Source organism: Bidens hawaiensis, unplaced genomic scaffold (genome assembly GCF_021521415.1).
Source record: "Bidens hawaiensis isolate Kalapana, Puna unplaced genomic scaffold, B.hawaiensis_p1.1 tig00024657_1, whole genome shotgun sequence".
In the NCBI taxonomy this organism is placed as follows: Eukaryota; Viridiplantae; Streptophyta; class Magnoliopsida; order Asterales; family Asteraceae; genus Bidens; species Bidens hawaiensis.
The window spans coordinates 4,659-148,837 of record NW_027493904.1 but is presented as its reverse complement, the minus strand read 5'-3'; the positions used below and the strand labels follow the sequence as shown (position 1 = coordinate 148,837).

Below are 144,179 nucleotides of genomic sequence, written 5' to 3'. Positions count from 1 at the left end.
TAGTGATGATTGTCTCCTTATATGGATATTAAATGATAGCTTATATATAGAGTTCCCTCTACAAATAATATATAGAGTGTTCCTTAAATGGAAAGCATAGTGTTCCTTTAATGGTAAGCTCAGTGTTCCTTTGATGGAAAGCATAGTGTTCCTTTAATGGAAAGCCCAATGTTCCTTTGATGGAAAGTCTAGTGTTCCTTTAATGGAAAGCCCAGTGTTCCTTTGATAGAAAGCCTAGTGTTCCTTTAATGGAAAGCACAGTGTTCCTTCTATGGAAGTATATAGGGTGCTCCTTCTATGGAGAATATATATATATATATATATATATATATAGAGTGTCCTTCTATGGAGAATATAAATAGTAGGGGTAATAGTAATAGTTCTCTTAATGTATATTATGTGACGTTCCTCTTATGGATATTTATACAAGGTTAAGATATGTATGTATGTAAGATATGTGTATGTACTGTATGTCGTCTGATTAACTAGAACTCACTCAGCGTAGCTGACTTTTAGTATGCACGCAGGTGAATATGATTAAAGAGCTAGTATGAGGTTGGCATATGGCATGGATCGAACGGCTGACATTTGAAGATGGAAGAAATAATGTTTTAATATTGATGATTTAGGTTATGGTTTTAAAGAAAAGATTAAATATTTTGTAATAAATGGTTAAAGTTTTATATTCCGCGAAAGTTTTAATAAACTCTTATTTGTAGAACTGTGTTTATGAGTAAATCCGACGTTAAAGTGAGGCACCGGGAACGGGGCCTTACAAGTGTCAAGGATAACAATAAACCTAATGAGGATTTCTTGATTGAAATGGTATTTATGGATGAATCGGTAATCTTTAGTTTTACCATTTATGTTTATGATTTTTTGTCCCTTTTGTTATGGTTCATAATTTGTTGTTTATTTTTTTTAAAATCCAGGGTAACCGAATGCAGTCTACAGTTTTTAAACAAGATATATTCCGTTTCAAATGTTATCTAAACGAGAATGCTACATTAACTATTGTCAACCCTAGCCTTGGATCTAATGCGTCTAATTACAACGTTATCGACTGCCCTAATAAGTTAGTTTTAAACTCCAGTACCCATGTTAATCCTTGTAGCCAGTTTGATGGTCCTACGTTCGGTTTTAAGTTTTACTCATTCAAGTCAGTTATTGATAAAAAGATCCCGTTGAAAGCTACTGTAGGTATTATTTAAATAGTTTACTCTTTTTATTATTTATCAACATTTTTTGTATTTCTAATTCTTTAATCCGATGTCTTCTAGATATAATTGGACATGTTGTTCATGTTTTTAAAGATAACAATTCTAATTTGAGAGATGTAAAAAGAAGTGCAAGATTAACTATGGAGGTTTCTGATATCAGGTACATGTTTTTCATTAATTTAAATGTCAGATTGTATTAATATTTCTTAATATTTGAACACTATAAAATTTTAGTTCTAATATAAGTTTGTTTATAGCGGTGACAGTGTTTACGTTACTCTTTGGGGGGATTACGTATCACAGTTCTCTAAGTATGTTGTTGAAAATTTTGATGAATCACATATGATTATTCTCATGCAATTTGGTAGAGTTAAATACCATAAAGGTTTGTTTTTTTATTTTTAATATGTAATTTCTTTTTTCTAAGACCTTCTTATTTTAATATTATGACTGTCTTGTGTTTAAATTTTTAGAGAAACCATGTGTGTCTAATTCCTATGGTTCTGATGTTACTCATGTGTTCATCAATGATAGTATTTCTGAGATTGAAGATTATAAGACACGGTAATATTATTAATATATCTCATGATTTGATTATTCAATAATTATTTTCTTTGCATTTCTAACTCCTTATAAATTTGTTTTGCAGTTTGTTTGAATTTTTGGACTTCAATGTTGATGGTGCTATTCGTAGGCCGATTCCTGTAAAATTGATGTCTACTCTTGATGAAGAGTTTATGATAGCTACATCATTTTTCAACATTTGTGAAATTTGCACTATATTGCAGGTACTTTTTAATAATAACATCTAATTATAATTTATAACATTTACCAGAAGTTTATGTTATCTTTTTTAATTGATTTATTTCAGCCAAAGAGTATTATAGTACTCGGGACCATAAAGGCGGTTTGTCCAGATTCAGAATGGTACTATGTCGTTTGCAATAGTTGTAGTCGTAAGGTGAGCGTGACTGTGGTGGAAGGCGAAGATGTTTATGAATGCAAGAATCAAATATGTAACACTTTGGGTGTTACACCTACTCCTAGGTATATTGTATATTGTATAAGTAAATATGTTTTAATAATAAATGTTGCTATGTTGTTGATTAAAAAAATTATTTCAGGTTTAAGATTAAGCTAAGAGTTCAAGATGGCATTGGTGTTGTTTCATTGACACTTTTTGATTGGGATATCAAACTTATCATCAACAAAACAACATCTGAATTGCTTGCTAATAAAGATGAGGTTATGTTATTATGTATTCATATTTTACTGCTTATTTTTTTATTTATATAAAACACTGTTTATGTAACACATGTTTTTATTATAAATTTTTAGGATGATGTTGGGCATAGTGAATTTCCTATTGAGTTGAACTGTTTGTTGGAAAAGAAGTTTGCTTTTAAAGTTGAGATTGTCGATTTCAATTTTAGGAATAATGTTGAGGTATACGGTATATCAAAGCTAACAGATGATCAACAAATAATTTATGCTATTGAGAAAAGACTAATGTCTGAGTTTATAGTGGTAAATTCATCTGCCTTTAACTTGTATCAACTACATTATTGCCTTATACTTTAATTTTTTTTATTATATTTGTAGCCTTCTGATTCTGGATCATTTGGAAATTCTTAAACTGATCTTCAATCTACAAGCTCTACTTCTTTAAAGGTTTTTTCCATTTCTATATACTTTACATTATTTTGTTTTTTTGGTTTGTTTTTATATTGTTTACGCCTTTTTTTGACAAATTTCTGAGAATGGGATAACAAAACTCCAGTTTCTTATCATTTGGTTGATGAAGAAGTGAATGAGATCAAGTTGTCAAGTAGTGATTCAGATGACAAACTGAAGCGTAAGCTTGTGGATGTTTTTTAGGGTGATCAACCATCGGGATTTTCTTCTACTAAGTCGAAGACGAGCGATGTTCAAGATGATTCTGACTTGGTTAGCGTTGTTGGATCAAGCAAGGATGGTGTTAAATTTCTTACTCCGAAGGTAGAGAAGTGACTTGAAGACTTGATTGTTGGTTTTTTATTTTATTTACATTTTAATAATTAATAATAAATACACATGAGTGTGTTCGGTGTTATTATATTTTAAGACTTCATTTTGGTGGTGTTTTTAAGACTTTATTGTTGGGTTTTTATTTTATTTACATACATTTCTTATTTATGATGGTGGTTTTTAATTTCTTTATATTATCGTTAACCTTATTTTGGTTCTTTTGTTTATTGCAACTCGTAAATTTTAGTTTAATTGTTTTATGTTATGTTTTTTAAAATTTAATTCTTTAAATTTGGGATACATAATTCAATATTGACTATAAAAAATGTATTCAATATTGACTATAAAAAATGTAATTACCTTCTACGAATATTAAAGTTTAAGATGAATATAAATATCATAGATATGCTATCTAGGTTATAATATTATACTCCAATAATAAAATGTGATGTTTATATTTTCAAGAAACCCGTTTACCAATTGATGACCTGGGTCAAACCGACTTTTGGTATCATTTATAACCAATTTTAAATTCTTTTACTCTATTTCAACAATCCGATCAATATCAACATCAATATTTGTTTCTTCTTCCGTGTTTTGAAGGTAAGTTGGTTACTTCAACCCTAATTAGTGTTTGATTTTGTTCCCAAACAATCTATATTATTAGATTTTTCTTCATTAGTACACATATTGTTCATCATTTACTTTAATTTCATATATTTGTTTTTCTTACTGTAAAGCTAATTACCAATAATATTTCCTAATCAGATGAATTATCCTGCATTAGCCATGTTTAATCAACCATTCGTTGAACATATGGTCAGTATCTACCAGTTTAAAGTTGTCGTTATTATCATGTACTTCAAATTTTTAGGTTAATGTATGCTAATAGATTTTCTGTTGTATTTTATAGAAAATTCCCAAAGATTATTTTAAGCTTCTTTTTTCACATGAGTATGTCCATGAGACCGTTAGCATTACACATCTAAATCAAGAGTGGAGTGTCGATATTGATCTAAGCTTTGATAAGTATGAATTTCGCAATGGATGGTTCCCATTTGTAAATGACAACAGTTTCGGATTTGGTGATGTTTTTGTTTTCTTTTCCACTCAGCCACACGAGTGGAGATTGTTATATGTTCCAGAACATCCGGATTGGGAGCATAAGGTTTCTGATGCCTATGTCTCTTATCCAACAATGAATAAGTTGGTATGTTAAAGCGTATTATTATTCTTACATATATATCAATTTTAAATTTTTTTATATTTATTTGTTTATTTCTTAAAATTTGTCTTTTACAGTATTTTTAACAAGGTTTTATAAATTTGTATGTCAGCAATTAAGAGACCATCAGCTTGTACGTTATCTTCCATATCTGAATCGTGGAAGGTCATCTGCCAACTGGGATGTTTCTACAGCTGATGGAAGTAGATGGACTCTTGTGTTTAAAACTTTCAAAAGCAGTATTCCTGGATACGCATTTGTTGGTGAATGGCCCAGTTTAGCAAGGCATGTTAACTTACAAGTTAATGATTATCTTGTGTTTTTACCGGTTGATTGCAATACAATAAGGTTATATGTCTTTGATAGTCGTGGTGTTGAACGGACACAGTTTGTTCAACAAAATAATATTGTTGGTGGGTCGGACAATGTTAATATAGTTACTGTTTCAGGTTAATTTCCCAATATTCACATAATTTATGTATCAAAATATAATTATTTGTTAACTTTTGTTCTATGTTTTTATAATTAGATGATGATAGTGTAACATCTCGTTTCTGATTCCGGGTAATAAATGAAAGTATGAGTTATTATGAGTCCGGCTAGTGTTGGGTTAAATGGAATGGGGTTATGGACATGGGTTATGAAGGAAAGAGGAAAAGACCATGGGCTTAAGCCCATGATCCATAATTATATAAACTATTAATCACCCATTTAATTCATTTCACATACATTCCATACACCTCCCAAAACACACACTTAGCTCTCTCTCTCTCTCTCAGCCGAAATCACCAAGGAAACCGATCCCGATCCAAGATAATGATAGTATGATATTGTATGATGTTAAACCCGTTAGATCTAGTTGCGAAACGACGAGCCGACACCATTAAACCGCTTAAGTCACGAGATCCGGGTGCAATCGGGTATAAACCGAACCTATGATGAGCTTAGGGGTCACCCTAGCTCAGATCTGGATCGAACGGGACGAAAAACGGTGAAAACGAGCTAAAACTCGTTTTTCCGGCAAATCCGCGGTTTTCCGGCGGCTTTCCGGCGGCGGCGCCGGAAAAGTTAATATGAGGTAAGAATGTCAGGGAATGTTCTGACATTCCCTGACCTAACCCTAGTTCGCTAAGGGGTAAGTAACGAATTAGAAGTAATTCGCTAGTTGATTCGTCTAAGAGAAAATAACGAACTAGCTTCAGTTCGTTAAGGGAAAAGATAACGAATTACCCTTGATTCGTTATAGTTAAAAGATAACGAATTGGAAGGTTCAATTCGTTACATAGACTGGTTCGCTATGGACTGATTCGTTAAGGGTCCAGTTCGTTAGAGGGTTCAATTCGTTACAAGAACCAGTTCGTCATGACAAGTCAATTCGTTAAGGATAAGTAACGAATTAGAAGTTTAACAGAATGACAGAATGGTCTCTGGACTTAGAAAAAGAATGATTTAATTACAAAGAAGCCCTTAAACTTTTAAGTAGCAAATTAATTAATGATTCAAAATTCTAATGGAAAATGTGATAAGACAGTTAATGGAAATAAAATTTTTCCAAGCTGACCTGGCAGCTCGACCCCAGCCAGGGGCTCTGCCACTTGGACCCTGCTAGGGGCTACCACCCCTAGACCCCGCTACCAGGGGCGCTGCCCCCGGACCCCCGTTCGTTGAGGGTTATAATTGGAATAGAAATACGATATGGATAGTGATAGTAATTAATATACGTGATTGTTATACAGTTAGTCATGCCCAGCTCAGGAAGGGATTAAATATAAACGGTGAACGTAATCGCGTTGAGGTGAGTTTCTAACCCCATTTCCTTGTTATGTTTTCGGGGCTGTGTGCATACTCGATGCGATAGTTAATACACCTACCTTAAGTGGTAAGTGTATGCCTTGTATGACTTATGTATGATGATTGCTTGACGGTGCGTGAACGATCTTCGGATATTGCATGTACCGTCAGGTGTTTGTAAAGATATTATTGATATGTATGATGTAGGATATGTTGTATGTATGAATATATACGAGGTATGCATAATGTATGTATGATATGTTGATGGTGCATGAACGCTCTTCGGAGATTGCACGTATTGTCAAGGAAAGTATGTAAGAACAGGTATGGTGCAGTTGCATGAAACAAAGGGACCAGACTCTAATAATATCTGTGATGGTAGGGACCATACCCTAATAATATCTGTGATGTCGGGGACCAGACCCTTTCTAATATCTGGGATGTTAGGAACCAGACCCTTATAATATCTGTGAGGTTATAGGGTGGAAGGCTCTTTAAATAGGATGGATAGTTATATATGAAGAGTAAGTATGATTAATGCACACCCCTTCGGGCACGTGTGCAAGTATGAGAACAGATTGTATGTTGTATGATTAACTAGAACTCACTCAGCGTAGCTGACTTTTAGTATGCACGCAGGTGAGTAGATTGAGGCAGCTTGCATAAGAGGAAGCACATGGTATGAACTTGAAGAAGCTGGCATCTCAAGAAATGTTATGTTATTTAAAAAAATGTTTTATGTTTAGATAATTTGAATGCCTGTTAAGACAAGAAAGGATGGTTATGTAACGTAATGATTTGAATGTTTGATATTCCGCGAATGTTTTATTAACTCTGATATTATGAACTGTGTTTATGAGTAAATCCAACGTCAAAAGTGAGGCACTGGTAACGGGGCCTTACAGATAGCTTTGGTGTTGTTGATATAGAAGGTGAGCATGTTTGGATTCAAGATGAGCATGTCAGTGACAATTTTCTTGAAGTTGTTATTAGGGATCGTTTGGTAAGTTCTTTTCCCATGTCATAAATTGGTTATGGTATACATACGTTTTTTGTATTCAAGTATGTATTATTATAAACACTAAATACTTTTGTTTATATATTTTACAGTGTTTACCTGTTCAATTTGCACGTGATAATGGATTAGATAAAGAGACTAGGTTGGTGTTAATAAACCCAAATGGTGAAGATGTGATGACTAGAATCCACATTGAATACAATCATGGTAATTACAAGTTTAGAGTTCATGACTGGCCAGAATTTGTTCATCGTAATTCACTCAATTTGGGGAAGAAATGTCTACTCGAGTACAACCGTCCCACTCATTCTCTAATCCTGTCACAAGTATTTGAATAGGTTTTAAACAAGCTTTTGTGGTATCCATGTTTGGGTTCAAGAATATTATGTTTTGGTTGTTTAAGTTCTGCTACAATTGACACTTTAAGTTTTTTCAGTTTAAGATCTTTTGTTAATTATTATGTTTTGGTATAAACTTAACAGATTTTATAAAATCTATGTTTATCATATGTTTAGATTCGTCATACATGTTGATGTGGTTGAATACGTATCATAAATGTTATAGTATCTTATGTTTAGTAGTATATGTATTAATTTTATATTAAATTAACTTATTTACCAGATGTTTTACATATTAATAGTTTATGTTTAAATGTTTTATTATAACTAACAAATAAATGTGTTTTATTTGTTAATTTGTTTTGATTCTTCTAGAATGTAGTTTTAATTTTCAATAACCAACCCTCTTATATTCATTTTATGTTAATTTGCATTCTAACAAAAATGCCGCCTATTACCTAAGTTAGAATATTATTTTAAAAAAGTGCTATAAATCCCTAATCATCTTTTAGGTTTAACATATTCTTTATCATTCTCCCTGCCGTCATTCATGTATGTATCCATCCCTTAATTTCTAATTTACTACTTATTATGTATAATTTACTTTTAACTATTTTTATAGAAGTTTTATTTCTTAGATTAATCCGTTAATAACTACTATTTTAAATTTATATTATTTTTTTTTCATGTAGAAAGATTATTTTTGTAATGACAACTTCTTTTGTTATGCTTATCGAAGATCCAAAATTTCCTATTCAGGTATTCTTAAAATTCTATGATAATATTTATGTCTAAACGTTCAATATCTAATTGTTGTAAATATTAATTTTGTTATTAGGAAATTCCAAAAGAATTTATCTTGCAAAATTCTTTGATGTTTAACCCGTTGCCTAAAACAGTTGAAATTGAACATTACAAAGGATCATCGATAGTGGAGTTAAAAAAGCATGAAAACACAGTTTGTTTGGGTGATGGAGTTACTGATCTAATGTGTTCTTTGAAGATTCGTCCTTATCAGAGGATTATTTTTATTTTATTTGAAGATGAAAGTAAGTGGTTAGTTAGAACTCCTTCCAAGAAGGCAACTTCTACTGGGCATCGACAGGCATTTGTTTTATACGATCATAATAGAATGAATGATAAATTGGTAGAATTCACTTTCTTTGTTTTTAATTAATAGTCAGTGTTAGAAACATGTATATTAAAATGGTTTTAACATATATTATGCTTTCCTATTTTCCTAAAAGGTTGTTTCAAAGAAGAACATTGAATCCCAGTTTCAAGACGCGCTTCAAATCGGAGTAATTAAGTTCATTTTTTATCAAAACCATTCATGAGAGGTAAATTTTAAATTTTATAAAAAACACTATTTATTTGGTGACGGTTGGAAACAGTTGGTTCAAGATTTGGCTTTCAGAGATGGTGACGTTCTTTGGTTAAAGTATGTCAACACGTCTACTGTTGATTTAAGAGTGTATGACAAGAACGGTATTCCTTTATTGTTTCCACATTTACCACCAATTATTTTTCATCAATTATCAAATTTCAATACACATGGTGAACATACCGTGGAGTCTCCATATTGTGAATCAGTAGTTGGTTATTCTCAAAATCCCGTTATAGATCATGGTGATAATAATAAGGCTGAAAACTCTAATTGTTATTTAGAGTTCCATAAGAAGATTGAATATCGTATGGTAATAAATTTTATATGTTTGTAAACTTTTTTGTTATATGTTTGTTACTTCAAAATTTAAATTAACCATATTAAGTTTCTAATTTATTTTGTTCTTAATATGTAAGCGACTACCTGCTGAAGTTGGTATAGTGGCGAATCTGAAAAGAAGGCGCTTAATTAAGTTCAGGAGTTTGGCAGGCAATGAAACAATCTTTAAAGTTAAAAACGGAGGAGAAAACGAGAAGGGTCGCTTTACGTTAATTGGATGGAAGGATTACGTAATCAACAATCGATTATGTTTTGGCAAGAGTTTAGTTATTCGTTATTATAAGAATGATGTTTCTTTGGTTGTTCTTAAAGTTATTTAGTTCTGATGTTTTGTTTTCGTTTTTATTTTTATTAATTTCGACTTTATTAAAACTTTAATGTAAGAACCATTATCTTTATTTATTTTGTTTGCTTTAGAAATAATATGTTTATGTATTGTTATTTTTTTCATTCATTCATGTTTATAGCAGATATTTGTCAACATAATCATAATCATGATAACCAAAATCTTTGTATAACCATAACCTATGTAAATGTAAAATTTATGTTATTCATACTTTTTTTAAACCTGGTCAAAATAGATTAATATTAAACTATTGACTTACAATAAACTTAATTACGATTTCCTAAATATATTCATAATTGAAATTTATATCATATTCCCTAATTTAAGATTCTTTCCATTTTGTTACATTAATGACATTTTAATTTAGTTTTAATATTATAAATTCCTTAAATACTGATACATAATTTTTTCCTCTATTAACCATTTTCTCTGATTTGTCAACATATCTTCCACCATTTGTTTCCATTATTCGTATAATCATGTATTCATCTTCTAAGAAACGTAAAACTGTTCTCTCCACTTCAAAGAGCAAGAACTACGATCCAACTGGTATTTCAGTCTTTGTTCATATTTGTATCAACTCAGTCGATTGTTTTTTCATTTAAACGCAATTCTTTATGTTTTATGTAGGTAATCTTCCAAGAGACCCATTGTCTGATGTTTCCAACACAACCCAGTCAAATAATGTTCAAAATGTTCATTCGAATCCACCTACCACATGTTTTTTTAACGGATACTCATATCCAGTATATCATTCCAATCAATACGGTAAAATCTCGAGGCGTCAACATTTTAATATTAATTTTAACAATGTTTAATTTGGTTGTTTTGTAATATTAATGTTTTCATTTACTTTGAATTAATCTATTTCCGTATCCTATGTTTGTTGAAATAAAGGTCAACCTCAAATCGGCCAGTTAGGTAACGTTTTAAGCAATACACCAGTTATTATATCTCAAAATTACACATCAAATAACTATTCTTCAAAAAACGGTTCAAGTAAGTTTTATATATATTATATTTATAACATATTTGTAAATTTATTTATAATACTTTATTGGACTTATTTTAAAATTATAAACGCAGATTCTAAGATTAGAACCCGTACTCCCTATGAAGTTCCAAGGAGTTGTGTTACTACAATTCACAAAGGGAAGGAAAACTTATCTCCGTCAACACTACCAAGCGTAAACAATAATTCCCTATATAACCAACGTTCGTTTCTGTTTTTGTCATTCATAAGTATTCTAATTCTCTAGCTACTGTTATTTCATTATATTTATATTATAAATATATTTTCAGATGATACTTCTACGCAACTTGGTAGTTTTTATTCTTCAAATCGAAAACAAAGAAAGCAAATTGTAGATGGTAAACGTGATAAATTAAAACACTCCTTAAATGAAGCTTCTCAAACAATGTCGTCTTCTTCAAGTAAAACCTTTTTCCTTTTAGTAATACATTTGTAATATTTAGTCTATTTGTTTTTTTATTAGTTATAAAATATTGTTTTGAACAGGTTGTGTTATTTACTCTAACATCATCCCTAATCCAACATCAAATTTTAGCATTTCTGTTTCTAACTACATAAATTCTGGAAGTACATCATCAAAAAGGCGTGTTGGAAGACCAAGGAAAACAACCAATACTACTCCTATACCTATGCAGCAGTTAAACGATTTTGAGTTTGTTGTTGATGTTTTTAAAGGCATATCAACAGGTTATTAGTTAATACATTATATAATTTTACATTAAATATTATAAATCTTGGTCATAAACTTATATGTCTCATTTATTGTATAGATTACCTTGATCATGGTGATCAAAGTTTCAAATGTGAGTCTTGCAACGCGTGCTTGTGGGAACTTGAATCTAGGAGAGGAAAAAAAAGTGCCGACGCAACGTTCTCTTTATGTTGTCGCAATGGAAATGTTAAACTTCATGATTTAAAGCAACCTCATGAAACTTATGTAAAGTTATTTCGTGGCGAAGATCCTATAAGCAAGTATTTTTTGAAAAATATTAGACGATTCAATTCTATGTTCTCCTTTACATCAATAGGTGGAAAAATTGACAATTCCATTAATAGAGGAAACGCTCCTTACACGTTTAGACTTGGCGGAGAAAACTACCATTCTATAGGAAGTCTTCTTCCATTAGATGGTAACAAACCTCAGTTTGCTCAACTATACATTTATGATACGGAGAACGAAATATCAAACCGACAACGAGTTTTTGGGTAAGGCTTACTTTTAAACGTTATATGTTTTTCATTTTTGAAACAATTACTGTTTTATCATATATTTCCTTTATATTAATGTTAAAGTTTATTTGTTTGTCTTACATTGAATCATCTTCAGTTGCCGACAATTACGAAAATTATATTATTAATTATCTCAAGGAAATGTTAGACTCACAAAATCCATTGGTTCAGGCATATCGTATGGTACGTGATACTTTTAAAGAAAATCCTCAGATTGATTTTAAGCTCCGCATTGTTGGAACAAGGAAATACGATGCTAGGACTTATAACTTACCAACGGCCTCTGAGGTTGCCACTCTTATTGTTGGAGATATTGGTGATGCAATGGAGAAGAGAGATATAATAGTTAACTCCAGATCTGGTGGTCTTCGACGAATTAGTGAACTTCATCATTCTTATACTCCTCTACAATTTCCTTTGCTTTTTCCTTTTGGTGAGGATGGTTATAAGGTAGACATTCCTCATAGGAATGTCGATCCTTCATCTACGGTTGCCCGTAAGAAGTGCACGATGCGAGAGTTCTTCGCATATAGGTTACAATATAGGCCGAACCAATTCTCACTACCCTTAAATGGAAGAAGGTTTTTTCAGCAGCTTTTGGTTGACAAATATACCATGGTTGAGAGTCAAATGTTGCATTTTATACGTGGAAAATGGAGTGAACTTAGGTCTGACACCTACGAAAGCCTTCGAAACCTTAAAACGGCAGGAACTTCAGATGTTTCAACATCTGGGCAGCGTGTAATTCTTCCGTCATCTTTTACTGGTGGAAGTAGATATATGATGCAAAATTACTTGGATGCTATGTGTCTTTGTAGATGGTACGGTTATCCAGATTTTTTCTTAATTATTACGTGCAATCCCGGTTGGCCAGAAGTCAAACGTTTTTTAAAGGATACCAATTTAAATTCTGAAGACAGGCCAGATATACTATGTCGGATTTTTAAAATGAAGCTTGATTCAATGATTAAGTTGTTGAAGGATAAGGCTTTGTTTGGAAAAATTAAAGCAGGTTCGGTTCCCTATTTAATATTTTTTTTTCATATTTTGTTTACTGTTTGTTAAAGATATTTATTTAATTTAAATTTTGCTAATTTATTTGTTTGATTCCAAATGCAGCCGTTTACACAATTGAGTTTCAGAAACGTGGACTGCCTCATGCCCATATTTGCCTATTCATTGCTCCAGAGAATAAAATTCACAATCCATCACACATAGATAATTTTATTTCAAGTGAAATTCCTGACAAGGTCATTGAACCAGACCTATACTAGCTTGTGTCAGATCATATGCTTCATGGTCCTTATGGTGAGGCTAATCCGAGTTGTAGCTGCATGATTGATAGAGAATGTTCTAAGAATTTCCCAAAACGATTTCAAAGTGAGACAAGTATAGATTCCAAAGGTTTTCCGATTTATAAAAGAAGAGACAATGGACGTTACGTCGTTAAGAAATGTATAAATCTAGATAATAGAAGTGTTGTGCCTTACAACAAAATTCTGTTATGAAAGTATCAAGCCCATATAAATGTCGAGTGGTGCAATCAAGAAGGATCAATCAAGTATTTGTTTAAATATATAAATAAGGGTCCAGATCGAGCTACAATTTCCCTTGTCCAAAATAACACCGCCGACAATGAAGAGCCTCAACTAGATGAGATTAAAGCTTTTTACGATTGTAGATATCTTTCTGCATGTGAGGCTGCTTGGAGAATATTTGCTTTTGATGTTCATTACAGGGTCCCGACTGTTACGAGACTTCCTTTTCATTTACCTGGTCAACAACAAGTAATTTATGGCCCTAAGGAAGATATTGAAGATGTTCTTACAAAGACTTCCAATTCAGTTTCAATGTTTACTGGTTGGATGGAAGCAAATAGAAACTACGAGCATGCAAGGAAGCTATCATATGCTGAGTTTCCAACACAGTTTGTATGGAAAAAACATCACCACCAAAATGGGTAGAAAGGCAAAGTGGATTTGCTATTGGTAGAATTCATGTTGTTCCCACATCATTTGATGAGGCCTACTACTTAAGAATACTTTTAAACAAGGTTAAAGGACCGAAATGTTTTGAAGATATTCGAACAGTAGATGGTTTTGTTTGTGATTCTTTTAGAGATGCATGTTATAGAAGAGGGCTTTTAGACAATGATAAGGAGTACATAGAAGCAATTGAGGAAGCAAGCCATACCGCAAATGGATATTATCTAAGAAATTTGTTTGCAACAATGCTTATAACATCCTCCTTATCAAGACCTGATTACGTTTGGGATAATACATGGCATTTCTTAGTCGACGGGATTCTTTATCATCAACAAAAGAAACACAAGAATCCAGGTTTTGTTATATGTGTGAACTTGTCTTTTTGTAGTTTAGTTTAAAGTAGATTTATTATTTTTTTTTCAGGTTTGTCTCTTAGTGACGAGCAACTGAAGAACTTGCCATTACTTTAGATTGAAGAGTTCTTGGTATCAAACAATTGTCCGTTATTTTGGACAACGAGAGTTAGATCCAGATGTGACAAGCTACCAAAAGAAAAGGGACCAAAAATGAAAAATGGTATCCAGGGACCCATCGCGATACGCGATGAGTCCAAGAACAAGGCCATCGCGTATCGCGATTGTCCGTTATGACTTAGGGACACGTGTCATATCCGGGTGACACGTGGCAGACGTGGCAGGCCATGTGGCAACACGTGGCAGATGTGTCAGGCCACGTGGCGACACGTGGCGTGAATTTTAAAAGGGGGTGTCGTGATACGCAACGTAGTTAAAGAAGAGCCCATCGTTTATCGCGATGGGACCCAATTTCAAGTATAAAAGGAGGGGTCACAGCCATTTCTCCCCACACCTCCCACACACTCTCTCAAGAATATTTTCTCTCTCTACCTAGTTTTGCGTGCCACCGACCCGACAAACATCACCTCGTAATTCGTGCCAATACCCAACGTTTTCTCGAAATACGTGCCGGAAAATCACGACGCCGGCGCACATTGTCTGCGTGCCAAGCTCCGAAGTTCTGACAGGTTAAGTCTCTATACGCGGTATAGAGTAGAAGTGTTGCTCGTTAAGTTTTAAATATCTAAATAACTGTGCGAGTTAGGGGTTCTGTCTAAGTTATTATTATTATAAATGGCTTAGACCATAGTCGTGGGTATAGCCCGAACCTTGATTACAATAAAACATAAAATAACTTTTCTTAAACAAAGGTTATAGTTAAAAGGTTGTTTCTTATTGATTAAGAAACGTAAGCATGTACATACAAAATAGTATTTCCTTATGACTAAGAAATATAATATTATACAAAAGATTATAGTTAAGTAATTAATGTTTCTTCTTGAAGAAGAAACTCAGTATAGATGTTTCTTCCTGAAGAAGAAACGAACATATAAAAAGGGACTAAAGGTCCAAATGTTTTATATAAACAAATGATTTTATCAAGGTTAAAGCTACACAAAACAAACTAAAGGTCTAAATCTAGATCATTGATCTAGTTATTTATACAAAAGGTTATTCTCGTACTATAGGTCCGAGGTAACAAAACAAGAAGCAGAAAATCAGAAAACAGGAATCAGTATCAGAAACTGATTATAAACAGAAAAGGTGAATACGCCCTTAACTTTACAAACTCTTTTAGAGTCAGAATGTTTGCATAGGATTTACGAATCCTTAAAACCTTGTGTTACAATAATAAGAAGTGGACACTCTGATTAAGAGTATACATGTATCTGGATCCATTCATACATGGTGACTCGGAGTTCCCCGAGGCCATGCATATCATTAACATGCCTCTGAAAGTCTACAGGACTGTTCAGAGAAATGATAGTGTATATAATTAATTGTACATGTACTTAGGGTAATTTGATCCCAATTTAGTTGGATGCCTAATTAGTAGTCACAAATGTATTATTGTTGGTTTCACAAAGGTATTGAAAAGATTTTTACAAAGAGTCAGCGTCATTCACCAGCTGTGTGCTGACGTATTTTCCAACCCATTTTACAGGAAAACAAGAAAGGTTAGAACATACAAGCAAGACTATATAGAAGATTGAAGAATTAGTCATTAGATGTTATCTGATGGCTCAGATATTTTATATTAAAATATTATAAAGAATTATGTTTTCTAAAGAAAAGTATTTGAATTATCAAACGAGTATCTAAACCTGAGTTTTCAATATAATAATATTTTATTCAAGACTTCCGTTGAAAAGAATATATTTCTCAAATATGATTTATAAACACCAAACGGGTATTTTAACCCGACATTTTATAAGTGAATATATTATATTAAAAGACTTCCGCTAAAACAAACCCGCAACTCTGATTTATTTTCAAAACAGATACCAACTATTGGTCACATGCCTAGGCCATAAGTCGGGTGTGACATAAAATTACCCGAACATAGAAACAGGTTGGGTAACAGTTAGAAAAATATTGAACGAAAAAATCGAATAGTTACAGCCACACTCAAATTTCGGTTCAAAACGGGTAAATTTACACTACGCATACAAAATTTCGAGCAAAAAATGATCAATTTACACTATCGCGTAAAAAAAATCGGGGGGAGGGGCACCCCCGCCCCTAAGTAGGCTCCATCCCTGTTTGTAATTCATTTAATACAAAAAAAGTTTTTTATGTCTTTTGAATACCAACATGTATTAATTAAATGTGACAAAATGGTCTAATACAGAGGGTAAAAAATAAGATTAATTTCATATATACTCTTACAAACATACAAAGATCATATATACCCATGCAAAATTTAAAATATCATATATACCCTTACAAATTAACTAAAACATCATAAATGCTCTTATAAACACAATTAAAGTATCATATGTACCCATATTAATTAACTAGTTTTTATCCCCCGTATTACGGGGGTTGTTTTATATTGTTTGTTCTAATATTTATTTATTTTTTAATTTATATTTTTTATTGTATGAAAGTTAATAATATACTTATTGTTTGATAATAAATTGTTTCACAAATAAATGAGATGTTACAACCCGGTTTAAAAGCTATATGGTTTTGATGAGACCTAAAACCCGTTTATTTTTTTTTACTATGAAATTGGTTTTTTAATTATAAATAATATTTATGAAGTTAATAATATACTTATGGTTTGATGAGACCCGAGACCCGTTTATTTTTTTACTATCAAATTGATTTTTTAATTTAAATAATATATATCTTTTTTAAAATAAATAAGATAATATTTTTTATTATATCCTATTTTATAGGATTTTTACATAAATAATTTGGTAAGAATAATTTTTAATTTAATGAGATGTTATAACCCGTTTAAGAAATAGACCATTCTACCACTTTCTATTACATAATGTGTTTATACCCTATGTTATTATTTTAATTTTAATTGACGTTTCTCACCTTTAACGACAACCAAATAATCTCTCGTCACTTCTTCAAACTGCAAACCATTCAAAGATTTATCGAATCGAATGGTCTACACTGTAAAACATTTTATCGCGATATTTTTAGTTTTGGATGGATATATATATGATATTTTCAATATTTGTAGTGCTTTCATCAATAACATTCTATTGCTTATAATATAATTGTCTAAAGAGTAGGTGTATGATATGCTTAAGGTTATTGTTAATGTTTACACTAGCTATTTAAAAACTATTAGGTTTTGGTTGCATATAATTTAGTCATTTAGTGTTACACTAGCTATTAAGAAACTATTAGGTTTTGGTTGCATATAGTTTAGTCATTTAGTGCTTGCTGGAGTTCCACATCTGTGTGGTGACTTTTTTTTATTGATTATTACATGTATTTTTAAAGTTTAGACCTAGAATTTGGTTCTTGTTATATCTGTCAAGGATTTAAGTTGTGACATACTCTTCACGTGAGCTTATTTTGGAATTTTGTATAGTTTTACTATCCTATTAATCATTGACATGTTTTTGCGGCTTTGCCACACGTGAAAAGCAAGAATTGACCCCATCATACGTGTGATTTCATCAATTGTCAATATATGACTTGTCTTTTGTTACTTAGATTTACACCGAGCCTTGGGTACTGGTGCTTATTTCATAATGATATAGCAAAACAACGATGCTAACAGTAGGATCCAGAAGTGTTATTATGATGTTTCTGTTGTGGGCTTTAATCGTTATTCAAATGATATTAATGTTGATTATTTACCTTATTGGTGATTTGCTGAAGTGTTTATTTACAGTATTCTTAAATGCAAAGATTATATATAACTTTGTTTCTTTACAGCATAACTACCATTGTATTTCTTTGTTTCTTTTATGTTGAATCTTCTGTAAAGGTTATTTAAAAGGCCGTGCATACACTTGTTCGGTTTTTAGAATGTTGTGACTGTAGTAAAGTACCTGTGTCTTTCATCCTTTTGCCTCTAGCTTCTTTGTTTTTGCACTTGATAATGACAATGCAAGCTAACTTGGCTACTTAGCATAGCTATTTGTATAAAACTTAATTATACAGCATTATTTCACTTAGTTTGCATTATGAAATGATCCAATACTGGATTTGTATTTTCCGCAGTTGATATCATATCAGCAATTGAGTTCGATAAAAGTGGTGATCATCTTGCTACTGGTGATCGTGGGGGCAGGGTAGTATTATTTGAGAGGTCTGATAAAAAGGAGGTTGGTTATGCCAGAAATTGTTTTTACCTCTATATTGTTGAGATACTTTTTTGTGTGGTCTGCTCATTTATTATGAGTAAATTACATGAATGTATCCAGTGGTATGCTCATATTTTGGAATTATTCCTAATTTTTGAGAATTATGGATTTGGTCTCATCATTTTGCAACTTTGTAGTGCATTTAGTCCCTAACACTAACCGAGTCAAAATGGTTGTTAAACTGATGTGAAATGACCTTTTATATCAGTTTAACTGCATTGTTACAATTTAAAAGGATTCACATCAGTTTAACTACTAATTTTAACGTCAGTTAGTGTTAGGGACCTAATGCATTACAATTTTGCTAAAGGTTGTAACAAATTAATAATATCTCATAAGCTAGGACCAAATCCAAAATAGGGAACATGCGTGTTATTTAGTCCTTTTTGTGTTGTTTTATAATTTCTTAAGTCTATCTTGCTACTCACAAGTTCCAATCATTGGTTGTAGCTTGGTGGAAATAGAAGGGATTTAGAGAAGACTGATTATTCAAATAGTAGGCATCCAGAATTTCGCTACAAAACTGAGTTTCAGAGCCATGAACCTGAGGTTTTTACATTTAATTTTGTATTTTTACCTTTTATTAGTTTTAGATTTTCTTCTCAATTAGGCTTTACTATCCCCTATGGTTCTATTTTTTCATTTTCATTTTTTTCTTTTAGTTTGATTATTTAAAGAGTTTAGAGATCGAGGAGAAAATCAACAAAATCAGATGGTGCCAAACAGCCAATGGTGCCCTCTTTCTTCTGTCTACTAATGATAAAACCATTAAATACTGGAAGGTAGCACTATAACTTATATATTACTTGCAATTTTTTTGGTAGTAGCTCATATGTATTTACTCTTTAACTTGTAAAGTGACCCATAAATTTTTCCCAAAACATTAATATGTCATAGTAATTTTGATTGATAACTCATTAGCATATTGGTGAGGCTATGTTTAAGGGTGGTATTTGGTAATTAAAGTACAATAACCACCTTATGATTTATTGTTTTTATTAATGATTTAGCATGAAAAGGATGACTTGCAAAAACCTTTTTTTTATACTTGTCTTCACAGTTGTATTTGGAATCACTTAATTTTAACAATGTCCATTCATCTAGAAGTTTATGAATACAGATGGTAAAATTTGATCTTGAGTAAAGGACAAATTTGTGGCTTAAATGTGTTTTTTTTTACTTACACAGGTTCAAGAGAAGAAGATTAAGAAAATTGCTGACGTAAGCATGGAGCCTTCTAAACCGGCTGGAAATGGCAATGTTGCTAGTTCCAGTCTTACTTCCATCCCTAAACCACATCTCGCAAATGGCGGTTACACTGACAAATCTTACAGGAGGCATTCCGTCACTTCGATTACCTGTGGTAGTTGTAGCTTATCCTGTGTATTTGATTTTATTATCGCATAGATAGTTGTAAACTGGTCTATATAGGCTGTCTCATCTTTAATAGCATCTCGAATATTAGCACTAAATATTTACGCCAAAGTAATGTAGAAGAGTAAACTTTTTTTAGGAGTATGCTTACACAAGTTTTCTTGGCAATGTGTACACTAAACCTTTTTAACATTCGAGAGGTCTTTGGTACATTTACACTGTTTTTGTGTACAAGTGTACAGTTAGTGTTAACATAGGAGATGCTCTATCAATAGTTTCAATGGGTTGAGCTAAAAGATTTAACTAAAAAATAAATGGGTCAAACGGGTTGAAAGTCATCCGAATAGTATTTAAATGCATGCAACTTTCTAAATCTATTTATTAAAAAAGTTTTTATCAGTATTGTAAGTTTGTAACAATATAATTAGTAATACTAATCATGTTTTAACACATTAGCAACCACTAAGAACAAAATGTGTTTTTGGGTTCACAACCTGTTTTGACTCGTACCTATAAATTACGTGTTTAATTGTGGAGGTCATTGTTCAAGATATATCTTGTATTAGAACCTGTATGTGAACTACTTTACAGGCCACCCAATGCTGCAATATTGTAAAATGGCAAAAACATTTAGGATATTGCAAAATGGCAAAAATATTTAGGCTTTTCTTTTGAATTGTTGCTTATCGATAGCTGAACACTATGGTATTATTGTTTATTCAAGTATTTTAGGGCATTTTTGTTATTAGGCATGTTTTCGGCCATATTTTGGTACAAAAGATACTTATTACATACTTGGGTGGTCTATAAAATAGGTTATGCTCATAGGAACAGAAAGTGTTTTTTGAAGAGTTGACCCATTTTGGCCAAATAACCTGACTAACTCATTTTGCTGCTTGTACTGTCTAGTCTCATTCATGGTACTTTAAACATGAGGATAGTTAACAATCTTCACGTTTAGGTCATGATCCATTTTGACCAATTCTAAAATGTATTATTCAATTATGGATTTTTCTTGCTAAAAGAATTTAGAGCGTTTGCTTTCGCCTTAGAATGACATAATTATTGTTTTTAGTGACCTTACAAATTGATTCTTATACGAGAATATGCATGTGCATATAAACACCACTTATATAATAATTTTCTCCAGAATTTTTACAGATGACATTGTTATTTCTCCATTATATCAATCTTTCTTAATTTTTAACACCCAAAAGTTAAAAATTGTAGGTAACTAGCAACGAAACCAGCCTTGTTGCAAGATGTAGAAGAGTATATGCTCATGCACATGACTATCATATCAATTCCATATCGAATAACAGGTTTGGGTCTTCATTCTTCAGTTTTGGAAGTTTTTTATCAGTCATTATGGCTTTAATAAATATGTTTACTATCCTATGCTTGACCCTTGAGTATCACAAACCTAGAACAATGATAATCTGCTGTCTTAGTATGCAAATAATGAGTTTTTGTAGTTGATCTGATAAAATGGTCAAGAAACACTAGTTCCCCCCCCCACCCCACCACCACCACCACCACCTGAATGTTTATGGTTCTGCCGATTGTGTGATTGGATGTGTGTTTTAAAAGTGATCATGTGATATTCACTAACCAGAGTTTAATAATTTTGAACTATTGATACTTTTATTTGACATTGAGATAATCATATTTGTTGCTATCAAACTGATTATTTAACCTTCTATATACTCAGAATCAGAATATAATTTTCATAACACTTAGACTGTCAAGTTTGGTAGCTCAAGAAATTATTAGATAAAATGGTCATAAAGGATATATTTGTTGAAAAAAAAGCAACATTTGGTTAAATAAGGGTTAAAAAGTCTATCAAGTTAGGTTTCAAAGTATACGTCATTTTGTTTAAACTCATAGATAATCAGTTTCATCGTAGCTAACCAGACAATTAAGAAACAGGATGTGTTATTCAAACACTTAAAAAGAACTTGCGAATCTGATAGAGCATGAAATTAAGTGGATGAAATGATCATAAAGGACAACTTTGTGAAAAAGGAATCCTTTGACATAATGAAATATTTTTCAATTTGGGCTTCAAAATGTAGTTAATTTTAATTGAGATTTAGAAAATCAGTTTTCTTGCAGCTGTTATGAAACTGATTGTTTTGCCCGAAATGTTCAAACAATCAGAAGCAGCATATTTTTGTTCAAACACTTAAAAAGAAACTAATTATTGCAATAATGAAAATAATAATATTTCAGTCATACAGATGCAATGATAAAGCAGTTATTCATTTTGACAGTTATCTTTTGCATGGATTTGATTCCTTGACCATCTACTGACCCCCCCCCCCCCCCCCCCTTTGCTCTTCGGATAAACCTTTGGAATTTGGAAATTAGCAACCAAAGTTTCAACATTGTGGATGTCAAGCCTGCAAACATGGAAGACCTAACTGGTAGAGTATTTTTTATAATTGTCAGATTTACAATTATATAGAGTAGATAACCCTTATCTTCAACTTGATGTTATTTTATTTTCTTAAAGCTAAATTTGTAACTCGTGAACACATTCATAAAGTTAAATAATAATCAAAGGGACAATGTATTTGGAGGCCACCCTTGTATAGTTGTATTCAACCTTTTCAATTAACACTACCAATATATAAAAACTATTTATAGGCCACGGCCCACAATATATACACAGAGTTGGTTGGCTGGCCTGGGTTGTTGCCTTATTTCACAAGATCTTAGCAAGCCTTGACTTTGACTATCTTTGTCATACACTAGCATATAGTAGTTCAAAAGGATCTATTCGCCTTATTGACTTGCGTCAGTCTGCCTTGTGTGATAAGCATTCTAAATTGTAAGTGTTATTTTATTTTATTCTTTCTGCTTTTATTTGTAAGGGTATGCAGTGGAGTATTTTTAATAATTGTCAAAACAATATTAGGTTTGATGAACAGGAAGCACCTGGTTCAAGATCATTCTTCACTGAGATAATAGCCTCTATTTCAGATATAAAGTTTGGGAAAGATGGAAGATATTTACTAAGTCGTGATTATATGACCCTTAAGGTTTGTTACGCTTTCTTCCTCTGATATGTAATATAATTTGTAGATGATTTTTAAATTATGAAAGTCTTTCAAGAACTCAAGATCTATGCTTGCTTTGCATCCGATTCTGTAATTTGATAAGGGAAGTGATTTGTACACACTCACACAAAAAAAACAATTGTAGTCTTGCAATTTTAGCCTTGCATCTAAGTCACTTACTTTAGTCTTTTCTTATGATGTAAGGGTAAAATTGTCAATAAACATTACCTTGTGTACAGGTTGTCCCTGTTTAGGCTTCTGTTAGCAACAGCTTGTTGCATATGTTTGGGTCAAGTTTCAGGGCATCTATAATGCCTCTTTGCTGCATAATATCTGGTAATGAAGACTGTGTGAACGCCATAAAGAGGATACGTAATTAGCACCATTTTAAAGGTGAAACTTATGTGGCATTATATGGTGAGGTTGCTCTAATAGTTGTGAGATGTGTCGGGCATGTTGGGTAAAGGATCAAAATGGATTTGGGTTGTAACGTGTCATTTTAGTCTGGGTCAAAACATGACGGGCTCTGGGTGTCTATTTTTTCACTCAGTCCATCTCAAAATTGCAGTCCAAATTTTTATTTTATTGGTCCCAAAATGCTGTGCTTTTATTAAATGGATGGTTATAATCTACTAACTTTCTTATTTTGCCCATAATTACACCTATTCTTCAACTTTGCAAGCTTTTCAAGTCAATTAATATCTTAAATGCATTAAAAGGTAAAATTAACATTTAGTTAACTAAAATCTGCATTACTTATACGTGTCATAAGTTGTGTTTTTTTTTTGTGTTTGTGGATAATATCTGTGACAAAGGATTTATTTTTAGAAATGGGCACGCGCCTAAACTTTTTCCCAAAGGGGATATTTTCTTGAAGTGTTTTCACGATAGGGGTTTCCGCCCGCGTCACAGGCGGACTGGGCGGTATCTTCACCTCAAACTTTGTGTCCCACACTCCCACATATATGAAATATCTGTCCTTTGTAGGGGCGATTTCTAGTAAAGCTTTTGATTTGGACTATATGTTGGTTAGCAAGGCGTGGTTATGTTAAGAATGGTTTATATATTAAAAAGAATAGCATTAAGGGCTGAGCACTGTTGTCTGGAAAGATGTGCAAGTTTTAAAAGTCTCTCACTAGATAGAAGCCTAGACACTTGAATAAAGGTATTACCGTATTATGACAAATGAGAGATTACATATTCAATGCGTTTATTTCACTTTTATAATTAATCAATGAAATATTATCTTAAAGGCTTATTATAAAATTAGTATATGTACATATGTTATTTTATAATAAGATTTTTCAATTTAACATTTCACTGATTATTCAAAGAGTGAATAAAAAGTAGTTTTTTAATCTCTCAATTGTTATGTCTTAATAGTTATATTTAAGTGCCCTAGGTTTCTATCTAGTGGTAGACATAAAAAAGCTTGCACATCTTGCCAGACAGCATCGCTTCACCCTAACTGCTGTTTTGTTATAAGAAGGCTTTTTAATAGAAAAACCAATCTTAACATAACCAGACCTGCTAACCAGCACATAGTGATGTTAATCAACGACACAAAATTAATGTGGTTCGGTCTAACTGACCTACATTTAAGAGTGGCAACCAGGCATTCTTTATTTTAGTGAATAATAATTATTATATAGACACTAGTCTAGGGTTTTAACATGTTTAAGAAATAAACAGACTGAACTGGGCTTAGGGCGGTTGCCCCTCACCCACACACCTTTTTCTTTCTCGCAGTCTACGAGCCCATCAAGGTCTAAATCACAAGTTTTATCATATGTTGCCCCTGCCAAGGGCGGGTTCTCGAAAAAGGACACAGATTTTCAGGACACAAAGTTTGAGGTGAGATACCGCCCCTACCAAAGGCGGTAACCCCTATGCATTATTGTGGTAACAACAATGTTGTTACTACTATTCTAAAATTTGTCGATTTAGGAGGTTGTATGCCTCAAAAATAAACATTGGGAGACCTTCAACCCGATTTCGTATTAGCTGCTTTTTTTTTATCAGCCCATTTGAGATAAACCACAACCAATCAACCTGTATGTTAATTGAATAGGTTCTAGTCATGATAGTTCATCATGTACACTATGTCATTCTAAATTGTCTCAAAGCTGGTTTGATTTGTTTCGTTTGATCACTTTGTTATTTTATCCCTGTCCTTTTCAATTCACACATTCTAATATAAAACATTTAGAAGTGGGGTTCCATTCAAATAACATGGTAGAGATGTTCTTGTTTGGTAGTTATCTGTAATTAGTTTTTGTTTATTTATGGATAAACATTGATCTTTACCGGTATTTGTTAATATGTGTTGTCATATAGATAAGTATTAGATTTGGAATTTGGATTTTTTTAATACGGTAGGATTGTAGGTAATCAGCTACTATGGCTAGTAGTTTATAATATTTGATTATTTAGTTAGGGTTGATTGATATGCCATTGGGTGAGATGGGTGTCTCTTGAAAACAGTCTGAAGCTTATTGTTTTTTTAATATTTTTAGTATAAGATTATTTCATTCGCCGTAAAAAAATGGTTATTTCATTCATTTATGGCTATATGTAAGTTGGGCCTGTATATGATGACCGTGTGAGCAATTTGCAGCATACGAATGATGCAAGCTGAATGGAGAAAACAACTAATTAGTGATCACTTAATAATTTTGTTTTTGCTGAATCCAATAACTAAATCATAAATTATCAAGTATGATATTGTTTTCTTAAAAAGCCCATTATTGCTCATTCTTTGCAAATCCAACTTTCTTAGTACGAGTAACGGGTTTTGTTGGAATGGGTTAGCACGAGTCGGAAAGGGCTGGTCGAGTTGACTTGCAATGACACTTTTGCCCATTTTTAAAATAAATATAAATGATTATATGTTCAAGTAATATTATACATTCATATCTGTAGTCCGAATCCTTTGAATAAAATGAATCTAGGAGGTAGTATGCACTAAAAGAACAAATTGTGGACAGATGTCAATCTGTTTAACCTTTTTGATCCATCTAATTTGTTTCTTAACGTTTTTATTTGACCCATCTGAGATAAAAATTAACTCAATTCAACCCATTTGTTAGTAAATGGGTCTCAGTTAATTTTATTAAAATACTTACCCTTGTTTGAGTATTTGCTATTTACTGAAACCCTAATCACATTGTGCAGTTATGGGACATCAACATGGACTCTGGTCCAGTCTCGACATTTCAGGTCCATGAATATTTAAGGCCCAAGGTATACTACCTTTTGTAATTTCTTTACAAACAAATTTTCCGCTGATTTTTGTTTAGCTTGAGATTGCTGATAATGGTACAATTGATTATTTCCAGCTGTGTGATTTATATGAAAATGATTGTATTTTTGACAAATTTGAGTGCTGTCTGAGTGGTGATGGTCAACGTGTTGCAACTGGTTCTTACAGGTAAAATTACTCTGTTCTATCAAATTACAAACCAATTGGCCAACTCTCATGAAATTTAAGGCTCTTTTGCTGACTTGGCTTTGACCAATTACTTGTGATTAATTTGTTTGACCTAAATCTAATGACACATCAAAAGTTACTTCAGTTTTTTAGGTACATTTAATCTTATTATCGTTAGTATCATCACTAATATTATTATGGTTATTACTATTATCGTCATTTTGGTTGTGCCACAAAAGTCTTTCAAATCTAATTTTGGAATAATTAAGTCCACGAAGCTGTTTAATTTACTAAAGTAGGTTGAGGGACCATATTTTGCAAAATGAAGAAGTATGCCGATTTCTTATGGTATTATAGCTAGTATTAATGCTGTTATAACTAAAAAAGAGGTGTTTATGAGTTTTTTTTTCTTTTTATTAATGATACTAATGCTTTTGTCTTTCTGCCTACTTGTTAAATCAATATGATTTCAGCAACTTATTCCGCGTGTTAGGATGCCATCCGGACAGTACTGAAGCAACTACCCTAGAAGCTAGCAAGAACCCAATGAGGTATTTCAATAATACATTAGGGAAAACTGGAAAAACGGGTAAAATGGTTTGGATATGGACCTCTCTTAAATCATACTTGATTTAAAAAAAAAAAACATTATAATTGTCAAATATCCAAAAAGAAAACATGCAGTTTTAAACTTATTATTATTTCTTATCTGTAATGCTGAACTTTTCTGAAAGAATTGGAAGAAAATGCAAAACAAAGAGTTTGAACAGGTGGACCATAAAATGTTGACTGTTTTCGAGAGGGCGGTATTTTTTATGGAAACTGAAAAATGCATAAGCATATTTATATGTGATTATGTTTTAAATCAAATTTGACATGATTTTTCTACAGCATGATATATTCTAAAATTCTCAAGAATCATGAATTTCAAAACATCAAATAATTTTGTTTGGAATCTTCACGTGTTCTTATAATTTTGTGCTGATCATCTTGAAACAATTAAAAGACATGTGAAACATTTTTTTTTTTTTATAATTCAACAACACTTTTAAGAATCTGTAAATACAACTTTATTTTTCTAAAACCAAAATCAATTACAGTATATTATTGGTTACAAAATTCGATCTATGCTTAGAAGTAATGAATGTGTTTGCTTTGATTTTAAATAACATGTGTTACATATAACCATTTTAAACATCTTGTAGGAGGCAAGTGCAGACACCCTCAAGACCTTCCAGATCTCTAAGCAGCATAACCCGTGCAGTTAGACGAGGTTAGTCGTCCTTTTCCCTTTAACCTTTTACAATCCCAAAATCCTTGCAACATTATTATAATCACAAACGTTAGGTTTGATCATTAAATACATGCCTAAAATATGAGTTCTATTATTTTAGTGTTTATTGATTTCTGTGGAGGTGTCAAATTTTGACCCGTTTATTTATGAATGATTTTATTCAGGTTTTGTTCTAATATCAAACTAGTCAAAATTTTTCAAAAAAGAAAAAAAAAACTTTAGCTAAATGCTATTTAGATTATTATCATAATAGTAAAAAGTTAACACACAAATTATTTATAGAAAGATTTGTTTACATGTTATGTTATATTATATTATATTCATTTCGTTGACTATTATATATAAGTAACCTTCTAAGCAGGTAAAACGATGACATAGCACTAGGTATTTTTGAAGGTTACTTTCATACATAGTTAAAAAAAGATGAAATAAGTTTACATACAATAGTGGGAAAACATTTGATAATCATTGTAAAATCATGTTCGTTCTCATAGTTAACATATTTAATAATAATCATAAGCTAAACAAAAAATGTTTTGTGGGTCGACTATTACCGTATATATCGACCCACGCTAAAATGACCCAATTCAACCCAAACATCGATTGTAAAATTATGTTTTCATTTTATGTACAGGTGGAGATGTTGATGCCAATGGGAATTCATTTGATTTCACAACAAAGCTACTCCATCTTGCATGGCATCCTACCGAAAACTCGATTGCTTGTGCTGCTGCAAACAGCTTGTACATGTATTATGCATGAAAAGTTCAAACTTAACAAATTTTTGGATGCCAAAATCCCATTCGTTTTTATATTTTACCCTTCAATCAGCCTTCACTCAAAAAATATCAAAAAAATCAAAGTAGAACAACCTTTTTTTCTTTCTTTTTTGTTTTTTTAAATCAATTTTCCGATCCACCTTCGGTTTGTGATTTTGACCGTTGAAGTACTTTTTGTATCTCATTTGATTTGATGTTGGTTAATTAGGTCTAGTTTGTAGTTGTGAAGAGCTCTGTTACTAAGTTTTAGCTGGGATCTTGAATTTTGATGCCCAATTCATAACCAGTTAACTTGGTTGAATTGTTGTGTTTTTGATCCAAATTATATTTGTTCACATTATTAGCTACTGTGAATGGGGTATAACATGTCAAGCACTGCACTTTATTTGGCATTCAACTCATGGTTATGTAATTTTCATTATTTGTTTAGGGTCTTGTGATTTTTTTTGTTAGAACCATGTTTCTTCAACATAAAAATAATTTAATTTGAAAAGGTACTTGTCTGTATGCAGTTTATTGTTTTGAGATATCTAGCCTTTCTTTTTTCAGGTATTAAACCTTTCTTTATACATAGGTAGGGTTGAGTAGGATTCGTGTTGGACAAGAGTAATCTAGATGCTCGACCCTGGAGCAGATCAATTAAGTATATTCGGTTCAGTCTTGGTTTTAGGAGTGAATTACTGAATTTGGGTTTTGTTAGGTTCGGGTAAAATATGAAAACCCTTTTGGGGTTTTGTGATAGGTTATTTGGTGTACTCAGAATGACGTGGTTTTCTCGGGCAAAGATGGAAGAAAATAACTCATTTATGATTCTATCCATAGCTATTCGTTTTCAAGGTCAAAAATAGAGATAGAGTAGATGGACCGAGTGGATTAAAAATTCTCTTCTTGTCATGTAATTGTTCGTTTTTCATCTTTAGCTTTTGCTATTTCGTTACGTCAAAAAGCCGTTAAAAAAACTATATGGGATAGTTTGACATGTCATGTTATTTTGGTTGCTTATGTAATGAGTCATGTGAGATTATACGTGGTACTACTAGCGATGCATATGCTTGCTGCTTTCGGGTTTACTCTTATGTGAAACGGTATCCGCAGTCTATCAATAGCTCTGCTATGACTTATGACTGTGATCTTGTTGGATACGTCTTTTCTTTAATAAAGTGGTAACGTTCTTAAATTCAATATATTTAAAAATAAAGTTCTAGTAGTGTTACGTACATTTATATTACATACTTGATGTTGATGCACGAAATTTTTAATTAGAAACCCAAAAAGAGACTTAATATTTTGAGAGTCAAGTTATTCAACAAAAGATGTAAGATATGAGAAATGTGAGAAATACTTTCAGCCCTAAAATCAGATCTTAAACAAAATCAATTAAAAAGGGTGGTCGCAATATAGTAATATTGGGACGCAATCAAGAGCAAAGATTAACCTTCAAAAACAACAAACCGTCTTCTTCTCATTTGAGGTACACCAAAGAGAGAAACACAATCCCTCTTCTAATTTTCTTCTTCGTCATTCAAAATCAAAACTCCATCAATGAATCATTAGCGTTCTTCCCATTCAAACGAATCAGTGGCGTCAAAAGAAGCTCCATAGTCATCGGAGACAACTCTTCGGATTTCGGAGATTGATGAACAAACTATTAAAACTCAAAAGAAGAAGGAAACATGCATAAAAAATTATGAAAAAGTGAAAAGCAACTTCAAAATATGGTATATTTTAGAGAAGAGATAATTCCTAAAATAGTCCAAAATACGAGAGAGAAGACCAAATTAGTCAAAAAGTGATTTTAATTACCAAACTAGTCCAACCAAACTAATCGGGAACGTGAGATTGGGAATCGTGACGTGAGATTTGTTAACCACTCACAGTGTGACACGTGTAAAGGTACGTGAAATCTACTCCCAAATCTGTCTACGCCGATAGTTTTCTCATAAATTCATCTCCTCCGACGCATTTTAGGTGAATTTCTGCTTTTTTTGCCTAAAAAGAAGAGTTGTCAGAAAAGATGGATTTTGTTACAAGTTATTTAAATTCGATGGTTTTTAGATAAAAGTTATCTTTTTTTGCATAAAAAGAATGTTTATAAAACTTTTTTGAAAATCATATCCACCACCTACCACCACCATTCACCACCCACCACCCACCGCCATCATCCACCACCCACCGCCATCATCAACCACCACCACCCACCGTCATCATCCACCACCACCACCCACCGCCCACTGCCATTATCAACACCACCACACACCGCTATCATCAACCACCACTACCCACCGCCATCATCCACCACCACCACCCACCACCCACCACCCACCGCCATCATCAACCACCACCACACACCGCCATCATCAACCACCACTACCCACCGCCATCATCCACCACCACCACCACCCACCACATTCTTAACGCTTGCCATATTTTTAGAACTTTTATAAAAGTCATCTAAGGAGATTAAATTCGTTGAGAAATTATTGTTCTTTTTTTTAACTTTTTTGAAAATCGTCTAACAAGACTAAATTCATTGGAAAAGTATCGTTTTTTTTTTGCAACATTTTTGAAATTTCTCGTAGGAGACGAAATTCACCTGAAATGCGTCGGAGGAATTTTGACCAGAAAACTATCGGCCCGCAGACAGATTTGGGAGTAACTTTCACGTACCTTTACACGTGTCACACTGTGAGTGGTTAACAAATCTCACGTCACGATTCCCAATCTCACGTTCCCGATTAGTTTGGTTGGACTAGTTTGGTAATTAAAATCACTTTTTAACTAATTTGGTCTTCTCTCTTATTTTAGGAATTATCCCTTTAGAAAATGTAGGTTTTGAAATTACATGATTTTTTGATTAGCAAAAAAGACATTAGTTTGGTCTATAAATAAGAAGATAGCACTATTGTGTATTTTACATATTGTGTTATACGATAAAGATAACACAAAAGAGGTTAACAATATAGTGTGCATGTTTAGGATTGCTTCTTAAAAATGATTTTTGCTTTTTAGAGAGGCAAAATGTCCATAATGCCCCTCCAAAAGCATTTTTGGTGTTTTTGGAAAGACATTTTGGACACTTTGTCTCTCCAAAAAGCAAAAAGCATTTTTAAGAAGCAATCCTAAACACACCCTGTGTATTTACTAATGAATGTAAATGACATGACAATACAATATGTTATAAGCTACTATAATTACATTCACCAATGACGCATTCACTGTTAACCGGATTATTAGCCTACTAAAGGATATGATATGATGTTGTTTACTTTAGGGCCATTAGGATTTCGATTTGTCCGTTGTAACCTCATGATAGTTTTGTATGAATTTGAGGTTTCTATCTTGCATTATCTTTGGCATAAATGTGTTTATTTTCTTTACTTTTGTCAACTGTTTATTTTATTTTTTTTTTTCACAAAGCAGTTATGATGTGTTTCCATGTTATATCATTCTTTTATAGCTTCTATTTGTAGTGCATAATTTTATTAATTTTTTTAGCGGTAGTGCATAATTTTATAGAATGTAGTTGGTGGTTGGCTGTGAACGTTTGATTATTAAAGAGGGAATAACGTGTACCTTTCATTTGAGCTTCCTTGCTTGAAATTGGAACACATGTCCACTATTACATCTCAACCGGTATAATCAATAAATCAAAACACCCCAATAGTTTAAATTATTTTACACACACATTTTAAAATATTCGTACAGAAATAAATGGTTAAACCAGTCAACTCGTGAACTCATAGGTGACACGCATATGACCTGTTTAGCTGCAGTTGTTTGCAAGCCTGAACCAAAACTGTTTACACTATACTCAAACTTGTAATTTTAATGGTAATTTTGTGTCGCATTAGACATTGACACTCGGAAAGAGGGGGGGGGGGTGTTAAGGTTACACGTTTTTTATGTACTACCATATATTGTTATGGGTTTATTCATTACTCATCTTCTGCAACTCCGTGTAGGGATGAGCTCGGTACCGTACCTATACCGAAAATCACAAACTCTTGATACCGGTACAGAAATATTCGGTTCGATGCCGGGATGGTACCTGTTTGAAGGTAAAAATTCAGGAAATACCGGTACCGGTATTATATGTAAAAATTCGGGAAATACCAGTATCGTACTATACCGGTACCGATCCCTGATGCTAGACTGTCGCTATCTAGTCAAAAAAATTTAAATCAAGTTCTTAATCACCTAAGCAAGCTAGGGTAAGTAGGGTGTCGAACACAAGGAGTATGCGATCAATGTAATCGTGCAACTAATTTCTAATATTATGAAGTAATGAATTGGTAGTGTTGATCACACAAGCAAATAAGAGTGAGTTTTAATACTAATTAAACAATGTCACAAATTCAAAGGGGTTCAAGAATGCACACAAACAGTAATCTCATGCAACCTAACATATTAACTATCACTGATTAATACAGACTGACTAACGAGCTAAACCTTACTACCTTAGGCACCAACAATCGCTAACACACGGCACTGGTTATCAAACAATCCCTTCTAGTGTGACTCAACTAAGGGAAATTGCATGCTTCATTGAATTCAATTAGTCAAAACAGTTCTATGAGCAATTATTATAGCAACCGACAAACTAATCGTTCTGATCAACGTAAACCTAAACCGATTGAATGCACAACAATACTAAACATCAATACTCATAGATTAATCAAATGATAATTACAAAGTATTTGTTCTTTAATACATGAGAAAACTGAAAATGATACAAACTCTACATCCCGGGTATGACTCGAAGGGTTTAGCCAAGCATCGACATCATGGAATCTTCAATTATGATTATATGGAACATGGATATGATATCGGTAGGATTCGGAGTGATCGAATCGCCCTCTTGTAGCTCTGGAAACTGCCTGATATCAGTTATTGAATGATAAGGTCGACAAAAGATGTAAAACATAAAACCCTAACTTTCCCGTCTTCGTCACCCATCGCGATACGCGATGGGGACTTCTGTGGTCCATCGCGTATCGCGATGGACCATGGTTAACATATATTATTTAATCCCATCGCGATACGCGATAGGTCTTCAGGCCTGCCCATCGCGTATCGCGATGGTCCTTCATCATCAGCAATAAATTAATATTTTCTTCTTTTCGCGTGTTGGACGTTCCAGATCTTGATTTCGTGCCTCAACAGGTCCAAATTAACTTCTATAACGTCTATGACCTGAAATACAATAAACGCGTATGAAGTATCGAAGTTACCACAATAAACAGTTAAAACTAATAAATAAACAAACTTAATTTTATACAAATTAACCAACCATCACATCCTCACACTTATCTTTTGCTTGCCCTCAAGCAAACTCTAAAGTAAACATTAACCTCCATCATAGGTGTGTGAATTATCGCCATTAAGACTAGTAAGGTTTAAGGTCATACCCAGTTTCCCAGACTGACACTTTCTAGATTGACATCCCACAAATAAGGTTAAATGATACTATAAAAACAATAGAGCTGCCCCAACGAGTGTACTTTGTTTCCAGTTAAGGCATACATGTTCATACCTCTCACACTATCAACACTTTTCTCGGTTTAATATCTGGACTATCAAAAGATGAGCCAGTATATGTCTCTTCCCTCAAATACCAAATATGAGTCACAACTAAATAAGCTTGCAGGCCAGTCTTATCTCCACCCATTACCCTCTGGTTGCATAAAGACTCTGACTAAGGTTTTGCTGATGCTTAGGTTTGGGTGCGGATTAGGCATATTTAGTGACTAAGGTGGATGAAACCCAGTTTAACAGATACATACACAAGTAATCAAAAACAAACAAACTGCTAATTACAAAGTGAATATAAATAGATTTCTTTTTGGCTTTTTGATGGATTTTCATTTTTTTAACATCAATATTGATAACAATACACTGAAACAAATATATACAACTCTGACATACACATATTTACAACTCTTTGACTATATGCAACTCGTTAACGAACTGGATTTCATCACATAGGGTTAAAGTAAAATAAAGGCCAAGGCTGAAATGGTGTGTAATGTTCGGTTTAGTAAATGAAGAGGAATAAGGCCCAAACGAGATCCTAGGGGGATAATGTTGGGCAAGTAATTTTATTTAGTGGGGGAAAATGTATGTACGAGTTTTCTGAAGTCCTAATCTCCATACAGGTGGTGGTATTAAGATCTCGTTAAGCTATTAAGATCTCGTTAAGCATATGAGAAGCAAGTTCTAATTCTGTAAAATATACTGGTTTCGCTCAATAAATGATAAGACATGTTTTATATTTATATATAATATGTGTATTAAGTATAGGGGGATATCTTACAATATGTATGGAATTATGGGCTACCGATATGAAACATGTATACTCGTCCCCTTGACTCGTTATCCCCGCCTAAATGACCCCATTTTCAACTTTTCTTTTTTGAAAACATTTGTGAGTAAAACTATCGAGAAGCTGAAAAACCAACCATGACCAGAAACCGATAACCTGGCATTAATGAAAATAATTAACAGTTAATAACTTTGGTTCCCGAACACTCTTCGAGGTACTATCGGGCTAAAATTTTCAAATTTCCCCCATCCACACACTTGAGGTTTACATTGTCCTCAATGTTAACATAATTAAACAATTAATGAACATTTGAGGGACGTGGTTAAAATTGACAGTTTAACAATTTAAAAATTCGAGGCTCTAATGTGATGGTTATGCTAGCAATTATACAATTAAACTTTTTAACACTCAAAATTATAATAACAAAATAGATTATGAATCTGAAATCACCTGATATGAATGACAATTCAATGCAAAAATGCGGCTCATAAACTCTTGTAAGCATTCGTCTCATCCAACTACCAACCGAATCTGCAAAATCTCGAGATGTGTAGAAGCAAGCTTCTCACAAGTGTAAGACATAGGTCTTTTTAGAGTTATGTAAAAATGATTATTCTATTAATTTTATCAAAACAATTACCGAGCCAAATTAATTAATTTCATAATAAATTTTGTTAAACCAATTAAAAATGTTAAAAGACCTAACTCACTTTCGGAATCACGATTGCATTTAGCGTATGCAACAAGCCCTTTAAACCCCCCCCCCCCCCCGGTAGCCCGGGTAGATGAGTGAGGTCTTGTGAGGGTTTATAGTGAACTACACCCACACAGTTCCAAATACAAGACAATATACAATAAATCAAATACAACAGACATCAAAGGAAAGATATATATACAAATTACCCATTCGGTTACCCATACATTTTTTCCCAATATAATATTAAAATATACAGAGCATGATAATCAAAACAAAATAAAGGGGAAATAAAACCAAAAATGTAACCGGTAGTTTACTGAGATCCACTAATTGTCCATCTGAGCATCGCCACCAACATCGGGCTGTTCCACATGCTCTGCAGGCTCTACAAGTGTAGGAGGAAGTGGTACATGCAAATGAGTAAATAATTACCTGAAATAATCATCATGACTAGCCAGATGGCCCATTCTCCTCCTGCATTGCCAGCTGCTGCTGATATATCATCTCCAATGTGACTGCATGATGCGGCTACGGTGGCGGCTGGCGGAGTGGATACTGATGTTGTGGCCGCATCATACGCGGGATCAAAATACCGAACCTGAGCACCATATGATGCGTGTGTCATCCGTCTCCAAAAATCTCCTCACGCTCAATGTTCAGAGTAATCAGCAACTTCGGACCATCATAATGTATCTCTCCCGGAGGTGGCCTTTGGGCTGCTCTATGAAGCGATGTGGCTCAGGATCTCCTTGAGGAGCAGCAACGGGGCCACGGCGGCCTCGACCTCTTGTGGCCAGGGGCACCCGATGATCCTGGAATCTCAGACATATCTGTAAAATTCAAACATTCAATTTAGATATGTCAACAATAAACCGTGGTGACGATCGTATGCATTCCGGTTGCGATCGTCCCACATTATAAAATAATATTAAAATAATGCTAAAATAATAAAATAAAAATAAATAAAGACGAAAAATTCAGGGACACCTTGTACAATATTTATAAAACCAGGTCGCCACACCCGAATGGAGATTAAGTACGGGTGGTCAATCAATAATCGTTTCAATCTCAAACTAAAAACGCATCCCCACGACTCAATTAACTAAATCAACAATGGACTCGATATATACAAACAATTGATTGAATGTCTCGAACTACGTGCAAACAAACAACTCCAATGTCGGCAAAACAAATAATTAGGTGACGTGTGGGGTTAGTAATATAACCTATTAAGAAAATAGTATTGTATAAAGTTCAAAATATCGTTTAATTTTGAAACGTCACTATCGTTAAAAAAATAATAAAATAATGATTTTTAAAAATTTGAACATAAATGACGACCGTCGTTTGAGTCATGCAAAAACCTAATTAAACTATATAGATAGAGTAAGTAAGGTATCGTATCCACCAGGAGTATGTGGTCAATGTAATCGTGTAAACAATTTCTATGATTATGAAGTATAATTGGTAGTGCTAATCACACAAGCAATGACTTGAATTTAGAGTTAAATAAGCAAACGAGTAAACAAGTTTCAATCAATTGACAAAGCAAATCACATCCGGGAATTCAAGTAAGCAACCTATAGTAATCTCATGCAACCTTACAGATTAATTATTACTTGTTAACTACAGACTGATCAATCAGACAAAACCTTAGACATCAATAATCGCTTTACACACGACACTGGTTATCAAACGGTCTTTGCCAGTGTGACTCAGTTAAGGGCAATTATATGTTTTATCGTATTCAATCTAATCAAACAATCATATGATCATTATCTAGCAACCGGTAACAAATCGTTCAGACCAACGTAAACCTAAACCAACTGAACACACAGAAATACTAAACATCAATAATCATATATCAACCATAAACAATTATACATAGTGTTCTTAATCACATGAGAAAAACTGTAAAAGTTACAAACTATACATCCCGGGTGAGATTCTAGGAGATTAGCTGAGCATCGTCATCGATATATCTTCAATTATGATGAGGAAGGCTATTAGGATTGATCAAGAGATGATTGGTAGCCATGGAATTCACCCAAAATCGCCTAATAGCTGCTGAAAGTCGTCAATATTGATTAGGGTTCGTCAAATAGAAGATATAGGTCAAAACCTGTTTTTCCCGTTTTTTATGTGCATAGCGATACCCGATGGCCATATGACCATCTAATCGCATACCGGGACCCAATAAAACCTCATTTTCAGATTCCTCTCGTCGAGAAACCCAAAGTTCATATATTATGGCTCCCGTAACTCATTTTCTAGCTCAGGATATGCTCATTTTACTTCAAGGTCGCATTTTGTCAACCCTTCTTGTTTAGGTTTAGCATCAGCTTATGATTTCTCATCCATACTCTTCACGAATCCTTGTAACACTTCCCAAGACATCAAATCATGCTTCGGTCTTCCCGAGATATCATTCCATGCTCGTACAAGTCTCCAATTTAGCATCTTTAATGATCATTGACTTGAAATACAAAAGCACGTATGAAGTACCAAAGTTCTAACAATATATTCAATAAAACTACATAATTAATACACTAATATATATACAAAATACCCGACCATCACATCCCCACACTTATCTTTTGCTTGCCCTCAAGCAAACTCTAAAGCAAACATTAACCTCCATCATATATATGTAAATTATCACCATTAATACTAGTAAGGTTTAAGGTCATACCCAGTTTCCCAGACTGACACTTTCTAGATTGACATCCCACAATTAAGGTTAAGTGCTATAATTAAAACAATAGAGCTGCCCAGACAAGTGTACTTTGTTTCCGGTTAAGGTACACATGCCCATACCCCTCATAATATAATAACTCTCCTATCGGTTTAATATCCGGACTAGCAAAAGATGTGCTAGTATCACTATGCTCTTAGTATCACTCATAAACAAGTATCCATCCATAAAACTGCTTTGACACAAATTCAAATCAAGAGGACTTAAAAAGGGTTGTAACGGGGCTAGATGTAAGGGTATGGAAGGGAAATTTTTAAGTAGCTCAAACGATCCGACCCGGATTGTTACAAAACATCTAAATAAACAAAACTAACATGCAAACTGATTTCATCTTTTTTTTTACATAGACGAACTACTACTTGCGTAACTGAATATAAACAGATATTTTTTTGGCTTTTTTTAAGCATAATAAACGTGATGCTTAATACTGGCACAAATACAAATACAGAAAAAAAAACAAATACAAATACAAAGAAACCTATTAAGCCGGATCATCTCATAACACAAATGAAAAATAGGTCCAAGAAATGTTTTTTAAGGGAACCAACCCCCCGCCCCTCTTATTACCCTCGCTCATATGTATAATGTATGAGGCCCAACCCCCCAGTACCCACACTCTCGCTCATCCAGACGAGGCTTAACCTAATTGCCTCTATCACTTTTGCATTTTGCCAACTACGATCCCGTAACCCATGAACATCGATGAAAGCACTTAAATGACACGTGTGTACTATATATCATATGTGTATTATATATATGTGGTCAACTCACACACGTACGGGAAGAATAAGGTTGCCGATATAAACATGTGTACCTATCCCCATGACTCGTTATCCCCGCCTAAACGACCCCATTTTCAACTTCTCGTTATGAAAACATTTGTGAGTAAGACCATCGAGAAGCTGAAAAACCAACCATGACCAGAAACCTATAACTTGGCATTAATGGAAATAATTAACAGTTAACAACTTTGGTTTCTGAACACTCTTCGAGGTACTATCGGGTTTAAATTTTCAAATTTTCCCCATCCCCACACTCGAGGTTTACATTGTCCTCAATGTTAAAATAGTTAAACAATTAATGAACATTTGAGGGACGGGGTTGAAATTGACTTTTTGACTGTTAAGCAAGTTTAAAATTCGTGGCTCAAATGTGACGGTTCTACTAGCAACTATACAATTACACTTTTAACATTTAAATTAAGAAAACAAAATAAATTATGAAACTGAAATCACCTGATATCAACAAGACTGTAAGAGGACCAGTCGGCTCGCGAACTTTCATAAACACTCGTATACCCTTGTCTTGACCAAGTACAAACTGACAATCGAACCTGCAAAATCTCGAGACGTGTAGAAGCAAGCTTCTCACAAGTGTAAGACCTAGGCCTTTTAAGAGTTATAAAAAAATGATTTTTTGTTGATTTTATTAAAATAATTACCGAGCCAAATTAAGTCGTTTCATAATAAATTTTGCTAAGCAAGTTAAAACGTTAAAAGACCTAACTCACTTTCGTAGGAATCACGATTGCATTTAGCATATGTAACAAGCCCTGTAAACCGCCCGGTAGCCCGGGAGGACGAGTGGGGTCTCGTGAGGGTTTATAGGGAACTACACCCACAAAGTTTGGTTACAACATAATATACACGTACCTGGATAAACCACAACAAGAACATGAAAGCACTCTGGATAGCTTAACTGAAACTTCATTTTCTGAAAAAAGAAACTTACCGAACGTATCAAAATCCCAGCTTTTCCCATGCAGTATCCCCACACTTAGCTTTTGTTATGATGGTACGCTTAAAATACAATTAGTAATATAAAAACTGAAATTAAATGCACACTAAAAATATACAAAATGTACAAATACCACCATTTGAAAATTTTATGACATTCAAGGTGGGCGTCTGGCCTGCTCCCGTGCAGCCTTCTCGTTATAAGCACGCTCCTCAAGAGATTCCTCCCAACCTTTTGGCACGCCATGATCCTGCCATTTTTCATTTACTTCTGGCGATTTCTTTACCTCTTTCTTTTTCGTCTTCTTTCCCTTTTCTTGTAGTTGCTTCCTCACCATCCCTAACTCCATGCAACATCTCATTCCATCCTTTCACCTTCATGCTACTCCTTAGCTCATTCCTGTCAGTCACAAAACATTTCTTTTTTGTGTGATCTTTTCTCAAGGATTCACACTTGTCAACAACATGGTTAGTAGCATTTTCAAACAATGGTAACCGTTTATCACGATCTCCACACTTAATTTCCAATATCCCCTTAGCACAATCAATTACCGCATGTGCTGTGGCAAGGAATGGCCTACCCAATATAACTTGTGGTTGTGTATTATGCACACGTTTAGCACAGTCAAGTACAAGAAAGTCAACTGGGTAGAAAAATTCCTCCACCTGAACCATTACATTAGTCACCATGTGATATACATCTATTTATACATCTTGAATCCCGTGTAAAGTTGTGTTTTTTAATATATTGAGTTTGTTTTAGTTCGTGTTTTGGTTTATCTTTTATTAATTTTGGTTTTGAGTCAAGTATTTCATATATTTACATGTTTTATATCGTTTGGTGTCTTGAATGTTAAGCTTTAATTCTTTCTATCTTTTCATGCGAAGTTTGAGTTCGTTTTGTTCGTTAATGACTACATGATTATTCCACTTAGCGTTTCGATTTGTTTTCATGTAGATGGTGGTTTGAAAGTCAAGGGAAAGATGATCTAGAAGGTTCTTAATGTTACTTTATGTTCAAGAAAGAGATCTAAGATGATTTAATAACAAATAACAAGCAAAAATTCGTAGGCTACTTATATGGGCGCCGCGCCACGCTAAGGGAAAAGGCAATATGCCTTCACGGGGCGCCTAGGCCTTCTGGTAAGCAAAAAAAAGCAAGTCGCGCCGCGCTAAGGGAAAAGGCAATATGCCTTCGCGCGGCGCCTAGGCCTACTGGTCTGCGTGTTTTTGCAAGCCCAAGCCCGGTATTCGCTTATATAAACATCATTATGTCCCTAGCCGAAGACACAATTATTCCAGCCGATTTTGGAGAGGTTAGAACCAAGTTGAAGGTGTTTTTGGAGCTAGGAATCAAGGGAGATCATCGAGCTTTCATGCGGGTGTTCAAGGATCGATTAAGAAGGGTGGTGCTTTTCGTTCTTTTTCATCATCTTTGTTCACTATCTATCATGATTCTCTTTTGTTTTAGTTATTTGTTTTTTATTAAGATTATGCTAGGCTAGACTTCATGTCTACCTAGGTTTGATGAACATGTTTTGACTTGATTCTTGCTTTGGACTAATGTTTTGATTATGGTTTCGTTATTTTAATAGTAAAATACTTGATTTTGCTTTCATGATGCATATGAATGTTTATTACCTTGATTGATTGTTAAGTATAGCTTCACATAGATCTTATATCTCTTGATTGTGTTCTTTAGATTTAGGGTTTATGTTTAATCATTACTTGGTGTTTTGATTATTGTGATTGAATAGGCCCATTAGATCATAGAAGCTAGTCAATAGTTGGTTAGGGTTTTGAATGTTCTGCTAAATTCCAATAGCTGTGAGGTGAGGAATTGTTCATGTGTCTTGGTCAATTGCATGTTAGGATAGTAGTGACAATATTCTTGCTTATTGTGTTGATCCATGTTCATGATGTCATGTTAGCTTATCAAGTTATCTAGGGTTTAGTGTTTCGTAAGATTGCTTGCTTTAGATACTATTAATTAACTCTAATTGATGACTTTGCGGAAATCAATAATACTGATTGCTTAATAATCTAATAATTGTTCTTTGGGATTTCGTTTGATTCAGTCAAGGGTCCTTAGGGTATTGTTAGATGAATATGTTTAGAAATCAGTTTCCATAATCATGTTATTTGTCCATTGCTTGATGATTGTTGATGCATGAGATTCTTACCTAGGTAGATTCCTTCTCTGATTGGTTTCGATCTTGTGTTTTATTGCTTATTTCTAGTTTACTCGTTTATTTAATTTCTTAGTTTAATATAAGTTTAAAAACCCCCTTAAAACATTAATAATAAATAGTCGTGTCGTAAGTCGAGTCTAATTAGCTAATTAACGTAATTTATAGAGTCCTGTGGGTTCGATATTCCGGACTTACTTCGCTTTAGTACAATTGACCGGTTCACTTGCCGGTGCTTTGTGTAGTTGAGTCTTAAGTCTAGTTTTTATTACTTGTTTAGTTTAGTTAATATTTAATTGACTGTTTCCACCACATCAAGTTTTTGGCGCCGTTGCCGGGGACTCTTGGAAATTGCGTTATTTAGTTTTAATTGGACTTATTTTATATATACGTGCTATTTGTTTTATTTCCTTTTGAGTCGTAGGTGTCTAATTGTCCGTGTCTTTTGCTTGTTTAGATTCTTGTAATTATTTGTGAAATTTGTAATGGACCTCACATTACCATTAAATGTCCATATTATAGTAACCTTAATTGTGATACGTGTGGTGATCCTCATTTACACTATGATTGTCCATACAAGGGTTCTCGCTTTATTTGTTATAGATGCGCTGGTTGTCATATGACTCGTGCATGTCCATATAATCGTACAACCCTTGTGTGCAGCAACAGTCTTATCTTTCACAGGGGTCATCATCATATTATATTGAACCAGATCAGGGATATCAATACAAACATGGGTAAGATTATGGTCAACATTCCGAGAGCAACCCCAACAGGGGTGACGAGGCGTATTTGAATAAGATCGAGGAGTTGTTGGCCCGACCATTGGAGAAAGATGCCCAATACCAACAAACATTAGCTAAACATGATGCTATACTAAGAAATCAAATATCTGTTTTTGCAGGTCTCCAAGATGCAGTTAAAGAACTCTCTAGAAAACTGACAAAGGTGGAAGAAGAGTCAAAGCAGAAACCCCAATGCATGTACGAGTCAGATAGCGAATTTATTCGAGAAACCGAAAAGGAGAGTGTGCGGCTGGAGGAGCAGCCAACACCTGGTTATAAGTATGATGCGGAAGGCAACTATTTGGGATACATGAATCAGTTGGGCGAGTTGTTCTCGACGTTTCCAGAATAAGGGAAAGAGCCAATCATGGAATATGTAGATGAAGAAGAGGAGATCATCCTGGATACGGAGACACGAGTGGTTGATGAAGTCCCACCTTAGGTTTCACAAGTATGTGTTACTAATTTTACTGAGTTTTGTAGTGACTCCGATGATGATTGTGACGAGGAGGAGTGGGCTGCATATCTAAGATCAATTATGGTGAAACCTGTGTTTGAGGAAGAGATAGAATTGGGAAAGTCACTCGAGCTAATGTTTGATGCTGAGGATATGGTTAAGGTGGATAATGAGCTTAACGAGGAAGATGAATTTTTGAATCCGGAGTTGGATGGAATGCAGGATTATGATGGGGGGAGACACATTAGACGTTAATGAGGATGTTGCGTTTCTCGAGGCCCTACTTGTAGAGGACAGTGTAGATGAGGATGTGGTGTTAGAGGAATAACACTATTGCCGACCCGTGGACTGTGTTTTGAATGCTTATCAGGAATTAAAACCATGGGAGAAGGTCGAGGATGATAGGTTACCTGAAAACCGAAGTTGTGTTTACTTTAGAAGATGGTCTACGGGAATGAAAAAGCCTTTGCATGTCAAACACGACCGGTCTTCTCGATACTTACAACGCATTCGGCTCTTGCCAGGTAAGTTTAAATATAGGTGGTCTGACCCGTTACTGATTTTTAATTCTAAGTTAATATTTTGCGGTTCCATCATTGATATATTACTGTTTGATAAATTCCGGGTGGAACTAAACGGGTTAGATAGGGTCTAGATTAAGGAGAAACCTCCTGATTAAGTTCAAGTGTGGGGAGGCTTCACAGAATTTGTATAATTTATCGAGTCACTAATGTAGTCTTTTGTAGTTCTTCTTTGTTTTGGTGTTTTTGAGTTTTGCTAAATTTGAAGAAAGACTGTATGAGCTAGAGAGGCGATCCTCAAGGAAAAATTTATTGAAAAAGACAAGTGTGGGGATGGAGCAGCCGAGCCGTATACTTTTTATTTATTTATTTGCTGCTGATTATTCATGTTTTATATATTTGTCGGTTGAGTGAAATACTTTAATTGCTTAATATCTATCGTTATGATAAGATACATTTTTAGACATGTTTGTTTTGTTTTGCCGCTTACGTTCGTGAGAGAAGGAGTAACCAATTGCTGAGCACGTTCGTAGTTGGAGGGCCTTCATGGAAGAAGACTCTAGCATCATGTTCCATTCACATATTACCAGCTAAGTCTTTTCCATTATCTAGCTTGTTAACTTTTTATTTTGTTTTTATAATTTTAGAGTCTTAGTTTTTGTAGTCCGCTTTTATTTTATTTTTGTTTTAAGTCGTCCTTATCCTTGCATTGAGGACATGCAAAATTTAAGTGTGGGGATAGGATATTTGAGTCATAGTTTAAATCGAGTTTACATTTAAAAAGGAAAAAAAAAGAAAAAAAATTAAAAAATTTTAAAAAATTGAAAAAATGCTTTAAAAATGTCCCCTGAATCTAGTTTTTTGCGTTAAAGTGGGAGATTATGATATTTATCGGAAATTGGTTTTTCAAACTACTAATAATATGAGATAAATAAAAGAAAACGCACTTAACTTGGGATGTGTCGGTAGGCTCAGCCTTGAAAATGAAAGGGCAAATTTGATAAAATGGTTAAAACGGAAATCTTTTGTGGGTAAAGCGTTTTGTCCGTGGAAGATAAGTAATGAAAGGTCGGGCCATAATCAAGCCTCAATTATTGGTATGAAAAAATGGAAATATTATGAGTTTTAAAATCTGAATACGTTATCATATGATGCTTGGGTAGGTTTAACGTTAGAGGATGCCGTGTAGCTTGTGATATAAACTTAAAACTGCTAGTTTAGTGTTTTACACCTCAATGGCGTATGGTTTTATAACCATAAATCTTGTATTGATGGGATGCTTCGGGTCCGGAGACCATGGGTCTGTATGTAATCTATTCATCTGGGTATTCACAATTCCTAAGTGGGGTTGTGGATATTTAAAATTAAGCCAAAAAGAGCAAACCCTTATAAGTCTATAAACATGACCACAAGAGTACAAAAGTACAAATTCACTACAGACTTGATCATCCACACTGTTAGCCATGTAGGGTCCCCTTGCTCGCGTCTCATTACCATTAAGAAACTGACCACAAGGGACACGCTACATGTAAGCCCTACAGATGAAATTTTGCATGCTCACCTATGGTGATGGGTTCAGGGTGTTGCTTGATAACGGGGGTATGTCATGCCCCGGGGAAGTGTATGAGTTTGGTCCGCCAACACCAAGGTGGTGTTTACCCTTTCTAATGGGCCAATTCATACTGATCATATAAACTACCGGGCATGATACTCACACATGCTCCAAGATCTAGAAGTGCCCGATCAGTTTTAAATTTCCCAATTTGAATTGATTTACTTGAGGTGGTATTATTCTCCACCTTCTCATCTCTCATGTTGGTCAATTTACCATTTAAACATTTTTCACATGTGCAATTTTCACAAAAAGACATTTCATATGTTTTTGGTTCTGATTCATTTTGGAAAATTGATTCATTTTGACCGACACAATCACTCTCACCACTAACATCTTCCACCACCCCCTCAACAAACTGGTGGTGAATCAACTTCAACAATAGAAATTTCAAAATAAGGTAAAAGACTTACAGCGTTGATGTGCACATTGTTTCCCTTCTTGGAGCTTGAGCAGTAATGGTTCGGGTTGACTGTAGTATCGCTCGGGAGTTGACCTGCGCTCTTTTGCAACTTTGCCATATCTGCTGCGAGCTGACCAATCTGCTTTGACATTGCCTCTGCTGACTTATCATGTAACTCAAACTGTTTCTTCGTTTCAGCCTTATGATCTACCATAATCTTCATCAATGCATCCAACTTTGAGTGCACAGACTCATCTGCATTTCCCGAGGACCCCCTTTGCTAGTCCTGATTACCCGATGAATTTCCAGCCCGGTTAACATCTCTGTTATACCCCCGATTCTGATCATACGAACCTTACTGTTGCTGATAACCGACCTGGCAGTAATTACCCTGCGACCTATTCTGGCTCGATCCCTGAAAGTTCGGGTTCAACTGTGTAGACGCGTTCCCGTAACGAAATTTCGGGTGATTCCTCAAGCCCGGGTGATAGGTGTTTGAATTTAACCCTTGGCCCTTGGACTCCCCGTAAGCATAATTAACTTCCTCGGGTTCATCCTCCTCGTCATCATAAAACTCGGGGAAATTTTCTGCCTTACGCCCGAGCTTACCACACTCTTCACAAACCGGGAATTTCACTCCAACCTTACCGACTTCTTTCTTCTTACCCTTTCTATACCCAGCCATCTCACGTTCTAACTCAGCAATTCTTTCAGACTCACTCGTGACTGACTTTACTGACCTTGAAGAAGTACCATGTCTTCGTCTCTCATCTGTTGCTTCTGCCTTTGAATCTTCACACATAAATTCCAAGAAATCCCAATCATCCTCTTCCGGTTGATTCAGAAGTTGACCGTTACACGAGGCCTTCAAATGCTTTCGGTCCTCGAATGTTAAACCATCAACAAAACACCTTACCAGTTCCCACAGTTCAATCTGGTGGTGTGGGCATTTTCTAATAATATCCTTATACCTGGTAAAATCTTCATGGAATAATTCGCCCAATAACTGTGAAAAATTGCGAGTTTCCATGCGGGCCTCGCTCGTCTTCGACTGCGAATAATACTCGTTCAGAAACACTTGTTGCATCTTGGCCCAATTTCTGATAATGTTCGTCGGTAGCGAGTTAAAACATAGTTTTGCTTTGTCTTTTAATGAAAACTGGAATAACCGCAACCGAACCTCGTCTTGATCAAATGTACAATCACCAATAGACCCGCAAATAGCCGAAAAATCGGTCAAGTGTGAATACGGGTCCTCCGAAGCCATCCCGTGAAAATGTGGAACAATGTTAATGTAAGATGGCCGGAACTTAAAAGTTTGCTGTCCCGGCACTCGTTCCTGTGGGATTAACGGGGATGCTCCATCTGAGATAGCCGGCCTGAACCGACTGTCAACACCCTGAACCGGGGCCACAAAATTCCTTCTTAGCCCCCCGGGGTTCACCAAACCGCCCTGGTTAACCTGAATACGGCGAACTCTTTCGGGCCTTTCCACCCGATTCACTCTGTTTTGACCCAAACCATTTATGTTAATTTCTTCAGTCTGTCTTCGATTCACTAGCTCTTCCACCTCTTCATCCCAATTCTGATTTCCCTCATTTTCCATCTCAAAACCCTCATTCTCGGGCTCAACTTCCCGGTTCCTTCTAACCCACCGGTTAACCTCATCCTCAACTTCCAAACCCTTATTCACCTCATTTTCTTCCCCCTCTTCTTCATCTTCTGTCGAAATGCTCGGAACAACATCATCAAGGTTAATCGGAATGCGGTTAGGGGTATTATGTGGGGCTGACGGTTCAGCCTGGTCAAGGTTTTGGTCTTGGTTTCGGTTTCGTTTTTGGTTTCGTTTTGGGTTTTAGAAGCACGAGCTGAGTTATTATGGTTGTTTTGGTTATTGAAGTCTGGTGGTGGAGGTATGTTGTCTGGGTGAAACGCGTTGTTTTGTGGGAGTGGGTTTTGGTTCTGGTTCTGGTGTTGGTTTTGGTTATGGTCTTGATCTGCCATTTCTGAATTTCTGTTATGGGCTCGGTTCTGCCAAGCTAGTCTCTAAATCTCGGGCTCGAAAATTAACGGTGACTGTCTGCCCGAGTGACGGGTGTGCATAAACCTATTATCTGCACAAATAACACACCCCGCGTAAAATAGAAAAATAAAATTTAAACTAAAAACAGAAAACAAAAGTTGAGACTAAAATTAAAATTAAAACTAAACACAAAAATCAAATAACACGAAAAACACAAAGCGCACTAACTCCCCGGCAATGGCGCCATTTTGATGACCGTCATTTGAGTCATGCAAAAACCTAATTAAACTATATAGATAGAGTAATTATGGTATCGTATCCACCAGGAGTATGTGTTCAATGTAATCACGTAAACAATTTCTAAGATTATGAAGTATAATTGGTAGTGCTGATCACACAAGCAATGATTTGAATTTAGAGTTAAACAAGCAACTGAGTAAACAAGTTTCAATCAATTAACAAAGCAAATCACACCCGAGAATTCAAGTAAGCAACCTATAGTAATCTCATGCAACCTAACAGAATAATTATTACTGGTTAACTACAGACTGATCAATCAGACAAAACCTTAGACATCAATAATCTCTTTACACACGGCACTGGTTATCAAACGGTCATTGCCAGTGTGACTCAGTTAAGGGCAATTATATGTTTTATCGTATTCAATCTAATCAAACAATCATATGATCAATTATCTAGCAACCGGTAACAAATCGTTCAGACCAACGTAAACCTAAACTGACTGAACACACAAAAATACTAAACATCAATAATCATATATCAACCATAAAAAATTATACATAGTGTAACAACTCAAGTTTTCGAGCCTAATTTTTTTTAACAAAACCTAAGGTCACCATCACAAGAATTCTAGGTCCCAGTTAGCTTAGGACAATTCATTAGGATGCCCGATACAACACCGTCTTGAGCCGACCATACTATGAACACTATGGCCAGATTATTTTTATATACTAGTTGGGCTCCACCCAATATAAATCCAAATAGTTATTGTTTAACTTAACGAGCCCACATTTTAGTCGGTAAATAAGCTACAATATCAAGTATCAATATATATTATTATACGTACACACACATATATATATATATATAACATTATAATTTATTATCATGTATACGTATTAATTAAGATTAAATATAATTACCAAATGAAAACTAATAAAAAGATAAGTAACGATTCATATTCAAATCCAAATTCTACATTTCAAGAACCTTAGACCACATTCTCTTTATATTATTATCCTATTTTATTCATTTTATATATTCAATAATATCTACTCAATATCTTGGAGAATCCTACTAAATCTCTTTATTTCCTGGAAAGTCTTAGTATATCACGTAACCCCTCTCTTACCCTCTCATCATCGATCATCTCTTCCCCAATCTACACTCAGATGACATCTACATAAATGAATATGCTTGCTGCTACAATATCTCCTAAATATTTAGCAAAAGTCAATTACTTGTAAATCCTAATAAAATCCCTGCAACAAATCTAAATACAATCCTTTCAAATTATATGCATATCTTCTCAAAGTCAAACCCTACTTCCCTAGATCTTGATTTGGTTGCAAGCAGCGATCTTTACTTCTCCAATCACCATTTATAAAAAGACTTTGCATCTTTATGAAATCTACTATAAGAATCATGCAAGTAACCTCCTGGTCTTTCATCCCTCTCAAAACCCTCCTGATTTCTCTCTTGTTCCAGCCATTGAAACCCCCAAAGCTACCCCCAGAAGCCTTTTAATCAGTCCAAAGAAGAACCACAATAAGATCATCCTCTACGTTTTAGCAACTAAGAATGGTAATTATTTGTGTGAACTCATCCCTGTTAAGCCTGATTTCAATTGTCAAAGCTTTAGTCACACTAAATCAGCCTGAATCCATCCCAGGAACCTCCTGACCATTCTTTTTGGTTGCTGGGATCGAACCCAAAAAGGGTACCTTAAGCCATCTTTGATAGGTTATCCTTTTAAAATTGAAACCTACATTAGTTATTCAGGGTTCCAATAATTCCTAACCTGTTTCACAGAAGGTTGTAGTACCTGTTTGCTCCTACTATCGGCTTGCAGCAGCCCTAAACAGACCCATCAAAACTGTTCCATCATCACACGGTACCGGTAACGCAAAACCTTATTCACGTTTACAAGTTTCATGCTTTTCGTTTGACATGAGTTTTAACTATTTCCTACTTGTTATTCCGGCAAGAACTTGTATTTTATGAGGTTCTGTATCCAGCCCCAAGAATCCATGCAATAACTCCTAACCTGATTTCCATCAAGGTATAAGTGTTATCAAGTTCATAGTTTTCCTATTACATGTCCTTATATTTTACAATTTTCTATTCTATGCTCCCTAATCCATCATAATAATGTTTCTCACAGAAACTTTTGACTTTGTTGAAGCTTTTTATCATCAATATAGTGTAGCTCTAGAAATAGGTTTCAACATCTAACTTGTTCTTACGGTTACTCGTCATCTATTCATGATTTTTTTCACACAATATAGGCACGCACGATATCACACACGTAGAATACTTCAAAAGGGAATACTTTCTGAACATAGAGCATTTACAACCTGTGCATAAAAGTATATATGACAGAACATATAAGTATATATGACTGAAACATATATAAACAACGTTAAAACCGTAAAACCGTCACTACGCACGTAAATAAAGCAATAAATGTAAAACTATACAATTTTTACAAAAAATACCAAAACTAAACTGTTACATTAAACTTAAAAATATTTTTTGGGTTTTAACAAAAAGAACTACCTCAAATCCGACTTACGAATCAACCACACGATAGAAACCGATAAGATACGTTAAAACTCGTAACAATAGGAAACATTAATAACTTTAGACCTGAGTTTTCCTAAGCTTATATCTACTATAAATATAAATAAAAATGTGTTCATAATTCATTCAAGTATTTGTATAATAGTTATATTACCGATTAATATAACCGTACGAATACCGAATACAATAAACTAGTAAAAATAGTTAAGGCCAAACCTAAAAGTTTAAAGATACTAAAGATTGTATCACTAAAAGTTATAAATCTTATATAAAAGAAATTTAGGGGGAGGTTTAGATAAATATTTCCTAACTAATGCCCCCCAAAACCGCATAATTGATAACTTAAGGTTAAAAGACGTTTCTAGCACTTTTTACACAAACATGGTAGTTCAAGTAAATTACGCTTAAAAGTAATATGTAATGTTTTCCAAAGTTTAAAAGGATAAACTATATCTGAATTGCATAATTACGCTTTAACCCGATATCTTCCTAAACCGACAACTAGAAACGTATAATTCTGAACAACGTATTTTCTATAAAAATACTTAAACCCAAAATATGTATTCCTACTTTTTATAACCTGAGATAATTTAAAAATTAGAATTACTAATTATGTTGATACCAAAAGCTATACACTAAGGGACTACTTTTACCAATATCTTAAAGACTGATGTGTGTATAATGATGCTCTTTCTAAATGACCCACAACTAAGCTTTAAAATTATTAAACGAAAATCCTATTGAAACCACACAAAACCGGCAAGTGTACCGATCACTAATAGTATAACACTCAGGAAGTCCGAGTGTCGAACACAAGGACACGAGAAAACGTACTTAATACTTAACCCTAAATAAGACTCACCTAAGAATAATATATTTTTAGATTGATTTTTATATTATTAACTACTTAACCTAACTTAATTTAATTAACTTAAAAGACTTAATTTAAGAAGACTAAATGAAACTGTGAAAATACGATTTATCAATGGGAAAAACATCTACCTAGGTAAGAATCCTATTGAAGGTATAATAAGGGAATGGATTGTAGAATCTCACGACACCGGTTCCTAAGGATGACACAACTAAGGTTCACTCAGGAAGCTAGATTACCTCTCGGTCTCACTAACAAACTCTAACCTACACTTAGTTGATTTTAAGAACAAACCGGGTGACGAATTGTTAACGTGCTCTAATGCCGACTCTCCTCTCGGTCTCACCGACACACTACCCTAATGGAGACGAATACTATGCAACCAAGGATAGAGGAACAATTTATTTCAACTTAAACTAGGTCAACTAATCGCTCACAAACCCAAACCCGACAAGAACCGAAACCGCTCTCGCGCGATCCTAATCCTAACAAGTAAAAGCTATGAGACGAACCTACTTCCTATCACCTCTCGGTCTCTAAGAAGGTGTCTAACCGTTGATTATATTCAATTAGTATACTCACTTAAACCCTACGGTTGTACTTCCTGCAAACAAACCCTAAACACTAAGTAAAGAGTCCTAACAAGTAAACATCAATCAAAACTCATTCAATTAATCAAAGCAAGAGGTATATGAGTGTAATTAACAAATTCACAGCCACTAAACACAACATAATTCAATGTAAAAACAAACTTTACATTAACAATTCAAGCCGTGATCATCAACAATCCAAACTACTTAATAAAACCTAACAATAATCATCTAACCTAGGTAGAACTAACTACTTTAGCCTAACATTGATTTTGGACAGCAGCATATAGTTAAAATAAACATCATAAACATCAACATAAACATAAGTAAACTCATTCAATGATCAAGAACAATCAAGAACAAGTCAATCTCTAAGTTACTTGTAAAACAATCTAAATAAAAAATCAAACTTAACAAGTTAGGGTTCTTGAACATAAGACAAAGTTTATGGATGATTACTTATGATATATGGTTGAGTTTATGCGTGAAAAATACCCCGAGCTGCTGTCCCGAATCACCTTTGGCTTTCTTCTTCTTTCCTTGGTTTCAAAAGAACTCACAAAAAATTGTTTTCTCTTCTCCTTTGCTGCCCAAAAATCCCGATCGGAAATTGTGTATGCCAAGTTTGTTGATGTAGCTTTATATTAATATTTTTTGTTGTTGTTTCCTTGGAGAACTTGTGAAAACCAATCTCAGCCACACAAACTTCAAAACTAATTATACGTCCACAAAACCAAAACTCAACAAAACTATTTTCTTTTTTTTTCGATCGGAAATTTTTAGTGCTTAGGGTTTTTGTTATTTTTTTTAATTAATATAGTAAGCAAGAAAGGCTTCTAATTTGTGGGCTTGGGTCGGGCCTTGACTTATAGATTTAAAACTTGACCAAATAAGCCCCTAAAGTCTTCAAATTTCACTCTTTTTTCCACAAAATCTCATAACTTACAAGTAAACATTCATCTTTGTAAAATTAAGCATAAACAAGCCATAAAACTTAATAATTAAACTAATAAAGTACTTAAATCATGATAAAACTATATGGAAAGTAAGTGTGTTTTCCAACACATTAAAGACATGTATATACTCTAGGTAATAACTTAACTAGAAACCATAATCACATAGCCACTTAGTATAGATAACTATAGCCTACGAACACGTTGGTAAAACCTACCATTGACCATTATTTGACCAAACTTAACAATCGATACTAAGACGTAAAGTATTATTATTATTATTATTAATATTATTATGATCTTCGTTAACTAATATATGTGAACTATACAGTTAATTATATATCCATAGTCTCTTAAGAGAAAACTCAAACGTTTCTAATTAAGGAAACTTTGTTCCTACACATATTACTCAACGGAACCATAATCCACAATAACCTAAATAAAAACATAACCTTAACTTACTTAGGTCACGAGCGCGTATGATATGGCACATATTACTTTTAGTGACAATTTATATTGATTTAGGAATACCTATCATTTGGAGTTTTATCAACATAGTATACAAGTTTTCCTTAATACATTTTCTCTCCACGCATACCTCAAGGTGAGTTCATGCACTACCCTTTTTCTTAAATTTTTTGGTGGATACATGCTTTTATATGTTTTTAAACTTATTGGTGTATTATTAACCAAGACCGATTTAGCTGCCTTAAACAATCCACGACTTTGTAGCACAATCATTAACTCCGAAAGGAGCCAAGAGATATACAGGTAGTACTATCTGGGAAACCCCCGCACACAGTGGGCCTATATCATGGGACGACCACCCGCTGAATGATAAAATGATATCTTGTGACATATATCCGTGCCATTTGTAACTTATGTTGGGCAGACATAAGTGTAATTTGACCCATAACTATAAGGGGTATGGGTAAGGGGTATTTATTTTAGATGTTCACGGGTCATGGACACAGGTTTGATTGTGAACTTGCTTAATGTGCGCCATATTATTTAGAACATTTTTATTTAAATGTTTTCATAACTTAAACTCATGAACTCACCAACTTTTTAGTTGACCCAATTATTTTAAGCATGTGTTCGGGTACTTTTATTCAGATATGGAGATTTAGAGTTTTAGACAAGAGTTCGCTTGGAGATAGAAGATCCTTTTAGAAGACTTATGTCGAACCATAGAGCTTAACCTGAAGAAGTCGTACATTTTTCACCTAATTAGATGGTAGTTGAATTTCTAGCTTTGTGGTTGTATTAGACATTTGATTGTATCTTTAACCTGTCTTAATATAAATTAGTTACCCTATTTCCGTTGTGTTTTTGTTGGTATTCAGTCGTCACGTCCAGCCCCCTAGTCGGGGTGTGACACATAGTGTTCTTAATCACATGAGAAAAACTGTAAAAGTTACAAACTATACATTCCGGGTGAGATTCTAGGAGATTAGCCGAGCATCGTCATCGATAGATATTCAATTATTATGAGGAAGGCCATTAGGATTGATCAAGAGATGATTGGTAGCCCTGGAATTCACCCAAAATTGCCTAATAGCTGCTGGAAGTCGTCAATATTGATTAGGGTTCGTCAAATAGAAGATATAGGTCAAAACCTGAGTTTTCTCGTTTTTTATGTGCATAGCGATACGAGATGGCCATATGACCATCTCATCGCGTATCACGACCTAAGAAAACCTCATTTTCAGATTCCTCTCGTCGAGAAACCCAAAATTCATATATTATGGCTCTCGTAACTCATTTTCTAGCTTAGGATATGCTCGTTTTACTTCAAGGTCGCATTTTGTCAACCCATCTTGTTCAGGTTTAGCATCGGCTTATGATTTCTCATCCATACTCTTCACGAATCCTTGTAACACTTCCCAAGACATCAAATCATGCTTCGGTCTTCCCGAGATATCATTCCATGCTCGTACAAGTCTCCAATTTAGCATCTTTAATGATCAATGACCTGAAATACAAAAGCACGTATGAAGTACCAAAGTTCTAACAATATATTCAATAAAACTACATAATTAATACACTAATATATATACAAAATACCCGACCATCAATAAACCCGCCTCTTCACCCCTATGTTTCACATAACCGACAATCAAGTTTAACGAACATTAATAACCAAACCACCAAACTAACCAGACAACCATAAAAATTTTGAATATCCTAAACTTTAATCAAAACCTTACAAACTAACCCACTCCTAACTAAAAACAGCCAAATCTAATTCATACAAACCTACACCTGAGCTCCACACGATAACTAATAAAATAATACAATAATCTTAAAACATACCGTAGTGTCGGAATGAGAAGTGAGCAACTAATCAACACCAAACGAGTTGTAATATTAAACGAGCTGTAACAGTGGTACGACGGTGGTAGGCGGTGGCTGGGGATGGACTGTGGTGGTGATTGGGATAGCGGCGTCGTGATGAATGACGGTGGTGTGATGGTGGTGTGGTGATGGATGGCAGATGATGTGATGGTGGTGTGGTGGACGGCGGTGATAATGTGTGGTGGCGGTGGTGACTGTAATGGTTGTTAATGGCGCTGGTGAAGGTGGTGGTGACTGGTGATGGTAATGAACGGCGGTGGATGTGTGGTGGTGCTGAAGAAGATGTAGAAGGTGGTGGTTGTAATAGTGTGGTGGTGGCCGGCGGTGATGTATGGTGTGGTGATGGATTATGGTGATGATATAATGAGGACAAAGAAGAAAAAGAACAGTCAATTTATTATATTTTTTTCGGATTATCCATGGCCAATCGCGATACGTGATGGGTTAAAACCACACGGGTCGCGTATCGCAACCCAAATCAATTCAATTAGGGCTATGAACCCATCGCGATATGCGATGGGTATGGAAGGACGTTACCGCGTATCACGATGGCGTCATAACGTCAGGGATGTCAAACTCTATCGCAGTACGCGATGGAGCCATGGAAAATGTCATCGTGTATCACGATGGGACTTTTCCACAGAAAGTTTCGTTCAAAATTGGGTCCGGACATTTTCCGACCCGACCACTCTTCAGCATCCCGACATCAACCTTAACACGTTTCCGAAATGAAAACATACTTTACGTACCTGGAAAGACCTGTACTTGACCAAACTCTTACCGAAGTTCATGAAATTGCAAGTCCACCAACAATCTTCCCCACACTTGATGTTTGTTGCACACAACTCAAGACAACAATCAATACATGACTCAACAAAATGAAAACAAACTGGACAGACACTTACAAACCTCGGGTTGCCTCCCGTAAGCGCTGAATTTCATGTCTACAGCTCGACAGTGCCTTGAACATTCAATTGCCTTCATAAACCGGTGAGGTAACAATAAAACTCACTGATTCCTTGTCCATGTTATGAATGTCCTTCATTTCCATATATGGCTTCAATCCATAGCCATTCACCACTCTTCTCAAATGGTCATCAAATCTTCAATCTCAAATTGACCATGATTTCCAACTCCAACTACCAAGTACGGGCCCGTCCATTTACTTTTCAACTTAATCGGGAAGAGCTTCATTCTTGTATTGTATAACCAAAATTTTTGTCCAACTTCAATGTTCTTCAACCGAATATTAGTATCGTGGACCTTCTTCATCTTTGACTTGTAACCGGATGCACAATCATACGCTTCGTCCCTTAACTCTTCAATTTCACACAAAGCCAACTTCCTTGCCTTACCTGCATCATCATAGTTCATATTAACATGTTTAGTAGCCCAATATGATCTTTGTGCAATCTCTACCGGTAAATGACAATCCTTTCCATACACAAGTCTATAATGAGTGGTTCCAATCGGCATTTTGTAAGGGGTTCGGTAGGCCCATAGAGCATCGGTCAACTTGGTTGACCAATCCTTGCGGAGTTGCGGTCCGTCCGAACTGTCGTTTGTAAAATCTGTTTAATTTGTCGATTAGACACCTCAACTTGTCTACTCGTTTGTGGATGGTAAGGTGTGGCAATTCTATGATCAACACCGTATCGTTTAAGCAAGTTTCCAAACTTAGTTTTTGAAATGAGATCCCCTATTACTTATGATGGTTCGGGGGACTCCAAATATTGAAAATATATTACTTTGCACAAAATTGCAAAATACCATGTGATCATTTGTTCTAGTGCTTATCGCCTCAACCCATTTAGACACATAGTCGACGACCACTAGGATGTATAAATTACCGTGTGAATTCGGGAATAGGCCCATGAAATCGATCCCCCAAACATCAAAAATATCAACTACTAGGATTGGGTTCAAGGGAATCTCATCCCTCTTAGAATGCTCCCGAGTTGTTGACACTTTAAACAGTGTGTCGCGAACTCGTGAGCATCCTTAAACAATGATGGCCAAAAGAAGCCACTCGTAAGGTTTTTTCTAGTTGTTTTCTGGTCACTAAGGTGACCCCCACACGCGGACGAATGTGCGTGTTCCAACACTGATCTGACATCCTCCTCGGGTATGCGTCGTCTTATCATCTGATCTGCACCAATCTTGAACAAGTTCGGGTCATCCCAAATGTACTGTTTAGCCTGTGACATTAAATGCTTATTCTTTCTCCTTGGCCAATTGTAACACCCCGGCTAAAGCGGAATACGCCCAAGTTTGACGTACAGATTTCCCAAAACAAATGTGACACTATTAAGTGACAATATTATCATTAATTAATTTAAACATCAAGTACACAAGTTTGTAAAGAGAAATACAAGGGAAAATATAAGAACAATTAACAACTTGTCCATTTATTAATATAACCTAAGTTATAGTGTCTTCTCCGTTTCTTCGTCTAATAATTGTACCTGTAACATATATATATATATTAAAGTCAACTAAATGAATAGTTGGTGAGTTCACAAAAGTTTTGATATACGTACATAAAAATCATACAATTCCATGAACAAGTGTAAATGAGCAAGTAATGTCATTTCCAACTGGGATTGTGCACCAGCGTACTCAGATAAGCGCAAGTAAGATCCTTTCCAGTTGGGATTGTGCACCAACGTACTCGGATAATGAAGCCCTTTTCCACTCATAACAACAAATGTATTGAGCGCAAAGGGGGGCGTATGATCATACTATATTGAAGTAATCCATGTGCAAATAATTTGAGCAAGTAACAAGTAAACACACAAGTCCATGTAACGAATTGTAGTTTGTAAATAATAAATAAAAGAAATTAAATTGTTGATAGGATATATATGCTACCCCCAAAATAGTTAAAAAGGGTAAAAAGGGGGTGTGAGAAACTCACCTTTGAGATTGGATGACAACTTAGAAAATAAACGGAAAGCGCGTTTATATGAAACCGAAGGATCGAATCTCGCGAGCTAAAATAATAAACACGATAATTACTAACTAAATAATGGAATTAACATGTCGGTCTTAAAGTTCATGTATTATTATTTATATATATAGTTATATACTTTTACACCTTTTAACGTATAATAATGTTTAAGGTTAACGGATTTAACGATTTGCTATTATAATATTATTTATAAGTTTACAATTAAATTGTATATAATGTTCACGGGGTTTTAGCGTTACAAGTATAACTTAGTATAACATTTGATGGTTTAGTTTCTATAAAGTTATAACGATTTTATATTATTTATATACATATTTATATATATATATATATATTACGAGTTTTAATAAAGGGTTCGGGTTTGTAAAAGTTGTATTTTTGGATAAAATGATTAAAAACAATCTAAACAATTGTTATTTTAAAATTGATTTTATTTATTTATAAATCTATACTTGTTTTATTAAAACTATTTAACCAATTTGTAGCAAAATATAAACTGGATCTGCAGTGACCCGGGTTCAAACTCGGGTCTTCATGACCACAGTGAACATACACAACCACTGGACCAAATCAGTTTCTTGTTAAAAACAATGAACATACACAACCACTGGACCAAATCAGTTTCTTGTTAAAAGATGGAAATTATTATTTAAAAACATATTCTCTTGTTCATCTTCTTCCTTACAAAACCCTAGATTTCAATTATCAAATAATGTTCTATGTTTGCTGATTTAGAGTTAGGGGTTTTATTTGTCGGGTTAAAACGAATCAAAACCATGTAAAAAATACTTCGGATGGCGCGGGAAAGACGACGAACGGAGCTTTGGCCGGAATTGGATATGGGTAAACGAATTAAAGGTTATAAACAATTTGTTTGTAGGTTATTATGTTCGAAAAAGGTTTAGGAGATGATTATCGTCCTATTTATAGTGCCAATTGGATTAGTTCGTGTTTAATTCGATTATTGCGATTTAATAATAATTCCGACGGTGAGTGATAATTAGAGTTAATTTGGTTCGTGAATGACGAAATAAATTAGATAATAATGTTTAGGAGGTGTGGAGACGTCGTTTGGTTGGATTAACGGATCGATCGGAGCTTGAAAAGTTGTAATTATGTGTTGCCGGCGCCGGAATCCGGCGGCCGGGCCTTGATCGGAAAACCGAACGGGAAGAAGGGGGAAAGGGGACGGGAGGCTGCTGCTCTTTATTATTAGTATTATTATATTTAAATATAAAATTTACATATTCAGCCCCTGTACTTTCATTTTATATTTAAATTGAATTTAAAGTATGTTTACAATTTGAACCTTGTACTTTTCAATGCTATATATACTTAATAAAAGTTATATACTTTGGTTTATTTTCATATTATACTCGTATAGTTCGGGACTCGTTTAAGTATGCATCTTTGAACTGGGAATTTCATTAATGAATTGCACGAAATAGAACATGAGTTAATAATGACAATAAAATGTCATAACTATTATTAAATTATCGAATGATATTTACGAATACATTGAAACGACGAAACGGGTCGATTTAACGAATTCAATATAAAAATACATAAATGAATTTAAAATATATATAAATTTAATTAGAACAAAACCGAAAATTTAAAATGGGCCGGGTTTTCAGGTTTGAAAGTAACGAATGTTACACCAATGCTCCGGTATATCACCATAAACATTAAAATTAACAATATGAGAAAACCAGGGATTTTGTGAGTCTGCCAAAATGTGCTCATCCGGGAAGGACTCGTAATGGGCCTGTCCTTGTCTCCATCTTCCACCATAATTCGGGACAAGTGATCTGCAACAACATTCTCACTTCATTTCTTGTCCCAAATCTCTAGATCAAATTCATGCGGTAGCAAAACCCATTTTATGAGCCTCGGTTTTGCATCCTTTTTATCCATAAGGTACCTGACAGAAGAGTGGTCAGATTAAATAATTACTTTACTACTACTACTACTACTACTGCTACTACTGCTGTTGCTGCTACTACTGCTACTGCTACTGCTACTGCTGCTGCTACTACTGCTACTACTACTACTGCTGCTGCTGCTGCTACTGCTACTACTACTACAACTACGACTACGACTACCACCACCTACTACTACGACTACAACGACTACTACGACTACGACAGCGACGACCACCACCACCACTACTAAATCCTTCTCGGTTGTTGTGTAATTCAATTGAGCATCCGATATAGTTTTACTTGTATAGTATATGGCAACGGGTTTCTTATCAACCCGTTGACCCAAAACAACCCCGATCGCATAATCACTTGCATCACACCTTATTTCAAAAGGTAAATTCCAATCGGGTGATTGCAAGATCGGGGCTTCAACCAGTTTCAATTTCAAAATGTCAAAGGCTTTAGCACATTCATTATTAAAGTCAAACAGGGCATCCTTTAATAGTAAATTACATAATGGTTTAGTGATATCACTAAAACCTTTAATAAATCGTCTATAAAACCCGGCATGCCTAAAAAATGATCTAATATCCTTGACAATCGTGGGATGAGGTAGAGTGGAAATAACTTGAACCTTAGCTCGGTCCACCTCAATCCACGACTCGACACAACATGGCCTAAAACAATCCCCTCTTGGACCATAAAATGGCCCTTCTCGCAACTAAGAACCAAGTTCGTTTCAACACATCTTTTCAATACTCTTTCGAGTTGATTTAAACATGCCTCGAAAGATGTGCCAAAAATCGAAATGGCATCCATGAAAATTTCTATATACTCCCCCACCATATCGAAAAAATACTTCTCATGCACCTTTGAAGGGTGGTGGGGGCATTACATAGCCCGAATGGCATTCACCTAAATGCGAATGTGCCATACGAGCACGCAAACGTAGTCTTCTCCTGATATTCAGGATGAATAGCTATCTAGTTATACCCGGAATACCCGTATAAAAAGCAATACAATTTTTAACCAAATAGCTTTTCAACAATTTGATCGATAAACGGAAGCGGAAAGTGATCTTTCGATGTTGCCACATTCATTTTCCGATAATCAATTCAAATATGCCACCCGGTTACCGGCCGGGTGGCGACCTCGTTACCTGAGTCATCCTTGACGACTTGGATGCTCGCTTTTTTTGGTACTGTCTGTGTCGGGCTTACCCACGTGCTGTCCGAGATGGCAAAAACAATCTCAGAGTCTAGCCACTTTAGCACTTATATATTCACCGCATCCCGTATGTTCGGGTTCAACCTCCGCTGAGAATCGTGTACGGGTTTGACATCCGGATCTGTTAAGATTTTATGCATCACAATTGAAGGACTGATTCCCTTCAAATTCGCTATCGTCCACCCCATTGTTTCCTTGTTCACAATCAGCACCGCCATCAAAGCACTTTCCTGTTCAACAGATAAATTAGAAGCTATAATAACATGTAAAGTTTCATTGTTACCAAGGAAAGCATATTTTAAATGCTTTGGAAGCTCCTTCAGCTCGACTTTTGATGCCTCCTAAAGTGACGAATTTAGCCCGTGTTGGTGCATGATGTCAGTAGTTCAGTATATAGTGTCTGTAATCGAGTTAGTTGGATTTGTGTTTTGGATGTAAGCGAAGTTCTCACAAGTTCGCTGATATAGGCAAACTTGTGGAACAAGCGAAGTTAGGGAAAACTTCGCCTAAACATGCTAGGCGAAGTTGTCGTGCTTTATAAACTGCTAGGTTACGGCAGAATCAATGAGACGAGTAGAGAATCGAGTTGTAACGAGTTTACGAGTTGTGTAATCGGTGATTTGATATCACGTGTTTCCAGTTGCAATACAACGTGTCTTTGTTTATTGTAACGTGTGTTTGATCGTGTTAACGTGTATCGTCTTCTACGCTCGTAACGTCTTACGTAGGGATTCCGCACCTAAGTAGAACGAGATATTCCGTGTAGATCCGGCTGGGAACCTACAATTGGTATCAGAGCTTTTGCTCGTGATTGTGTGGTTCGGGATTATCACGCGGGTGTAGAAATCGTTCCGTTAGACTATTCGCGGGACGAGTTTACCGAGTTTTTGTGTCCTACTCACCTCCCACCATCAAAAACAACCCATTACACCTTCCATACCTCGCAATATCCAGAAATCAAACCTGCAAAATCATCGTGTTCATCAGGCGAAGTTGCCGCTACTGTTTGTAGGGTTTAGGCGAAGATATAAGGTTAAGCGAAGTTATCCACAACTTCGCCTTCCTCACATGTTCGCTTATCTCAAGCGAAGTTATCCACAACTTTGCCTACCTCACAAGTTCGCTTAACTTAAGCGAAGTTATCAATAACTTCGCCAAATCATGCGAATTTAAAAAAGGGAGCGAAGTTAAGAATTCAAGCGAAGATAAGACTTAAGCGAAGTTAACTTTAACTTCGCCTACAGTACTGTTAAGAATAAAATTTTTATATTTCGGGTTTCTTTGTGTTCTCGTTTCGTAAAAGATGACTTCTATAAATATTACGAAACTGGTGAAGATGGAAGTGGAAGCAGGTTCAGCTACTAAGGCACCAAAAATGCTTAAGGGTACCGATTTTGTGGCGTGGAAAGATCGATTTGAGCAGTATGTTAAATACCAAGATGCTAAGATGTGGGTGTGCATTCAAGACGGATACATTCCACCAACTGCTTTGTATGAGGGTCGTGAACAGATTAAGAAATACAACAAGATGGAAGAGGAAGAAAAGAAGATGTATGAGGCTGAAAGAAAAGCTCATGCTGCGATTATAATGGCTATTCCACAAGAGATTCTTCACACCTTCAGGAAGTATAAAACCGCTAGAGAGTTATGGGAAGCACTTGAAAACCGATTTGAAGGTAATGTGGGATTCGTGCATCCAAGATTAAACTACTCAAAACCCAATTCTCGGTGTTCAAGTATTTGAAGAATGAATCACTTGATGATATCATCACGAGATATTATCACCTGATAACTGAACTCAGCAATTATTCTATTGCCTACAAAGAAGAGGAGATCGTCGAAAAGCTTCTTGATGCTCTCCCACCAAAATGGGAGATGTACACTGTCTTGATGAGAGAAGACAAAGAGTTTGCCGACTATGACTTGGAAACAGCAGTCAACAAACTACGAACTTTTGAACTTAACATGGTTCGAAAAGAGACACCAACTGATCAGGTTCAGGATCCGGGAATGTATGGTGCAAAAGTTAACTCAAGTTCAAGTTCGAAGTCTGAATCATCTGCTTACTACTCAAAGGGAGACTCGGGCACTAACTCAACACATGAAGGTCATGTAACTCTCAACATGGATGGTGATGTGTGTTTTGTAGCTGGAGGAACAAATGCTTCTAAACCTCAAGCAACCAAGGGTAGTTTCGCTTCAAGTGTTCCTAACAACAACTACTCTAAGATGCCCATGAGTGTTAAATCTGCTGAACAGCAGTTTGCTCTCTATGCATCTTTCATTGCTTCGTATGAAAATTACAATAAAGGCAAGATTGTTGATCCTGCAACGCTAGACGAAGACTATGATCAGATCGATGCTGATGATCTGGAAGAGATGGATCTGCAGTGGCAGATGGCGATGATTGTGAGAAGGGTTAAAAGGTTTATGAAGAAGACTGGTAGAAAGTTTGTTGGTGAAAGACCAGGTTTTGATAAGTCAAAGGTGCGGTGTTATAACTGTCAACAGAATGGCCACTTTGCGAAGGAGTGCACAAATGAACGTGTAGAACGCAGTCAAAGCAGGTCTACACAACATAGTGGGAGTGGTAATGAGAATAAGGCCATGATATCCAGACAGAACGGGGAATACAATTGGAATCTGCATGTTGAGGAAGTGTTCGAACAGGCCAATTTGGTGAACATCGAAACTGCAGGAAGTGAGAAAGGAACTGGAGAAAATCAAGCTTACATGGCAGAAGTAACAGATCAGCTCTCCGAGGTAAGTACTAAACTCCCTTGTACGAAATGTGAAAATCTGTCTGAACAACTGACAACAATAACTGATCAGTTTGTTAGTTTGGATGCTCAATTTAAAACATTAAAAGAAGATCATCATTACACTAAAGCTAGAGAAAACAGTTACAAAGTAAAAATAAAAGCTAGTCAGAAAGATATTAGAAGTCTTAAAGCCAGTCTAGCTGAGAAAATACAAGTAATTGATCTTAGCTATGAGGTGTTAGAAGAGAAAACCAAACTAATAGCTGAAAGGGATAAACAAATAGCTGATCACCAGGTGAAAGTGGTGGAACTAAACAAAAAACTTGAGCAATTTAGAAATTCCTCCGCTATACCTGATCACCTCGTAAGTGATCAAAGTTCCCCAGTTAAAAGGGGAGGAATTGGATATCATGGAAGTTCCACCACCTTATAATTATAACTATACTTATGATCCTAGTAATCAGAAATCTGTTGATGTTGAAATTGGTCAGACAGTTCCGGTTAAGGTTACGATTAAAGATCCAGAAGTTAGTAAAGGCGAAACGAGTAAGCCTGTTTCTAATGTTAAGATTTATGTTCCTAGTCCTGTCTCATCAAATTCGGACAAGTCATCCGAGTCGAGTGAAACAAAAGAAGAGGCAGTATTACCAAAATGTGGAGAGGAACATAACTCAAATGAAAAGAATTCTCCACTAAACCCGTATATCCCACCATATGTTAGACAAACGGGCAGTAATGCAGCCTCAACATCTAAAACAACTATTGATAAGAAAGTTGAACACAGGAGTTGTTTCAGATGCAATCAATTAGGACACCTGATTGCTGATTGCCCTCTGAAGCAGAGATTCAGAGGTATGAGGCCTTCGAAAACTGAGAACAGAACTAACAGTAATCACTACAATGGTAAAAATGAAAACTCATCAAAGTTCAGAAATTGGACTAATCCAGGTTTTCAAAGAAATCGATCTCAGTCTTTCCCTGTTAACAACCAAATCATGAGTAATAATTCATTTAATTCACGAAGGTTTGGATGGCCTCATAGTCAATCTACAAGAAGGTATCCTTTTAGGACTTACAGATATCATACTAATACTAACTTTGGACAGCCAAAGTACGGGATGTATCGACCCAAGACCAGTAGGTCTTGGGTCCCCAGATTTTAATCCTCTGCTTTAATCGTGCAGGAACAGTTGAACAGGGCTGCAAACAATCTATGGGTTGTGGATAGCGGCTGTTCCCGGCACATGACGGGTAACAAGAGTTTGTTACACGAATGGAAACCTGTTAAGGGAGGAAGAGTGAGTTTTGCTGGAGAGAGTGGGGGAAGGATTACTGGAATTGGGATGGTGACTAATGGTAAAATGACGTTAGAGAAAGTGAATTTCGTTGAAGAACTGAAGCATAATCTGCTGAGTGTATCGCAGATCTGTGACAAAGATTACACAGTGCACTTTACCAAGAATGAAGCGATAGTGCTGTATCCTGGTTTCAAGATACCAGAGGATTGGATAGTAATGAAGGCTCCAAGGGAAAAGAATACATATATTATGGACATGAGGTCGACTGAGATGGCAACAGAAGAATCTTGTCTTCTGTCAAAAGCAACTGAATCGGAGTCCGAGTTATGGCATCGAAGAATGGGGCATATTCATCTTCAAAAAATGAACTACATTGTCAAGAATGGGCTGGTGCTGGGTGTTCCCTTGAAAAATTTCAACTTTGTAGACCAATGCTTATCGTGCAAAAAGGGAAAGCAACACAAGAAATCCCATCACACCAAGAAGATTAATTCAATAGTCAGTACCCTAGACCTACTTTACATGGATCTCTTCGGTCCCGTGAATGTAAAAAGCCTAGGTGGAACATCATACTGTTTGGTGATCACTGATGATTTCTCTCGATATTCTTGGGTATATTTTCTGAAGTCAAAGGATGAAACGGTTCAGATGGTAATAAATTTGATTACCAATGTTGAGAATATTATGGGGAAAAAGGTTAAATACATCAGGAGTGACAATGGGACAGAGTTCAAAAACTATCAGATGGAGATCTTCTACTTACAGAAAGGGATAGATCACCAGTACAGCGCCCCGTATACTCCGCAACAAAATGGGGTGGCTGAGAGGAAGAACAGAACGCTAATTGAAGGAGCCAGAACCATGCTGGCTGATTCGAAACTTCCTGTGGTGTTCTGGGCTGAAGTTGTTGCTACAGCCTGTTATATCCTTAATAGAGTTTTAACTGTTAAAAGATTGAATAAAACATGTTATGAACTTATGCATGGGAGAAAACCTAACTTGAGTGGTCTTGAACCATTCGGGTCCCCGTGTTCGATATTAAAGACAAATTCTAAATTTGGTGAAATAGCCGACGAAGGTATTTTAGTCGGATATGTTGTTGGGACTCCCAACAGGCGAGTCTTTAATATATCGACCAGCAAGGTTGAGGTGGTGTGTAACACTGATATCACAAGTTACAAATCACCAATACCAAGCACGGGACCCGCTGAGGCTTTCGACTATGATAGGCTTTTTAAATCTTTTAACATGCCTTACTTGGATTGTGCAGAAGTTGATGAGAGAATTGCTACGAAGATGCTTTATGATGAGGAAGACAATTATGTGCAACGACCGCAGTATGATGAATGTCAGCCTTCCTCGTCAAATACTGTCGATACCCCTGCTGCCTCTATAGAAGAGGAATTCTTCAATCCGTTTCACTCTCAACAACAATTACCCATTGATGAGCTACCTTCGAACCTGGAAGACAATCTGCAAGTCAGTTCGGTTCCGACTACGAGAGTTCACAAAAATCACCCTTTGGAGAACGTGATAGGTGATCTGTCCGACGGTGTACAAACAAGACAAAGCTTGAATGAGCACACCTGTGTTTACACAAGCATTAAAGATACAGGCATCATTAACGAATGCTTGTACACCTGCTTCATCAGCCAGATTGAACCACAGAACTATCAAATGGCTCTCAAGGACAGCTCGTGGGTTGAAGCCATGCAAGAAGAGTTAGCCCAGTTCAAGAAGATGGAGGTTTGGGATTTGGTTGCAAAACCGAAAAATGTGCATGCGATTGGCACAAAATGGGTTTTCAAATGCAAGAGAGATGATAAAGGGATAATTATCAGGAACAAGGCGAGGCTGGTTGTAAAAGGTTTTAATCAGCAAGAGGGGATCGACTACAATGAAGTGTTTGCTCCTGTGGCGAGATTGGAAGCGATTCGATTGTTTTTGGCATTTGCTGCACACAAGGAGATGAAGGTGTTCCAGTTAGACGTGAAAAGTGCGTTTCTTAACGGTAAAGTCGATGAGGTTGTGTACGTTGAGCAACCTCCGGGTTTTCCTGACCCAGACTTTTCTAATCACGTGTACAAGCTAAGTAAAGCGCTATATGGGCTACATCAGGCCCCTCGTGCTTGGTACGCAACTCTATCCGATTACTTGCTTGAGAATGAATTTGAAAGGGGAAGGATAGATAGTACACTGTTCGTTAAGAGAAATGGAAGAGACTTTCTTCTGGTTCAAGTCTACGTGGACGACATCATCTTTGCTGCATCAAAAGTCGCCATGTGTCAGGAGTTTGAAGCCATCATGAAACAGAGGTTTGAAATGAGTGCTATGGGTGAACTAACTTTCTTTTTAGGACTGCAAGTTGATCAGAAGAAAGATGGGATGTTCATTCATCAGACTAAATATGTCCATGACGTTCTCAAACGCTTCAAGATGGAGGACAGCACTCCATTTGATACTCCAGTTTGCGTCAACCATAAACTGGGTGCTGATTCAGATAGCGATGCAGACGTGGAACCCACCCAATATCGGGCAATCATAGGTTCTTTAATGTACTTAACTGCTTCAAGACCTGATATTATGTTTGCAGTTTGTCTTTGTGCTCGCTTTCAGGCAAACCCAAAGGAATCTCACTTGAAGGGTGTGAAGAGGATATTGCGATATCTCAAAGGCAAGCCTAAGCTAGGGTTGTGGTACACGAAAGGAGGAGACTTGGAGTTAGTCGCCTACACAGATTCTGATTATGGAGGATGCAATCAGAATCGGAAGTCAACAACAGGTGGATGTCAGTTTCTTGGAGGCAGATTAGTGTCATGGCAGTGCAAGAAGCAGACCTCAGTCGCCATTTCAACCTGTGAAGCAGAATACATGGCAGCATCGAACTGCTGCTCCCAGATTCTTTGGATACAACAGCAATTGCGCGATTATGCTCTGAATTTCACTCATACTCCTATTTGTATTGATAACACTGCTGCTATCTCAGTAACTAACAATCCCGTAAAGCATAGAAAAACTAAACACATTGACATCCGTCATCATTTTATACGGGATTGTGCTGAGAAGAAATTGATCGTGCTCGAAAAGGTTGATACGTTAGATAATTTCGCTGACTTGTTTACTAAAGCGTTTGACAAACTCGATTTCAAAACCTTGTTGAGCTGAATGGGATGATCAATCCCGAGTAACCGTGTTTTCTTGTCTTTGTTTAAAAAAAAACGTCACTATCGCTTAGAATTATGTCGGTTGACTCAGTTTGAAGGACATATCTTCGGATATGTTTGGTCCTCATTTCTACTTGTAGAATATAAGGATAGCCATTAACCAGATGACTGAAAGTGACCGGGGCGGTTTATGATGTGTTTTTAATTCTTTCGCTAAAAATTAGTCGTTCATACTTAGTTAGAAGGACACATACTTGTATGTGGTCGGTCCAGCTGATCCATTGGATCTTCAGGATAGCCGTTTACATGAAGACTTCGACTTGATCGGGGCGATAGAAGTTAAAATTTTTTTTGGGAGATGAAATTATTTTTCAAGTCTACTACTTCGTAAGAAGTTCCTTTACTATGTTTAACAGAAAATTGATCCACCCTTGGAAAGTGATAGATAAACTGATTCTGTGTGCTTAACTAGTGAAGTTATTAGACCTAAAAGACTTTAGAACAGTCATTGTATGTCATGGTAGCCTTTTATGGTGCGTAAAAGTAGAAGTGATACTAACTAAATCTCCTCAATTTTACGTGGAAACTCCTTAAGAGTTGTGTATGTCTCCGCATATATCTTTCCGAATGATAGGCAGAAAAGCGATTACCTAGTCATACACGAGCCCATGAGTGTTCTGATTCCCGTGAAGATAGCGTGTCAAGAAACTGCAGTGATCCAGATTCGGGACTTGCAGTTGTTTACTACTCTGAAGTTGTGTAAATACTTAAAAAAAATAAAAATAAAAAAAAAATAAAATAAAAAAATGTGTGTGTTATTGAGACATTTTAGAGTTCATAATGTTAATACTTCTCAATCAAGATGTAAGAAAGAGAACGGGAAGAAGAGTCTAAAGATCGAAGAGTATTTACTATTTAATCAGACACTACGGGTCGAGGTCAACTCGGGGTGACTTGGGGAAAGCCAAATACGCTTTGAGAATAGATAGGAGGCATCATAATCTCTGAGGTGTTGCCCATTTAAATTTTGAGCTTAATTGAACCTAACCCGTATCACAGAAGTAATAAAAACCATTCTAAGTTATTTACCTGCTTACAACCTGTTTCTTTATGTCATAATACAGTTGAACATGGATCTGTCTGACAGTCACGTAATTAGAATGATTCCTGTTCGGATCTTTTCTAAAACATGGTAGTCCCTATCGAGACTGAAATTTGATCCCATGTACTTTATTTTTAAAGTTTTATCCTACTTATGTAGTTGTATGATTTAATACCTGGTTACTTGGTCTTGATCGTATCATTTAACGCTTTAAAGGATGTTTTAAAACTTAATTGCAAATTGTTCAAATTATAGGGGTTTGTTGTGAAAATTTTCATATCAGCGAAGTTATCCATAACTTCGCCTGCAATAGACGAAGTTATCCATAACTTCGCCTGTATAATCTCTGACCCTATATAAAGAAATTCTTGGTCAAAGCTTTTCATTATTTTCAAACCAAGCGAACTTATATCCCAGTAACCCTAAGCGAAGATATCTCGATCAATCTGTGTTTTCATTCTCAGTTTCTAATCCGAGTTATAGGTGTGTAGTGTCGATTTAATCGTATAATCACTGTCATTGATGTTAATCAAGGTCGTTTCGACCCGATTCGCGACCCCGTTTAGTCGAAACCTCAATACCCGATTTTCAAACCTGTAATGACGTGGTCGTAATCAACTTGATCGTCTAGATCGTCTTAAAAACATGTTTTACGAGATCCTCAATCTCCAAATTCACCAACTTCACGTCGTATTGAACGTCTAACTGTTGCCGATTCATATTCAGGCGAACTTACAGTTTAGGCGAAGTTATCCTTAACTTCGCCTGAGGTTTAACTTCGCCTGATAATTAATTATGTAACAGTATATGAGGCGAAGTTGTCGTTAGGCGAAGTTATCATTAACTTCGCCTGGCCCTTTTTACTTAACAATGATCAGGCTAAGTTCAAGTTGAGGCGAAGTTGTTCCTAACTTCGCCCCACCTCTAACTTCGCTTATACAAAATAAATCATAACTTCGCTCATGGTAACAGGCGAACTTGTGATTTGCCTCGACGTTTCTCTAACTTAGTCTGTTTTTTGTTGCAGAAATGGCAGCTGTAGCTAGAGCAGGTGGTGCAGGTGGTGATGAAGGTGGAGACAACAACCGAAAGTTTTTCCCGGGGCATAACATGTGCATCACATTGGACCCGGATGCGAGCGGTGTTGATGATTTCCGCGAGATCATCATGTTTCTACTTCGCTCGCGTATATTCCACGCGATTACCACAACACTGCCGATATCTTTGCCAAACATTAAAGATTTCTGGCAGACAGTGGAATATGACTGTCGAGTCGAGCCCCCGGTTATGCGTGCAACGGTCAATAATCAGATAGTACAGTTCTCGTCTGAACAGATCAGGGTGGCGTTACAGTTTGGAAATGAAACAAGAGACGATCCTACCGACTTTGTGGCTCCATTCCGAGATGGTGCGTTTCTGAGGATGGGATATTCTGGTCCTTTGGGGGATACTCAGAGACGCAAGGGGTTCTTGCTAGACCAGTGGCGCTTTCTCATGCACGTGATGATTGTGTGTATGTCGGGGAGAAAGGCTGGTACAGATGGAATGGGCGCGACCATGCAGTCGGCAATGACTGCACTGACTTACAATAAGCGTTACAGCTTTAGTCAGATGGTATTTTACGAGATAGATCGTCAGAGAAGAGCGGTGGCGCGTGAGAGATTTCATATGTATCCAAGATTCCTACAAATGATCTTGAATCATGTTGCTCCCACGTTACCTCAGCGCCGACCAATTAGATACGTGGAAAGTGTAAGTAAAAGGATCTTCGCTCAGTGTATATCATCGAGTGCAAGAAGCAAACCTGAGCTCCGTCCTCGACATACTCCATTATTTGGGTACTTGATCAATTCAGAGTATGTTCCAGCTCGTGGGGACGAGTTTCGGGATCCTCAACCACAACAGGCTGGAGCACCTCAACCACCTGAGGTACAACAAGCTATACCTGCTGCTCCTGTTGTGTCACCGGAGGAAAATGTAGACCTTGATGAAGCGTTTGGAGGTCAAGGATTTTTTGATATGGAGCGTGTTGATCCTGAAGAAAATGTACAGGTCTTGGTAGCCCGAGTTTGAATGTGGCTGAAGCGAGACGGATTTTTGTAACACAAGAAAGGGTTCAAAGGAAGAGAAAGAGAGACGATGATGACAGTGATTCGGACTTTGAGGAAGAAGTACATCAGTTGGTCCGTCGATCGAGAAGGGAAAGGACAGGTGCAGGTTCAGGAGCAGGTGAGAGCTCAAGGGTGGTACGTTTCACTCCACCCGCACTGTCCGATATGACTATAGTCCCTACATCATTGCCTGTTACAGGAACAAGCGTCACGCGTCACGGACGTTCCCGTGGTGGCTACTTCATCTTCATTCGGCCTGCCACCCACTTCATTCCAGCTTTCGGCTCCGGAGATTGTATCTTTGCCACCTCCAACTCTTACTCCAACGGAGGTCGTCGCAAGATTTATTGAGTCGACAGTTGTAGCTACTGCAGGGTTGTCAGTTACGATACCACCTGCGGTTACGTTTACGCCTACTTTTGAGGTCCCGGTTACATTGGAAATCCCTCCTCAGTACACTCAAGATATATCACATCTAAGGTTTGATTTCGATGCAACCTTATCCGATTCGGAGAGAATAGCAGCGCTAGAAAGGGTCGTGGCAGAACAATCAAGGGTAAATCTTATCCAGACCCATGCTATTCAGCGCCTCGTTGCAGAGAATCAGATACAGTCGTCCCTGCTGATCGAACATGGAAAAATAATTGATGCTTTGAAACAGTTCTTGGCATCTCAGGGGGAGACGAGCTGTAAGGGTGATGAGCTGAGGACTAAGAAGCGTAATGATCAAGACGATGATCCCAATGCATCGAAAGGTGCAGGTGGAGAGTTGCCAAGAACTGAACAAGCTCTTGGGACTTCCACATCTCAGGGGGAGTCAACGAGTGCAGTTGGCGGCTCGGGTGATGATGTGGTGGTCGTGGATGCTGAAGAGGAGTTAGATGATGTTATAGGTGATGAGGATGTGTTACCGGTTGATGAGATAGAGAAGATTGGGGCAAAGATTGTTATTGATAATGAGATTGAAGAGGGAGAGATTGTAGAGGAGAATGTTGAGCTTGAGATTCCGGAAGTTGATAAGGCAGATATGAGTCAAGATATGGGAAGCGATGAGACAGAATGGGAAGAGCAGCCAAGATGGAAAGAAGGCTACGCTCAGTGGTTCGTAAAAACGAAGAAACCGGCGGTCCCTACTATGTTCAAGAAAAGTTACAACATTAGAGGTTATGCTGAATCGAAAAATGGGATTATATGCTGGTTATATGATGAGCAGTTGAGGCTCTTTGTGATTAAAAGGTATGATGGGGTTCAGTATTTCAAGAGGCTGTTGAGATCGTTGAATACGTTACCTGAATGTGAAGTGAAGGACTTAGCCAGATTGGGGTTGATAAACAGGAGTGATGATAACATGGCTAGGGTCATTGGGAAGATAGTATGGAAGGAAAGTATAAAGGAGAAGAAGTTCGAGCTGTTGAAACCACAGAAAGGAAAGCTTGTTGAAGATAAAAATAGAGGAATGAGAGCAGATGGGAAGCCTTGGATGATCATGAAGTATAAGCCGATCCGGTGTCTAAAAGAAGTACCGATGAAACAAATGCCCAAGGATATGCTCAAAGATTTGAAGTGGTGGTATGTTGATTGTGAAACAGCTGAAGCAGTAATGGAGGATGAAGATGAACAAGAGCTGCTGAGAATGTATGATCCGATGCACTTGGTGAATTTGTCTCAAGCTGATATGCAGGTGCTGAACGAGAAAAAGATATTTTATATTCCTACTTGGAAAGAAGAAGCGAAGAAATATCAAAGAGTTGTATCAGTTTGTGTACGAGAAGGAGTTCATGCTTGAAGATGAAAGATACAAGATTGTTGAAGATTACAAGACACGTGCTTGAAGATAGAGATATGAAGCTACTGCCAAGGGGGAGTCTGCTGGTGCATGATGTCAGTAGTTCAGTATATAGTGTCTGTAATCGAGTTAGTTGGATTTGTGTTTTGGATGTAAGCGAAGTTCTCACAAGTTTGCTGATATAGGCGAACTTGTGGAACAAGCGAAGTTAAGGACAACTTCGCCTAAACATGCTAGGCGAAGTTGTTGTGCTTTATAAACTGCTAGGTTACGGCAGAATCAATGAGACGAGTAGAGAATCGAGTTGTAACGAGTTTACGAGTTGTGTAATCGGTGATTTGATATCACGTGTTTCAAATTGCAATACAACGTGTCTTTGTTTATTGTAACGTGTGTTTGATCGTGTTAACGTGTATCATCTTCTACGCTCGTAACGTCTTACGTAGGGATTCCGCACCTACGTAGAACGAGATATTCCGTGTAGATCCGGCTGGGAACCTACAGCCCGGTATCTATTTTCACGGGAAGTGATTCCACCTGAACAGACCATGGTGGACGGTCTCATCGCAAAGCTGCAACCTCCAGCTGTCTCTCTTCCTCTTCTAGAAACTTGTCTGTTTTCACCTGTAACCTGTCAAACAAAAAACACGTCTTCGTTGTGCCATCTTTCATGACGACAATGTCGTATAGCGGGATGCACTCGTCAATGAAATCAGCCATGACGCACTCGTCATTGAAAGGAGAATTATTTCATGTGTGAAAACAATAATACTCAACTTACATTTTCCAAATTCCATGTCAACAGTACCATTTCTACAATTAATGTTGGCATTTGCGGTGGCCAAAAACGGCTTACCGAGGATAACCGTGGGCTGTTTGGTCCTTTCTCCCGAAACATAATCGAGGACCAAAAAGTCAACTGGAAAGTAAAAATCTTCCACCTTGACGATAACATAAGTCAGTATCCCCCAAGGAAGTTTCGGTGTTTGGTCAGCTAAAACAACCGTAGTGGCGGCTGCCCGAAGCGGACCGAAGTCATACTGATCGTATAGACTTCCTGGGAGAATACTGATGCTAGCTCCAAGGTCTAGAAGCGTCTGTGTCATTATAAAATCACCCACTTAAATGGTTATAATGGGAGTTCCCGGATCTTGTAACTTGGGTGGAAGAGCACCCGAAAGGATTGCACTCACATTGTCGGTAAAATCAATCTGTTTGGGAATCTTATGACTCCTATTTTGTGTGCACAATTCTTTCAAGTACTTCGCGTAGGCTGGAATCTGTTTTATGGCATCTAGAAAGGGAATATTAATTTTAACTTGTTTAAACGTTTCCCACATTTCTTCTTGTTGTGGGCCCCTTTTGGATGCCATCTTCTCCTTAGATGGTGACAACAAAGCATCGAGATAGGGGACTGTTTTCACCTTCCCCTTGTCCTTAGGGTTGTTGGTGTCATCTCTCGGGACCGGTTTAGTAATATTATTTTCATTTTTATTCGATTCATTTAGATTAACCAGTTCCGGCTTGTCATCACTGACGAGATTTTCATCAATTTCTTCCACCACCCCTCAACCAATGGTGGTGGAACCCCAACTTTATTATCATACTTTTTTCCATTTCTTAAAATACTTACCTGGTTAACGTGCTTCTTCGAACTCGAGCTGTAGTGGTTTGGGTTGACCGTGGTATCACTCAGGAGTTGGCCTGCACTCTTCTGCAGTTTTGCCATATCTGCTGCAAGCTGACCAATCTGCTTTGACATTGCCTCCGGTGATTTGTTCCGTAACTCGAACTGTTTCTTTGTTTCAGCCAGATTATCTGTCAAAATCTTAAGCAACGTATCCAACTTTGAGTGAACCGACTCATCTGCATTTCCCGAGGACCCTTTCTGCTGGTCCTAACTACCCGATGAATTTCCACCCCGGTTACCGTCTCTGTTATAACCCTGATTCGGATTATATGAACCATGCTGCTGATAACTGCCTTGGCGGTATTTTCCCCCTGCGATCTGTTCTAGTTCGATCCTTGAAAGTTCGGGTTTAACTGAGTAGATGGTATCGAAAGTTCGGGTGATTCCTCAAGCCCATGTGATAAGTGTTTGAATTAAGCCTTGGCCCTTGGAATACATGTAAGCATAGTTAACCTCCTCGGACTCGTCCTCCTCATCATCATAAAACTCGGGGCAATTTTATGACTTATGCCCGAGCTCACCACATTCCTCACATACCGGGAATTTTACTCCAACTTTACCAACCTCTTTCTGTACCCGGCCAGTTCACGTTCCAATTCAGCTATCCTTTCATATTCACTCGTGACTAACTTTACTGATCTGGAAGAGGTCTGGTGTCTTCGTATTCCTGCTTCTGCCTCTACTTTAGAATCTTCACACATAAACTCCAGAAAATCCCAGTCAACTTCCTAAGGCTGGTTCAACAATTGACCATTACACGAGGCTTTCAAGTATTTTCTATCCTCGTAAGTCAACCCGTCAACAAAACACTTCACCAATTCCCATAATTCAATCTGGTGGTGTGGCCATTTCCTTATCATCTCTTTGAATCTGGTGAAGGCCTCGTGAAACAGTCCACTAGATAACTGTAAAAAGTGGTGAATTTCCATCCAGGCCACGTTTGTCTTCTACTGTGAGTAATATTCATTGAGGAAAACCTGCTGCATCTCAACCGCTTAGCAATACTGTGCAACGGTAGCGAGTTAAACCAGTGTTTTGCTTTGTCTTTTAGTGAAAACTAGACTTACCGCAACCGAACCTCGTCTAGGTCAAACGTACCGTCACCAATCGACCCGAAAATAGCCGAAAATCGGAAAAATGAGAATACGGATCCTCGGAAGCCATCCCGTGGAAATGTGGCACGATATTACTGTAATATGGCCGGGACTTAAAAGTCTGTTGTCCCAGAACTCGCACATGTGGGACAATCGGGGACGCTCCATCTGAAATAGCCGGTCTGAACCGACTGTTAACACCCTGAAGTGGGGCTACAAAATTTCTCCTTCGGCCCCCGGGATTCACCAAACCTCCTCTGTTAACCTGAATACCGGGAATTTTACTCCAACTTTTCGGGTTGTAAGTTTGGGTTAAAAATGTTATTTTCTGGGAGTGGGTTTGAGTCTTGGTTCTGGTTTTCATTATGGATTATGGATTATGGTTTTGGTTTTGGGTTTTGGTGTTGACCTTCCATATTTAATGTTATGTTCTGAGCTTGGTTCTGCCGAGCTAGTCTCTTAGTTTCTGGCTCGAAGATAAGCGGTGACTGTCTGCCCGAGTGGCGGGTGTGCATAAACCTGTTACCTGCACAAACAACACACCCCACGTAAAATGGAAAAACTAAATTTAAACTAAAAACTAAACTTAAAACTAAAATGAACACAAAATTCAAATAACACGAAAAACACTAAGCGCACTAACTCCCCGGCAACAACGCCATTTTATGCTAGACTGTCGCTATCTAGTCAAAAACAATTAAATCAAGTTCCTAATCACCTACGCAAGCTAGGGTAAGTAGGGTGTCGAACACAAGGAGTATGTGGTCAATGTAATCATGTAACTAATTTATAATATTATGAAGTAATGAATGGGTAGTGCTGATCACACAAGCAAATAAGAGTAAGTTTTAATACTAATTAAACAATGTCACAAATTCAAGCAAATAAGAGTGAGTTTTAATACTGATTAAACAATGTCACAAATTCACACAAGCTAAACCTTATGTCACACCCCGACCAAAGGCGGCGGAACATGCCGGGGTGCAACCGATTGCCCAAATACACAAGACACTATTTAAAGTGACAATATTTAATCAGCTCATTTATTTCATAAATCAATAATCAACACATCTCGTTCACACAAACAATTTGAATACAAGTAACAATTATATTGTTCGTTTTACTAATATCCTAATGGTCTTGGTAACGTTTTCATCAAGTCCTCGAGTCAACAAAAGTCAAACCTGTAACATTTCATAAAATAAAGTTTGTCAACACAAAGGTTGGTGAGCAATTCATAAGTTTGAGCATATAAGTATATAGTAATAAAAAGCCACAAAACTTGTATACAAAACAATAAATAATAGCAACAATTTAGATATGCAAAAGATAAATAGTTCGGACCCTTTCTAATTGGTAACAACCAAGTATACTCGGATCATAGTGTCCATGAGGCTACCCGCCTCATGCTAAATAGTTATCGTTAATAAGAATACATTAACGACACCCTCCATAAGAGAATACCAAATGGACTCGGGATTTCGATTCGGATTGCGATACCGTCTATAAGGGGATACCAAATAGATCGGATTTTGTGAGGCCAACCTGCCTTAGCATTCAAAGTTTAGCATTCAAGTGTGGCTACCCGCCAAAGCAATAAACATTTAAGCATGTAAGCATATAACACCAAATCGAGCATTTATTTAAGTAAAGTATACAATCACGTTTGTGGGTTTAAAGATTCAAGTGAATAAAGCATTTAGTATGATAAGTATGAAATGTCACCCCAAAACGGAAGACGAAAAAAGGGGTATGAAAGTACTCACATCGATTGATGAACCGAGAAATAAATAGATAAATAAATGAAGCTCGAACGGTAAACGAACAGATCCGACTTGAAACGATAAACACATTAGCTAAAATAAATAATGTAATATATATTAATGAACTTGAAACCATAATGGAACTATATTGGAAACAATGAACGATGAGGTTTGGTTGTAAATCGGATTACCGGTTAATTTGTTAATGATTAGGGACTCGTACTTAATTGGTAATTTAAAATAAAATAATATTATTTTATTTGGGCTTTTAAATAACTAAACCAATATTAAATAGAAACAAGACGGGTTTTAAATCAAGAGTTTGGTTTTCATAAAATGAATTGATAATATAGCTTATAATAATATTATTAATGATAATGATAGTAATGATAATAATAATCCTAAAAAGATATGTTAGATATGTGTGTGTGTGTGTGTGTGTATATATATGTATAAGATAATGATGATAATAATAATAACAATAATTATTATTAGTAATACTATTATAGTATAATACTAATATTAATAGTTAAAGAATAACGATCTTAGTATTAAGTAAAATGTTGTTGATGATAATAATAATAATAATAATAATAATAATAAGTAATATTGATAGTAAGTAATGATACCATGCTCGATGTCGGTTTCATTTCTAAACGTATTTGTAAAATGAATATAATAATATTATTGTTAATAATAATTGATAAAAATATGATTTTACTAAATAATAGTAATATGATCTTTAATAATAATAATAATAATAACAATGTTAATCATGAATATATATAATAGTAAGTTAACCATAATAATACTAATAATAATTCTTAAGTAGTAATATTAGTACTAATAGTAACCATTATTTGTTAAGTATATAAAAAAATGATAATACCAAAACCAGTCTAGGATGAGACGCGAACCCGAGACCTCTAGTTTATTAACTAACGTACAAACCAACCGAACCAAAATATCAATTGTTAATTTAAACCAATAAGAAAATAACATCTCCATTTCCCGTGTGTTCATCTTTTCCCCAAATCAAAAATAACTCCATATCCAAACCAACTCGTTTCAAAGTATATAACCAAATATATATAACCGGTTATTAACGAATTTAACTCTTAAATTCGATATATGAAAAATTAATACCACCGACACTCAAATTAATTTACCTATTATATTGTGCATAAGCTCGTGACTCTACACCGGGAAAACCCGAGCCAAGGCCGATTCTGCCGGAGATTTGAAGACAAACATCCGGAGAAGGAGAGCCGGCGAGAGAGAGAGAGAGAGAGAGAGAGAGAGAGCATAGAGAGAGATAGAGATAGAGAAACCGGGGGTACGGCGGCCGGCTTTCCGATCACCGGAAAAACGTGACAGAAGAGGGAAAGGGGCTGCGGGTCGGAGATGGGTGGCCTGAGGTTCAGTGGTGGCCGGAGGAAGAAAGGGTGGTGGTGTTTTGGAGGTGGTGGCCGGAGGAAGAAAGGGTGGTGGTGCGTCGGGACTCGCCAGAGATGCGCCGGCCGCCAGAATTCGGCGCCGGAAAAATGAAAGAGAAAGAGGGAGGCGGCTGTGTATATATGCTTAGGTTTAGGGTATTTTCTTTTTATATGTAACATACATATTTACAGAATGGCCCTCCAAGATTCAATAAATGTTTAATATGAGTTTAAAGGTTTCCAAGGCTTATAACGAGTTTATGAAAAAAAATCAGTTTAAACCCTCTATGTTTTCTTAACGACACTATAATATGACAAACATCGATAATTATGGTCGAGGTATATAATAATATTATACAATAATTAAATAAAGTTTTAAAAGTATTGAGTCGGGTTTATAATATGAAGGTTTACAAAACGAATATAAATCAAGACTCAAATTTGACGAATGTCACACCTTAGGCACCAACAAACGCTAACACACGGCACTGGTTATCAAATAATCCCTTCAGTGTGACTCAACTAAGGGCAATTTCATGCTTCATTGAATTCAACTAGTCAAAACAGTCATATGATCAATTATTATAGCAACCGACAAACTAATCGTTCTGATCAACGTAAATCTAAATCGATTGAATGCACAATAATACAAAACATCAATACTCATAGATTAAGCAAATGATAATTACATAGTATTTGTTCTTTAATACATGAGAAAACTGAAAATGATACAAACTCTACATCCCGGGTATGACTCGAAGGGTTTAGCCGAGCATCGACATCATGGAATCTTCAATTATGATGATATGGAACATGGAAATGATCTCGGTATGATTCGGAGTGATGGAATCGCCCTCTTGTAGCTCTGGAAACTACCTGATATCAGTTATTGAACGATAGGGTCGACATAGGATGTAAAACATAAAAACCCTAATTTTCCCGTCTTTGTCACCTATCGCGATACGTGATGGGGTCTTCTGTGGTTGATCGCGTATCGCAATGGACCATGGTTAACATATATTATTTAATCCCATCGCAATACGCGATGGGTCTTCAGGCCTCCCCATCGCGTATCGCGATGGGCCTTCATCATCAGCAGTAAATTAATATTTTCTTCTTTTCGCATACTGGACGTCCCGGGTCTTAATCCTGTGCCTCAACGGGTCCAAAATAACTTCTTTAACGTCTATGACATGAAATACAATAAACACGCATGAAGTATCGAAGTTTTCACAATAAACACTTAAAACTAATAAATAAACAAACTTAATTATATACAAATTAACCAACCATCAATCCCGAAACTCAAAATTTTGAACTGATTCGGTACCGACGGTTGGTGGTCATATATAATTCATGTATATATGTGTGTTATTTCATGTATTTTAATAGTTTGGATATGGCAAACACGATTACCTTGAGCTCTTTTATAATTGCAGGTGTTCGATGCTTAACGAGTTAATCCGGAGCCATTAGGACGATCACTAAACAAGCTCCGAGATATAGGAAGCATAACAAAGTGAAGATGGATGTTATAGAAGGATTCGGGAAGAGTTTCGATGATTAACAAAAAGCCGATGTTAAAACTGAACAAGATGGGTTGACAAAAAGCGACCAAGAAGTAAAACGAGCATATCCTGGGCTAGAAAATGAGTTACGGGACCCATAATATATGAATTTTGGGTTTCTCGACTAGAGGAATCTGAATATGAGGTTATCTTTGGTCTTGTATCGCAGCCATATGTGTATATAGTCATCGCGATACGCGATCGACATAAAAAACGTGAAAACCCGGGTTTTGACATATATATTCTGTTCTACGAACCATAATCAGTTGTCTTCACTTCTATCCGTCTGATGGACAAACAGGGGCGATTCCGGGAGCCTTGGATCACTTCCAATAACCTCGTGGTTCGTAGTTCATTATTCTGAATCAATAGGCGAATACTAATCGGAGATCATGAGTGGCTGGTTCGTTTCGAGTCATTCCCAGGATGTAGAGTATTGTAACGTTTCAGTATTTTTCCATGTATTAGAACTGAATGATTGTATTTATTGATTTATGATCTATGAGCATTGATATTTGGTATTGTTGAGCATTCAGTCGGTTTAGGTTTATTTCGACCAGAACGATTAATTTGCCAAATGCTGTGATATGTGTCTCGTAGGGTTTGCTGTTTAGTTTAGGTAAATAAAGCATACAATTTCCTTTAGCTGAGTTATGTTGGCAGGGACCTTATGATAACTAGTGTTGCGTGTTAGTGATTGTTGATGCCTAAGAATAGATTAAATAGTTAACCACATTTGTTTATCAATAACTAATGTGTTAAATAGCATTAGACTACTGTTTGGTTGCATGCTTGAACCCTAGGTGTGATTTTGTTCTCGTTAATTTTTAAACTAGTTTAAGTGTTAGCTGCTTTTAAACAAACATGCTTGTGTGATCAGCACTCGACAAAACTTCATAAGTGTTTCTTTATAATCGTTAAATATAATTTAATTGAATGAACAAACGTATGATATTGATCACATGCTCCTATGGATTCGATACCTGACTTACCCTATTTGTAGATAAAATCAGGTTTTTGCATGATCGATACGATACGGTCATAAACGGTGCCGATTTCGGTACCGGTACGAATTTGCTCATCCCTAATTCAATGTCTACTCTAACATCATGTCACCACATCCCTCCAATTTTCCCTACATCTTTCATTTACAAAAATACTCATATTTAAATGTCAACCCTTATATTAGGGTTGCAGTTGAACCGAGCTCAGCTCGTTTTAATTTACGGGAGTTCGAGCTCAGCTCGTTTTAATTTACGGGAGTTTGAGCTCAGGTCACAAGTTGTTTTTTGCATTCATTTGTTAAATAAGTTATATACATTTTAAACTATTTTAAAATATACTGAGAAAAATAATAACGAGACTCAACTTGGCTCAGGTACACGTGTGCAATGCTTAAACGCAATGTTTTAAATTCAGTATTCTACTCGTAACAGATTCAGTTCAAAACTGGTACAACCGGTTGAACTGAAATGTACCAGGAGGTTCAACCGGGTTGAATTTGTAATTTCATATAAATAGAATTTCAACTCAACAAATAACCCAAAAGTACATTTATAAACATCACATGAACCAAATATCACACAAGAACAATGGTCTGAGTTAGATAGAAAGTTTGTACTTTGTATACGAAGTTAGTCAATTACAAAAGATGTAAATAAATCAACATTGGATTTGTATGATACAAAAATGGTTGATTAACGAATCATCGTTTATCGTATTTTGCTCGTCTAAAAAATCTCTTGGATTTAAAACCGACATTTTTGAATAAACCAGTGATACAATGTTTTAGCAAACCGCCCAAAAATATCGGGCTCTAAATATCAGTTGCCTTACGAAAATCCGGTACAAGTGGTTCAACTGACCCGTATGTACCGGTTTTTAAAGCATTGCTTAAACGATCCAAAGTCCAAGTTGAGCCTGAGTGTGCAACTAATCAAGACTGGGTTACTGGGTGTGAAACTAATATTATGTGTATGTTTGACAAACCTAGCTGGTAGCTGTTAGCTGTAGCTTTTTATAATTATTTAAGTGTTTGGTAGAGTAGCTGGAGCTTTTAATAAAACTGGTTGGGTGCTCGCACGGTGCACCGTTCTAATCCAAAACTATTCTGACTTGACCATTTTCGACTCAAAACTGTACCAACATCAACCGAACTAAATTAGGCCTTGTTGCATCGACTCATTTCGACCCTAATTTGGTCTTACACATGACATGGGCTTGCATGACTCGACTGTTGCTGATCCTAATAAGTAATCACATAATTTGCTAATTTTTTAAAGTTAAAGAAATATAACAATATGATACTCAAATTAAAGAGAATAAAATGCGTATTTTTATGATGCAATTTGTTAAAAGAAATATTGATGTTTGTAAAAGTTATGACTATTAAAAAGTCATGGGGGTAGTTTGTTTTGAATAAAGGTTAAATATGAAATTATTATATAAATTAACAAAAAGTGATGAAAGTTTAAGTACCAAAATTGTAAAATTTGAAATACTAAAAGCTTGTAGGTGTTTTTTAACCAAATAAATTTTTTTAATAAATATGAGTTTTTTCTTAAAAGCCTTTAGTTAAAACTCTTAAAAGCTCTTTGGCAAACACATCCTAACCTCAAATACCCGTCTCAAATATTTCATGTGTTTAGGACTGACGATATTAAAATACGTGCGCCGTACGTTCAAGATTTGAACCCGGTTTGAACCCAACTCAAAATGTAACATCAAATAAAATAAAATAAACCGAACAATCTCTCACTCACAAACACACACAGTGCACTCTGTTCTTCAGTATTCGGCATAAATAAAGGTACATGTACATGTACATCCATTCTCTTCTCATTCCAAATCAACATCCATCCATCACAATCTTCGTTTCATCTATCCATTCATAAAATCACATACATAAATCTTCTAAATATTAGATTTTTTTTATAATTTCTTAAATCCCAAATCTTAATATATATTTTTTTTTATGTTTTGTCCATCAATTTATCATGAGTTTGTTGTCTAATTCAAGGGTTTTCTCTTTGCATGCAGGATTCCGGATATTCAATTTAATTTAATATTATTAATTTGTTTTTTAGGGTTTTGGGACAAACCCATTGGGTCAATCGGAATTTAGGGTTTTATTGATTGTTTAAGATAATTATTTAATTTTGGTATGGTTGGATATTGAATTTGGGGAATGGGTAGTTCTTGTGAACCAAATGGTCAAAGTATTGACCCGGCAGTCGGTGGGTTGGTTTGGGTTTGTCGAAGAAACGGGTCGTGGTGGCCCGCTCGGATACTGGGGGCCGATGAGGTACCGGAAGGTCGTTTGGTGTCGACTAAAAGAACGGGTACTCCGGTTAAGCTCTTAGGGAGAGAGGATGCCAGTGTGTAAGTTTCAGTTATTGTGATTAACATATTATATCCCTGCTACCTAATTATTTAGGGGTGTTTTATATAATTAGTTTCTAGGGTTTCGTTGACCTTTAAGGGTCAAGTTAGCTACATTTTTTCATATTAGATTATGGCTTCCGCAGACTAGGCACCACACCTCTTCTATACGATTGGTATAGATTCAACTTTTTTGCAGGCATCGTTGACCGTTAAAATATATGAGTTGAATATTAGAGTCGTATAGACCTACACGAGTCAGATAGGTTTATACTAGATATGAGGCATATAGGTTATGTACGAAGAACTATACGAGGCATATAGGGCCTGTTATAGTTCTTTAGTGATGAACTTTATGCATCTCGTACTATACGATCTGTCCGGGTCTATACGGCTCGTATAGACGGGTCAAACTGCAGGTCTGATATTTCCGTACCATTTCCGTGCACTGTGCACATGATCTCTATTTGACTCGTATAGGTCTCGACGAGTTGGTCTCTGTAAGAAAGGGCTGGTGTCTGGTTATCGCATCCTTAGATTATAATTTCATCTTGTTACTAGACATCTAATATTTCAAACGGGTTAGAATTCAATAGTCAACTTAAAGGGAAATGAGCCAAATGGCCGGGTTGTATAAAAGTACCCTGAAACATATTCAAGGGTTTATGTTCTTCTAGTTTGGTTCATTACAAAAATTGGATCTTCTAACAATAATAGTTTTTTAAACATGCTTAAAGTTTTAGTTATCTAAGTTCAAGCAAATTTTTGTATGTATATATAATGCAGGGACTGGTATAATCTTGAGAAGTCTAAACGTGTAAAAGCGTTTCGCTGTGGTGAATATGATGAATGCATTGAAAGAGCAAAATTTACTGCAAGTATTAACTGCGGTAAAGCATCAAGATATGCACGTAGGGAGGATGCAATTCTTCACGCTCTAGAGATTGAAAGTTCCCAGTTATCAAAGAATAATAATAATCTTGAACACGTATCTGATAAGTCGAGTGGCCTGGATTTCATCTCAGTTTCCCCACAGGAACTATCACCTGCTGCCGCTTCACCAGATGATTCTTCAGAGGGTATGAGGCAGGAGATCCCAAATGAGTCAGAAGATGACGAAACAGAAGGAAGTAACAAACGCATGCGAGGATTAGAGGACCTTGGTGTTGGAGGGGCAATTTCGCCACTTAAGAAAAAGCAGACCCGAGTGGTGCACATTCATGATTTTTTAAAGAAGAAGAGCCGTCGTTGTCAGCTGACTAAAGTTATGAAGAGAACTGAGATGGTAACAATTCCCGTTATGTGTGAAGGACTCGCGGATCTTAACGGGTCGGGCTTTCCTGATGCTGAAATGTGGGAAATGGAATATAATGAAGTAAAAGGAAGTTTTTCTGATAGTATGGCTGATGTCGCTAACATGAAGAAAGAATATGAGAACTCTAGTGTTTCTGAGTTACTAAAAACTGATGATTCTTCCGAAAGGTTGTTTGATGTTCCTTTTATTAAAGAAGAAAAGCAAACCGCAGGTATTGTTCTTTCTATACATTTTTTTATTATAATTTAAATGGGTAAGATTAGTTTCTAATGCTTTTGGTTAAGTGATTTTGATTATCTGTTTATTTAGGTGTCAAGTCATTAGATTTGGATAAGAAGAACAATTTATTTGCCTAAAACTCACGCCTAAAATTTTTATCGCTCGGAGACACTTGAACAATTTGTTCAAGACTTGAACCATTACTCGAACTTAAATTTTATTATAACCATTTCAACAAAATCCAAGTTATTATGACCATTATACCTTTATTGTTAATATGATTGCTGGAGTTATAATTTATAAAAGCCTTTGTTGATAAAAGTTTTATTATAGTTGATTGGAATAAATTATGTTTTAGTATTATATATTGAACAGTAAGTTGGGAAGTCTTATATACTCAGTTTATCATAAGCTGCTTAGATAATCAGAGTTTGCCAACCACACAATACATTGGTCGTTTATTCTGACTTGAAGTTGCTATAATTAGCTTTTAATCTTTGGATAAAGTAATTTTGTTTACCTGATCATTTACTAATTGTTCTGTATTACATAAATTTGTTTCGTTGCTCTGATGCCAAATGTTTTAATCACCAGGTTCTTCTCCTGCATTGGAACCTGAAACGGGCCTGGTCGGTACCCAACCTCAGTCTGGACAGAGTAGCCTCGTTGAAACCGTATCGGTGGTACCTGATGAATTCCAAGAATCCGGTTATATCAGTTCAGGTGCTGACATAAGCCATATAATCGATAACAATGGTAGTTCAAAATGGCAGCATAAAGGTAAAAGAAAATCAAGAAATAAAGGCAAAACAAAACCCATCATGAGTTTTTTGACCCCAGATGACGAGTCGAGAGAAGTCGACGACACGGTTGAGGTAACAGCTCCACAAAAATTCATGTTTATTCATCAGCGTTGTTCTGCGGGCTCCCTTTATGATATCAGTATCAAGGTTAAATCGGACAATTTTCCTCGGCATATTCCATACATATCTCTTGCGAGTAACCTTACGGGCCAACGAGTAACGGGCCATTCGGTTGAAGTCGAGGTCGTTAACGATGCTTTTTTTGATCTTTCGTTTAATAGTTCCGAATGTCCTAGTAGTAGCTGCGAGTTAGGTGGGGTCAACGGGGATGTCGAGATGATTCCAGAAGCTTCCAAAAAAGTTAGAAAAAACGGGGCTTTATCTAAAAAGAAGACCAGAAAGCTATCTTCATTGACGGGTTCCAAGAGACCGAGTGAAAGCGGGATGCTTAAAAGGCCCGATGTAGCTTGTGTTCCATTGAGTGTTGTTTTTGGTAGGATAAATGCAGTATTGGGTCTTACTTTGGATGATGAAGGTCCCACTCGATGAAAATTTTTATACGGGTCGTGGGTGGTGGGCGTGTAGGATTAGAAAGTTGGGATTTTAAGTCATTAAGTTATTTTGTTTGTGGACCGCTGGCCCCCGTTTGTATAATACTGGTGTGGCCATGGTTCGGTGAAGGGTTGAGGTTTTTGTATAGGAACGGTGTAACCTAAGATGATGTAATCGTTCTCAGGTTTAAAATGTCTGTCAAACTATTATTGAGTTACTAAGTATGATGGTGGTAAACTTTTGCTTATTTTGTTTTTGTTTATGGGTTTGTTGGTGTTAAAACTTAGTCTGAAATGTTGGGTATGGCCTAACCAATTTGGCCAGAGCTCGGTCTCGGTGGCGGATGAAAGAGTTTTTTCCTCTGTGGCTGAGTCTACAGATTTCCGTGGGTGAGCCGATAATAGGTAAGGCCAGAACGTGCCGGGTCCTAACTCTGGTGAGCCGATAATAGGTAAGGCCAGAACGTGCCGGGTCCTAACTCGCTTAATTGGACTCGATAGTAATTCTCTTATAAGGATTCCTATAAATGCCACTAGGCTTGTTATGAACATGAGCATTTCCCACGCTAAAATGATACAAAGTTCCGTCCCTTGTCCTCTCTTCCTGGGGATTCATCACTGGCTAGGGCTTTCGAATCAAAGCATGGGCATCTGCTGTCCTAACTCGCTTAATCTTTTATCTAGTCGTATCCAACCGAACGAACGCGAACAAGGGCATGTCCATGTTCGTTCATATAACTTTAACCGAACAGTTCATCGAACAAATATTTTTGTTCATTTAAAAAGTGAACATGTTTGTTTGTGTTAGTTCGTTAAAAATCTAAACGAGTAGTTTACGTACGCAAACAAAGATAATTGAGAGCGTTGAAGCAGGAAGTAGATAGGGGTTGGGTTCTTATTTACTTAATGTTGGGTGCGGATTTTTATCCTTAGAATTGAGCATAACTTGAGGATGTTGACTTAAGCTGTTATTCTGAGGAAGGTACGTTGACTAATTCAATTGTCCTATATTATTTAACTGTTTTGCAGATAAGAGCACTTGTTAAATATGTTTATAAGAACGTGGATTACAACGGAATACTGCTTGAACTTCGTCAACAAACAAACGTGGGCAGTAACGGCTTGCTGAAGACTTAGTCTAGGGTTTCCGGAATAATCGGGATATCAGTTGTAAATCTCTTATTATATACTGAGCTGATAATATCGATAGGTCACATACAACTCACTATTTAGCTACTATTACTCATTGTATCACTTAGCTCACGATCACTTATCAGCTCCAACACTTTGTATTCACTGATTTCATTATTAATAATATTGACGGTGATAGTTTTCACCGTCCGGGGGTTTTTTGTGCCGGAGATCATAATAATCAAGCGTTAATTCGACTAAAAGTTACGTTCATAATCCTTAACCGAAGCAAATTCGACTAAGGATTTAGTTTTAAACTCTTGACCGAAACGAAGACTATTATAATCAAGGGTTTTTTCCCTCGTAATCATATCTTTGTGTTCGATCTTTTTACCATTAAGCACCTAGTCTCACGCACTAATTTGATCAAAAGTTAGTTGTTAATTTTTGACCGAAACACTTAACATGGTCATTTGTTTTTAAAATCCATAAAATTACATAGTTTCGGACACACATGAACAAACATACATGAATGAGCATAAACAAATGTAAATGAACAAACGAAACATAGTGTTCATGTTCATTCATATATTAAAAAAACAAACATAAACAAACTTCCTTGCAAACACTTCTTTAATATTATATATAAGATAAAAAGTAGAATGTCACTGTCACAAAATCTCTCTGAAATATTACTCAAACGTTTAAATGAAATAATTGCCAAAAGTCAACAAACCTGATCTATTGCTCTGGTGATTAGGTGTAGCCATGTAGGATATCAAACATTTGGAATGCTCTTCTCCTCGGGTTTGAATCACGTTGTTCACTCTTTTGGTATTCTTTTTTTAACCATTCTCTTTGATGTTTTTAAACATACAGGTGGACCTATGAACTCGCTCATTTCCGAATATGAGTTTCCAAGGATGTGTACAAAGCATCTTAATGAAAGTTTCGTGTCGACCCGCTGTCGTATCGCTCAGGTTTTACCAATGCATGAATTTATTGACTGAATAAATGTTCTTATAAATATTTATATGTTAATTTGATAAATTTATTTTTTTGGTTTAATTCTGGTACCAAAATGAATACCCAAGTTTTTTTGTTTAGTTTTGGTGCCATAAACAATACCGACCAAATTCGTGTCAGTACGTCACAACAACAAAAGATTTTTTATGTGTGATAACTAGTTTTATTGAATATTCAGTTCGTCTCGATGCCTATAGTATCCAGCCATGACTTACTAGTTCATTGTTTTTCTTATATATTTGACTAAAATGATATGAGTTAGGTTATCGTACAATAATTCTTAACTTACAAATACATATGCGAAGGCAAATATAAAATGTTCTTGGCAAAAAAAACACCCAAAAGCCAAAATACAAAAAATGCTCAAGAATCCGTAATACGCTTAAAACGGATTTCGTGAAGAAAAGCACAAAATCGATCGATTAACTATCCAAATCTGTTTTTTTCGATGAATCGATGATTAATTGGGTAGGTATTGAGATTTCGTAAATATATAGATTTTTGTACGATAAGATACTTAAAAATTATTGTATTATATCGTTTAATTATCAAAATGATATAAACCTTTATTCCTTGACTAATAATGCAAATTACCATTCCCATTATTCCATTTCCTTTCCTTAACAAAGACGCTGAAACCGAAACCCCCAAATCATGGGTCAAGCCGAGAAGCTGATGAACCAGATCATGGAACTGAAGTTCACCGCCAAAAGCCTCCAACGCCAGGCCCGCAAATGCGAGAAAGACGAGAAAAAAAAGCCATCGAGAAAGGCAACATGGACGGCGCACGCAGAAAACGCCATCCGCAAACGCAACGAGCAGATGAATTACCTCCGCTTGGCCTCGACACCCAGGCCAAAATGAACACCATCAGCAAGTCCCTCGAGTCCACCCTTGCCACGGGCAATTTGCAGAAGATGTCCGAGACCAATTCGAGAGGCTGTTTGTCAACATGGAGGTGCAGGCCGAGAGTTCCATGGCCGGGAGCACGTCCCTGTCCACTCCCGAGGGAGAGGTTAATAGCTTGATGCGGCAGGTGGCAGATGATTATGGCTTGGAGGTTTCTGTTGGCCTGCCACAGCCGGCTGCGCACGCACTAAGACTGCCGAGAAGGTGGACGAGGATGATCTCTCGAGGAGACTTGCGGAACTTAAAGCGCGTGGGTAAATGGAACTGGAACTGTTTTATAAATGGTATAAGTGGTATCTGTTTTTATATTATCTGCGAAACTGGAATAAATGTGTATATTGTTACTGTTTGAAACTTTAAATCTACTGTAATGCGGTTAATTTATGCGGGTGTTTGCTATGTTTAAGGTTAAGGATGTGTTTATAAGGTATGACTATGTGATGTTAATGTTTGGATTTATATGTTTTGGTTTTATAATTTGTAACTGTTTAAGCTTTTTATGTGCTCTGAGCTTGATCATGTTAACGTCTTGTTTATGATCAGATCGTGTCACTACGGTTGAGTAGTGCTTGACCAGGTTAGACCGATGATTGTAACGGGTCTGAGTTTTTCAAGAATTTATGTCTGGTTGAACAAGTTTAGCTATTGATTGGGGAACGGGTTTGAGTTTTTGAACAAAGATGATGAGATATTTTAGTGTTTCAAAGTTAACAACTTTAAATATAATCTATAGTTAATTTTTTAGTACTTTTTTTTTTCAATAACGAGCGCATCACATACACGATGGGTACATCGGATTTTGTGATCAAAATGAGTGCCGCGTGCTTTTTAAAACAAAGGTTAACACCATATTGACTTGATTACTTTTATGTCTGCAAATGTTGGAATAAGTCTTTTAACTAACTGTTTGATACGAACCCGTTCGGATCCAAGAGAGATGAAGGGTCCAAGGATAATGAAGAGCTAAAGGAAGTTGAATGGTCTAAGTAACCGCTTCGATAATTACTACAATTAGGTCTATTTATATGTTCTTGTTTTAGTTTACAAACATGCATGTTTTATGATATAAAAATATTAGGGTTTATTAACCTTGTGTTTGGAGAATTGCCATCTCGAATCGGCTAACCGGAGACTAGCCCATCTCGAATCGGGTCAACTATCCTATAATTTCTTGTTTCAGTTTCGGGGTTCTATCACTGTTCCTGTGCATTGCTACATTTTGGCCTGGCATTGAGCAAAAATTACTGTTTTTTCTCTTAGCATCTTTATTATTGCTTTCATGTCTTGTTATTGTTACTGCATACTATGTGGTCTCTGCTAATAGGTGATTCTTGTAAAGATATCTAAAGTAAGAAGATTGTTTGTCTGGATTTCATATGTCAAAAACTTTACAGTGTTTACCCAATTAATCTTGTTATTTGCTGGATCACCTAAACACCTAATTGACTTGAAAACTTTCATGTCTGCAAGTGCTTGAACAAATATTAAACCATAAAAACTGTTCTTGTGCATTGCTGCATTTTTTTTTTCTTCCATTGGGCATAGATGTATATAAGCTGGTGTTATACTAAAAATATTTGATTATTGCTTCTATGTCCTATTGTTGTTGCATACTATAGAGTCTCTTATAAAACCTGATCATTGTAAAGTTATCTAAAGTAAGAAGATTGGTTGTCAGGATTTCATATAGCAGATAGTAGTCGGTTATGGTTCATGATACTGGAAGTTTTAAGATGTTTCTGTTTTAATAAAGTCAATTATGATATAGACGCTCGCATAATACATGACAGTTAAGATCCAATAACTGATTCTGAAATGAAGTTAAGTTTGTCTGCAAAATGTAGCCTGTGTAGTTTACCATTTTAGCATCTTTGTAGTTCATATTTATCTGAAATTGATTATTGCACTTTTCTTGTGATTCTTTGAGATTTGCTTTGTGAATTTAGGCTGGTGGTTATTTAGGAGATTGTGTGTGTATTTGAGATTTTTTGAATCGAGAATTAAGATTTTGTTACTTATACTTGGGTAAATACTCTGCTTCCTTGTAACCGAGACTCAATGGTCATGCATGCACTGGATCTCTTCCTCATACTCCGTTAGTGATTTGTCTATTATTCTTAGTGTTTGCTCAGTCATAATTCCCCATGATTCACCTTTGGCTTTTACCTCCTCTTTTATAGGAAACCAATTTCCATCACCTTCGCTAGCTAGATATACATCTTTCATTCTTTAGTTTGATGGTAACTCTTGAATCGACATTTGAAAAACACATATTTTCAGTTAGTTTTATGCTAAAAGTGTTCATGAAGCTATCTAGTCGATTTTTTTTCAATGTTTTGTAAACTACAGACCTTGTCATTCTAGAACAAGATGACAAAAACAGTATATCAGCTCCACAACAAGATATATGAATGCATGCAATCTTTGGAATAAAAATGGAAACATGCATGATGGCTTCACTGGAGACAAATGTGACAGTTGTATTGACCACACCCTTGTTCTTACATGTCATGTTACAACCTTATGGGCCTATTTAACCACTTGAATTGTGACATGGCAATGTTAAGGGCCAAGACAAGTTTTGCATGAGCTATAAGGGAAAAAAAATATAATCTTTGCATGTTTTATTTTCGACCAAAGGTTGTCCGCATCCATACAAATCTTGTGGGTTTTACAAATCTATACTATATATAAAGCAAATCCAAGTGACCTTTTAAAATTTAAAAGGTATTGCTTAATATACAATTCACATTGCATAAAATTTTGAGATTTCAAGGGTAATTTGATTATCTTATTTTGTTCAAAAATACTTACCAATATGGTCCTTCAACTTTCAAGTTTTGTTAATTTAAGAAATAGTTACATATTATTCCCTTATTTTAAATCAACTACCCCAACGACATTTAAACGGCCATAACTTTTTAACACGTTAATATTTTTAAAAAGTATTACACCATAAAAACGAGTATTTTATTCCCTTTAATTTAAGTATAGCATTGCTATAGTTTTTTAAGGTTTTCAGAAATAACATGTTACGTGATAGTCGGTTAGACTGAAACATGTCGGATCATGCAGGTTCGGGTCATGGGTCAGAACGGGTTAGAGACGAAATGGGTCGATACAAAAAGGGCTAATTTGGTTCGGGTCAAGTCCGGATGGTTTAGATTGAAATAGGTCTGGTTAGAATAGGTTTTGGGTTAGAATGGTGTCGGGTCGGAATGAGTTTATTTAAAAGAATTTTTTTTTCTTAAATTACTGTACAGTTTAGCTTTGCTTCTTGATTTAAACCACCAGTTACGCATACCAAACACCACGTAACACGCATAACACAACTTTGGTAAGCGCTCAACTAAACGTCCTACGTCCCACACGAGTAATCGGCATACGTTACGCGCACTGTGTCGGTAATGCATGTTTATGCCAGTCACGTGCATTCCAATGTCGATTACACGTGTTCAATCTTCATTTCACGCGTATTGGCTTTGTTAGTGTTAAGCGTCCAATATCGGGTTATGTGTGTACGGTAGAGGTGCACAAATCGGTTTTTTTGAAAAAACCGGTTCGGTTTTTAACCGGACCGGTTTTTTTTATCCAGAAAAAAACCGGTTCGGTTAATAACCGGACCGGTTATTAACCGGTTATTATTGCTGAAAACTCAAACCGGCCAAACCGGTTTGGACCGGTTTAGAAACCGGTTAGAACCGGTTATTAAACCGGTTTTTTTATAACCGGTTTTTAAAAACCGGTCTAACCGGTTAACCGGTTTTTTTTTTTTTTTTTTTTTTTTTTTTTTTTTTTTTTTTTTTTTTGCTTTAGGGTTTAGGGTTTCGTTGTTAGCATTCTTTGCTTGGAAGATTAAAAACACATAACTTTCATTTATAGCTTTTACATTAAAAATACAAACATTAAATCGTTATCGCATATTCGTAACTCAAAAATACAAACATTAAAGAATGTTTAGACACGATTACATTAACAAGTTGATGTTTGTTACTCATTTTCTTCGCTACCCGATCCCGAGCTATTCCTTAGGTAATCGTCGTACGCGGCTTCTTCATCGGTCATTGGTTGAGTGTGTCCTTGATTGACCTCGTCTTCATACAAGGCCGCCTCATAGTCCATTTCTCCCTCGAGTGAGCGTTGATGTTGTGCCCTGTCTAAAGAGTCCAAGTAATCCTTGTAGCAAATCGACATCTCTACAGCTGGTGGAGTGAGTCGAGTCCTCCTAATCGATATAACCCTGCCAGAAACAGAAAAAGCAGACTCCGAAGCTACCGTGGAAGCTTGGACCGTTAGTAAATCTTTGGCCATGGCGGCGAGGATCGGAAACTCATCCTCCTTACCTCTCCACCAAGCCAGCAAATCAAGACTTCTAAATTCATCCGGAGTCATGTGTTTCACAAAGTTGGTACCACCATACCTTCCAAGTTCACTGCTTGGGGTGTTTACCCTTTGACGTTTACCGGCGTCTTCCCAAATCATGTAGTACATCCCCATTTCAAGGTCGGTTTGGGATTGGGATTGGGCAACAGCTCTTAACGAGTCATGAATTTGGGAAGACGACCCGTATCTTGTAAGGTAAACATCATACATGTTTGCCAAGGTGGTGTTGAAATCATTCTTTAAAGTTTGGCTATAATAGGGGTTTTGATCGTCGTTTAACCCTAGCTCATCACAAATTTTTTCTATTAAAGCTTCAACACCACCAACATTGATGCAAGGGTTTAACGCAGCAGCACAGGTCAAAACAGCGGGTAGTTCTTGAAAATATTTTTTAAATTTTTCTTTCATTTTTACACCCATATCAAAATAAGGTGCACCCCTACAATGAAGGTCACTCAACTTTGTGCACATGACAGCAATTTTTGGTAAAGCAATGGGGCTTGTTGGATAGTAAACCCCGGATAAACTACTTGTGCAAGATTTAAAAATTTGAAGAACCTCCGTAACGATCTCAATCAATAACCAGTTTCTAGGATCGTACGGTGCACATTTACCCCTATTTGACAAAATTTGATGAAACGCAATTAACGATTGTTTTTGTTGGATGGCTTTCTCAAACATTTCACAAGTCGAGTTCCATCTTGTTGGACAATCCCAGTTAGGCCCCAACCATTGACAGTTAGCTTCTTCACAAAATTTTTTGTATCTTGAAAATGTTGAATTGTTGCTAAAAACATCTCGTAACATTCTTTTAAAATTGTTTCTTTGCGTTTCGATCACGTTTAACCCATCTTGCACGGCCAAGTTGATAATATGTGCAATGCATCGGCTATGAAAAAACGCTCCATCACAGATAGGTTTATACTTTAATTTTAAATGGCCAACCGCGGCCGTATTGTTGGACGCGTTATCAAACGATATTGAAAAGATTTTATCTTCAATCTTGTATTGTCGAATGACTTTATCCAAGAGTTTAAAAATATTTCTACCCGTGTGCGGGTAATCAAACAATTGAAACGCAACGGTTCGTTTCATCATTTGCCACGACCGGGGGTCAACCCAATGAGCCGTCACACAAATGTATGAGTCGGGCGAACCATTAGGTACCGACCACACATCCGTGGTTAAGTTCACACCAGTTTGTAAGTTTGAAAAGTATGAAATTAGTTCGGATTTAGCGTTTTTCCATGCTTTAAGCATATCTCTTCTAAGGGTCGAACGACTTACGTGTTGGTAGCGTGGTTGAACATACGTTTGCATCATCTGCGTGAATTGAGGGTTGTCGAAGTGGTTGAAAGGAAGTGATTGTTGAATCACAAAGTTGCCAAACTGTTGACGTACCGCTTCAAGGTCGTACGTAAACACCGTTCCTTGATTCGTCATCTCCGGCTGCGAACTACTTCCGGATTCGTCCTTCAAGACCTTGCAAGAGGGCTTTTCTACATGAGCTCTTAAACTGGAGTTTGCTTCTTTGTTATAAAACTTCAAACAATGTTTGCATCTAGCTTTTTGGGTTCCGTTAGACATTTCGCATAGGTCGAAATGTTGCCAAATATCTTGGTTTCGTTTCGTGGGGATGACCCGAACGACGGTTTCTCCCGTGTTCGAGGCACCCATGTTGACCGATGAAGCAGCACTTTGGGAGGCCATGATAATCGACTACGAATTAAGAGTGGTATACTCGAGTATGAAATAAACGACTACGAAAGAAGAGCGTTTGGAGTTGTATAATCGCGTATGAAATAAACGTTTAGAGCTTTTGGAGTTGTATAATCAAGTGTGATCTAACCAATACCCAACCTAAACTATATATAGATGTTTGTGGGGGTAAAATGGTAAAAAAACCAAAAAAAAACGGCTAAAAAACGGTCAAAAACACAAAAAAAACGGCTATAAGGCCGTTTGGTAACGTTCGAAAACCGGTTAAACCGGTTAACCGGTTATTAAAAAACCGGTTAACCGGTTTTTTTTATAACGGTAATAACCGGTTATTTTAAAAACCGGTTAACCGGTTTTTTAATAACCGGTTATTAAAAAAAACCGGTTTTTTTTATAACCGGTTATAAAACCGGTTTTGGGTCCAAAACTTATAACCGATACGTAAACCGGTTACGTAAACCGGTCAAACCGGTTTTTAAAAAAACCGGTTTTTAAAAAACCGGTTTTCGGTTAAACCGGCCAAACCGGTTCCGTAACCGGTTTTTTTGACCACCTCTAGTGTACGGGCACCGGGTTACGTGCATACTGACATCGGTTACATGTTCAATGCAGCGTTATGGTGCGTAACTGCGTTTACCGACACCGGATTATGCACGTACACGCATTGTGCGACACGCATACGACACTGGTTAATCGTTCAATGTCGTGTTACACACATAACATAGCGAAGATGCTACGTGTTGGATGCAGTTTTTACGTGTGTATCCCGCGTGATTGGATGCAGTTTAAACGTGTGTATCACGCCGCATCACGCGGGCACATGGTTAGTCATATAAAAATATCAATGTTACCCGTGCGTTTCGGCGGTGTTATATGTAAATGTAAAAAAATGAATCGAGAAGAAATAAAGTTAATGATATGAAGTATGATCATTTTTTAACTACAAAAAAAATGCTTCTGAGGTGTTTTTTTAATATATATTCGTTAAATAAATGGGAATATCTCATAGAATAGTAACCAACTTTCAAAAGTGTTCCAATTAGGTCACTCATGCATATTTTTCTCAAATCGGGTCACTAAATCTTCAAATTGAGTCTCACCGATTTTTTTTGTTTGTTAAGAAAGAAATGGAGGATAAGATGTGGGGGTCGGAATTTGTAATATATGTAGTTATATTTTTAAAAAATTAAAAAATGTTAATTATATTAAAATTCAAAAATAAAAAATAAAATTCACGTCGCCATTCAACGTCAACATCAAAAAAAGATAAAAAGATTCCTATGTGAAACAAAAAATAAAAACGTTAAAAAAATATGTTAAAACCTTTAATTTAATAAAATATGAAAGTTGAGTGACCTAATTGAAACACTTTTTAAAGTTGAGTGACCTAATTGGAACCCTTTTGAAACTTGGTTACTATTCTATGAAATTGCCCCTTAAATTGTTAACATGGCATTGTTAGAACGTAAATATATATTTTGCGATCAAACAAATTATACAATGACCCAACGACAAAATTATACACAAAATAAAAAATGGAATTAGTTTTAAGTTCATGTGTTTATGTAAGGGCATACGATAGTTTTATTAAGAAATTTAATTATTAGCAAAGTTAACTTTGAATTTTAATAAACAAATGGTTCAACTCCTTTAATTATGGCATATATATAGTGTTTCAAATTTATGTGCCATTTGCTGCAACTTATGTGACTAATCAAACAGATCATACATGCAAATAACAAATACCATTGTGTGCAACTAATTCTTAAAATTGTCACACCCCGACCAAAAGCGGCGGAACATGCCGGGGCGTAACGTATTGATTGGACAGTAGCTCAACAGACACTAATTAAAGTGACAATTATTATTTAATTTCATTAACATTAAATCAAGTACACAATAACAATAATTAAATCAAATAAATCGTTATTTTGTGTAACATGAATAGATATCATAAGGTAAAACTATTGTCTTCAATCTTGAATAATATCAACTACTTGTACCTGTAACATGTATGAAAATAAAGTTTGTCAACACGAATGTTGGTGAGAAATACGGGACTATTAGATAACTATGCACATCACTATGCACATAGTCCCGATAAATAACCAGTCATAGACCACTTAAATCATGATAATAAATTGTGTAACAATAAATAGTGCAATAAACGACAAGATAGAAATAAATGAGAGATTGTGTACCATTATAAATAACCATAATTCTTATTTATAACAAAACTGGAGATTTAACGAAGTTAATACATTATATTTAAATGAAAAAAACTTAATACAAGAAACGTCTTTTGCGTAGCATGTCTTCATAAAGAGTTAGGCTTAGACTTGGGAACCGTTGATGTAACACTCATGTCCTTGAGCACCTTGAGTGGCTTGGTTAACTTGAGGTTGATTGATTGGTTGGTTGACTTGATTTGGTTGAAAGGGTTGGGCTTGAATTGCTTGGATGGGTTGAGCTTGGATTGGTTGAAGTTGATTTACCTGGGCTTGGTAAGCTTGATATTGAGTGGTTTGAGTTGGATAAGATTGAATTTGGTTCATGTGTACGAGCCTTGGGCATGCATTGCGATAATGGCTAGGGTCTCCACAATTGTAACAAGCTCTAATAGTTGAGGGTGCTTGAGTAAACGGTTGAGCATAAGGTAAAGTTTGGGGTTGGGTAAGAGGTGAGGTAAATGGTTGCATCATGAGTTGGTTGCGTTCACGACATGTGGTAAAGAGGTGACCAAATCGATTGCCATGGGTGCATTGTCGACACTTGAGGTTAGGAGAATGGTGAAAGCTACACGTATCGCATAATGGGTGGGGTCCTGTGTAGGGCTTCTTGGTGGGTTGGGTTGGCAATTGGGCCAAGACGTAGTTTTGGGAATTTGACTTTCTTTTATTGTTGCGGTAGTGGGGAGAGTTGTTGTTGTGCTTGAAGGATTTGGGCTTAGAAGACTCAGGTTTGGGAGGTTCGGGCTTGGGTTATATGGTGGGCTCGGATGCAGGCTTATCATTGGGCTTCTGGGAATTTTTCCGCGTCAAGGTCCCGGCCTTAACGTGGTTTTCGGTGAGGGTACCGGCTAAGGTGATGGTATCATGGAGGGTTTGAGAGTCACCACTTAGGATGGAATCTCGGATTTGCATAGGCAAACCCAAGGTTGCAAAAGTCGTTAGGCGGACCCTAGGGCCCGACTGGGGAGTTGGGTGTACTCGGGGAGTACTCGAAGAGTACTCGGACATGGTAATATAATGAAAAATTAATTTTTGGTTATTATATATATGTCAAGTATCAAAGGTTTACTAATATTTATAACAAAATAGGTGAAGATCAATATAAATAAGAGAAATACATTTTTAATTAATAAATTATTCTAAAAATTGTTAGTCATTAAGTAAAAAATAATCTTTTTTCTTTAATATAAAAGAAATTTGAGTTATGATTTATATTTTAAGTTAAAATCGGCCAAAGTTCGTTGACTAGATGCAATTTCAGTTGAGGTTGACCACCTTTAATCAATTCTTAATAACTAGGCGGAATTAAAGAAACTCGCCTCGGAGATATACATTGTAGCGAATACTCGGGGAGTACCCGGCCTTGGAAACCTACTTTTACAACATTGGGCAAACCCGAGATTTACTTGTCGACTGGACGTTCAAGGGGAGTGACCATGTGGGGTATGAGAAGGCTCACTTCATGGAAACGATCGTTGTAGATGGTGTCATTAACACTTTCTTGTTTCAAATTCCAAAACTCCTCTTCCAAATTCCGAAGCTCATGTTTCGGGCAAAACTTCTTGAGCATGAGTTTCTTGAGCTCATCCCATGGCAAGGCCATGGCAACCTCAGCGCCAAGCGTGCGCTTCTCGTCGTTCCACAAATTGAGGGCATTCTTTTTTAGTACGCTAGAGGCGTAAGTGGTTTTCTTGTCCTCGGGACATTCACAGTGGAGGAACACACTCTTTATTTCTTTGAAACATTGGAGGAGAATAGTAGCACCGTCGATAACGTAGTATTCGGGCGGGTTGTCACTCTTGAATTGTTTGATGGAGCAAGCAATTGGGCTCGGAGTTGTGGATGACGTAGGAGCATTCATAGTTTGGAGTTGAGAGATGATTATTGGGAGGGCTTCCACGATTCCCTTAGCGATGCAGGATGACATGCTACGGCCCGATTTGCCGATGCGACAGTTACGGTTGATTAGGTGGGAAGAAGACATGCTACAATGACGAAACGTGAAAAATTTATTATGTTTTGGAAAAAATAATTTGTATAACTATGTGAAATTTCGATTTTCGTGAAAATTCATGAGAATACAAAATAAAATTTTAATAACCTTAACTTAGAGTATTGATGAGATTGATAATTTGAGAAAATATTCATTCTTAAAAATAAAAAAAATTTAAACAAAGTCTAATCGTTAATTTAAGAGTGTGATCGTCACATGATCACGTTTGATGAAATGAGGGTAGCAGATTCGGGTACACTTGGTGTGATATGCTTTGGCGTAATAAGTTCCACACCCTTACTAAACACTCAAGGAAGGCAACCGTGTCTCGCAGTTGATTGAGATTTATGCGCATTGCACTTCCTTAGTCTCGCAAGCCTTGGTGTCAAGTGTTCGGTAAACAAGTGTGTCACTCTTACAGTTTACGACATATCCGTCCCACGAATCATCCTCAAGGAGAGGGGAGTGAAAATGCGGGATTTGTTAAGGAATTTCTCAATTTTTTTTAATTTCGTCCTAAAGTTTTGAAAACAAGAGTGAGGCATAGCCTCGGATTAAGTGTGTGCTTTTGTGTACAGGAATAATATTAAATCATTAAATAATATTAAAGCTACTGCAATCCTCAAGGAGAGGGGAGTGAAAATGCGGGATTTCTTAAGGAATTTCTCAAATTTTTTTTAAATTCGTCCTAATGTTTTGAAAACAAGAGTGAGGCATAGCCTCGGATTAAGTGTGTGCTTTTGTGTACATGAATAATATTAAATCATTAAATAGTATTTAAGCTACTGCAATCAATAATTTAATTCATGGTGCAAACACGTAAAGACATATTACGTATAGGGACCCTAAGCATGCTACTAGGCCGTTATATCTAACCACCTATCTTATAGCCTTCGGCTCTGATACCAATCTATTACACCCCGACCAAAGGCGGCGGAACATGCCGGGGCGTAACGTATTGATTAGACAGTAAATCAAAAGACACTAATTAAAGTGACAAAGTTATTTAATTTCATTAACATTAAATCAAGTACACAATAAAAATAATTAAATCAAATAAATCGTTCTTTTGTGTAACATGAATAGATATCCTAAGGTTAAACTATTGTCTTCAATCTTGAATAATATCAACTACTTGTACCTATAACATGTATGAAAATAAAGTTTGTCAACACGAATGTTGGTGAGAATACATAATTTATATATATATATATATATATATATATATGATTAGGTTCTTTTCAGAAGTGATTTTATAGAGAGAAGTGCGAGAAGTGATCTCAACCATTGGATTATTAATCAATGGTTGAAACATTATTGTATTTATTGTAATTAATACAACTTGAAAGACATTAAAATAAATAAGAAAATGTTAGTTTAGGTAAAATAAAATAATTCATCATTTAATTTATTTCATCAATCTCTAAATAAAAGCTCAAATCATAAATATCTAAAATTTATGATTTGTAAGTTATAATTTATTTATTTTTTTTTATTTGTTTAGTGTAAGATTTAATTTGTTTTATTTCACCAATAAAATGTTTATAATTTATAACATTTAAGCAAAATATTATCTTCATCATCGATTGCTCTTTTGAAAAATAAATAATTAATTTGAAGATGTGTAAATGTGTACGAAGAAATTGAAAATGTGTACAAAAAGATGTGTATGCGAAAATTAAAGATGTGTAGGTGAAAAAAATTAGATGTGTATTAGAAAGTTAAAGATGTGTATGAGATATTTGAAGATGTGTCGGAAGAAATTAAATATGCGTATGGAAAAAATGAAGATGTGTAGGACAAAAAAAAAGTGTACGGCGAAATTGTAGACGTGTAGGAAAAAAATATGTTGTGTATAAGAAAACTAAAAGATGTGTAGGAAAATAAATTAAGATGTGTATGAAAAACTAAAGATGTGTAACAAGAAATTGAATATGCGTAGGAAATATTTGAATATGTCTAGGACGATAAACATGCATACGAAGAAATTGAAAATGTGTAGGAAAAACAAATTAAGACATGTATGAAAAATTAATCATTTGTAGGAATTTTTGAAGAGGCGTAAGAAAAAATTATAGTTGTGTAGGGTGAACTCAAGATATAGGGTAAAAAATTATAAAGATTTATTATTTTATAGATTTATTGATTTTTTAAATATTTTAGTTATTGTGAATAGATTAATTATATTGGTTAAAAATGTAACTTGTATGGTTTAATTATATATTAATTGGAGAGAGAATATAATTTTATTATTTTAATATTCTTTTCATTTACTTTAAATGATGTAAGATTAAAAATGAAATGAGTGGTCCAGATTAACTTCTCGTACTTCTCGTTGTAACTTGACTTCTCGCATGAACCATCCCATATATATATATATATATATATATGATCAGGATCATGAGAGAATCTTTTTAAAATTGAGAACTATGAGAACCATTTTGGACCAAAAAAACTCAAAAATAAAAAAAAATTAAAAAATAAAAAAACATAAAAATCAAAAAAGTAAAAAAAACAATAAATCTTTAAAAAAATATTTATCTATCATTTGATTAAAGCCTAGGTATAACTGAATACCTAATTCGCTAAGATCGATAGCTCTGATACCAACTTGTCACACCCCGACTTACGACTTGGGCGTGTGACCAACAGTTGGTACCGGTTTTGTAAATATATCACAGTTTGTTTTTAGCGGAAAACTTTTAAAACTATTTATATACTTTTGAAACCATTATTAATAAAATATAATTTCTTTTGTTTGTGAAAGCTTCTCGGGAATGTCTTTTAATTTATAATAATATATTTTTGAAATGACAATTTAATTGTAAACCTTTATTTATAAATAAGATTATTTAGTTTATTTAGAAAGCGTATCGGATAATAATTTCCGAGTGTTTTATTTATAAACATCGTTAGATTTTTACAAAGCATATTGTTTATATTTTTTCAATAATGAGCCATCTCTACCTTGAGAACATCCACTTCATGAATGACTCCAATTCTTGATACTATAATTTCCTGAAATGTTAAAAAAAATACGTCAGCGATATGCTGATGAATACGCTGACGCTAAAAATATTTTCTTTTACTTTGTTACCCCTCGAGGGTTAGGCAAGCCTCGACCCATCTTGGCTTAGGAATAACAAAGTTATAACAGCACAATTATAAACTCGAGTCTCTACACTAAATACCTCAGCAAACACCACATCATTTGACTTAGTTAAGTACCTGTATGTATACACATGGTCGTGCTCCCCGCAGGAAAGCGTCCTACGACCAGGTGTGGTGCGATGCGCACACCGCATAGTACCACATATGTAAGGATCCAGACAAACGTATACTACAGCCTGAGGGCTAGGCTTATACTCTTATTTATAACGGTTTTAGGAACACATAGTCCATTGTAAATTATTTTCATATAACACATTTGACTCGTTGAAAACAAGTTTGTAAAGTTTGGGGGCGTGTTCACCTTTTGATTTGGATCGGCTTCAATACACCGTCCGAAGGTCTTTCCCGTTGCTATCTCGCACCTTTAGTACGAGTATAACCTTTTTTTTGGATCAGCTTCAATACACTATCCGAAGGTCTTTCCCTCTTCTTTGTTATCTCGCACCTATAGTACGAGTATAACTTTTTGTTAGACGGATATACATCCGGCTTAAGACCTCTAGTCTTTTTTGTAAAATCTTTACCTCGATTTTAATTTCTTTATGAACTTTTAGTTCAAACATCTTTTCTTTATTTTAAATCTTTAGTTTAAAATATTATTTCTTTCTTTTTCAAGTTAAAACTCTTTCTTTTAACTTATTTACTTTTCTTTTACAAGATAAACTTCTAGTTTAACTTGTTTTTCTTTTTCTTAAAATCTGCGTTTCTTCTTCATTAAGAAACGTATCCTTTTCTTCTCTTATTACTTAAGAATAATAACTTAAATAATATTATCAACTATAACTATTTTCTATTTTATCTTTTCCTTTTTATAATATGTTTGAACCTATAGTCCAAATCATATATCTCTTATTCTCATATTCGGACCTTTATTCCGTCATGTTTTCTTTTCTAAAATCTACATTTTCCAAAACGTATACTTATATATATATATATATATATTATTTAGTTAATATTAATAATATAAAATATATATTTTTATTTACTTATTGTTATTTAAAGTATCTTTAATTAACACTTTAATCTTTATTTATTAATAAAGATTATTTTATTGTTTCTTTATTGTTTCTCTTTTTATTATTATTTAAAATTTATATATATTTTTCTCTTTATATAATTCATTTCCTTTATTTTCTTTTGTATATTTTCTTTTGTCTAAGCCTTTATTATTTATTAATATATTATCTGGGCATTATGCCTACCTTGTTCGACTTATTATTTTCTAAAACTCACGGGCGTACTTCGACGCTTGCACGTATATCGAGAATCTTGATCAACACCTCCTTAGCACGCAAATCGAGGCACGCCGGTCTTCAAATCTCATCGGCACGCACTTCGAGGCTGGTCGTCGGGTCGTCTCGGGTTGGCACGTACTTCGAGGCGGAACGTCGGGTCGTCTCGGGTCGGCACGCACTTCGAGGCGGAAGATCGGGTCGTCTCGGGTCGGCACGTAATTTGAGGCGGAACGTCGGGTCGTCTCGGGTCAACACGTATTTTGAGGCGGAATGTTGGTGTGTCGGGTATCATTGGTTTATTTGTACGAATTACGAGGTAAGATGTCGGGGTTTTATGGTCACGAAAAACGATGTGGTCAGTACGTTTATCGAGGTATTTTTAGAGAGATGTTAGAGAGAGAAAGTGTGTGTGAAAATGAGGGTGGAAGCCCTCTATATATAAGCTGATCATGCAGGTCATCGTGATACGCGATGGCCTGAAAGAACCCCGTCGTATCGCGACGTAAGGTTGGTGAATCACCAAGTAGGTTTGCCACGTGGCAGACGCGGTGCCACGTGGTGCCACATGGCGATTTGGTCATGTAAGTCAAGTAACGTGAGGTTGAGAGTCTGTAACTGTGATTATATCACGTGTTGAGTTATTAATATAACGTGTGTTTGTCGTATCGTATTCGTGTGTTCGTGTGTTTGTGTTCTACGTCCGTAACGATCTACACAGGGATTCCGCACCTGTGTATATCGGGATATCTCGTGTGATCCGTCCAGGGAACCTACAGAGTTTCACGCCCAAATCGGGAGGAACTTGGAAGTCTACATGGACGACTTGGTCATCAAAAGCCCTGACCCAGAAGCGATGTTGAAAGACATCGAAGAAACTTTCAACACGCTTAGAAAGATAAACATGAAGCTCAATCCGAGCAAGTGTTCCTTTGGGATGGAAGAAGGGAAGTTCTTGGGAGTCATCGTTACTAAAGATGGCTTCAGAGCGAACCCTGAAAAGGTCGAAGCCATTCTCAAAATGGAATCACCTACTACCATCAAGCAAGCTCAGACACTGAATGGACGACTAGTCGCACTTAACCGCTTTTTGGCAAACCATGCGGATAAGTCGTTCCCATTCGTGTCAACATTGAGAAACTGTTTAAAGAAAACGCACTTCCGCTGGACACCAGAAGCGGAAGCAGCTTTTCAGGAAATTCGGTCACGCTTGATCGAACTCCCAACGCTCACAGCACCAGAAGCGGGGGAGGAATTAATCCTATACCTTTCCGCCACAGATAGAGCAACCGGGGCAGTCCTGCTAGTAGAACGAAAAGGCATCCAGATGCCAATCTATTATGTTAGCCGTGTCCTAACAGACGTAGAAACCCGGTACTCTACCCTAGAAAAATTAGTCTTAGCACTTGTACAGGCTTCACGCAGGCTAAGACGATATTTCCAGGGTCACCCAATCACCGTTCTCACCAACTTCAAACTTGCAAACGTTCTAGGCAAACCCGAACTGTCGGGACGCCTAGCCAAATGGGCAATAGAATTGGGAGAATACGCGATAAAGTACAAGCCGAGACCAGCCATAAAAGGCCAGGTCTTGGCCGACTTTATTGCAGAAGTCCCCGCTTCGCGGGAAAAAGAGTGCCAGGAGGAGGCTCAACCCTCCCCAGCACAGGACATCGATGATGTCTGGCGACTCTACACTGATGGAGCAGCCAGCAACGAGGGTTCAGGTTCAGGGTTGAAACTAACCAACCCAGCAGGCCAAGAATACACTTACGCTATTTGACTGGATTTTCCAAGTACGAATAACGAAGCGGAGTATGAAGCATTCTTGGCCGGGCTGAGAATTGCGCGTAAGATGGGAGTGAAAAACTTGGAAGCCCACGTGGATTCCATGTTAGTAGCCAACCAAATAAACGGGACGTACACGGCCGTGAACGACACAATGACCCTGTACCTCGCACAAGCAAACCGCAAAACCCGAACCTGCCAACTTAGGAGTGTTTGGATTAAGGTTTAATTTTTGTGATTAGGAAATGGGGGAATGGGAACATAAGAGTAAACTTGCTGGAAAGATGCATGCATGTGGTCATGATGCTCATGTCACCATGCTTCTTGGAGCTGCCAAGATTCTTAAAAACCATACCTTCTCAAGGTATGTTTATGAATATTGATTTCAATCATCTTTTTATTACCACTTTTTTATACATTTTAATTTGCTTAATATGATTACAGAAGCTATATTATTACAATAACAATCTATACCTCTTAACAAAGTGATCATATAGTTGTATACATTAAAACTGCACTTTAGATGACTTTCAACATGTTTGACCGTTGGTAGGGGACGGTGGTGCTGGTTTTCCAACCGGCAGAGGAAGGCGGTGGTGGTGCAAAAGTGGTGGTGGACAGCGGATCTCTTGAAAATGTGAAAGCCATTTTCGGTTTACATGTTTCACCCCAACAACCTCTTGGTCAAGTTTCCACTAGGTCCGGTACTGTATTGGCGGGAAGTAGTGTTTTTGAAGCGGTTATAACCGGAAAAGGAGGTCATGCCGCCTTTCCTCAGCACTCAATCCACCCGATTTTAGCAGCTTCAAACGTTGTTGTCAGTTTACAACATCTTGTGTCAAGAGAAGCCGATCCTCTTGATTCTCAGGTAACGTTTTTTTTGCAGTTATTGGTTTTGACCCGTTTACTTATAATTGGGTCGGTTCAGATCTTTTAACGAGTAACATGTCAACTAAGAAAGTTGCCACGAATAAACGAGTCAAATGGGTTGAACAAGTCAAATAACGAAAGGGGCCTAAGTTGTTGTGTTAATTAGGAGTGTGCTTAAAACCGAAATAATCGAACCCAATAAAAAACCGACATGTTGGTTTTATGTTTTTTCTTTAAAGAACTGATTTTTGGTTCGTTAAAATATTTATGGATCAAATGTGTAATAATCATCAATTAAGCTTAAGTATTAATTAACAAAAAACTTTTAGCCCCGAACACTTTCAAAATTTTTTGGATCCATATGTGTAATGATCATCAATAATAAAATGGTCTATCCCAAAAGTTTCCGGTTTTTGGTTTGGTTCCCAAAACTGACCCATGCACACAATGTTAACGCTTACAACCTACTAAATCACTTTATCAAGAAAGTAGATTATTACCGTAAAAAGGTATACCTTTTGTAATTATATTTAGAAAATACCTTATATTTATTTTTTTATAAAAAAATCAGGCAGTGTGTTTCATGGATTTCTGACCCAAAACACCATTTATTTTGACTATTACAAAAACTACCCATTTTGCCACCTATAGTTTTAAATCTCCTATAATAATTATACATATGATACATTATTTGTTTGTACTAAACATGGACACTTTGGCAGGTTGTTGCAGTTGCCAAGTTTCAAGGTGGCAATGCGTTCAATGTTTTTCCGGATTCCGTCATCATTGGTGGAACCCTTAGAGCTTTCTCCAAAGAAACTTACATGCATCTCAAGCAACGAATAGAATAGGTACAATACCGTTGTCATTTTATGGATCCATGGGACTCACAAGATGACAATGGTAAATGGTTATTGACAGTAAATATTATGTAAAGTTAGAACCCCGAGTTATTTCATAGAACTAGATGGGGTACCGCATAAGAGGTCAAAATGCGTAAACGAGCCAAACCACTCGTAAACTATTCTAGATTGGCTCGCTAAAAGCTCGAACTGAGCCGAGCTTAAACAAGCTTGAGCCTATAAATAAGCTCGGTTAATAAACAAGCACAAGCCCAAGCTTTACTTATCAAGCTCGAGCTGTCTCGCGAGCCTATACGAACGTATTATTTGTACAAGTTTAATAAAAATAGTTAAATGTATATAAACAAATAATAAAAATAATTGAAAAACTACTCATGAATGAACTGAGTTCGAGCTCTCTCCAGTTAAACGAGCCGAACAATTGTAACTACTGATAGAAACGCTCTTTTTTTCGTGAAACTTATAAGAAATTTGTTTCTCTTAAACAGGTGATTGTAAGTCAAGCAACTGTACATAGATGTAACGCAACAGTAAAATTTGGTTCAAAAGACAAACCGTCCTTCCTGCCCACCATAAACGATGCGGGCTTGCACAAATTCTTCCAAAAAGTTGCAGGAAGTATTCTTGGTCCCAATAATGTTAAAGAAATGCCTGCATTAATGGGATCAGAGGATTTTTCATTTTACCAGGAGGTTATTCCTGGTCTTTTTTATTCTGTTGGACTGAAAAATGAAGAGGATGAAAAATCCCATTCGCTGCATTCCCCATTTTTTCAACTAAATGAAGATGTTCTTCCTTACGGGGCTGCAATGCAAGCGTCTCTGGCTGTAACGTATCTACTTGAAAGTCAAAGTGAAGGCCAAAGTCAACATCCCGAGCGCAAGGATGAACTGTGAAGTGTTTTTTTCAAGTGTTAAAGTGTTATGATGATTCTGCTAATGAGGAGACTGGCCTAAAGTTGTAAACAAGTGATGCTGATTAGAAAGATTAGTTAAATGTTTAAGTCTTAAATATTTACAAGATTTGGGAAAAAAGTCAAATCAATCTAATTTTATTATGACAAAAGCATTTAAAACTATTTAACATATTACATCGTTTGAACTTTTTTTTTATAAGTATGTTGTATGCATCGTTTAAAGTTTAAAGGGAACAACAAATTACGTTTTGGTATCTTGCAGGCCAAATCAATGTCTCTTTACGTGAAAATCCAAATACCTGGTCAGTATGACTCTTTTATCGGGATGATTGACCAAGTTAAGACATTGAGGATAGGGGTGGAAAACAAAGCTGATTTATGCAATTTTTATGCTTATGTGTTGAAGACGATGACTAGGTGGCAATGGTAAAGTCTTTGAAGGGTGAGCAACGTTAATGTACAACACAAGGGGGAACATTAAATACGAAGGGTTTAGAAGAGGTTGGAACTACGTCGGCTGATTGGCGTAGTTGGGCAAGCATTAATTTTAATTTTTAAATATTTTGTAAAGTTGGTGTTAGTTTCTTTGCTTTAACGAGTGTGTCTAGGTTTTTCAGTTTTGGGTTTTTGGTTTTTGTGCTCAATTCGATTTTGGATTTTGTTTTTTCAGATTTGTTAATCGAGATAGTAATTTTCGGGCCAAAGAAATTTGATCCATGATATTTTGAATTTGGGCATAATACTTTTTTTTTTAAATAATTAGTAAAATATTATGCATTTTGGCCTAAAATACTAAAAAGCTAGTATAAGATACTTACATTTAAAATAATTTAATCTTATTCAAATTAAAAAACATAACTAACTAACTAATGTTAAAATAAAACAAATATCGAAGTTTTTAAAACATTAACTGTTCAATGAAAAAGTAATTTTAACCGATGGATTTTTCCGGTTTTTCACAAAACATAAACCGAAACAAAATCAAACTATCGGTTTCTTATTGGGTCTCGAGTTCGATTTGTGCAGATTTCTTAATAATAAATTAACGGTGTTAATGTCCACGTAGGTTTGGCGCTACATGTTCAGGGTCCCACGACACTCAACCTTTCACACTCAATTTCATCATCAATGATCAAACAGACAAACACCAAAAAAAAAAATGAATCTTTCGAAGTGGGTATCGATGATCTTGATCGTTTTTGTTCTTAAACCTCAAATCACAGATGGGGTTTCTGAGATTTCTTGAATTTGCGAGGAAAGAACAAGTGTTTGAGTGGATGGTGGGAATCAGGAGAAAGATACACCAGAATCCTGAACTGGGTTTCCAAGAATACGAAACAAGTAAGCTTATCAGAGCTCAGTTGGATCGTTTGGGTATTCCTTACAAACACCCGGTTGCGGTCACCGGTGTGGTTGGATTCATCGGCTCCGGTGAGCCTCCGTTTGTTGCTTTGAGGGCAGACATGGATGCCCTTCCATTGCAGGTTTATATATGCTCTAAAACTTTATATGACATCTATTTCACTTTTTTGAAATCTTTTTATAATTTCTTGAACGTTGACTTTCTAGAAATTTGATAATTTGAAGTTATATTATAGCCTTGTTGATTACATCTTGAGCATATCTATCACAACTATGCTTTTTTATTAGATGGTTGATCATGGTTCGGTTTTGTCTATTTTGGTCAAAATTTTCGATTGAACTGCTAACTATGGTTTAGTGAAACAACAATCCAAACCGCACAACTTAGGTGGGTTGGTGGTTCCCCCGGTTTCGGTTTGATTTTTACGGTTTTATCAAAAAAGTTTTTTTGAATGCATTTCTTTTTATAAATTAAAATCATTAGTTTGTATTAAAAGTTTTATTATGATAAAGAGTTAGAGATGTTCATGATTGTAATGCATGTACATAACTGCATATTTCAAAAATGAAAGACAAAAAATGTATAAAAAGGTTGCATGGCAGGTTCCAAGTTAAATCCTGAAAACCGAACCATGAACTGATCTGGCGGACCGGACCTGCTTTTGTTTGGATGGTTCAATCTATTTCTAATAGTTTTTGAAAGCTTGACCCGAAAGTACACCCAAATAGAGTAACTATGGTTTCGCAAAACAACAAACCAAATCGGCCAGGTTGGACGTGCCAGTTTTGATGGTTGGACGTGCCAGTTTTGATGGTTTGACGGTCCGGTTTTGGTGGTTTGACGTTTTGAACCAATTTTTTTAAATATATAATTTTTAAAGAAGGTTCATGAGTAAAATACATATGCATAACTGCTTATCCCAAAAATGTATATATATATATATATATAATAAGGGTTTAACAACTGCTTTAAGTTTCAAACGAGACCAAACCGTGAAAACCAGACCGTTTGGCCTTTGGACTTTTAACCAGCTGACTTGCTTCTGTTATGTTACTGCGACCTGCAAAATTGCATACACCAAAACTTTGATGAATAAAGTTTGTGATTAGGAAATGGTAGAATGGGAACACAAGAGTAAAGTACCTGGAAAGATGCATGCATGCGGCCATGACAGCCATGTCACCATGCTTCTTGGGGCTGCCAAGATCATCAAAAACCATACTCACCGTTGGCAGGGGACTGTGGTGCTGGTTTTCCAACCTGCGGAGGAAGGCGGTGGTGGTGGATAGTGGATATCTTGAGAATGTGAAAGCCATATTCGGTTTACATATTTCTCCTGTACGACATTTCGGTCAAGTTTTCTCTCGGTCTGGTGTTGTATTGGCAGGAAGTGGTTTTTTTGAAGCAATCATAACCGGAAAAGGAGGTCATGCCGCCATTCCTCAGCACTCGATCGACCCAATTTTAGCAGCATCAAACATTGTTGTCAGTTTACAGCATCTTGTGTCAAGAGAAGCCGATCCTCTTGATTCTCAGGTAACTTTTTGTGGTTCAGGTCTTTTTACATGTAATGGGTCAAGTAAAGAAAGTTTCTACAGATGAAACGAGTCAAATGGGTTGAATTAGTCAAACCACGAAAGTGGCCCAGATTGTTGTGTTAATTAGGGGTGTGAACGAAACTGAAATAACCGTAACCGGAGTAACTGACGTAAGGGAACCCAAATGAACAGTTTGGTTTTTTGTTTTTGAAAAACCGAATTTTGATTCGTGTTTTGTTTTGCTGTATACCAAAAATTGAAACAAGTGAAGCGAACTGAATAGACCGAACTGGACCAATAAAAAAACCGAAAAATACCGCATATTAGAAATTAATAAATGAGTATAGCCCAAAATTTTTAGTTCCAAATGTCTAACAAACAAAATTAATCATTCATTAACAAAAAAATTAGGCCTGAATGGTTTTCAAAAACCCGAAAATCAAATTTTCGGTTTTTGTTTCAATTTGAGCCTAAAACTGACCTACTAGATCACTTTATCAAGAAGCTAGATTATTACTGTAAAAATATAGCTTTTTTAATCATATTTTAAACGTTATTTGCTTTTTTTATATTTATAAAAAACCAAAGTATGTTTCAGGGCATTCTGATCTGACCCGGCTTATAATTACAAAAACTACCCGTTTTGTCTCCCATAGTTTTGAACCCGTATAATAATATACATATTGAAGAAACATGGAATGGGTCCGGGTCGGATCCAAGTCCAAGCTCCCCGGTCTTCGAGATGAACGAACCACGAGTCCGTCTCCGGTAGCTCGAGATCTGCCATAGAAAAGTGGGGGAGTGGAGGTGACTGCTAAGAGAATGAACTCTTGTTTACAGACACAAAAATATGTATGGGAGCCAAGGGTCCAAGAGAAGGTCCTTCAAATGAATGATGAAGACTCCTTATATAGGGACTCCATGGCTACCATCATGAACCCTAACCTTTATTGGGCCAGGCCCGGTTAGGGGTTACCTCCACAAACCCCCAGCCTAGTGGGCCTGATTAGTAGACAATAATAATAATGTAGTAAGGATAATACACAATATAACAATTAGTAGACAAATTGTTTGTCTGCACAACACTTTCTCAGGTTGTTACAGTTGCCAAGTTTCAAGGAGGCGGTGCTTTTAATATTATTCCGGATTCTGTCAACATTGGTGGAACCTTTAGAGCTTTCTCTAAAGAAACTTTCTTGCAACTCAAGCAACGAATAGAAGAGGTACAAATTTATTCATCTCTTGCCATAATAAAATTATTAATCTGTTAAACAGGTGATTGTAGGTCAAGCAAATGTACATAGATGTAATGCAACTGTAGAATTTGGTTCAAAAGATAAACCGTTCTTCCCGGCCACCATAAACGACGCGGGCTTGCATAAATTCTTCCAAAAAGTTGCAGGAAGTATTCTTGGTCCCGATAATGTTAAAGAAATGCCACCATCAATGGGAGCCGAGGATTTTTCATTTTACCCGGAGATTATTCCTGGTTATTTCTATTCTATTGGAATGAAAAATGAAATAAATGAAAAACCTCATCCAGTGCATTCCCCATTTTTTCAACTAAATGAAGATGTTCTTCCTTTTGGGGCTGCGATGCAAGCGTCTCTGGCTGTAACGTATCTGCTCGAAAGTCAAATTCAAGGTCAAACATTACTTGTGTAGGGATGTAAAAGACTTGAGCCATTTGTGAGTTGCTAAAAATTTACTTTCTAAAAGCTAGAATTAAGACAAACTTAAACAAGTTTTAGTAAAAGATCTCGAACGTGAGGTTCATATACTGAGATTGACTAGACTCACGAGTCTAAAGAAATCCATTATTCATATAATAGATAATAACTTATATTTAATGCAATAAATATATAATTACATGACAAACTTGTAAGTTGTAACCATGACAAAAACAACCGGATACTAAATTTTATTTTACATATATATAAAATTATAAAGATAAATATATATATATATATATATATATATATTTATTAATTAATATATAACGAATGACTCAAGCCCAAACTTGTAAAATATCTCATTTGAGATAGATCTCTCTTAAGTTAAACAAGCCTCAGTTGAGCTCACATTTTAATTTAAACGAGCCGAGCTCAAGTCTCGGGATCCGATCAACTCATGTACACTCTTGGTTACAATAATAAAGTGTTAAGACATGTACATTACATTAGTTATTTTATAAAATTCAAGAAACAGACAAGAAAGTGTTATGGATCTGCACAAAAGATTTCATATAAATACAAACACTCATTTTGTATTATAGTTATACAACTGTCAAACTACATAAATAGGAACAACAAAATTATTATTCAGCCATAAGCTGTTCAATAATACCTAATAAGGTCCCATCTATTCCAAAATCATCAACTAATCTCAATTAAAAACCAAAAAAATCTAAGGAATTTTGTAATAATGGTTCTAGAGCACTAGGAGCAAACTTCCTTGCAAAAAGAAAGCAAACCGAAGTCGGCTGATTATTATAAATACACGCTTGATCTTCACGTATTTTCTTGAAAAAATTCTTTGAAATATCATTCTTCCCAAACGTAGCCGGATGAGCACCACCCCTTGACCAGTCAACATAAGTCAAAGTCCTATTCGCCAACAAACTTGGAGATTGAATAGTAAGCATAGTAGGAAAATAATGTTCATCAACATAGCACGCGGGCCTACAAAACCGTTCAAATTTAGGGTAAAATTTGGTGTCTTTAATGATGTCGACTGCTAGATTTCTGTTGGTTTCAAACCACTGAGACCCTTTTCTCCACTGACTTATGTTGACTTCTGGTAACATGTTGATGTCATACCGACCCCTGCCATACGGGCCGAGCTCATCAACTGCACCCATGAAGGAGAACCGTGATCTTGAAATGTAACGATAAATAATGCTGAAATTATGAAGCGGTATGCATGCTTCTGATAGAAGTACAAACCACTCGTTTGAAATGTCAAGTAATGCGTTGGCTAAAAGGCGTCTTTCTGCATCACACATACTCATTCTTCCCCATTCCACCATCTAAAAAAGTTAAAATAAAGTTAGTTCAAGTTGTTTATATATAGATATATAAAGAACAAAATTGACATTTGTAATTAGGATAATTATGTAAGAAACCTATGGAGTATGGACTTTTAACTGAATTTACACATTAGTCCTTTACTTTTGCAGGACTTTATCCTTTTAACTTTTAAAACTTAATGATAAAAGTGAGTTTGAATTCATTATGCAGAAATCATTTTCAAGTTTTAAGAGAAATCAAGGGTGATTTTCACCCAAGCGAACATAGTTTGGGTTAAACAACATATTTAAACAAGGTCTAAACTCTAAGGAAGCCAAAATTTAAAATATTGCTCTAAATTTTGTTGGTGAAAATTGTGTTAAGTCAAACTGTGTTGACATGTAATATATGACTACAAACATTATACCTTTAAAGTAATAATCACATTTCATTTGAATATAACTTAGGTGAGGCTGTAAGCACTTGATACATCTAGCCCATAACATCAGTCCAACTCGATCTGACCGATGCCCATTTAATGGCCCATTTGACCCCAACCCAAATATGGCACGCTACACAACCCACTAATATTTGTCCTTTATACCGAAAGCTAAAGAATAAAATTATCAAATGCATAAGTAAAGTAAAAGCCCTGGTCAAATGACGTATATTGAAAAAGTCAATGAAGTCACCAAGGGTATGCAGCAACAATAATTTGTCTATTCAACAAGACAATACAGTGAACTATAGAGTCAATATCATGAGGGTGAAATGTACATGCAAAACACTATCATTTTACATGTCAAGTTCAATTCGGGAAACACTTAATAATGTAAATACAAACTTCACAACGTATTATAGTTAATTGTTTTTTTGGAATATGTGGCTTCTTAAAACACTTCAATAGATAATGGCAGTGAAAGAAAAGTTTTCAAACCAAGTGGCGGAATGCGAGAAAACACACATCTTAGCATAGTTTTTTCACCAAATTTGAGAAAGTAGGTATAGCTAGTAAAACAAAATGTGCAATTTTAAGCCTTGATAGGAAATGATGTATACAGGTTGCCAGGTTGGATAGTCAATATTTACTTTAAGCTGAGCTCAAAGATGAAATCTAACAATCCAAGGGTCTTAAGCTCATTACTATCAAACCAATGATTCTATAATTGTCTCATAAATACTGAATACATAGACCTAATGACTTGAACTACACTCAATCTTCAAGGAAGCTTAAACATTAAACTTAAGCATTTGATAATTACATTGGGTCACAAGTTGACAAATCATAACATTAGTGACTAAATGATCAACATTAAATTAAAAGGTAACTTCCTAGGCATTCACTTGACTTTCATAGCAGAAACAAGAACTAAGGAACATAAGTATCAACGATATCCATGAAATCCTAAAGACAAACTTGAATACACTTATACAAGAACAAGAATTAAAACATACATATGATTCTGTACTAACTTCAGTTTAGCATACAAATATTACTCTGTGCGTTTATTTTGTCTTTTTATCAGACAAACTAATCACTTTTAGTGTATGCCATCTCGTGTGACACTATACTCTAATGCTATAAATAAACAGGCTACCTTCAATTTAGCTGATTTAGCATCCATATTTCTTATAGCACTAATTCAACCCATATTATATTTTCATAATAACTCAACAAAATATTAAAGTCAAACCATTTTATAAGAATCTCATAGTAGTAAATTAATAACCTCAAAAAACAATATTAAACATAAATCTTGCTAACCTGACCCGGAATTTGCCTCCCGTAAAACACCGAAGACGTCGAAAAGTTCGAAAGATAACCAGGCAAAGAATGAACATAAATAGAATAAAGCCCTTCATTCCCTACAAAAAACTTCTCCCACAATGGCGACATCGGCAAAGGCCCTCTTGTCAAGAACATAAACGCAATTTTCGGCACTCGTTTAAACGGATAATCTTTAACCTGAGGAACAAATGAAGCTCTCCACAACAACTCAGTATCATTCATGTTATGCATATAACTTAATGGAGGCTTAATCACACTCTGAAAACTAACAGGTTCTTGAAAACAAGACTGTTGTATTCCAGAAACAATATTCTTAACACCTAGGTTTCGGTTCATGCGAATAGTAATAATCGAAAGAACAATGCCTGCAACTAAAAGAACCAGCATGGATCTAAGCAATCTTGATGGCAAAACCCTAGATTGGCTTGGTCTAATTGTATTAATAACTAGATCCTTACCTTCCTCCATTGTTACTAACCTTGATTGCATCTTTGGGAAAAACAAAAACCAAAGATTTGTTCTTTGGGGCAATCTCACAAACACCTTGTTTGCATCCTGAAATACCCAAAACCCAGATGGGGTTTTGAGGCTAATTATGCAAAGTAAGTGGCTTTATTATGTATCTTACGTGAAAGAGATGTTTCTTGGTGAAATAAGATTGTGAGAGTGCTGAAATCTAAGGTGATTTTGTTGTTGGGAAAGAGTGAGATTTAAAGAAGAGTTTGGAGTGTGTTTGTTATTTGTTGGGAGTGTGATTGATGCGAGTGTGTTGGTGAATGTGCACGAAGGCAGGACAGAAATCAAGAAACAACAAAAGAATGACCAATTTAATAAATATTCTAATGTTACTTTAGATGTTTTGGACAGCTATAGTCTAAAGAATCTTTCTACATAATATTTTAGAATTTTTTTTTACTTATAATTTACCATAAGAGTTATTAAATACAAATTAACATGTTTGGAATTAAGTTTAAAAACAAATTATTGACTTAAAGCATTCTTAGCTCGTTCTAATATATATATATATATATATATATAATAATAATAATAATAATAATAATAATAATAATAATGGAAAATTCTCAAAATCGCCCATTATAAGAGAGAGAATCCATATTTGGCCCAAAAATTTTGACAAATCCCAAAATGTCCCACTCAAAACTCACGAAGCCGTGACATTTGGGTTCGTGCCGTGAGTTTTCACTATCTAATAAAATAATGCCATGTGTCTGATGTCTAACACGTGGCGTGAAATTTCAAACTAAATCTATCGGACCCGGGAATTTTGAAACCAAAACCATCTCCTTGAAAACAATTTTCTCCGTGATGTTTTACCATGCTTTTGTCTCCTTAGTGAGATTTTGAAAAAGTTTGGTGGTGGTGGCAAATGGCGGTGGTGAATCAATGGTGGTGGTCGGGTTGGTTTTTTTCTTGGTTTTTTCATCAATGATTGATCGCACCTTTGCCATTGTTGGAGATGTTAATTCCGATGAGCTAATAGCTTTCTCCGACTAGTTTGTATACATGTTTTTCATAGCCGAAACATTTTCATGGTTAACTGGAGTTTGGAGATTAACCCCACCCTTCGGTAGCATTGAAGATTTTGATTGTGTTTCCGATCGTGCTGGCATGAAGGTGGTGGCGGTGGTGTGGTGAATTAATGGTGAGTGCATCAAATCTCACAGATGAGACAAAAGTATGGTGAAGCATTACGGACACGGTTTTGCTTTTAAAATTCACGGATCCGACGGATTTAGGTTGAAATGTCATGGCCCATGTTATACATCAGACATATGGCAGTATTTTATTGGATAGAGAAAACTCACGGCACGAACCCAAATGGCACGGCTCTGTGAGTTTTGAGTGGGACTTGTTGGGATTTATCTAAAATTGTTGGGTCAAATATGGTTTCTCTTTCTTGAAATGAACTATTTTGGAAACTTTTCTTTATAATAAAGGTATAAAAATATATTATTTAATTAAAAAAAGAAGAGAAAATATAATGATTTTTAGTGTAATTATATGGATATGGTACGAAATGAGTTGAGAATGTTCTTATTGCTTTTTCAAAAAGTCAATAAGTTAAAAGAGTGTTGGCAAAAACAAAAGTCTCACTTATTTTAGATTTTTGAAATGGTTAAAAATCTATTTTCAAAAAGCCACAAATCATGATTTTTTAAAATGACTTTTTGAAAAAGCTAGTAAGTCAATAAGCAGTTTTCAAAATCTATCCCAAACATGCTTTAAATATAACGTGTTGAACGTGAGAAGTGAAGGAAACGACTAAATCATGCGGACTTAACTAATTGAAGTTTTGAAAGTCGTAAATACAAATACAGATCAATCATTTTGATAAACGTGATTTGAGCACTCTCTTGATTTTGATTTCCATTTCTTTTTAGATCGATTAGTTGAAGCTCCTTCAACATGGAATTTTTGAAACCATCTATTTCTTCCACTCGTCGCAACTCATCAATCAATTGAAACCTAATCGATCAATACCGACCAACCAATCTACTAATCAATCGATCGGTTGAAGAAATCGATTTGAAACTATAAATACCTTATCAATTAAAATGTGAATCAAACCAATCGATTTAATAGTTTATTAATCATTTTTAAGCTTCTAGAACGAACGACAATTTGCAAGTCATTATTTGATGATGATGAAGAAGAATATAGTGTAGTGTGATTACAACGTGACAAAACTATAAACAACATAATTACACTACATACAAAACACTGCATGCAAAACAACTACCTACATAATTACAATTATTATATATATAATTACACTATTTGATTCGTAAGGTTAGCACATTTTAATTTGTTTGTATGTTAATCTTCCCCATATTATAAAATATTTGAAATAGCCATTTTTAACAATTTTTTTTATTATTTTAAGGAATTGACAAGTTTTGATGAATACATGGGTGTTTAGTATTAGCAATGAACTTGAGGAACTCAAAATTCAACTCGACTCGCATTTGAATTTGAAGATTCAAATTTGGTTTTTAATCATTTAAATTTGATCTAGTAATCAAATTTCGAATTTATACAATTCGTATTATATATTTTATTGTTGTAATTGATGTTGTGTGTTTGTGGTCGTGTCGTAAAATATGATGGATTTAGTTTTCGCACAAGATCGTGCTTTAAATTTATAAAAGTGATAGATACTAAGACTCACCACACAAAAAATAGGCAAGTGTACATATCGTATATGTAGAATAGTATTGGTAAGAACCAAATATTGATCCGTGGACACAAATATTTCTAATAATAAATCTTCATTTTAACTTAATGGGAGAAGATAATAATTTTAGGGTGATTTTTAACCTTTTTTAAAAATATATATACATATACATATAAATATATATACATATACATACATATATATATATAATATAGGTGAACAAGAAGAGAAATTCTAAATGAGCAAATCAATTATATGAAGGGTACCATCTAAAATCAAGAATCCACTCCATTATTTCTTGATGAGTATAAAGTAAATATGTGATAAACTTGCTTTAATAATATATGATAGAATAGCCACTCATTTCTAAGTAAACTTACCCTATGACATAAAAGAAAGTAGCATACATAAGTTCATGTCTACCACGAGAATGTCAATTTAAGTAAACAAGTAATTTTAGTAAAGTATAAAGATTAGGATTGACTTCGATTTCTCAAATACAAATTCTAACAACTTCGGGTGGTTATAGTTTAGTCACACAACCTCCCATTGGTTGATTTAAGTAGATTATAATTACACATTCCTTTAACATATGATTTCTTTAATTAGTATGATAACCTAAGCAATTGTGTTAACAATGTTATTTCAGAATTATCAAAACTAGAAAAATAGATCATAGCTTATATCTCATCATTTCTAAGTACAATATAAGGATCTATGTTTTATCTTAGATAAGTTATCAAGATATTCTTTTTACCATTTCTAGTCTCCAAGAACATGAGTGAATCATGAATGAGTGTTAATCATCAATCTTGATTTGTTGAGTTAAAGTGACAAAACATTTCTCATCAAAGGATAATTGCAAAATAATCATTTACTTTACTAAAAATAAATCACATATTTAATATAATCATCAAGTAAAACAAAGCTTCTTCATAGAAATTAGATGGTAAATGGAGTTTTAGCTCATGATGAGCATAGTTATGAACATCAAATGAGATGAAGATAACAGACACATGATTAAACTAGAACAATCTAACCAAATATGGATGAATCTTTCTTCTTTATTGGTGATGGATGATGATGATGACCTCCAAGCCTTCATACTCTCAACAAGATCTTCAATATGAGTGTAAAGTGGGTGTTTTATAAGTGAAACTCGTATATAAATCTCTCCAAGCACACCAATTGAATGCAACATGCACATCTATTTATAGGTTGTCTAGGAACTCAGGGACGGCCCCGTGTTTGGTGAGGCACACCCCCGTGCCCAACTGTACAGTTACATTAATTGCTTTGTTAGATGGTACATGCTGACTCACCACGAGGGCGTGCTATGTGAGGCACGACCTCGTGTTTTTGGGTATCTATTACATTTTCTTTTGTTTTTTCTGAAAGGTGACCCCGGCCCCATGTTCCCTAAAGCATGGCCCCGTGTCTAGTTGTCCAATATTTTGTCTTTTCTTGTACAGGAAAACATAGGGGCGTGTTCCATGAAGCATGGGGGGGGGGGTGTTTTGCTGTTTTCTTTGATATTCTTTGATATTTCTTTGCATTTTCTTTCGTTTCTTCATTTGAGGCTTGAATATATCTGAATATATATTTAACATGATAAATAGTTATTTGAACTATATTGTACGATAAAAGTTGCAGTTTTTAGAGATGATTTGATGCTTTAATGATGTATAAATTTATATACATCAAACATCCCCACACTTGAATCTTCCTAATTTACAAGCAAGCTACTTATAAATGTTCTCTAAAAATAGAAAGTTAGGACCATAGCTTAAACATCCCCGAACAAGTTACAAGAAAATAGGAACAAAATAACCAACCTTGAATCATTGGAATATATGTAGTGATATATAAAAAGGCGATTTGTTTTTATGAGCTTCTGTTTATGCAAAATGTCACGTTCTCACAATGTTCACTCACCCTAGGTTTTATATCTGATCATACCTGTGATGTATGTATGTGAACACTCTTAGCCAAAATGTGACCCATGATAAATAAGCTTGTGACGAGTTCAAATCTCCCCCTTGTGAAGGGTTGCATAAGTCAGAAGGTAACAAGGGTTGGTGGTTGGTTTTGTGAGAGTAGGGATTTGGTGTTTTGTGGTGGTTCAAGGGTTAAGGTTAATGATGGTAAATATGGTAAATACAACTTCTGCTGCTTATCGGGAGTCTCAAAATGTATTCAATGGTCTAGTTCCTTATCTCTTAATTTTTATACAAATCTAGTGACTCTGTTAAGGTCAGATGGGCAAGAACAGTTTTGTCAAGGATGTGGATCAGTTCTTCCTCAATCCTGTTTTGAACATAACTTCCAACTCTAATGGATCGTTCGTCTTTGAGCCTAATAGCACCCACCCTCATTGGTTCGATCGGTATATTCATATTGAGACTGAGTTTGACTTTTTCTACATCTTCCTTCGTGGGACCAGTTTTCTCATCTTAAGCATCGTTCGTATCTTTTTGCTCTTCTTTTCATTGCGCTTTTGGAAACTCCACAAAATTTTGGCCTTTGTTCGTCTTGACGCCACTTTTTCCTCTCCTCATTGCTAAAGAGAAAAATTCTCTCGCTAAGTTCTTAAGGCAACCCAGGTTTTGCGAAATGTATGTAGCAAAGAAAATTGAAATCGAAAGAATGCATCCCAGTTCTTTAGGGTTTGCCGGTAAACGACCAGTGTTGTATTTTACCGGTGAGAGGGATAAAGTGGTAATGTAAGGATTTTGGTTTTTGTGTTGTAATTTGGAGAATAGTTTGAGGTAATTGTGATAATATTGCCTTCTTTCTTATAAAACTCTTCGTGCGATATTGAAAAGAATACTTGAGACAAGTTTTAAATCACACGAAACATATGACTCACTCAATGCTTCCGAAAAAATATTTATATGGCATGAGGTTTATCTCACAGTAACGGAGGGATTGGGTACAAATACCATATTTTGCATAAATTTCTTCTCACTATTACAAAACTTCTTTTTACTTTTTCATTTTTTTGGTTATAGTAGATTTTTAGTTGGTTATTTGCAAAAATTTTTTTTGAATTTACTTTTGGTTATTGTCAAAACAAAGCGTCCCCTGTTTTTCATCCGTTTTCTTGTAGTGTACCCAGATTATAAAAACTGCACACAACCAACAAACATGTAAGGCCCCGTTACCGGTAGCCCTACTTTGTACGTTGGATTTACTCATAAACGCAGTTCTAAATATCAAAGTTAATAAAAACTTTCGCGGAATAATAAAACTTCAACCATAACATTTTTCATAACCATCAAATCATGTCTTATAAAACATTCGTAGTCAATTAAAACAAAACATAGTCTTTAAAACATCACAACATTTCTCCGAGATGCCAGTATCTTCGATTCCATGCCATGTGTCTTCAGTCACGCCAGCTGCCTCAACCTATTTGCCTGCGTGCATACTAAAAGTCAGCTACGTTGAGTGAGTTCTAATTAATTACATAACTTACTTTTCATACACATATACATGCCCGAAGGTACGCATTACATACATATCATGATCAGCATTCGTCCATACACATTCATATCTAATCATACATTATAAAGGGCGTTTCACCCTACATACCTCGGATATTATTAGGGTCCGGTCACCCTTCATCCTCGGATATTATTAGGGTCCGGTACCCTTCATCCTCGGATATTATTAGGGTCCGGTACCCTTCATCCTCGGATATTATTAAGGTCCGGTACCCTTTCTTCCATCGCTTCATACTACACCTATTCTTAAATACTCTTCCTGACAATACGTGCAATCTCCGAAGAGCGTTCACGTACCATTAACATATCATACGTACATTATGCATACATCATATATATTCATTCATGCATTTTATCTTACATCGTACATAGCAATCACATCTTTAGCTACCACCTGATGGTACATGCAATATCCGAAGATCGTTCAAGCACCATCAAGCAATCATCATACATACATCATACAAGGCATACACTTACCACTTGAGGTAAGTGTATTAACTATCACATCGAGTATGCACACAGCCCCGAAAACATAACAAGGAAGTGGGGCTAGAAACTCACCTGAAGTCGGTTACGTTCACCGTTAATAGTTATTCCTTTCTTCAGTTGGGCACGACTAACTGTATAATAATTTACATGAATCAATTAACTATTGCTACTCGTATCGTACATCTATCTTTATATAACCCACAATGAACGGGGGTCCGGGGGCAGCGCCCCTGGCAGCGGGGTTCTAGGGGCGGCAGCCCCTAGCGGGGTCCAAGGGGCAGAGCCCCTGGTTGGGGTTAAGCTTTGTATTTAACTGTCTTAACACATTTTCCATTAGGATTTTGAACCATTAAATAATTTGCTACTTAAAGCCCAAGGGCTTCTTTGTATTTAAATCATTCTTTTCTAAGTCCAGGGACCATTTCTGCCATTCTGGTAAACTTCTAGTTCGTTACCTATTCTTAGCGAATTGGGTTATCATAACGAACTACTTCTCATAGCGAATCGACCCCTTTAACAAACTGAACTTATTAACGAATCAGTCCATAGCGAACCGGTCCAAGTAGCGAACTGGACCTTCTAATTCGTTATTTCCTTTAACGAATGACTATAACGAATTTGGGACTAATTCGTTATCTTTTAGCTATAGCGAATCAAGGGTAATTCGCTATCTTTTCCCTTAACGAACTGAAGATAATTCGTTACATTTCCACAGACGAATCAGCTTAGCGAATTACTTCTAATTCGCTAATTACCCTTAGCGAACTAGAGTTAGGTCAGGGAATGTCAGAACATTCCCTGACATTCCTTATCCTCGTACCACTATTCCGGCGCCGCCTTTGCCGGAAAGCCGCCGATCTGAGCTAGGTGACCCCTAAGCTCATCATAGGTTCGGTTTATACCCGATTCCACCCAGATCTCGTGACTTAAACGGTTTAACGGTGTCGGCTCGTCGTTTCGTGACCATAACTAACAGATTTAAGCTCATACAACAAAATACTATCATACCTTGGGTCGGGATTCGTTTCTTCCTCTATATTTCGGCTAGAGTGAGAGAGAAACTAGAGAGAGAGCTTAAGTGTGTGTTTTGGTGGTGTAAGGGATATGTGTAAATGAAGGATTAAATGGGTAATTAATGGTTTATATAATTATTGATCATGGGCTTAAGCCCATGGTCTTTCCTTATTTCTTCCATAACCCAAATCCATTTACCCAACACTAGACCGACTAATAACAACTTATATTTCGTTTATTAACTGAAATCAGAAAACGGGATGTTACAAAACATCCAAACATAATAATACTGAAAATCTGGTGTGGAATCATCCACATCCCGCCCTACACGTGTCACACCCCAACCTAAGGTGGAAATGCCGGGGCGTGAGCTGATTGCTCACAGTTCTCAAGGTACTATCATGTAATATTAAAGGTGACACGACGAGCGTATGATCATACTAGTCTGCGAATATGTTGGACCTCTCCGACATGTATTCAAGTAAAATATATAAGCATATAACACGTTAGGTATAAATTGTTAAACACACATGACTTAACAGTTGCAAGTTTTAGTATGACATAATAGTAGAATATCTACGAATGCATATGTCCCCAAAACAATATAAATGGGTAAAAAGAAGGGAGTGGGACACTCACCTTAACAATTAAGCAAAGCGGGAAAGAATACGAAATGAAGCGATAAATTATGCTCTTCGGGAATTACCGACAATAAATCCTAAGTAAAAATAATTGCGGAATAAATAACTATAATTTAAATGACGAATCTAAAACTAGATAGAGAATCGGAAATTCGATGATCGAGTGAGTACTAGCGGAAGTTAATCATTACTTTAATTTATTACTAATTTTATTATTTTGGAACATCACTTTTATTTACCAATTTTATAATATGTAGCATATCTGTAATAAAGTTATAATTATAAATAAAATACTTAATAATACTTAAATAATATTTATAAAACTATATGGTTTATATAAATAGATTTGTTTATTTAAATCTAAAAATACATTTAATGTATATATATATATATATATATATATTTTTTTTTCTATTATTAAGAAAGATTAAATATCATGAATAATAAAAGATAAATAATAGATTATATATATATATATATATATATATATATAATATGATCTTTTATAAAATTCTTACACTATAACTTTAATACGTTAATTAACAAGATTATATCATATAAATATTTTAGATTAAAACCTTATTAAAAATAATTTTTGTACATAATACATATTCATACATATATTCACACACACACATAGATATATATATATATACACAAATATATACATTTATATATGGTTTTTATAACATAGGTTCGGAAAAGTTATCGGTTAATATATCGGTTTGATAAAAATATTGATTATTCATGAGGTTTTATAATATTTAAAATATTAATTATTGGTTTAGTATGATTAGTTAATAATTAAAGAAACAAAAACCAAAAATAAAACAAACAAAACGGAGCTTGGGGGGGGGGGGGGTTTCGAACCCGTACCCCCAGCGGCCCTAAACTTTAACACAACCACCCTAGCCATCAGGGCTAGGGTGTTTAGTTGAATACAACTTGAAGCAGTTTACACTAAACCACACAAATACAAACCCAGAATATTGAAGGAACCCTAGAACAATCAATCAGTCAAATCATTCAACGATTGGCCGATTAACCATAAGGTTAAAGAGAGCAGATCACGACGAGTAATCTAATATAAATAATTACATGTTAAGATGTTAAATTGATGGGTTAATCGATCGTTAAAGGGTCGGCCGATGGTTTATCAAGAACACGATACAACAAACAATTATAATCCAATTGACTCTGGGGGTATTGTAGGCAATGGTATAAAGATGGTTTCTACAAGTTTAATTAAATTATGGTGGTCAATATATTGCGTTTTGAATATCGGGTTGTGTCGGCCTAACCTAATAAGCTATACAAATCTTTATAGATCGTTTTACCATAATAACAGTGTCGGTAGGCCGGACTTGGAATGTATAACATCTCCAAAGATTCAATTACCATGATTGTGATGAGAATTGAGGTCCAAGCATGTTAAACGGGTTCCGGGTTGTGAAGTGGGTCGGGTATGGATGATGGGTATATGGGTATGGGTTTAGAATATAATAATATAATAAATATTTGCCTAAAGGTCCCTATATTATAAGGGTGGGAACAGGGCATAGTTTTTGGGTTAAAATTGTTTATCTTCAAAGTTATTTTGTACATAATAATTATTTATAATAAACAATTAAATAAAATATTAGTTACTCGATAAAAATGATAAAATTTCCTTAATAGCGAATTGGGTCGGGTATTTAATAAAAAATAAATTTGAAAAGTCCGAGTTGTTACAACATGGGCCCAATAAGTTCCAAGTCTAATGGCTCGGTATAACCAGCCATAACAAACAAAGCAAACAAAATAAATGTGTCTTAAACAACCATTGTGAAATAATAATAATAATGTCATGAAATGTTACCACCCGCCCTTAAGACCATGCCTACCGTTTACAGCTGCTCGTCAGTTACCCGGATGTGCTGGGTCAAATGGTCCCCTGTTAGGCCCATTTTGTGTTTAGTCTTTTGTAATTGATTATGCCTTAACATTTATGTATGTTAGCTAGTAGGATTATGTTTCTTTATATGTTTGGGCCCAAGGCCATGTATTGTTAAGCCTATTGGGCCGTTAATAATATAGAATGTGCATGAGAACACACACTATAAATTGTGTGTGCATCTCATGCAAACAAACCTTTTGTCAAATCTACTAAACTTATCCTAAACAAAACTCTCTCATTCTCTCTTCCTTCTCCTCACCCTCACGGTAATAATCAATACCAAACAAGATCCGAGATCTCGGTCCTCACTAGTTATATCCTCTAGCTAGTGTTGAGATTGATCCAAGTAGACTAGTGTTGTGTTGTTTGATTCATCCAAGGGACCTACAATTGGTATCAGAGCTTTCGGGCTCTACTAGTTGTGGATCTTGGGTCACAATTTTGGATTTTGGTTTTGTTTGTGTTGATGACAGATTTTCAAGTATTGAAGTGGGTTACGGGTACCTTAACGTGAAGATAAAGTGTTCATAAGTTCAATTTTTCAAGTGTTAAAGCTTCGGGTTTAAGTTTGTGTGTTAATTTGTGAAGATTCAAGTGTTATAGTGCTTCAAAATTCAATATATGGTGTTTAAAGGTGTTAAAATATGGATTTTTCATAGATCCATAAAGTGTCAAAGTTATTGATGTGATTTCCTTAAAAAGGAGTTGAAAAGGTGACAGAAAGTACAATCCGTACTTTCATTAAGTACAAGCTTCTCTAATTGAATCAAGTGTTCTGTAATCGAATTGAAGGTTTCCTTGTCGAATTGAATGTAATCGAATCAAGTATATCAAGAAATCAAATCGAATCTCCAATCTAATAGAGTCTTCAAAGTTTTCTAATCGAATCTCTGTGTAATCGAATTGAATTTAAGAAACATCTCTGATCGAATCACACTTCTAATCGAATCGAATCACCATTTGATTAGATTAAGATATTCGATTAGAAAATAATCCCAATCGATTAGATTTGAACCATTCTATTAGATTACTCTGTCATTCAGTTACATTCCTATTCGGTTACATCACACTTAGTCAGTTTTTCCTCTGAAACAGTTAACGATTCAATTACATTTGTATTCGATTACTTTGGACTTGTATTTTTCCGCAGAATATGTTTGAACTTGTGATTGATCATAAGTTTGTTTTAGAAATGGCTAATTCAAATGAAGAAGTTAGAAATGAAGCTGTAAGAAGTTACTTGATCTTTGAGAACGAGGCCGGAACTATAACTAAGCCTCCAAAGCTGCTGAATTGGGACCATGACTTTGAAGAGTTCAGAAGGCGTTTTAAGAACTATATTAGAATTCTCGATTCCCATGAATTCTTAGACCAATTGAGAAAGGTCCTCACATTCCCATGACTACCACTGCTGATGGCCAAGCTCCTAAGCCCGTGACTTCTTATGATGATAATGATATAAAGATGTTTAGTGAAGAACACAAAGCGTATGGTGTTCTTAGTGTTTGACCTCACGTGAAATTGCTCAAACTTTGATAGACTATACCACTACTAAGGGTCTTCGGGATGCCTTGATTAGTAAGTTTAAGGGAAATACTGAGATGAGGAATAGCAGGAAAGGAATGTTGAAGGGTGAGTCACATGTTCAACCATGTGAAAGGAAAATTGGTGACTATCCTCATTCATAGATTTGAAACGTTGATTACCAAGATCAAGAGTATTGGATATGACCACATTGAAATTAATGACAAGTTGCTTAACTCCCTTCCATATACCTGGAATAGCAGTGTAATCACAATCAAGAGAACAACCAACCTCCTGATTACTTCTCTTGCTGATTTGACATCAACTATCAAGTCATTTGAGATGTATGACAAACTCAGAATAGGTAATCATATTAGTTCTCTCAATCAAGCAGGGATATCCACTGGATCAGGAATAAGAACAACATTTCTAAGCCAAACACACCCTACTGTTCATACTGCTAATTCTACCTTCAAGAAAACTGCAACCCCTCAAGCACCATCAAGTTCAAGCTCCTTTCAAGACGCAGTTGACAAAGCCGCTGCACATTCCTTAAAAGCCCATGGAATCAAGAAACCCACAAGCAGTGAAGCTCAGTCTGCTCCTCAAACTCTTTCAGCGGATGACTCTAACGCGACATTATTCCATGCCTTTATGAAAAGCCATGAAGAGTTGTTACAAGGAAAACTGCTTCCTCCTTCATTTGAGCAAGGAGACCTTCTCGAGATCAAAAGAAGGATCTCAAGAAAATGGACATCAAATACTAGATGGCCATAGTTGTTCACCGAGCCTCAAATTTTATGAAAAATTATGGAAAGAACAGTTTCAGAGATTCAGATGGGAAGTGTGTTGGGTTTGAGAAGGAAAATTTACGTTGCTACAACTGTAATGAATCGGGTCATTTTGCAAGATAATGCGCCAATCCACCTATGGCTATTAATGACATCAAGATCACCGAGATGTTTGACAATGAGGGTGCTAAAAGAAATGACAAGAAGCACGTTCCAAGTTACTCCTCGAAGTCACGAGTCCCGAAAATTGGTCAAGGAAGTACATCCAAAGGGAACTTCGAGTCAAGCTCAAAGGCTATGATCAACAGAACTACTGAAGCAACTCAACCAGATTGGGAAGATGACCACTTTAAAGAGCTGAAGAATCCTCTGACCTTTGCTGGAATGGTCTTTGCACATGAAGCAATCTCCTCATCAAACCCACCTTCTGGAACACCTCCACTTGCCTCTAACATTCTCGAGGTACACAAAATTTGCTCACAAGCTTGTATTGATAAAGTTATGAACTATAGAACTCATAATGATGCCCTTATAGATGATAATGTTAGCATTAAATGCCAGAACGATGATCTTAGGAAAGCAGAAAAGATATTTGCCACTAGGATTAAAACTCACAATAATGATATGACTAAGCATAATGAAAAACTTTTCCAAGCTGAAAAACTAGTTGAACATCACAAAAGACGTGTTATTGAACTAAATGATAAAATTGAGAAGTTAGAGTTAGATTTTGCTCAAAGGAAAATAGTTGTTGATCAATTTGAGTTAGCTTCTGATAAGCTTAATGGAATAATTGGGGAACAGATTGGGGTGAGACAAAAGACGAGAATAGGCTATTATAATAACACTGTTGTTCCACCTTCTTTTAATGAGAATTACACTAGCCTTCCTCACTTTAGTTTCAATTCCCCACCCGAGGATGAAATGGTCTATGGTATTGGACACGTGCCAAAACCAAAGACATTTACTCTTGTTGTCCCCAAGACCATTGATCCCATTCTTCCATCAATTAGTCCTAATGGTAATTCATCTTCTTCGGCAGGTTGTGTAGACATAAGTGATTGTGTGGAAACGAACAAGGGTTATGGAGATAAAAAGATTTTAAATTCACTTTATGATTCAAGTGTGAATCTAAAACCATCTGTTATTAACCCTTTTGTAAGTCCCAGAGAAGGATCTTTCAATGTGTTAGGCAAAATCTAACAATGGATTGATTCAGTATAATCACAGACAAACACTAAGAACACAAGATTCCTTCAAAGCACACGTTCTATTCAATGTCGGGTGCTTAAGCCCTTTAACAATGATTACAATAATACTATCAAGCTCTCTCGTCTCTCACTATTTTTCGACTCACCCACCCCAACAACCTAAATACATCATGTATATATGGTATATGCTAACCCTAAGCCCACCAAAATCGTATATTTCGGTTTACATTGGATATCCCAAAACCATGCCCAAGTACATAGAGTGTAAACCATTAAATATAGCCCAACACCTGTCTGTAATAATAATACTTTAAAAAATATTTTGAACAATCATGTACTTCGTGAGAGTGTTGATGTTGGCACTTCTCTAAATTGTGTGAATGAAAATGATGTTTCCGCTTTTGATAGTGATTGTGAAACAGTATTTGACGAAATTTTCAGTAATAGAAACGTGCAAGAAAATATTTTTGTTGAAACAATCATACATGGGTTATCATCAAGAGATTGTATAGTAGAGGAAGATAAAATCAAAAGACATTGTTTTGAAAATGAAAAACCCAGTACTTCAAGTAAATATGTACCGCCACATAGAAACTCTTTCTTTCAATCAACTAACCAGTTTAATCATCCTCAACTGTACAATCACTTTGACAACATCTATTATGGTTTTCATTAACAAGATTATGTTAATTCATTCTATTTAAATGTTTTTGATGATCGGGGTTATAGATTAGATAACTTGTTTGTTCCTTTCCAAGAATCATCATATTCTCCATAACCAGTATATCATACTTCTGACGAGTTCTATAGGGATAATAGAAAAAGGCTTTGTTGTGTTTGTGTTAACCCATCTCACCCAGAATAGTCAGTTTAATCAATTCCGATCCAAGGCTACACCAAGCCCAAGAACAAGAAATGATCAATCTGATAATTCTGCCAGTGAAATGGATATAAGACCCATGAACAAGAAAACCAGTAAACCACCTTTTTAGATAACCAAAAAGGAAATAGCAAAAAGGAATTCTAAGATTGAAAAGTTAAAGAATTCACCAAAAAGAAACCTGAAAAGGAATCCAAAGATTTAGAAATATGAGGATTTTGTTTTAAAACCAAGAAGAAGACAATCCGGAAAATCTTCTAAAACCAGGAAACCTGAACGTGCATGGGTTCCTAAGGACTGCTCTTCTGACTCTAACACATCCTAAAACTTCATAATTGATGACATGGAAATAAAAGATGGTAATTCGATGGTCGACCTTCCCGAGACAACTAAGTCTTGGGAACCCATGTCTAATTAAGATGTTAATGTGTGTAGGGTCAGTCAAGAAGGTCTATCAACAATATATGGTACCTAGACAGTGGCTGCACCGGACACATGTCGGGAGACGAGTCCTTGTTGTTCGACGTTAAACCGTTTAATGGTGGACCTGTTTCTATAGCTGGAGGCGTGGGTGGCAACATAAAAAAAAGAGGAAGAGTTTTAAATGGGATCTTGACGTTTGATGACGTCAATTTGGTGGAGAAACTGAATCACAGTCTACTTAGTGTCTCACAAATATGTGATCGACAATACTCCACCTTGTTCACAGGAAATGAATGCTTGATTCTTAAACCAGGTTTCAAAGTTCTAGAAGAATAGATTTTGATGCGTACTCCAAGGCAAAATGATGCTTATATACTGGATATGAATAGCTCTTACTCATGCAGGACCGCTTCATGTCTTAGATCTAAGACCTTGGAGAATGACTCATCTCTGTGGCATAGACTCTTGGCCACATAAACTTTAAAAACTTGAATACACTGGTCAAATGTGATTATGTGAGGGGATTGCCTATTGAAACTTTCTCTTGCATTGAAAAATGTATTTCGTGCTCTAAATGCAAGCAACACAAGCTCCCTCACAAACCCAAGATAATCAATTCCATTGATTCCATTCTTCAACTGTTTCATATGGATTTGTTTGGTCCTATCCATCCTTTGGCAATCGGCCAAAAAGCTCATTGTCTTGTAATAGCTGATGATTATTCTCGTTTCAGTTAGACTTTACTTTTAGGGCACAAGGATGAAACCACTCAGTTTTTGATCAATTTCATTACACTTGTGGATAGGCAGACAGACACAAAGGTGAAGTGTATAAGAAGCGACAACGGGACAGAGTTTTGCAACCGAACAATGGATCACATCTGCAGTTCAAATGGAATTGACCACCATTTCCGTGCACCTTACACTCCGCAACAAAATGGGGTTGCTAAAGGTCGTAATCGAACACTGATTGAAGTTGCTAGAACAATGTTGTCATACTCCAAACTTCCTTTGTTCTTTTGGGGTGAAGTAATCGATGCTGCTTGCTTTATTCAAAACCGTGTGATAATCAACAAACGCTTGAAGAAGACTCCATTTGAAGTATACTACAAGACAAAGCCGCATTCCGACTGCTTCAAGACATTTGGATGTCCATGCACTCTACTCCACACTGGTGCTCAGCCTGATCCAAAGTTTGTTGAAAAGGCAGATGAGTGTTATTTTGTGGTTATGCTGCAAACAAAACCACTTATCGTGTCTACAATTGGAAGACCATGCTGATTCTGGAATCTTTCAATGTTGACTGGCAAGAGCTTAACAATACTGATGTTCGCACGCGAATCAACTGATTGTTTGACTATGGCCTCTTGATCAAACAGTTCCGTGGCATGTATACTCCACCACCTGTAAACACTCAAGTTCCTTTTCGTTACCCGAACCTCTGTTGATGCAATCTGTCACACCCCCATCTAAGGCCTAGGAGTATGATCAATAGTTGGTACCACAATTGTAAATAAATCAGAGTTGCGTGTTTAAGCGGAAGTCTTGTTAAACTTGTGGATTTAATATTTACTTTTACAAAAGACGGAATTATAAAATACCCGTTTAAGTTATATCAAAAGCATTACTTGTTATTTACAAACCACTATTTTAATATTTTAAAGTTTATACCAAAAGATCCGAGCCATCGGATATCTTGAGCTTCTTCGTTCATCAAGCGCTAACTTTGATTACCTGCAAAATGTAAATAAAATACGTCAGCAACGAATGCTGGTGAATATGCTGACGCTAAAATATTTTCTTTTACTTTATTACCCCTCGAGACTACGCATGCCTCAGCCCATCGTGGTTTAGGAATAACAAAGTTAAAACAACACGTTTATAAATTCGAGTCTCTACACTAAATACCTCAGCAAACACCGCAGCGTCGACTTAGTTAAGTACCTGTATGTATACACATGGTCGTGCTCCCCGCAGGAAAGCGTCCTATGACCAGGTGTGGTGCGATGTGCCCACGGAATAATACCACATATGTTAGGATCCAGACAAACGTATACTACAGCCTGAGGGCTAGGCATATACTCTTATTTATAACGGTTTTAGGAACACATAGTCCCTTGTAAATCATTTTCATATAACACATTTGACTCGTTTTAAACATGTTTGTAATGTTTGGGGGCGTATTCACCTTTTCAATTTGGGATCGGCTTCTAACACCGTCCGAGGGTCTTTCCCTTGCTATCTCTCACCTATAGTACGAGTATAACCATTTGTTAGTCGGATATACAATCCGGCTTAACACCTTTAGTCTTATTTTATAATCCTTACCTCGATGAACCTTTAGTTAAAAATTTATTTTACTTTAAAACCTTTAGTTTAAAAGTAATTTATAAACCTTTAGTTTATTTATAAAACCCTACGTTTCTTCTTCTCTAAGAAACGTATTCTTTTCTTTTCTTTATTATTTAAGAATAGTTATTTATTCCTTAAGTAATATTTATAATAAAGAATATATATATATATACACACTTACACACATATATGCATATTTATAATATTCATAATTTCTTTTATTCTTTCTTTGTTATATTTTCTTTTCTTTTATCAAGGTATCGAGTATAACCTCGACTTAAGGTTTAAGCCTTTATAATATTTTATTATTATTTTATTTGGGCATCATGCCTACCTTTTCGGCTTACAAACCCTAATTATTCAAGCAACACTTCAACGCCACTTTAGCCTTCTTTATATTTTTGTTCAACCCTTCCTCTTGACACTCGTCCTTGGCACGCAATACGATGGACACCAGTACTTCACCAATCGTCGGCATGCTTTTCGTGACTAATCGCCATGGTGTCGGAATATAACAAACGTTTTCTTGGTTGATATGTTGGTGGAAGATGGTACGAACAATTGAGGAAACGGTGACACGGAAAACGAGGAATCGATAAATGGTTGGCACGAACTTCGAGATATAAAGCTAGAGAGATGTTTAAGTGAGAGAGTGAGCAAGTTTTGGAATGGATTGGAATGGGGGCTCAAACCCGATATTTATAGGCAAAATTTGGAAGCCCATCGCGATACGTGATGGCCTCCTTGTCACCCTTCGCCTATTGCGACATAGCTCAGGCCAGTCACCATATAGGTCTGCCACGTGTCGCCACGTGACAGACGTGTACCACGTGTTGACACGTGGCGAGCGACGTGCCACGTGTGACCACGTGGCAGGCCACGCGTCTCGCTGTCAGACAACCCATCGCGATACGCAGTTGGTCTCTCTTCTGATCCATCGTGTATCGCGATCGGTCAGGAAAACATAATTTTCATTTTTAACCCTTGGGTTTGGTTCTTGACAGATTTGGTCCCTAGACTTTGGAAAGTTGACATTTTGAACTCAAAATTTTCACGATGTTACACAATCCATTATCAACAGTTTGTCTGATGTGAGTCTACTCGCTGAGCCTTCCAACAGATTTGTACCACCTGTTTCACTACCAACTGATCCACTGCTAGAAAATAATCAAGTAGTAAACAATCCTGCTCCTCAGTCTGCTGACTTAACTGATTTAGTTGTTTTTGAAGATGTACCCGACACCGATTATGATGATTCTTATCTGTCTGCCGATAATGTTGAGCATATTTAAGCTGAAGCTGCACCAGAATTTCGAGTAGATCCGAGCGTGGTAGAATCTGTTGCCACACCGCCCTCTTCTGATGAGATTGCTCAAGCTGCTACTGGTATTGAATCTGATAACACTGCATCTACTTCGGTTAGCACAGTTGTTGTTTCTTATGGCAAACATCTCTGGGATGAACAAATTCCACAAGAACATCTGGTTGATCAACCTGACTCTATTCAATCAGCCAATGATGTTCTCATAAATGCTCCTTGCATTTTTCATCCCATGGAGAATCTAACGGTTAATCTTCAATCAGAGCCTGCTACCCTTGTTGAAGATATTCCCCAACTGCCTATACATCGAAGTCATCCCACAAAAAAAATCATTGGTTCTCAATCTGTCGGCATCGAAACAAGGAGAAAATCTTGCACCATTAACATATGTATTTTTGCTTGCTTTATTTCACAGGTCTAACGGAAGGACTACAGAGTGGCCCTGAAGTAAAGCTCATGGGTTGAAGCAATGCAAGATGAGCTGTTGCAATTCAAGAAACTTCATGTTTGGAGGCTAGTTAAGATGCCTGAGAACAAGAAAGCTATTGGGACGAAATGGGTATTCAGGAACAAGAAATATTATACGGGGGTGATTATAAGAAACAAAGCAAGATTGGTTGTACAAGGTTTCTATCAATGTGAAGGTCTTGATTACGATGAAATGTACCTATAGCTAGGCTTGAGGCAATACATCTCTTCTTGGCATATGCTTCGTACATGAATTTCAAAGTACATCAAATTGATGTAAAGACTGCCTTCTTGTATGGAAAAGTGAAAGAAGAAATTTATGTCAAGCAACCACCAGGTTTTGAAGATCCTGATCGTCCGAATCACGTTTACCGTCTTGATAAAGCTCTTTACGGTCTTCACCATGCACATCGTGCTTGGTATGCTACACTAGCAGAACATCTAATAAAGAATGGCTATAGAAGAGGTGTTATCGATCAAACACTCTTTATCAAAATGGTGAAGGATGTTGAAATTCTGTTCCAAGTGTATGCTGACGACGTTATCTTTGGATCTACATCTGATAGACTGTGTAGAGAGTTTGCCAAGGTCATGTAAAGCCGGTTTGAGATGAGCTCATTGGGGGGGGGGGGAGATGACTTTCTTTCTGGGTCTCCAAGTTGAGCGAAAGGCGAACGGGATTTTAATACATCAAGAGAAATACGTTTATGACATTGTCTATAAATTTGGCTTCAAGGATTCCACTCCTTTCCTCACTCTGATTGCTACCAGACTAGTGCTAGCTCCAGATCTATCGGGAATTCTAGTTGATCAACATCTTTATCGATCAATGATTGGCTTCCTGATGTATCTCACTGCTAGCAGACGGGCATCATGTTCCCTGTCTGTCAGTGTGCTATATATCAGTGTAATCCAAAAGATCCCACCTAATTTCCGTAAAGTGTATCTTTCAGTATCTAAAGGGAAAGCCTTGCTTAGGTCTTTGGTATCCCAAAGACTCCCCTCTAGTACTGCATTCTTACACCGATAGTGATTTTGGGGGATGCAATCTTGATAGAAGGTCAACATCAGGTGGATGTCAGTTCCTGGGAGATAGGTTGATCTCTTGGCAATGCAAGAAGCAAGTCACCATGTCCACCTCCACTACTGAAGCATAATAAATTGCTGCCTCTGCTTGTTGTTCACAAGTGATATGGATCCAACATCAGCTACTGGAATATGGTTTGAATTTCTTTAACACCCCTATCAAGTGTGATACTGAGGCCGCAATTTGTATTGTTAAAAAACTAGTCCAACACTCAAAGACAAAATATATTGACATTCGGATGCATTTTATTCGTGATTGTTATGACCAGAAACTTGTCACCATTGAACGGGTCGACACAAATTACAACTTTGCAGACATGTTTACAAAAGCTTTTGGCCGTGGCCGATTTTTATATCTTGTTGAGTCTTTGGGCATGATCACGTTTGTTCAAAATTGATTTTATCTTTATATATTTGGATATAAAATTGTAATTATTTTTCAAATATTTCACAATTTTAGAGGGAGAAAATGAGTTACATGTAACTCACCCAAAAGAGTTTCATTTTATTTAAGAAAAACAAAATTGAGACACTTGACTTGCCAATAATATTTTATATTTTATTATTTTATTATATTTTGTATTTTTAAGAAAAACAAAAAAACATTTAAAAAGGTATTTTCTCGTTTAGAGGGAGTCGGATAATTAAAAATTATAAAATCTTGAAAAATTGATCCGAGATCCTAGCACATGAAAAGAGAAGATCAAAAGCCAACAAGATCATTGCTTGATATGTAGATAGGCTTGACAAATGAGTAAGTGTCAAAATAATATAAACCTAAATTCTCGCCTATGCTAGTGTTTACACTCTCATGAAGCTATTTCCGACTCCAATATAAGTCACATAGATGAAGGCAAAAATGTTATTAGTCAGTCATACACAAGCCCGTTAGTGATTGATCACCAGAAAAATTATTGCTTTAAATAAAATTATTGAAAATCAAAATGATAAAGCAGAAAAATTGCAAAATCCTTAAAAGTGTTTAGATTCAACACTACAATGTTGATAAATTGTCAAACAAAAAGGGGTATATTATAACCACGTAACGTGGGGCAAACAAGTAAGTCCTAAACACTTTATATGTAAGGCCCCGATCCGGGTGCCTCACTTTGGACGTTGAATTTACTCATAAACATAGTTCTAAATATCAGAGTTAATAAAACTATTGCGGAATATAAAAACTTTCAAGAACATTTCATATCATTAAATAAACTTAAACTTGTCTCAAATAACATCTTCTGTCTTCATAAAAAAAACATCGTTCGTAAATATATCATAATTCTTCGGATGCCAGCTTCTTTATTCATCTGCCATGTGTCCTCCTCAAGCTAGCTGCCTCATCCTACTCACCTGCGTGCATACCAAAAGTCAGCTACGCTGAGTGAGTTCTAGTTAATCAGGCAACATACATTACCTTCACACACATACTTATACATATCCAAAGACACATATTAATTTCTTAAGTTGCTTATACTTCATTCATTCATTCATTCATACATACATACATACATACATACATACATACATACATACATACATACATACATACATACATACATACATACATACATACATACATACATACATACATACATACACACACACACACACACACACATACCTACATACATACATACATACATACATACATACATACATACATACATACATACATACATACATACATACATACATACATACATACATACATACATACATCATACATACATACATACATACATACATACATACATACATACATACATACATACATACATACTTCATACTTTCTTTCTTTAATACATTCATACTTTTCATATTTTCATATTTTATCTTACTTTACATACATACTTATACGTTTTAAAGAGCATTTCGCCCTACTTTCCTTGAGAATTATTAGGGCCCGGTTCCCTCTTTCCTCAAATATTATTAGGGTCTGGTTCCCTCTTGTCTCGAATATTATTAGGGTTCAGTTCCCTCTTGCCTCGAATATTATTAGGGTTCGGTTCCCTCTTGCCTCGAATATTATTAGGGTTCGATTCCCTATTGCCTCGAATATTATTAGGGTCCGGTTCTCTTAATAACCGTACAACCATACCTTACCTTTCTTTGTCTTTATAATTATAAACTTTATACATACTTTCAATATTTGCATTAGCATACATACTTTCTTTTACATACTCATTCCATACTTTCTTCACATTACCTCCCTTGACATACGTGCAATATCCGAAGATCGTTCACGTACCGTCAAGCATGCATTTATAACACAAATATAACTATCACATCTATCATTATGAAATACACTTACCACTTAAGGTAAGTGTATTAACATTAACATTGAGTATGCACACAGCCCCAAAAACATAACAAGGAAATGGGGCTAGAAACACACCTGAATCCGGTAACGCTCGGAGTTAATAGTAATCCCCTTCTTTAATTGAGCACGACTAACTGTATATCAATTATAGGTATCAATTAACTAACCCTATAGACATCATTTAAGTTTCATCAGAAACTGTTAAGTCTGGAATTATCCTAATCGAATATCTTATTTCCATTCGAATGATGTACCTAATCGAACGACAAATTCCATTTGGGCGGTCCTTCCATTCGCATGACATATTCCACTCGCATGGGTGTATTCTATTCGAATGTGGTATCCTATTCGAATGGGGTATTCTATTCGAATAAGGTATCCTATTCGAATGGGGAGTTCTATTTGAATGGGGTCCTTTGGTTCGAATGGATTCAGAAGCCTTTTTACTTCTTTCCTATTTTTATTTCTTACATCCCCCATATTCGAATGTTTTCATTCGAATACCCTCCAGATCAAACCTTCATTCGAATACTGTTCTTATTCAAATGCCACTGTAGAATTTAAAATTATCATTATATATTACTTCGTAGTTTGTTACCCGTTATCATATTTTTACCTTTGTTTTACCTTTTCTATCTTAGACCAAGGTCTAGCTCGTTTAACCATAAAGTCTAAACCATTATTGATTTTATACGCGCTTAAGCTAGATCTAGGGTTTCCATATGAACCCCACCTACTAACAAGTTCACATTGTCCATTTTAAACATAAACTTTACATTTTTATGGTATAAAAATGCTCGATTTACCATAGTACCAAGTCTTAGGGCAAACTGTTCCTAAAAACACCTCCTTTATATATAAAGAACGTACCTTTTGATGTGCTATTGGCTACGACTAGCTTCACGTACACTACGAACTTGTCTCTTGCTCGTTTAGGGTTTGTAGGGATACTCTAACACCCACGAGTCTTAGTTCGTCGTTGGATCTAGGTCCGGCCAAGAGAGGCGGTTTTTGTCTGTTTTGAGTGTGTAGGGAGGCTACAGGATAAAAATGAGGTTTTAGGATTACATGGAGGTTTAAGGAGTATTTATACTCTCTCAAGTCCATGGACCTAAAACCCATTACCATCCCCTATTCCATTCTTTTATTAACCAAGCCCACACCCTATTATTTTATTTTACTTAGTTATATATAAACACACTTTTAAATAAACAAAATTCTTTTTGTTTATTATTATAAAAAGTAGGATGTTACATTATATGAAGGCTCGTAAGTCCGTATGGCAAGTAAGTCCACGGTTCAACCTTTAAAATTGTTTGAAAGAAAATTTGCAAATAGATTAAAATTAAACTCAAAATGTTTTGATCAATAATTAAGGGGTCGGAGTCAATTCGGGGTGATACTGATAAAAAAAAATTATACCTGAGGTATGATGGAGTCTGTAAATTTTCGGAATAACAGAGACCACATAAATGTTGTGCTTAATTCATATCTTAAAGTATCTCAATGACATCAAAATACTTGTTATGTTTAAAGTGGACACATTATATCCACAATTGACTTTGGGTTCTTGGCATAATAATATTCAAATAGAAGTGTGATCTAGGACGTTATAGATAATGTGATTCCATGTCGAGAACTTTCTCACAAAATTATGCAATTCGTTTAATATGTAAATTAATTAACTATTAAGTTAATATAATTATATAATATTAATTTTATCTTTAATTCAAATTCATTTTTATTTTTTTCTTTTGTTTTTGTTTTGATTACATCGTAAGCATTCTTAAGTTGTATCGTCTTTTATTTTTAGTTTAAATTAATTTTTAATTTTTGTTGTTTTAATTTTTCTCAAACTTTAAAAATGGTATTTATTTTTTTTGAATTTTAGGTTCTGTGTAAAGGTCATTATGCAAAGTTTGTTAAGTGTCGGTCCAACAAAATATATCTTTTATATATTTAAAGTGTTTGGATTCGGTGGGTAAATATTTTGCGGGTTAAAATTTGTAAATATTTTCAGAGTTTGGGGGCGAGAGTTTAAAATCGTTTAAAACTCGAGATATTTTAACCCTATCATGAGATAGGCTGACCCTATAAATTCATTTTACAAAATCATCTTATCCAAACACTCTCACTTTCTCTCTCTCTCTCTCTCTCTCTCTCTCTCTCTCTTATTCACTGCCTCCCACTACCATACTTTGTATATTGCCCAAACCCTAAATTAAAACAAGCAACAATTTGCTTCATAATTATACTTAATTATCATCAAAATGAATCATCCTCCTGTGGTAAATCATCTTCATGATGTTATTCATCTTGTTTATGGAATCTCGGCTCACGAACGGTTCTTGAAGGAACTGTTCATGTCCTATTAGGGTTATATACGTTGCTTTTTTGTTTGTATTTATAACCTTATTTGCAATGTCTTTAGGAATGTACCTGTTGATTCAATTGAGTTTTTGTTAGAGTATGGATAGATTTTGTGTTTTAAGGTTTTTCGGACCATTTGGGGTTAATTAACCCACAAAAGGCATTTGAACATGGATTGTGTTTACCCAGAAGTTCATATCGGGTGTTTATGAGCCCAGAAAAGTGAAAAAGGGTTGAGGTTATGAAGTTTGAAAGTGTTTTTTTTTTCCAATCGAATATACAGTCGATTAGAATCAACTAGGTAACAAAATTACTTAAGGATGGTGTAATCGAGTGAATACGTATTCGATATGAAATAGTTTGGATTAAAAGGTACATAAGGGAAAATTAATCTAATGCCACTCGATTAGAAATTGGGTTGGTCAGCAAGCTACAAAAGAAAAGGTAATCGAATGGAGATTCGATTAGAAAACAACATGTGTAAAAATTTTCAAGTGCCATGTAATTGAATGGGCATTCGATAAGAAAAGGATTATTATGAAAAAGTGTCAAGGAAAATGTAATTGAATCATCATTTGATTAGAAAAGACTTGGACTGAAAGTCTTCTAAGGAGACTCTAATCGAATAGGAATTGTAATCGAATCAAATTGAAAATCTAATCTAATTGAATGGCAATTCAATTCGATTAGATCAGCATTCGATTAGATTAGAATTTGTATTCAATTAGACTCAATGACACTTGTAAATTTTAATTTATCTTCAATCTAATCTAATCTAAGTTATAAGTCATTCTAATCGAATATTCATTCGATTAGATCAAATTAAAATTCTATTAGATATGTTTATCCTTGTCAAATTTTTAACACTTCACACAATGTAATATAACTCTGACTTGATTACATG

General features: G+C 35.7%; 3 protein-coding genes and 4 pseudogenes across 6 annotated transcripts; 5 read left to right on the top strand and 2 right to left on the bottom strand.

The window, feature by feature from the left end:
- Positions 1-18,444: 18,444 nt before the first annotated feature.
- LOC143569830 (serine/threonine protein phosphatase 2A 55 kDa regulatory subunit B beta isoform-like) lies at positions 18,445-29,269 on the top strand (annotated as a pseudogene). Its single transcript, XR_013141802.1, has 13 exons — positions 18,445-18,576; positions 19,066-19,164; positions 19,278-19,397; positions 19,804-19,978; positions 21,220-21,341; positions 22,330-22,423; positions 22,707-22,825; positions 22,913-23,036; positions 26,229-26,297; positions 26,393-26,484; positions 26,958-27,035; positions 27,690-27,757; positions 28,413-29,269. The product of XR_013141802.1 is annotated as a serine/threonine protein phosphatase 2A 55 kDa regulatory subunit B beta isoform-like (transcript).
- A 27,469-nt stretch (positions 29,270-56,738) lies between these two features.
- LOC143569827 (uncharacterized) lies at positions 56,739-57,128 on the bottom strand. Its single transcript, XM_077055641.1, has one exon. It carries the CDS (start codon positions 57,126-57,128, stop codon positions 56,739-56,741), a length of 390 nt encoding a protein of 129 aa, XP_076911756.1.
- Positions 57,129-84,641: 27,513 nt separating this feature from the next.
- On the top strand, positions 84,642-88,045 carry LOC143569823 (uncharacterized protein At1g51745-like). Its single transcript, XM_077055640.1, has 3 exons — positions 84,642-84,930; positions 85,717-86,456; positions 87,059-88,045. The coding sequence occupies exons 1-3, from the start codon at positions 84,737-84,739 to the stop codon at positions 87,814-87,816; spliced, it is 1,692 nt and encodes a 563-aa protein (XP_076911755.1). The 5' UTR covers positions 84,642-84,736; the 3' UTR covers positions 87,817-88,045.
- Positions 88,046-90,629: 2,584 nt separating this feature from the next.
- Positions 90,630-91,299, top strand: LOC143569822 (ESCRT-related protein CHMP1B pseudogene; annotated as a pseudogene).
- A 16,347-nt stretch (positions 91,300-107,646) lies between these two features.
- LOC143569826 (IAA-amino acid hydrolase ILR1-like 4) lies at positions 107,647-110,057 on the top strand (annotated as a pseudogene). The gene is made up of 4 exons (XR_013141801.1): positions 107,647-107,769; positions 107,955-108,269; positions 108,994-109,122; positions 109,623-110,057. The product of XR_013141801.1 is annotated as an IAA-amino acid hydrolase ILR1-like 4 (transcript).
- A 1,145-nt stretch (positions 110,058-111,202) lies between these two features.
- On the top strand, positions 111,203-114,616 carry LOC143569825 (IAA-amino acid hydrolase ILR1-like 4; annotated as a pseudogene). Its single transcript, XR_013141800.1, has 4 exons — positions 111,203-111,534; positions 112,523-112,949; positions 114,046-114,174; positions 114,227-114,616. The product of XR_013141800.1 is annotated as an IAA-amino acid hydrolase ILR1-like 4 (transcript).
- Positions 114,617-115,190: 574 nt separating this feature from the next.
- On the bottom strand, positions 115,191-118,237 carry LOC143569829 (glycosyltransferase BC10-like). Its single transcript, XM_077055643.1, has 2 exons — positions 117,725-118,237; positions 115,191-115,979 (listed from the first exon to the last, which is right to left on the bottom strand). Exons 1-2 carry the CDS (start codon positions 118,235-118,237, stop codon positions 115,341-115,343), a joined length of 1,152 nt encoding a protein of 383 aa, XP_076911758.1. The 3' UTR covers positions 115,191-115,340.
- Between the last annotated feature and the right edge of the window lie 25,942 nt (positions 118,238-144,179).

Bases quoted from the DNA above. Each gene is read 5' to 3' on its own strand.
- LOC143569823 (XM_077055640.1), top strand. From the start codon at position 84,737: ATGGGTAGTTCTTGTGAACCAAATGGTCAAAGTATTGACCCGGCAGTC. The intron at 84,931-85,716 runs GTAAGTTTCAGT...TATATAATGCAG, and splicing joins GGGAGAGAGGATGCCAGTGT to GGACTGGTATAATCTTGAGA. The intron at 86,457-87,058 runs GTATTGTTCTTT...TTTAATCACCAG, and splicing joins AGAAGAAAAGCAAACCGCAG to GTTCTTCTCCTGCATTGGAA.
- LOC143569827 (XM_077055641.1), bottom strand. From the start codon at position 57,128: ATGCCGATTGGAACCACTCATTATAGACTTGTGTATGGAAAGGATTGT.
- LOC143569829 (XM_077055643.1), bottom strand. From the start codon at position 118,237: ATGCAATCAAGGTTAGTAACAATGGAGGAAGGTAAGGATCTAGTTATT. The intron at 115,980-117,724 runs GTTAGCAAGATT...TAACTTTTTTAG, and splicing joins GGAGGCAAATTCCGGGTCAG to ATGGTGGAATGGGGAAGAAT.